This window comes from Sturnira hondurensis, unplaced genomic scaffold (genome assembly GCF_014824575.4).
Source record: "Sturnira hondurensis isolate 20B ecotype Veracruz unplaced genomic scaffold, ASM1482457v3 Scaffold0005329, whole genome shotgun sequence".
In the NCBI taxonomy this organism is placed as follows: Eukaryota; Metazoa; Chordata; class Mammalia; order Chiroptera; family Phyllostomidae; genus Sturnira; species Sturnira hondurensis.
In genome coordinates, this window is record NW_028077960.1 from 3,003,921 (window position 1) to 3,146,504 (window position 142,584).

Sequence of the window (142,584 nt, forward strand, 5' to 3'; positions counted from 1 at the left end):
AGACAGAGAACCCAGCTAAGTCACACCCAATTTCTGACCATAGAAATTGTGAGATAAGAAATGTTGTTTTAAACTGATGGGAGAACTCAAGAGTTGGAATATTTTAGTTTTAGGTAATAGTTAATAAGCCTAGTAGTTAATGCATGTGAAAAGCTATTGTTTCAGAACTGCAGGTACAGCCCACCCTGACTCCAGGAGACCACAGGCGATTGGCCTTTGTGCTCCAGGAGAGATGAGAAGCAGCCCAGGTGGTGTCTGAGCCACTGTGTTCCAGGGAGAGACAGTCTGCCCCCCAGGACATGGATGAAGAAAACTGCCCAGGACACAGATAAAGAAAAGACCAGGCTGCAGCTTTTATCTGATAAACCTCTTTCCTGAGTCCCCAATCCCTTACCTGTACTTTTTTCCCTTGAATTCCAGACCCCTTACCTACACGTTTTTCTCCTTATAAAAAAGTTTGGATTGAAAGGAAATGTAAGAAGGTCTGTTAGGGTACAACAGACGCCAATTTTCCTGGTTTCAAAGCCACTGAAGTTTTGGGTTAATTTGTCATACAGCAGTGCATAGCTAATACCTCACCTTTTTAAAAAGTCATGTTGTCTAACATGTTATTAGCAAATGGAAAAGATACTAATTTTGTTGTAATCATGTTATAACTGGCCACTTTATAAAAGACTTCTATTCTGATAATTTTATATTTCTTTTCCTAGTTTTTCTAAGAAGATAGTTATATTCCAAAATAATTATAGTTTGTTCTCTTTTATATTTTTTCTGTCTAATTTCCTTAGCTAAGATCTTTAAACCAATGTTGAATAGAAGACGTAGGAATCTGTGTCTTGTCCTGTGTTTAATGAGGGTGCCTCTTACATTTCGCTCTTTTGGTTTTTGATGTGAGTTTGAGGGTCCATTTTTTAAAATCATGTGCAATAAATATACTTACATTTCCAGTTCAGTAGAGCTTTTTTTAAAAAAAGATTTTCATTTATTTATCTTTAGAGGGGAAGGAAAGGAGAGAGGGAGAGAAATATCAATGTATGGTTGCCTCTCCTGCGTCCCCCGCTGGGAACTGGCCTGCAACCCAGGCATGTGTCCTGACTGGGAATCGAACCGCAATACTTTGGTTCACAGGCCCACACTCAATCCACTGAGCTACACCAGCCAGGGCTTCAGTAGAGCTTTTTAAAAGAAAATCAGTCATGGTTGTTGACATTTACCAGTCATCAACTCAGCATGTAAAATGCTCTTGAGAAAAAGAGCATTAGACCTGTTGCTGTGGTTAGTCAGTTTGCTACAGTTTTGCTATAGCGTCATCCATGCATTCCAGGAATGTCTGTCTGCTCATGGTGTGTTCTTTTAAGACATTGTTGGACTTACTTTGGACTTGATCTGATTAAATTTGTATTAGGACTTTACATCTATATAAATGAGACTAGTGTATGATTCATTCATTCACTCCGTCTTTCTGTGTTCCCTTTGTCAGGTTTTAGTGTCAGGGTTATTCTGGCTTTACAAAAAGAATTGAGAAGTGTGTGAGTCAGAGGCCTGGCAAGAAACACTCACCCGAGATGGTTTAAATAAAGAGGCTTTAATGAGGATCTACTTATAGAAGTGCAGATAAGGTGGAGGGTGATGGGGCAGCGCAGGGACCAGCAAAAACCAGGATCTGTTACCCTTCCCAGAGCTGCAGGGACAAGGGAGGCCCTGCGGTGACTGGAGCCCAGAGAGAGCTGGAACCTTGGAGAAGAGGTCCAGGTGAGAGCTGAGGCTGGGTACACTGCCACGGCCAGAGAGAGGGCACTGAAGTAGGGAGGGAGCAGGAAGGATACCCCAGCTTCTCCCTCCTCCCAGCCTTCATCTTCAGCCCAGAACTCCGCCCTGGAGCCAGGGGGATGAGTGTGGCCTGTGTGGGCAGCCTTCTGGGGCAGGGGCTAGGCAGGGAAGGGTGTGGATGCTGGTGTCATGTCTAACAGGTTTTAAACATACACTTCCAGGTCTCTTATTACAACAACTTCCCTATACTGATTTTTTTTTGTTTACTATGATTTTGCTCATTTCATTTCTTTCCTGCTTGCCGAGATGCATCTCTGAGCATTTTTCCTCCATGAAAGGGGGAGCCACTCTGGGCATGTATGTGTCATACGTTCTGTCGATAGGAAAGTCTTTCTGTTGTCTTTATGCCTGAACGCCCTTGCACGTTGTTGAAATTTTAGGTGAAACCATGGTCTCTCAAAATTCAGCAGAGGACTGTCTCCCAAAGTGCTTTCCACTGTGCCCTCTCTCAGGAAAGAGCCACGCAGATGGAAAAGGGTTTCACCGTCAGATAAATTTGGAAAACTGTGCTTGCTAATATCACTAATTTAACAATTTGCACAGACACCTTAAAAAGCCCTGAAAAAGCCTCAGCATGAGATTCTGTCCTTTGGGCTTTTCCCCCCGTCATTCGGCATTTCTCAGGTTGGGTTTATGACAGACGTTTTTTTCTCCAACATAAGCACTGCCCAACATTCCGTGGAATCTCTCTTCCAGTTATACATTTTCAGAAATGTAGATTTCCCATTCTGCGTGGGAGCTTAGAGAATTATTTCCTTACCCTTGAAATGGACAAAATCCTGCCTGGTATTTCTAACCGTTTCTTTCTTTTTTATTAACTAACTTAGATTGAAAGGGAGCTATAAACTTTATAGGCCCGGGGCGTTCACCAGCCCAGAAGCACCGCATCCTCCCTTCTGTGAGTCTGGTTTTGCTTCACTGGTTTGGTTCTTAGCTGGGCCTTGAGGTCTGCTGTGCTCCCTCCCTTAGCTTTTTCCTCCGGGCTTGCCCTTTACGTTCTGTCCTCCGCATCTACAGGTCGGCCTTCTGCAGTTGGGGTCCTGCTCTTCACCATCACAACGCGATGTTAAACTTGCAGCTGCATGTTTAGTTTTCTGACAGCCTTTCTTGTATGTGGTTTGCTGTTGATTTCTACCTGCTACTTAGCCAACCATGCCATTTCATTCTTTCCACCTTGTTTTTCAACTCTCCTTTCTTAGAGTTCACATTTTAATGAAATGAAGTGAGCACGAAGCAGATGTGGTCTGAAAGGTATTTGTGGTGCCACGATCAACTTTTTCAAAGGGGCTCTTTCCCTCTGCCCTCGCAGGGACACATTCTTCTCTTCTTATGACACAGTCTTTTCAAAGACCCCATGTGTTTGCACACATAGGTGTGTGTGTTTTATTACTCTTCTTAAAAAATGGATGTATGTAAATCTTATTATTATCCCCAAGTGGGTTCTCTTCAGCTCACCTCTACCTGGATGTTTTTCCAATTGTCTGGTTGTGTTTTAGGCCGAAGGACTGGTTAACACAAACTCACGCCACCAGTTGGCCGCAGATATAAATTACCGATGCCATGGAGCCCCACTCACCTGCAGAGTGGACTCGTGGGCCTGGCTCACTGCAGGGTGTGTGTGTGTGTGTGCATGCGTGTGTGTGCACGTGCAGTGTGTGCCTGTGTGCTGTTCCTACTCCCCCAAGTAGAGCCTTCCAGTGCCATGACCAACTCAAGGATCTAATTGGGAGATCTAGCTGGGGGCAGGCCCAGTGGGGACCCCTGTCTCTGCACCAGGGTCTGGCTATATGTCAGGTTGATTCTCTAGGGAGCAGATGTAGCCATGATGAGACTTGTGCCCACCCTACCCAGAACAGAGAAAGGCAGAATCAGGGATAAGCTGAGTCAGACACAGCTTTCCCCCAATTATGTGATTGGCTTAGTGACCATGTGCACCCCAAGCCCTCCCCATGAGCTCCCTCCGCACGCTGTTGGTCCACAGCATTGATGGGACTTCCAGATGGTACATTCTCTGCAAGTTCGTGTCCCACCCCTGCCCTCCGAACTTGGGGGCAGTAGGCAAATGCTGCTGGGATTTTGTCTACTTGCTTTTCCTGGCACAGTGTTGGTTTCTCAGAAACTGGAGTTGTGAGTCAGCCCTGGGCTCTTCCTCTGATCTGGATCCCGCACAGTTCCCACAGACCCCCAGCATGCCCTTCGCTTCGGTGAGCTTGGCTGGGTTCAGGGAGGAGGAGAGCCCAGGACACATAACAGGATGTTGGTGACACTTTTTCTCCTGTTCTGCAAAGCAGCTAACCCCCAACACTGAGAAAAAGACCTTGGGGCCCCTGTGTCTCTCAGTTCAGAGAGCCTATGTGTCCCTTCCATAGAGCTTGCAGGGGTCTGCACTGGCTCTCGCCTCACAGCTGGCCCTAGGGACGTGGAGTGGGGGACACGCAGTGGGAAGCATGTGGGGAGAAGGGGGTGCTTTTCCTCCCTGAAGCCACAGGGAATTTCTCAGAAGGCAAGACAAGCACGGTGGGTGTCTGCCTCGTCCATGGACGCGGTGGTAGACCTTGAGCTGCCTGAGTAGGGCAAAGGGAGTGGGAGGCAGTGACAGCGGAGAGAACGCTGTGTGAGGGAGCTGGGCCCAGGTGCCCGCCAGGATGGCTCTAGTCCAGGGCTTCAGAGAGCACACAGGCCCTCCGGAGGGCTCCGCTTTTGAAGAGAGGACAGTGGGAGCAGCCAGAAAAGCAGGGACAATCCACCCAGGAGAGGACAGTCTTATGAGACCCCAGCCACCTGCATCTCCAGTCCCAGAGACCCATAGGAGAGAGTTGGGTGGGAAGGCCACAGCGCTGAACAGATGTGGGGTTGACTGGAGGAGGGGAACAGGAAGAGTCTTTTTTAAAAAAAAAAAAAGATTTTTAGATTTTATTTATTTACTTATTTTTAGAGAGAGGGGAAGGGAGGGAGAAAGAGAGGGAGAGAAACATTGATAAGTTGCCTCTTGCATGCCCCCAGGCATGTGCCCTGACTGGAATAGAACCAGTGACCTTTTGGTTTGCAGGCGAGTGCTCAATCCACTGAGCCACACCAGCCAGGGACAGGCAGAGCCTAAACTGTTGGCACGAGGCTGTTCTAACAGATGGGAGTGGCGGGGACTTGTGCAGTGCAGACATGACGTCATGAAGAGCCCCGTCGCCCAGTTGGGTGAGAGGAAAGTTGCTAGAAACCAAGTTCACATTTATACCCTAACAAACAGACTCTACAACAAATGTGTTACACTTGAGAAAACACTTCTTAAAAATAAAAGGAAAAAATCCATTTTGGAACTTTTTGGGGGGGAGGATGGACAAAAATGTGGAATGGGAATATCTATGTCTTCATCTATGAGTGAAGACAAAGAGAGGAGATTGAGGGGCAGAGAATTGAGGAACCCGTTCTTGTCCCTTTGCTTGCAAGAGACAGAATTCTAGCTCATACAAATGTCAAAAGTAGGGGCTTAATGGGGGACCCTGGAATGCCTCACAGAATCTAAGGAGAAGTCTTCTAAGCAGTTCAGCCAGAGGAGACACAGGCAGGCATGGGCGACACCTGGAGCCGGGGGCCTGTGGACCATGAAAACCTCTTCAAACCCTCATTTTCCTCTCCTGCTGCCCGTCAGCCTCATTCTTTCCTCTCACCGCAGGCTGGTTTGGTCCACAAGACAGCTAACATGGCCACAGAGAGCTTCCAAGTGTTGTAACGTGGAGGTTTTGCCACGAGACAGAACTGGCTCCCAGTAGCTCTAAGTCTGAGTATCCCAGAGAAGGGCCTTGCTGTCCACACCCTGCACAGTCTGCCTGGTCCAAGAGGGCAGTTCCTCGGGGGTGGGGGCAGGGCAGGGAGGAACCATCCCAGGAGAAAGAGGGTCAGCGCCCAGCAGGCAGTCTTGGCCCTTGTTTCTGACAGGACTCTGACTGACCCTGTGGCCTTCTGCAAAGCTGGGAGTCTGATGAGCCCACATCCCTCCACCTACCAGGGTGCCATGCAAGCTGCAGAGGTTCTGACCACACGGTGCCCTTCCCCTCTCACGATGCCCACGGCAAGGGAGACAACAGCAGTAATAATAATAGCTGCATCTGTTGTGCGCGAGGCCCTGGGCTGCGCGCCGTGCAAATGTTTTATGTAATCCTCACAGCAACTGTATTCTTTCCACCGATTCTGAGGAAAAGAATGCAGAGGCTTGCGGAGGTTAGGAATCCAAGATCCCGTGACTCCTAGGGGCAGTACTGGCATTTCCCAGGTCTGTCTTGCTCCCGAGTTCATGTTTTTTAGCATCAAGTTCTCTGGCTTCTACCTCTGGCCTTGGCATTTCCACCAAAGGTAGGGAAATCTTCCCGGCCCAGGGTAAGTCCTGTTGTGTGAACTTACAGGCATCACAGCCAGTGTGTGGGGACCCCTGGGGCCTGGCTGTACCACTGCAAGTTCTTCAGAGAGTGGATAGGAACATCTGAGGCGATTCGTCTGTAAGCAGCGGCTGTGTTCGGAGGGGATGCATGGCTGGGTCCTCCATCCTGGTGGCTCTGAAAACTGAGGGGGATCTTGGACACTCCCCCTGCCCCCCCCTTCCTGTTTCCTCTCTCTTCCTCCCTTCTAGTTTTCTTTCTTCCCACACTAGAAGGAGGGGAGGCCCCCAGGCCCCCAGTGCTTGCTGCACAGGCTCCAGCAAGTTGAACGTGGGCTACAGGCAGTGCTGTCGGCAGCAGAGGGCGCCAAAGCCTCTTCACTTGCCCAGGGCCCTTGTCTGGCCGGGAAGGGCGGACCAGAGAGGCGAGCTGGCAGAGAGCGGGTGGGAGTGGGGGTGGGGGGGCACCGCATGCTCCCTGCCTGTTCATCCCGCCCCAGGTAGCCGGGGGCCTATGCGCCTGCGCCCTAAGCCGACAGATGTGCATATGCACTCCTCTTTGTGTGTGGGTGTGTGTATGTGTGTGTGTGTATGTCTGTATGTCTGCCTGGTTCCACAGGAAGCACATCTGGTAGCCCCCTGATGGCGAAAAAGGAGGTCAGGGTCAAGAGATAGGGACAGATACTCAGTCCATAACAAACTGCTGATTTTACAGATCTCAGTAAAAACATTCCCTAGGCAGGCATTATAATTTTCTCACGTCTCTTCTACTGTGGGACAAGCAAAGAATGTGCGATGGGAGGGGATGAACAGTTATCCACTCTCCCTCTGTGCCAGGTCTTGGCAAGAAGCTTCCATCTATTACCTTGTTTGACCACGTCAGCAGGTCTGTGAGCCACACAGTAGTGGCCCCACTGTGCTGATGAGGACAAGGAAGCTCAGGGGGCCAGGTGACTTGCTTGAGGTCACATAGCTAGGAAGTAATGAAGCTAAGATTTGAACCCTAGTCTCTCTGATTCCAAGGTCCATGCTGGTTTCACATCTTCTAAACTGGTCCCCTCAAACTGCTTTCCTCAACACAGACCCCCCCCTCCCAAAATGGGCTGGAGAGCCGCCCAGTGAGGTTCCAGAACAGCAGATGGCTCGTGGCTGGAACAGCACAGCTGAGAAAGGAAAGTGAATGGACAGTTTGCAGCTGGTTGATAGACATCAAGGTATAAGGGACTATATGAAAAGGGACTCAAGCCCCCCCCCGAATTTATTTATAAAAATGTGTATTTATTCTTACATGTTTCAACTTTATTCACCTTCAAAGTGCTCTCTCTGTGATGCAACACACCTATCGAGATGTCTTTTCCACTGCTCAAAACAGTTTTCGGGTTGATTTTTGTATCTTAGTGATTGTGCTGTCTTTTGTTTCACCTCTTCCACATTGGCAAAATGGTTCCCTTTGAGGACTTTTTCATCCAGGGAAACAAAAAAAGGCATTTGGGGTGAGATTGGGTGAATAGGGAGGATGGGGTGAGGGGTTCACTCCAATTTTAGTCAAAAACTGCTGAACACTCAGTGAGGTGTGGGCAGGTGCGCTCGCAAGTCAGCCATCACGAAATGCATAAATGTGTTGAGTCTTCCAAAAAAAATTCACTGAAGCTGAATGCTACCTCTCACAACCAGCCTGGGTTTGCAGCAATTGCCAATCAGCTGGTCCACTGATACAGATGGGTTCCTAGAACACTCACCTTGTGGGGGAAGCCTGTACGACAAGGAGCCCACCCTCCAGGAGATAGTTCTGTTTTTTTGCCATCCACCTTGTATTTAGCTGTTTGCTGTGGGCTAGTAAGTTGATAGGGAGTGAGGGCCCAGATTTAAGGAGGAGAGAGAGAGAGAGAGAGAGAAAGAGGGTTGGGGGGAGAGATTGAGAAGATGAGTTGCCCAGCTGCCTGGCCAGGGTCTTTGCCCTCAAAATCGGGTCTCTGGTACCTGCTTTGCATGGCACCATGGCTGGTTGGGGTCTCTTTATGAAGGGAAGGCCTGGCCATGTCACCAGACTGGTGGGACAGAGAACAAACCTTGCAGAGTAGACTTATCGAAGCCTGAGCATGTCCTCTTCACATACATAAGCTGGTTTGCTAGCCGCTCCAGCTTGGGGGTGCTGAGGCTTTGCAGACCAGCAGTTGGCACAGCTCAGATCCAAGGAACAGGCTCTCACAGATACACCCCAGATGGGGGCAGGGGGCTAGGTCTGTCTCTTTGATTTACTGGCTCTGTTGCCCCTCCTCATGGGCCAGGACGTAACTCTTCCTCCTCATGAAGGGAAATGGAAGCACTTGCTCTGGACGCGCCCTGGGCTCGGTTTGCCCCCACAGTCCCTGTCCGGAGGAACAGAGGTGAGCTCCCCCCTTCCCCTCACGTGGAGACCTCCCCCAGCAATACTTGAAATGCTTTTTTGACGTGTCTCTCCAGCCTGTCTCTACCTTCTCTCCACTTAGGTCTCTCACCTCCCTATCCTCCCAACCCCCGATCTGCCTACACAACCCCTTCAAGGTGGGCAACACAAAGGGTCACTAGGTACTAGGACTTAGCTTCTGGAGAAGGTAGTGGAGTTATAACAGCAAAACCTTTCTGTTTGTGGAAGTAGCACAACAGATTTCCTGGGACTCTAAGTCTGAGCAGCCTAGGCCAGCAGAGAAGCCACTGAGCTGGAGACCTACCTGGCCCGTCCCACCCGTGTTGCTGGTGATTGAGAACCAGTCACTTTTCTTGCTGGGCCTGGGTTTCCTTGTCTGACACTCAGGCCAGTACCTTTCCCTCCAGACCACACTGCCTAGAGGGAAGGGCACAAGGACTCCTCACACAGAGCCCGGGACAGGCTGCAGCTCCTCTGCGTAGGCACCACGCTGCCCACGTGACTGCCCCTGTTGGATTTGGCTCTGCCCCTTGGGGAAGGGCGGCTTCCAGCTGGACCTGGTGCCAATGCTATAAACCCACAAACGTGCTCTGGGGTCAGCCCCTTTGGAAGCCACAGGTTGGTGGGGATGGGGGAGGTGAGTGAAGGCACTCACCTAAAGGTAAAAAAAGCCTGGGTTTGCAGCAGTTGCCAATTTCCATGATGGAAGTACTACCCCCGTGGTGAGTTTCAAGCAACCAACACGGTGCCACTGATTGCAGAATTAGAAAAATGTACAAAAACATTTTTTCCCCCACTAGTACAAGCCGACATCAGTAAATCTCCAGGCAAGGGGAAGGGTGCAAATCCGGGAGCCTAACCCAAGCATGAGCAGAATCCAGCCAGGAGAGCCACCAGGCAGACTCCAGTCTGCACGTCCCTCCCACTGTTGACTAACAAGGGAGAATGAAAAACTCAAGGGAATGTTAGGAGGGAATTCCTTTCACAGACAATCAAATTGCTTAGCAATTGCCTACATATTTTTTACCTAATTTAAAATTGCTCATCATGTGAGTAATTGGGCAACACATTATTGCATTACTGGGGCATTTAGTGCCTACATTGTGGAAGCAGTCAGGCATTTGCATCTTTGAGTCTGGTAGATGATTGACACCTTCGGAGGTATTCCCACTGTGGCTGGTGGCCGGGACTGTGGGGGAGGCCTGGCTCTTGGGCCCCTTGCAAGCGGCCCCATGTGCCGTGAGCCTGCATGCTGCCGAAGCGGGTTTAGCTGTCCGCTCGGCATGGGCCTGGTCACTTCCCAGGCCCCCTCATGCTGCTAACTGTCTTTGTTCATCCCTCCCCAGTTTTCACTTTGGTCACGGAATTCTTCCTTTTGCCCTTGGCTTTTGCCTTTCCTGTATTTCTCTCCCATTCTCAAGTTGCCCTTCTCTTCATTTCTGCCTGTTTCTGTTTGCCTTGTTTCACTCTGTCTTCTTCTGTGTTTTTTGTTTTGTCTCTAGGCTTTATTTCTCCATGTTTTTCTTTCTCTTACCTCCTTGTATCTCCCTTGCTCTCTTTTCTGTGTGCACACGTCACTCACACACACACACACGCACACACTGTTCTTCAGTTCCTCCAGCTCTGGTTTCCACTTCACCCAGTTGCACTCCAGTCTTTGGCTTGGCCCACATCTATCTTGGCACCGTGCTGCCCAGTCGACACCCCTCCCACATGCCGATTCTGTCCTGATTCTTGAGGGAAGCTCAGAGCTGGGACCTGTGGTATCAACTCACACACACGGTGTGGATTTCATCACACCCAGAGCCATAGGTTGTGGGGGGCAGGGATAGGGACAAAGGCAGTAGTGGCTCTTTGAAGAAAACTAAATCCTTGACTTGTAACATTTGCCAGTTTCCATGGTGTAAATATCCTCACCATGGCTGATTTCAAGCTACCAATGTGATGTCAGCAAAGGCAGAGTTGGGGAGATACTCAGTTTTCATTCTTTCCAGCCAGTTGTAAACAGTAATATAAATGGAGCCACTTTAAAATGGAGCTGAATACCTCAAACCTTGGAATATTAAAACAGGGAAAAACCACCTTTCAACTGGGCCTAGGGAAACACCGTGTCCAAAAACACTTTGCAAAAAGAAGTCATGACTATCTGACTAACAACTGGACCAAAGTACAACAACGTTGTTCAGAATTATCATCACTATGTAATCTGCACCCCAAAAATGTCTTCCTCCTACTGATGCAATTGTCCCCCATCACCTCGTCTGAACACCTGTTTCCTAATCGGAGCACTGTTTGGGCTTCTGCTGGTTTAGTGCATCTCGGAATAGCTATTCGTATTGATGGCAGCTAAACACTTGTTCACCTTTCACTTTGAAAGTCTTTTTGTTTTTTAGGTTAACACAGTGCAAACTGTTCTCTGGGCAAGGGGAAGGGGCTTCCTTCCTGCCTGCAGGGCCTTGGAGGGATGGGGGCTGCCGACTGGGCTGGCCACCCCGGGGCCCACAGCAGCTTCCCCAGGGCAACCTCTCACTGGCCTGGTGGGGCTTGACTCTGGGACCACAGCCTGCTGCTCCCTGGCTACCTCTTGCTCGTAGCTGGCTTCACGGTATGCTCGCTTTAGGCTGGGCAGGAAGCCTAAGGATTGCCCTCCCTCGTCACAAAGGAAGGCTGCCAAGATGAAGTGCCTGGTTGAGCATAGAGCAGAAAGGTGCCAGGGGGTGGCAGGGCATTCCAGACGCAGGGCAGGACCAGAGTGTGTGCTGGACATAGCTGCTGCTGGGGGTGCTGGTGACCCCTAGGCTGCAGAGAGCAGAGAGGCAGACTTGGGTGAGAACCACCCAGGGTCCTGGAGACTGAGCGAAGGAGCCTGGTCAGCAATGACGAGAGGAATGTGAATGAGGAGTTTGGTTTCCACAAAAACAGGTGTTTTGACAAGGATTTGGGAGAAGTTACTTGTTCCAGGAGGCAGGTGAGGGAACAGGGAAGTAAGACAGGATGGAGAGGCAAGTCCAAAAAAGGTGTGTAAATGAGTAGACCACGGCTGTGGGCAACTACTGGCCCAGTCCCAGTGGGGACCCCCGATGTACAAAACACGCCTCAGAAATGTCCCACGAAGGAGCAAGGATGCAGTAATTATCCACCAGCTATCCTCCCTGGTTGGTTGTGGGTTCCTACGGTGTTCACACCCCTAGCACTCTAGTCAGACCCCCCTCTTGGGGGCCAAGTACAATCTAGGACCACAGAATGGCCTTATGAAGAGGCCAAAGAGCCAAGGGTACGAGGAGGGTAGGGAGCAGTGGAGAGCTTGGCTCTGGTTGGAGCCTTTGGATTGGGCAACACCAAGGTTGTTCGTGACCCTGGGGAGGGTAGTGTTGTGGGAGAAAGGGGCAGAAGCCAGAGAAGACTGGCTCCTGGGGGAATGAGAGGTAATACACAGAATATTAACTACTCTGGAAAGTATGGAAAGTGGGAAAGCTATTGAAAGGGACCTGGGGCTGGGGAAAGGGGAGCTGTGAGCAGACTGGGGAGTTGCTCGGAGCCAGGGAGAGCCATTGGGTGGGCCACTCCTTTAGCTGCCAGACCTAGACAGATGAAAGTGTAGATGGGCCCCCTAGAGCACCCCAGCCTGCACCCTTCAGACTGAACAGCCAGGGCACTGGGCTGACACCTTGCACTTCCCGTCTTTCTCTCCTTGGGAGTCATACAGTAGCTCAGCACGACCCAGTTCTGCAAGCATTTGATTGATTGGAAGCAGACAAGGCTCCTTCTCTGCAGGGGCACAGACCCCATGGTGAGCATCAAAGAGGGGAGAAAATGAGACAGACCTGGACTCACGTTCTAGGGGAGCTGCAGACAGGTGCATGCAGCAGGCTGGGGGTGGGCAGCAGCCGGGGCGCCAGGGAGCATGACGTAGGCCAGAGAGCAGCAGGAAGCTGTTCTGTGTGGGCCAGGGCAGCCAAGCCTTCAAAAATGAGGGACACTTAGGGGGAGAGAAAAGAAGGGACAGGCATTCCTGGATTTCAAAGACTTCTTGGCCTGCTTAAGCCTTCCAGGCAGCTGCATATCACACAACCTATAGCCAGACGCTTCCCACTGTTCTTGGGTGGAATCAGACTGCCCTTGGTGGAGCGTGTCCAAAAGAAGATACTCGGAAGGAGATGAGCACTGTCACCTGGGCCTCCAGCTTCAGGAAGAAGGCTACTCTCTTGGGCTTAGCTCCTTGGTGTGCTAAACTGAAACCCCCCCCTCTCCCCATCCCTTTAAATTGTTCACATTCTAATCCCCAGAACCTGGGATGTTAGCTTATGCGCCAAAAGGGACTTTGCCTGTGTGATTAGGGATCTTGAGATGGAGAGATCATTTTGGATTATTCAGATGAGCCCTAAATGTAGCCACAGGGCCCTTATACGAGGGAGGCAAGAATTTCAGAGGAGGAAGTAGGAGACACACCACTGGAAGCATGAGGTTGGAGCAATGCAAGAAAGAGGCCATGAGCCAAGGGATGCAGGAGGCCCCCAGAAGCTGGAGAAGGTGAGGAGACAGATGACCCCTTAGAGCCTCCCAAAGGATCCGGCCCTGCCGACACCTTGATTTCAGCCCACCCCTGACTGAGACTGCTCCCAGACTTCTGGCCTCCGGAACTGGAAGACAATAAATGAGTGCAGTTTTAAGCCACAAAGTGCATGTGTGCTGATTTGTTACAGCAGCCAGAGGAAACAAATACATCTGGGAAGCACTCAGGGATGGAGTGGGCACTGCCCCTCACTTTGGGCAGGAAAGGAGGCAGAAGGGGCCGAGGGGCCGCTGCACTGCCACCAAGGCACCGATGGCTCTGTATGGCCCTGCAGAGCTGCCCCAAGGGAGGCGAGAGATCCTGGCCCACAGCCCACACTGAGTCAGGCGGGGCTGCCCTGGGCAGGGTGTGTGGCCTTGTGTGGGGGCCCAGAGCACGCCCTGCTCACCCTGGTCCTGAAGGGGGTCAGGGCGCAGCTCCGTGCGCCCCCCCCCAACCCCCGTCTGGTCTATGGAGGGCACACCTGAGTTTTCTTTTAATCTGCAGGCCTGGTACTTTGACAACTCTAACATCCTGGACCTCCTCATCTATTGTGGACCTTTTACAGTATGTCCACGTCTCTCCCTGAGCAAGAAACTGGAGTCTTATTCCCAGTTTCTGTAACTGTCACTAAGCACTTTCTATGCAATGCTGTCTTTAGTCCTGGGAAGATTCCTAGTTATCTCCAGCTTACGGATGAGCAAACTGACACGAAGGTGAAGGGAATGCCAAGGTCAGGGCCAGGACACTCCGTAGATCTGCCTGGTGCCTCTTCTGTGCCCTGTGACTCCGTTTCTCATCACCCACCATGTTGTTATTAGCCGTTCCATCTTGAGGTTCCTTAGACTTTTAGCTTTTTTTTTGAATGGGACTCTACTCTCTGTCCCATCTCTGTCCTAGAGCTGTGTTCACTTGGCTCCGAGGGGACAAGAGGTGGCAGGCTTTGTACCTGGGCCTATCATCCCGCTGCCCTGATTGCCTGGACCAGCGAGTTCGCCCTGCTGTGCCTCCCCGCCATGCAGGGCCCTCGCAGCCGATCTGGAGGAGCTGGGAAAGGTCTCACTGTGCTTTTCACGTGTGACTTGTGACCTTTGCACAGTTTCCCTCCATAGCGGGAATCACGCAGGACTACTATGTGTAGTTCTATGTGCTGGGTCTCAGCCAGGAGAGGTGGGGGCATAATCAGCTCATGCTGGGCATATATCGGCACAAGGCACCATCTGCCAAGGAGTTGCATCTTTCCAGAGGTACGCCTTCTAAAATTCTCACAAAAGCCCCATCTAGGTCTGTAGTGGTTGGGAGTATGCTGGCTTTGCAGAAACCTGGGGCTTACAGCTTTGCCCTCAGACCTTGGAGTCCAGAGTACGGGAGAGTGAGAAGCAAAACCCCACCCAATTGATAGTCACAGCAGCTGCTGGAATCCCTCAATGGGAACTGTCAGACCCTCCCAGAGACACATAGTGGGAGCCTGGAAACTTAAAGCCATCAGCCTCTCTTTCTCTGCAGACCTCGGCACAGAGGCCCCAACCCAGGCCGAGTTCCCTAGAGCCAACCACACGAAGTCACAAGTGCTCTTCATTCTTGTCCACACGTATAATCACCCCGGAGCAGGTTACTTTCTGACTCAGCCCTTTCTTTCTAGTCCTTTCTGTGGGGCTCCAGTTAACATGACCCCAGTGCATGTTGGTCCCCTTATACCCCCTCCCACCAGCAATCACCACACTGTTGTCCACGCCCATGAATCCTGTTTCCTTTTTCTTCAAGCCAAGTTCTCTTGAGAAGACATTTGTTGATGTATTTCAAGCCCTGTTACCCTGCCCTCTCTGTTTTCTGACTCTCCCCGCTTCTCCCCCACCTCCCACAGGCAGCTTCCTCCCACTGCACGTGAGCAGCTGGTCATCCACAAGAACCTCTGTGGATAAGGGCCCTGCTGCCCCAGAGGAGAGAACAAACTCACCCATTCACTTGGCTTTCATACTTCCATTTCACAGAGGGAAACACTGAGGCCCAGTGGCTCTGATTTCTCCAACCTCAGATCACCCCACCAGTCACCTGCAGACCCCAGGCCTGCCACCTGCACTGAGTAGAACTGGAGTGTGTAGCTGAGGGGAAGCCAGAAGTTGTCTCTGAACTTCTGTTAGGCCTGTGGTTGGGGGCCTCATGCTCCACCGCCCCGTCACATCAGACCTTGTGTCTCCTCTTCAGATTCCTTCCCCTTTTCTCCTCGCTTTTGTTATGATGGTTCTCTAACATCTTCCTCTAATGAGCCTAAGAATTTGAGAATCCATCTTTACCAGACCCCCTCACCATCTCTACCTTCCTTGTCAATTCTCCATCACCCTCACCTCTTACCAGTCACCACAGTGACCTTCGTACCCCCACATTTCTGCCACTGCCCATCTCTTCCTCCTCCTAACTCCCACCTCCCCACCTCCTTCTTTCCACCCTTTCCACCACGACTGATGCTAGCAATACTCCCGTCACCTCGCTTCATTCACAGCAGCACATTTGATGTCACCTCCGCCATGACCACCACCACCACCACCACCATGACCATGACCTCCATTGTACTTACCACCGTGCTATCAACTCTTCTGAGTCCATTTTCACCCCTGTGGTCACCACCAGCACCAGGGACTTCCCTACTCTCACCCCTGCCTCTGCCTTCTTCTCAGCTATTTCTAACCCTATCACTTCCACACACCCCCACCTCAGAGCACAGAGCCCGGCATTGAACCTGGGACTTGGGCAAGGAGCCCAGTCAGAGAACATTCTCCTTCCTGACAGACACCCCTCCTAGGTTTCTCAGAGGAGACCATCAACAAGGCGGGTGTCAGAAGGACCCCTCCTCTTTACCCTTCCTCGAGATGCATTTGACAGAGAGCAGCTCAGCCCTCCATGTCAGCCATGCCTGTACCTAAAAAGACAGCTGCTGTCTGATTGAGGGTCGAGACCATTAATCTGGTGCTGCCCTTGTTTGCATAATGATTGCATATATTTGCATGGCATTTGCTCCCACCTTCTGAGTATTGCACTGTGGATGTTCAGCTACATTTTCATATCACTTCAGGTGAGGGTCTGGCCTTTGAGACTTGGGCACTTATTAATTCCCTCAAGACACTCTTTTCTGTGCTGGTTCAGAAAAGAACCGGGAATGCTTAATTCTAGGGTCATTCAGGTGAGAGCTCAAGGTGGGGAGGTGGGGAGGTCCAGTTAGGAGGTGGTGGGGAGAGGGCAATCCAAAGCTTCGGCGTGGTCCAGGGTGGGACCGATGAGGAGAGGTTGGTTGCAGTGATGAATTCTGGTCCTCAGTGTCAGTTCAGAATAGTGCTCTGCACAGCCACTCCTGCCCTTCTCCGGGCCATAGTCCTTTTGCTGTGTGACCTTGGGCAAGGCCTGCCCATCCTGTGCAGAAGAAGTGTGCTCAACCAAAAGCTTCCCTCCATCAGGGGCTGCTCTGAGGGCAGAGGCTCTCATCCCTGACTGCACCTTGGAATCAGCTGGGGAGATTTTTTAAAAAGATTTTATTTATTTATTTTTAGAGAGAGGGCAAAGGAAGGAGAAAGAGAGGGAGAGAAACATTAGAGTGTGGTTGCTTCTCATGTGCCCCCTACCGGGGACCTGGCCAGCAACCCAGGTATGTGCCCGGACTGGGAATTGAACCGGTGACCCTTTGGTTTGCAGGCCAGCACTCAATCTACTGAGCCACATCAACCAGGGTCACCGGGGAGCTTTTTAACAGTCCCAGTGTCCTGCTCAAACCACTGTGGCTCAGCTGGTGGGCCTCCTCCTCCAAAGTGAAAGGTCAACCGGTTCCATTCCCAGTNTTGCAGTGATGAACTCTGGTCCTCAGTGTCAGTTCAGAATAGTGCTCTGCACAGCCACTCCTGCCCTTCTCCAGGCCATAGTCCTTTTGCTGTGTGACCTTGGGCAAGGCCTGCCCATCCTGTGCAGAAGAAGTGTGCTAAACCACCAGCTTCCCTCCATCAGGGGCTGCTCTGAGGGCAGAGGCTCTCATCCCTGACTGCACCTTGGAATCAGCTGGGGAGATTTTTAAAAAATATTTTATTTATTTATTTTTAGAGAGAGGGCAAAGGAAGGAGAAAGAGAGGGAGAGAAACATTAGAGTGTGGTTGCTTCTCATGTGCCCCCTACCGGGGACCTGGCCAGCAACCCAGGTATGTGCCCGGACTGGGAATTGAACCGGTGACCCTTTGGTTTGCAGGCCAGCACTCAATCTACTGAGCCACATCAACCAGGGTCACCGGGGAGCTTTTTAACAGTCCCAGTGTCCTGCTCAAACCACTGTGGCTCAGCTGGTGGGCCTCCTCCTCCAAAGTGAAAGGTCAACCGGTTCCATTCCCAGTCAGGTCACATAATTGGTTTGCAGGTTTGGTCCCCTGCCGGGGCGCGTGTAAGAGACAACCCATGGGTGTTTCTCCCCCTCTCTTTCTCCTTCCCTTCCCCTCTCTCTAAAAAAATTAAATCCTAAAAAATAAATAAAAATAAAAGTACCAGTGCCCTGTCCCACCCCCTAGAGATTATTTCATCAGTGAGCCTTGGGCCTAGGTTATTTATTTTTTTTAATTCTGTGGTGATTGTAATGTGCAGCTGAGATTAAAGAGCTACAGCTGTGGCTCTGTCTTCCCACCCTGATGCCGCCTCCCTCATCTTTTCAGCATTGTAGGCTCACCTAGCCCCGGGGACTGGCAGGAGTTTGGATACCAGTGCTTTTGGTGCAGTCTCAGAGAGAAATCCTTTCTTCTCTCGGGCCGTGTGGGTGACGGCCGGCATTAGGCAGCACAGCACTTGGCACTGATGGGGGGGTTTTCCCGTCTCTGCCTTGGCCTAACCCCGTCCCATCTCCCCGCCTGGGGCTGGTGCAGAGAGGGTTCTGCAGGGGCAGGGGTGGGAGGGTCTGCTCCTGTGTGGCCACCCTCCACCCTTCCCCTCCCACTCCAGCCTCCCAGCTTCACTGCTCCCCTTTTCGAGCTTGGCAGGGACATGTGGTAGCCCCCCTGGACTCCTTACTCCCACCTCTGTGCACTGACTTCCTTTCCAGAGGCCCAGACCAGCCCCCATTCTGAAGAAGGAATGTCCAGAGCAGCCTGAACTTTGTTGCAAAACCAGACGTAGTAAACTTGGCTATAAATTGGCCTACCCCAAACTTTCTGAGGTCATAACAGGCATAGGGCAGGACAAGGGAAGTGGGATGAAACCCACAGCACACCTCCGGGTAGTCCAGCCCTGGAACATCTCAGCCCACCTGTGGGGCCTCAGTTGCCAAGGGCAGGGGCCTGGGAGGTGGTCTGCCCTGCAGAGGACCAGACAGGAGGCCCGGCTGTGCACCGTGGGCGAGACGGCAGACTGAGCCAGGCTGTGGGCAGCCATGAGGTGGCCACTGGAGCTGCCCCAGAGCTAACCCTGCTTAGTTCTCAACCCAGGTTAAGAGTGGGGGCCCTGACGTTCACCAGTCAGCATTCAAATTCTGACTTGGCCATCACTGGCTGTGTGTCCCAGTGACTCAGTTTCCTCACCAGTAAAAAGAGGGTAAAGACGGCACCCATCTTCTGAATTTGAGGATTATAGTATAGAAAGCCTATGAAGCGCAGGGCTTGGGACATAGCAATTACTCAGCAAATGCTGCTATAATTATTGTGAGAGCTGGGACCACAGTGCCTTGTTCCTGACCTCCTGGAGCTCTAGCCCTCTCCTCGTTGTCACAGTCCCCTCCCTCAGGTCCCTAAGGAGCCAGTGGGAGGGTGGGGTTGGGGAAGACTTGCTGCCTTGCCCTTCGGGGTGGGGGATGCAGCTTCAGATTCTGGGCCTGGGGGGTCTTACTGGGGTTGGTAGTGACAGGAGCAGGAGCCCGGGTAGCCCACTCCGAATGGTCTCACTAAGGAGGCAGCTCCAGCCCCAGTGCCAATGAGCTCTGGACTTGCAGAGCCCGGCCCATGTCTGCCTGGAGAAAAAGAGGTCGGAGGGCATGGTTAAGCCACCCTCCCACCCCCAGCAGCCAAAGAACTGAACAGATGGTCTATGTAGGGGTAGAACCGACAGGGCTTGGTGACGGATTCAAGTGTGTGCATGTGTGTGTGTGTGAGTGTGTGTGTGTGTGTGTGTGTGCGTGGAATGCAGTAAGGGAGGAGTGGGTAGTTTCTTTGGTCTAGATGGATCTGAACACCCTGACTGCTCTCAAAGGCAGACAAAAAGATCTCTTTAACATAGTTATATCTCAGTCAGATTAACAGGAATAAAAACCTGCCGGGGATGCCCCGAGCTGCCGNTTAAGCCACCCTCCCACCCCCAGCAGCCAAAGAACTGAACAGATGGTCTATGTAGGGGTAGAACCGACAGGGCCTGGTGACGGATTCAAGTGTGTGCATGTGTGTGTGTGTGCGTGGAATGCAGTAAGGGAGGAGTGGGTAGTTTCTTTGGTCTAGATGGATCTGAACACCCTGACTGCTCTCAAAGGCAGACAAAAAGATCTCTTTAACATAGTTATATCTCAGTCAGATTAACAGGAATAAAAACCTGCCGGGGATGCCCCGAGCTGCCGGGCGGGTGTTTGGAGTGTGTCTGTGCACACGTGTGTGTGCGCGGGGTTGGGGCGAAGGGTGGTCTGGGACATTCGTCAGTGGGAAGCGTCAGCCCTGAGGGTCAGTGCACAAGTGCCACTGTTCTCTGTGCTGTGTCCAGCCAGCACTGGTACCCTGCCGCTGGGCCCTCCTGTGAGGGATGGCCTTTAGTGAGTGGAGGAAGACAGCTCACAGTCCTTCCTCATTCACTGCCTCCCCCAATTTTCTAAAACTTACCATTTTACTTGCTTCACTTGTTTGTTTAGCAACCTCTTCCTTTCTCCCTTGTCCTTTGGAGAGGCCAGCGCTCCTACTTCAAGGTCACATCACTGGGGTGGGGCCTGGGCAGTGCAGGCCTCTCCTGCTGGCTGTGTCCTTCCCCCGACAGGTAGGAAGAGCCCTTCCCTCACTGGACAAAGGTCTGGCTGGACCGAGGATGAGTGCAGAGCCTACCTCCTTTGTCCCTCTCTGAGTCTAAAACGGGGACTCTGGGGCCCAGAGTCTTTGATCTTTATACAAGCCACCTGTGTGAAGCTGTCAGTGGGTAGAAAACCATTACCCTGGATCCAGGAACAAAGAGTGAGCCTGGAGTCATTCAAGGTGGCCAGAGAAGAGGGAATAAGTGACCTCCAGGAAAGAGGCTTGGGACAGGAGTGAAAGTGGGGTGAGGTCATGGAAGGGACACAGCCTAGTCAAGCTTTTCCCTCAGGCTCCGGACCAGGTTTTGGAAAGCTTAGGTAAGGCCCGAGTGCTTCTATTTTCTTTATCTCTATGCTCATGGCTGCTATGACTTATTTAAAAATATTATATTAGAAGTGTGGCCCTGGCTGGTGTCGCTCAGTGGATTGAGCGCGGACCTGCGAACCAAACAACCGCGGTTCGATTCCCAGTCAGGGCACATGCCTGGGTTGCAGGCCAGTTCCCAGCAGGGGACTCACGAGAGGCAACCATATACTGATATTTCTCTCCTTCTCTCCTTCCCTTTCCCCCTAAAGATAAATAAATAAAATCTTTAAAAAAAAAAGAAGTGTGTTAGGCACTCATTTTTCCAGAATGGACTTATGACTGTTCTCATCTCTACCGNTGAGCCTGGAGTCATTCAAGGTGGCCAGAGAAGAGGGAATAAGTGACCTCCAGGAAAGAGGCTTGGGACAGGAGTGAAAGTGGGGTGAGGTCATGGAAGGGACACAGCCTAGTCAAGCTTTTCCCTCAGGCTCCGGACCAGGTTTTGGAAAGCTTAGGTAAGGCCTGAGTGCTTCTATTTTCTTTATCTCTATGCTCATGGCCGCTATGACTTATTTAAAAATATTATATTAGAAGTGTGGCCCTGGCTGGTGTAGCTCAGTGGATTGAGCACGGGCCTGCGGGCCAAACAACAGCGGTTCGATTCCCAGTCAGGGCACATGCCTGGGTTGTGGGCCAATTCCCCAGAGGGGTTGCACCAGAGGCAACCACACATTGATGTTTCTCTCCCTCTCTCCTTCCCTTTCCCTCTAAAGATAAATAAATAAAATCTTTAAAAAAAAAGAAGTGTGTTTGGCACTCATTTTTCCAGAATGGACTTATGACTGTTCTCATCTCTACCGTGATTGCCATCACCACCAACACCATCATCAGTGTCAGTACAGACGGGGCCAGGGTAGATACTCAGTGTTTGTTGACTGAACAAGAGCACCACCACCGTCTTCGTCGCCAACCCTCTGCCGCTGGCACTACCACTGCCATCACCTTGACCACCACCCCCACTGTCAGCAATCACATCACACCTCCGCCACAACCCTGGGACACCATTGACACCACCACCAACGGCCACCATTCTCACTGGTATCCCAGCTGCTTCTAACACCATCACACATCCCACCTCTGCAACCAGCCCCACTGTGCCATTGACACTGACATTGCTGATAACCACCAGCCTCACTGGCACCCCCCACCACCAAAACGTACATTGCCGTCTCTGCCACCAACGCTCCACCACTGCCGAAGTCACTATTAGCATCACCACCACCACCACCACGGTTGATGTTTCTGCTGTTCTCACTGACGTCACTACCACAATCATCCATCAGTGTCATTATTGACGTCACAATACCTCCCACCCACCATCATCATCAGTGTCACTGCCACCTCCTCTCCTAGAACTATGTTTCTGTCCTTCGGAGTGCAAAAGGGGGGTTGTAATTACACACACTTCAAGGGGATTATCTGGTCCCCACTCAACTCTGAGTGTCACGTGAACAGGGAGTGTGTCTCCTTTCCCCACTGTTGAGTTCTCAGTGCTTGGAGAGCAGGCAGTTCTCAGTAAGGACTCAATGGGTGTGCAATTAGCATATTATTTAAACCAGCACAGCCCCTACATTAAAGGGAACTTGGCCTCTAGGATTTCAATGCTCCCGTAGTCCTATCTCTTGACTGGACCTACAAAAACAGCCCCGGGCGGGGGCGGGGGGGGGAGATAAGTGACAAACAAGCAAGGAGAAGCCTGTGCTGGCTCTGTGATGTGCTTAGCAGCACAGTGGGAAGGTCGGGACCCACAGTCCTTGGCTGGTAGCGCGGCAGATGAGCTCGGAGAAGTCTAGCTCTTCTAAGATCTTCACGTCCATCACTACATCACTACATCACCTGGAATTTATCTGAACCTGGATCACTTCTATGTCGAGACTAATCCAGTTCTTTTAAAGACCAACAGATGTTTTCAGACGTGTTTCTAGCAGGACTGAGGTTCCTTGGAGCTACATAGGGAACGATGTGAGGTTTGTGGAGGCATCTGATGGGACCCCAGAGAGGAGGGCTCTGCGATCCCCACCCCAACTTCAACCACTGGGCTTCTGGGACAGACTGTGTTACAATGGGGCACCAGTGATTTTAAAAACAGGTTTGAAAACCATTGGCCTAGAAGTGGAGTGCCTGAATTTTTTAGCTTTGGAAGAGATGTTTGGCACTATTTTATGTCCCAACCAAAATCCATAGGCCAACTAATGCTACCAAGTTGAAAGAAGCACTAGAAAATGCGTATCTGATGTTTCTGTGGACTCTTCTGATCCCAAGGCCACAGGCAGCTCACCAAGATGTCTTTTACTCTCACTCTTTGGTAGAATTAAAACAATTTTGTTCTTGGAGCGCTGTATTCCATCCAGGAATCCTTATTGAAGTCAACTGTCTTGGGAACATAAGCCTAAGGGGAAGTGCAGTGTATGAATCCACCCAGTGACTGCTGGCTCCTTAGTCAGGCAGGAAAGACTCACACTGGGGCAGGCCCTAGTCTTCAACAGAGGCACAGCATCCGAGAGACTCAGAGCCAGCCATGGATGCGAGAGTGTCACCTGAGGGGAAAGAGACCAGACATAATTGAGGGCATAGTGCCTTTCCAGTGATGGTCACGGAGAGCGACAGGGTGGGGACAGAAGGGTGGGGCAGTTGGCTGAAGAGTGGGAAGAATGATTATGCCTCGCCCCCTGAGGGCCCCAGCAAAACCAACAGGTCCCCCTGCTCCTCCACCAGCCCCCCTGTGAAACGGTAGATGGGCAGGGCTGTGTGTGCATGTAAGGCTGAAAAAGATCAATTTGAGGAGACATTGGCAGGCTGAGCAGTGAAGGGGCAGTTGTGCGGGAGGCTTTGGAACCAGGAGTGGAATCACCTGCTACCCAGAGACGTGGGCTGTGTCCGTCCGCAGGATGCTGGGGGAGCTCTGCAGAAACAACTTCAGGTGGGACGGCTGTGATGGAAGTACAGGGAGGAACAGGGATACTGGCCCCTGGGGTCAGACCCTCTCTCAGGACTGAGTCCAGTGGATTGAGCAAGCCTGTGAGACCATTCAATTCTGTCTTCCACAGGAGGTGGCAAGGCTCACAGAGCCCGTTACACCCTCAGTTATTTGCTTCCTGGGGCAGAACCACTGCAGCCTTGGAAAACCCTCAGAGCTCCCGGCCGGACCTGCGCACACTCTCCCCAGCATTTACTCTTCTCCCCCCTCAGACCTTTCTTCTTTTGGGACAATTCTATCTCTGCCCGAAGTGCCTCTGGGATGCACTGCCCACCGCAAACTGTGACTCCAGAAGGCTGTTTGTATTGCAGCTGTATTAACTATGCCCTCACCCTAACGTCCCAGTTAGGGTGATCCTGACCGCACGGCTGAAGCACCACCTGTGTCCTGTCCACTGAGGGCTTCTGTCCATTGTGAATGTCCTCAGAGAAAGAAATTCTTTAATGGCTGAGGAACCTAGGAAGACAAGGTGCAGCAAGTTGAAGGGGACAGACCTTGGTCTGCTGCTCTCATTCCTCAGTTCATCCAGCCGGGGACATTCTCCTCAGTCCCGGGGTGCTCAGCTCTGTGCCCAGATCCACTGGGATGGACACAGGGCATGGTGGATGGGGGCTGAGTGTCTGGGAAGTGCAGTCTGCTTGAGGAGGTATGAGTTACATGTACAAATAGCAGAAAGACCACGCAGACAACCCCTATGGGCTGGTGGCAGAGAATGTAGCACAGACATCTCTGAAGCTGAATAAATACATCTGCTACGGGCTGGGCTTGGGAGATCAGGGCGGGCTTCTTGGAAGGGGAAGAGGAGGAGGACAAATAATTGGGGCAACTTACATCCTTCTGAACGAGCTCTGCATAAACCAAGCAGGCAGCGGAGATCAGCTCGTCCGCATCAAGGTCGACCAGCTTGTTGCAGGCCTGTTGCAGGGAGAAGGCAGAGGAGGCGGGGCACAGGCTGAGCAAACGGAACTGCTGCTTGGGGCTGCCACGGGGGCCCCTGGTCTTTTCCCAACCCCCTGGCACAGTGCCTGAAATGTCAACACTGGACTTTTATATTTTGGGGAGATGATAAGTGTAGTCTTCTTTCCTTTTTGTTTTTAGAGATTTAATTTATTCCCATTTGAGGACATATTGTTCATTGATTTTTAGAGATGGGGCAGGGGGGAGAGAGAGAGAGAAACATCAATGTGAGAGAGAAACATTGATCAGCTGCCTTCCAAACACGCCCTGTCTGGGGACCAGGAGTGGGTCCGGCGACTCCCAGTGCACAGGACACTCCTGCAACCAACCAAGCTACACCAGGGCAGTGATTGTGGTTTTACAGCCCCTTCCTGGGCTGTACAGGAGTCCTGAGCTTCCACTGAGGTCTCATGGACTTCTAAGGAGGACTTGTTTTGTAATTAGGGTGCCACCTGATATGCTTTTGAATAAGGACTTCAGCTGCTGTGTAGAAATTTTGGAGAACTTTAGGCCTTTTGCCATGGGGAGAACACAAGGGCCAAGGGATTAACTTCGAGGCAGTCGAGCCTAGTGGTTAGGAGCCATTCAAGGTCTCAGTGTCCTCCTGTGCTGATAGGGATGAAGGTGGTGATGGTCATCATCCTCTGGGTCAGGCTTGCTGGGAAGCTTAAATGAGCTCATCTACACAGCACTCAGTGGGGTGCTCAGGACACGTCAACTCCCATTATTCTTCCTGCCCAGGGGCAGAGAGAGCTCTGAAGCCCAACACCCCACAAGCCTGGGGCCTTCAAAAGGGATGCTGTGGGGGGTCATGGGACTGGGCTTGGCTGGAGGGTACTCTCACCAGGAGGATGTCATCACCCGCCATGCCCTCTTGCAGGACCTGCTCACGCACCATCTGCAGTAAGCTGTAGGCCACCAGCACCTGGAAGTTTCTGCAGGGCTTCCCAGTCAGCAGAACCTGCACAGGCGGGTAAATCTTGGTCTGTGCCCTGTGGCCTGAGACTGCTCTCCCCTTAAGATGGTGAGGTACCCGCCAACCACATGCCCAGGGTCAGACATTCCTGGGCCTCGCTGCTGACTTACTCATTCACTCACTCAGACAAGTGTTCACAGCTACCTCTGGGGTTCTAGGCATAGTGCTGGCTACTGGGGGAACCAGAGAAAAAGTCTTCAGGAATTTATTAGGTGGAGGAAGAGAGAGAAAGGTGAAAGGTGAAAGAAGAAAGGTGAAAGAATGAGGAAGGGAGGGAGGAAGGCAAGTAGAGAGAGAAAGGACGAGGTAAGAGGGTGTGAGGGAGAGTGTAGAGAACAACCTGGTAACCGCGTGTAACATTTGAATGGAGTTTCAGCAAAGCAGCTGTTGATGTCAACAATACAGGGGAGTCACCAAAGTCCTGGGGGCCGTCATGGACTTGAGCATGGAGACCCACAGGTCAGCAGGGAGGGGAGAGGCAGAAGTGATTTGTAGGGCTGATCATTTCAGGTCCTACATGTAGTGGAGGCCACTGGACAGGGCAGTGATAAGTGGTGGGTGTGTTCACAGGGAGGTTCATTTGCTGATGGCCCTGGGGACTGGGATGCAAGGACTGCAGGTGCCTCACCCTCTGCAGGAGGGCGGGCTCAGGAAGGAGCCAGCACCCGGGCGGAGGGGAAGACCAAGGATGGGGCACTGGGGAAACGAGAGCAGAGGGAGACTGCTGGGCAGGGGGCAGGGAAGCTGAACTACGGGCCGGTGTCCGTGGCCCAGGCAACAAGGCCCCTTGTTCGGCCCTGACGGCTCTGAGAAAGTGAGGACAGTGGGGCTGCATGAACAGACGGGCGCAATGGTGCTCTAGCTCCTCTATCAAGGCAAGAGCGTCTGGACTCTATCTGAAGGGCTCCCCTGCTGCCTGCCCAAGGGCTAGGACCCATCCTTTCCATCCCCAGCAGGGCACCTACCTCCCAGAGCCTCCAGACATCGTCGAAGGACTTGAAAGCACGCTGGAAGCAGAGGCAGAACCAGGGGAAGAGGGACTGTACAGCCCCTGCACCCTTTCCTTCTGTGGGGAAAGAAGCAGGGTGCCAGTCCCAAGGCCATGGTCAGAGAAAACAAGGGCTGACACACACAACAGAACAAATGCAGATGGACCAACAGCAGAGCACACAGATGCACTTGGGGGATACAGAGGGCCTGGCTGCCATGTCTCCAGCTGCCCTTGGAGGTGGTTTGTGGTGGGTTTTCAACTGTCCAGACTCCAACCCCAGAGCCCGGGGAGAAGACCAAATGATCCTGCTCCCTCCTTTGTGGTTGGGCACAGTTCGCAGCCTGGAGTGGGGGCTAGGTCCTGGCCCCTCCCATGCCTGTCCTGGGCAGAAAGGTGTGTGGTGGTAGGAAAGTGTCCACTCACTGAGGTGTTCAGCAAACAGAGGGTCCAGGAAGTTGATCAGGTTGCTGAGCATGTCCAGGTTCTTGCCCACCCCAATGTTGATGACACAGCTGTGCTCCTGCAAAAGATGGGCGGGAGGGAGGGAAACTGAGTCCTCTGGGCTTCAGGGCACCAGAAAAGCCAGCTGCTTGACCAGCTCCCTAGTCCTGGAGACCCTCTGTGCACCTGGCTCCAGGCTGGACCCATGCCTCTGTGTGAGTCTGGGTGTCTTGGTGTATCCATTTGTATATATGTGTGTACACGCGTGTGTGTGTGTGTGTGTGTGTGTGTGTGTGTGATGGGGATGCAGAGATGTTTCAGGTGTGGCGCACAGGGCAGTGAGCCCAGTTATTCCTCCATACACATCCTGTGGTCAGAACCAGGGCGAGGAAAGCGCGGTGAGCACACCATTGCCCAGATGGAGAAAGGGATGAGGGTGGGTGTGGCGAAGCCTCTCACAGATCTCCAGGGAAGTCTTTCCAGGGAGGGTGTGCCAGAGGGCAGCAGTTTCAAAAGCTCTCAGCTGTGGTGTGCACCTGGGTGGTGTCGAGTCCCCTGCTGTGCCTGGAGTGCAGGTCGTGTGAAGGGAGCAGTGAGAGAGCAGATTGATGATGGAAGGCTCGAGTGCCTGGCTGAGGTCAATGGATTTTATTCTGAAGGTGTGGGCAGCCATAGAATATGTGTAGGAGCAGAGCATGTTTTTGGAGAGGAGTCGCAGAAGTGGGTGCCATCACTGGGCCTGGTCAGGCACACTTTCAAAGTTTGATGAGAGCTGTACCCAGAGCATCTCCCCAGCCCCTTCTCAACTCCAGTGCTTGCCACCCCCATCCTAGAACGCACTGCACTTGCTCTCCAAGGCTCCTCTGGGACCCGAAGAGCTGTTTCCGGGCCAGAGAAAATGCCTGAGGCTGCCAATGCTGCCTAACCTCAAGGGGTCGGGAGGAGGTGGTTCCCTAAGTTCAGGCCGGATCCTCACCATCTTCTGCAGAAAGAACTGGAAAAGCCAGAAGGTCTCATGGTCATGTTCCACCATCAACTGGAAAAGCATCACCATCTCATGGAAGCCATGCTGGTACTCTAGGGTGGAGAGGGGCCAGTGGAGAGAGGCTGAGTAGGAGGGGCAGAGCCTGGGCTTGGGCAAGGAAAGGATTCCAGAATGAAACTGAGGAGTGGAGCTGAGGGGAATCTTAGCACTGTGGCGAACCTGCCTGGGTGTTGCAGACGTAACTCAGGAGCAGGACCTTCTCCAGCCTCTTCTTGTCAATAAGGACATTACCCAGGGGGTCTTTGTCATAAAGTCTCTGGATGTCACATGCTGGGTTGGGAGCAAGGGACAAGTGAGTAACACCACCTCTAGCAGAAAGTCTGTGGGTGAGATTATTTCCCTCAACCAACCCGGGGCAGCCTGGGGAGGAAGTTGTAAAGGGAACATCAGCCCCCCAGGCTCTATCCCACACCACACCCTGAGCTGGCTGGGTTTCTTCCCATTTCCAAATCTTTGACAAGGCTGCACCCTCTGCTAGAGATACAACCTCTTTGTCCAATTCAAATGCAGCCTAGTTCAAGACCATGGGTATGGGGTGGTGGTGGCAGGGAGGTGCCGAAGACAAACCAATAGGAACAGCATGTACCCATGGAAACAAGATGCTGGGCATCGAGGGGCACCCAGGTCCATGTCAAGGCAGCTCCCAGGAACTGGGAGCCACCTCCACAAGACTGAGGAGAGGTCAGGGATGGCTTCCAGCTGTCCCCTCTGCACAGCCTTGCCCACCCTACTCTGCTCACTGATGTTATTTCGAGTCTCTATGAAGTTCCGGTGCAGGTTTTCCAGAAGGGGCTGAATCTTCTCGTACATCTGGCATAAGGTCTCGTAGTTCTTCCTGTGAGAACAGGACTGAGGCTAAACAAAGGCAGCCTTTCCTCCCAGCAAGTCCGGGGTCCCTGGGCTCTGCCCACTGTCTGGGATGCTCCCCTTCCCCCCTGCCTGTGCCAGCTCCTGACCACCCACTACTCTGCACCCATAGTGCACATGGGGACAAGATGAAGCATGGGTTCTGCAGTCCCAGCCACACCCAGATCTGGTTTCACAGCCTAATAGCTGGGTGTCTGCAACTAGGGTCGAGCCTTGGCAACCTCACTTTCCCTCTCTAAGCCCCCGTTCCCTCGTCTGTAGAGTGGGGTAATGCTAGCACTTTGGCCTCAGAATGATAAGCATTGGATGAGGGGGTGTCTTGTGCCCATCAGCACCAGGAGCTGGTGGTGTAGTAGGCTGATACACCCCCAAAGATATGTCCGTGCCCTGTGACCTGTAAATGTAACCTCACTTGGAAAAAGGGTCTTTGCAGATATTCAGTTCTACCTTACATAATTAAGTTATAGCTTATCTTAATAATGAGATCATTCCTGATTATCCAGTTGGGCTCTAAATCTGATGCCGAGTGTCCTTACAGGAGACACACAGAGGAGAGAAACGGGGAGAAGAGGATACGGCCACGCGATGATGGAGACAGACTGCAGTGATGCAGCCACACACCAAGGACACCTGGAGCCCCCAGAGCCTCCAAGAGGCAAGGAAGCGTTCTCCCCTGGAGCTTCTGGAGGGCAGCGGTACTTCCAACTCCTTGGTTTTGGGCTTATGAACTCCAGAACTGAGGGAATACATTTCTACTGTGTTAAGACCCCTAATGTATGGTGTCTCATTAAAACAGACTCAGGAAACTAACACAGGTAGGCTCCCGTTGGACTATCAGGACTCTCTGGCTGGCCCTCAGTTCCCCCGCTGCCCTGGGCGTTTCTCTGGCTCACCCTGTGTGTCAGTGCTGGGCACCTCCAGGATGCAGCTCAGGCCCTGGGGAGGGAGGGGTTGGGCCTCTCAGGGTAGGAGCTGTTACTAGGGTCAAGCCAGTGTTGTAGTCTGTGCGCTGGTAAATGGAACTGGGTTGGGGGTGGGAAGGCTCCTCCTGTGTGGGGGCCACGGGACAGGAGCGTGGTGGGGATTCAGCTGCTCAGAATGAGAGGTGTGTTTGAAGTCTACTGAAACTGTCAGGCTGGGGCAAGCACCACTCCACTCAGCAGAGCTACCCACCCTCCCCTGACTGAATCTGGAATTTTCTACCTCCTTGTGCTGTCCACTGTGAGCCGTTCATCCTGGGAGCTCTGCCAGGAGTAGTAGCCTGTGAGGAACTTCCAAGCTTCTGTCCTCACGAAGGGGTGCAGCCCCTGGGGTCGGGTGGGAAGTGGGATGTCGCCGGTTCCCCCTAGATGCCTGCCAAAAGGGCCCTTCCCAATGCCACCACCCCCTGCCCACTGATTCCAGGGGGAGGCCAATAGCAGCTTGGGGACCGTACCCTTTCCAAGATGTTAACACAAATGAAGTCTCGTGACTTGGCCAACTGACCATTCTCATCGAAGAAGCCATCCCACTCTGTCTTGTCAATGGGTGGTTTCCTCTTCACCTGGGGAGGGAGGACAAGCACTTCAGCCCTCGATGACTGGCCTTGGCTTTTCTTTTCAGTATTATTTTTAAACCACATACTCTGGACTTTGCCATGTGAGTCTAAACTCACAGTCTCAGACTCGCTGTGGAAATGTATCCTGAGAAAATTACTGAAAATATATAGAAAAATTCTCTATGCACATTCACATTTTCATTGCACACTGCTCACCAGCATGAAAAATGCAAGTGCTCTAAATGTTGTGCAATGAGGGCGTAGTTACCATAGTTTTCGGACTATAAGATGCACTCCCCGCCCCCCCGTTGGGGGGAGAGGCTGTGTCTTATAGTCAGAATGTAGCTCACCTGGCTCACTGTGGCGGGTGGTGGGGGCAGGCGGGGCAGTGGCCTATGTTATTTATGTTATTAAATATTTTACTACATTTTTTGCTTCAAAATTTTTTTTCTATTTTCCTCCTCTTAAAACCTACATGCGTCTTATGGTCCAGTGCATCTTACAGTCCAAAAAGTTTGGGTGAGTAAAGTATGGTTTATATACTCAATGAACTGTTATAAGGAATATAAAACAATGCTTACAAGGAATGAATAATAATCTGGAAAAATACAAATGGTAACAGGAAAAAGCAGAATACAAAATTGCACATTCAGTATTCATCCTCTCTGCACTCTATCCTCCATAATGTTCTGTTATATGTTATAAAACTATATATACTTGAACACATAGTGAATTAACCACTATAAAAAATATGTTAGAAAGAAGGCTAGAAAATACTATAAAAACTTGCCTAAAAGCTACTGATTATTTTTGAATGATAGGATTATAAGTATTTTTTTTCCTTTTTATTGTTTTTTGAAGTTTTCCATAATGATGTATGCTACTTTGATCATAAAAAATATAAAATAGCCCTGGCTGGTGCAGCTCAGTGGATTGAGCATGGGCCTGCGAACCAGAGGATCGCGGTTCGGTTCCCAGTCAGGGCACGTGCCTGGGTTGCAGGCCAGTTCCCAGCAGGGGACACACGAGAGGCAACCATAACCTGATATTTCTCTCCCTCTCTCCTTTCCTTTCCCTCTAAAGATAAATAAATAAAACCTTTTTTTAAGGTCTCTCTTTTTTTAATATATATTTTATTGATTATACCATTAGAGTCGTTCTATTCCCCCCCTTCATTCCCCTCCACCCGCACACTCCCTCCCCCACCATTCTCCCCCCCTTAGTTTATAACCACTTGTCTCAAGTTCTTTAGATTCTATATTTCCCCCACTATTCTTGCCCTCCCCCTATCTATTTTCTACCTACCATCTATGCTATTTTCTGTGCCTTCTCCCCCCTTCTCCCCCTCCCACCCCCCTATTTCTAACCCTCCATGTGTTCTTCATTTCTATGGTTCCACTCCTGATCTAGCTGTCCTCTTGGTTTGCTTTTGTTTTAGGTGTGGTTGTTAATAACTGTGAGATTGCTGTCCTTTCACTGTTCATATTTTTCATCTTCTTTTCCTTATATAAGTCCCTTTAGCATTTCATATAATAAGGGCTTGGTGATGATGAACTCCTTGAACTTGACCTTATCTGAGAAGCACTTTATCTGTCCTTCCATTCTAAATGAAAGTTTTGCTGGATAAAGCAATCTTGGCTGTAGGTCTTTGGATTTCATGACTTGGAATACTTCTTTCCAGCTCCTTCTTGCCTGGAAGGTCTCTTTTGAGAAATCAGCTGACAGTGTGATGGGTACTCCTTTGTAGGTGACTGTCCCCTTATCCCTTGATGCTTCTAGGATTCTCTCCTTCATTTTGGTCTTGGCTAATGTAATTATGCTGTGCCTTGGTGTGTTCCTTCTTGAGTCCAACTTCTTTGGCACTCTCTGAGCTTCCTGGATTTCCTGGAAGTCTATTTCCTTTGCCAGACTGGGGAAGTTCTCCTTTATTATTCGTTCAAATAAGTTTTCCACTGGTGGCTGTTTCTTTCCCCCTTCTGGTACCCCCTTCTGGTACCCCTATAATCCGGATGTTGGAACATTTAAAGATGTCCTGGAGGTTCCTAAGCCTCTCCTCAGTTTTTGAATTCCCGTTTCTTCATTCCTTTCTGGTTGGATGTTTCATTCTTCCTTCTGGTCCATTCCATTGATTTGAGTCCCAGTTTCCTTTCCATCGCTATTGGTTTCCTGGACATCTCCCTTCATTTCAATTACTTTAGCCTTCATATGTTCCTCTAATTTGTGACTATGTTCCTCTAATTTGTGACTATAATCTACCAGTTCTGTGAGCATCCCGATAAATGATGTTTTGAATTGTGCTTCTGAGAGGCTGACAATTTCTCGGTCACTGAGAGTTATCGGCTCTGGGACTTTGAGATCTTCTTGCGCCATCTTTCGGGCTGTTTGTGCCTGTTATGTAGCAGGATCGGAGCCCTAAGGTGTTCACTAGCACAGGGCGACTAAGTCGCTGGGTTGTGACGCTGTATGTGGGGGCGGGGTCAAAGAGGGACTATGGCGTCCTGCCTGTGCCTGCTGCCACGGCTCCCACTGGTGCCACAGCTGCTGGCGTCACCGGGCCCACAAGTTTTGTCCCACTGCAAGCGAGTGTGCCACCGCCGTCAGCCCTCGCCCCCTGGGGCCTGCGTGGTCAGTCTCACTGTGAGCGAATGTGCGACCAAGGTCAGTCTGCCCCACACTCCGACTGATTCCGGGCTGCCTGCGAGCCTAGGTCGGGGGACCTGTCCTGCCCGACCCTGCTCGCTGCTGGCTCCGCCCCTCTTACAGTCCCTGTTGAACGGTTAGATGTAGTCGGACTTCCATATAATTCAATTTTCTGTCCTTTGGCTGTGTCTTTGTTTCTCCAAACCTTTGTTGTATTCAAACTTGGTTGTGGGAGAAGGCACAGTGTTTCCACCTATGCCTCCATCTTGGCGGAAGTCCTAAATAAAACCTTTTAAAAAATGTAAAATAAGCACTAATTAAGCACATTCATGAGCTTTATTTTACCTTTCCTGGAAGAGCACCACTGGCCATCAAGGGGAATGATCTCTGGTTTACATAAGGGAGCCTGGCGGGGGGGAGGTGAGTACACTGCACAGAAAGTAATTAAAAATGCTCATAAAACAATAACAAGGAGTGAAGAGTTCTTATTGAACAGACCTCCCATTAATATGCAACTAAATATGCACATTTGTGACTCAATTTAAATTTGCAAATGAGTCACCAGAGAATATGCTTAAAATGCAGATCATGACTCAGAAGGTCTGGGGTGGGCCCCAGACGATGCGTTTCTAACAGGCTCCCAGGGGATTACTGATGCTGCTGGTCCACTGACCAGTGAGTGGGTAGCAAGGTATGAGATGGTAAAAGAGCACCGGAAATTAAAAACAAGAGCCTGCAGGCCCAAATTTGGGATAATTCCCATTAAGTCCATGTCTGAAAAGGATGAATTGAGCAATATACTTTAAAATGTGTTTTCTAAAACCTTTCATGTTTTAAGAAAACCATGTTTCACCTTTCATTTTGCAACACAGACTTGACTTCCCCGGCCAATTCTTAATGAATGGTTGATGCAGTCATCTCGAAGAAACACGGATGGCATGGTGGTCCACTTCAGACTCAGTGTAGTTCAGAAGAGTAAAAATAAAGTCACCAAGCAGGACAGCCTCTAAAGTTCCTGGAGCGGCTCTCACTGAATGTTCCAATCAAAGCCTCCCCTTCTGTGGTCACCTGGCCCCGCACCTTGAGCTCGCCCTTCCTTCTGCCCTTTGTCTCATGTTCCACAGCGCTTGGAAGATGGTGCCCAGAGGGGTCTAGAACTTGTTGCGGCTGCTGAGCAACTAGACCAAGAAGCAGTTCTCAGCCCATGTGCTAGCAGCATCCAGCTCTGGTCCCTGTGCCCTTTAGAGCTGTGGCAGTGACCACCACACTGATGGTTTATTTGCTGTATTTCTCACTCTTCCTTTGGAAACTTTCCCTCTGGTGATCAGTTCCTCTGGGGCTGACCCACTTCATCTTCTCTACAAATTTTCTATCTTCTGAACAAAAATAGGACATATGAGTCCAGAAGGCAGAAAAAAATCTCAGCGTTGGCTTAACTTTGGAAAGCAGAATCTGCTGTGACACCATGCCCCTCCTGGACAGATACTGTCACTTATCTGAGCCAGGCAGAGCCAGGCTTCTGCCCCTCTGACAGCTGTCACGTTCTCACAGCCTGTACTTAGAGACTGCAACTCCGTGTGCACTGTGTGCACAACTTCAAATGTTCCAACATCTAAATCATAGAGGTGCCAGAAGGAGAAAAGGAAGAGAAAGAAATTGAAAACTTATTTGAAAAAATAATGAAGGAGAAATTCCCCAACCTGGCAAAGGAAATAGACTTCCAGGAAGTCCAGGAATTTCAGAGAGTCCCAAAGAAGTTGGACCCCAAAAAGCATACACCAAGGCACATCATAATTACATTACCCAAGATTAAAGATAAGGAGAAGAGATAGAAAATCTTTAGGCTATATATAGTGTTAACCGTAATCTTAGGTGCCCATCAGTAAATGAGTAGATCAAAAAACTATGGTACATATACACAATGGAATTCTATGCAGCAGAAAGAAAGAAGGAGCTCCTACCTTTTGCAACAGCATGGATGGAACTGGAAACTGTTATGCTGAGTGAAATAAGTCTGGTGTTGAAGGACAAACACCATATGATCTCACCTTTAACAGGAAGCTAAACAACAAAACAAATAAGCAAGCAAAATATAGAGAACAGGGAGACAACAACCAGAGGGGAGAGGGGAGGGAATTTCAGGGGAAATAGGGGAGAGATTTAGAGGAACAAATATAAAGGATACATAGACAACAACTAAGAAGAGTGGAAATGGGAGGGAGGGGGGAGCAAGGGGGGGCAGGTTGGGATGGGAATAATAGAAAACTGTACTTGAAAAATAATTAAATAAAAAAAGATAAGGAGAGAATCTTAAAAGCAGCAAGAGGAAAGGAGACAGTTACCTACAAAGGAGTTCCCATAAGACTATCAGCTGATTTCTCAAAAGAAAATTTATAGGCAAGAAGGGACTGGAAAGAAGTATTTAAAGTCATGAAAGGCAAGGACATACATCGAAGATTACTCTATCCCGCAAAGCTATCATTTGGAATCACAGAGCAGATAAAGACTTCCCAGACAAGAAAAAACTAAAGGAGTTCATCATCACCAAGCCCTCTTATATAAAATGTTAAAGGGATTTATCTAAGAAAAAGAAGATAAAAAATATGAACAGTAAAATGACAACAAATTTACAACTATCAGCAACTGAACCTAAAAACAAAAACAAAAACAGATATGAAATAAGCAAACAACTAGAAGAGGAACAGAATCACAGAAATGGAGATTGCATGGAAGGAGGGGAGGGGAAGATTAGGGGAAAAGGTACAGGGAATAAGAAGCAAAAATGGTAGGTACATAATAGACAGGGGAGGTTAAGAATAGTATAGGAAATGGAGAAGGCAAAGAACTTACATGTACACCCCAAGGACATGAACTGAGGCAGGGGAGATGCTGGTGGAAGGGGTGGTGCAGGGCTAAGGGGAATAAAGGGGAGAAAAAATGTGACAACTGTAATAACATAATCAATAAAATAAAATGTCTTGGAAAGATGGGAAAAACTCAAATGTCTTGGAAAAATGGGGGGAAAAGATGAATAAAATATGAAAAAAAAGCCCACCAATAAAAGTGGCAAAGTAATCAAAGTAATATTCCAGCACGCCACAGTAAAAGCTACGATGTCAACACAATAAAGAGAGATCATTAGGAACATTACAAGAAGTCATCTGCTTCATGTTGGGAACCACTCTGCCTGGTTTCAGAAGCTGGAATCCCTTGTGGCTGAAGCTGAGTAAAGGACCTTGGGACCATGAGCCACAAAGGAGACAAAGCTTATCTTCCTGGTAGGAGCACTGCCTTTGCGCCCCCCACCCCCCTTTGCTTTACCCTGCTTGGCCCTGGGTGAATGACTGGTTAGCCAATGACTGGTAAGATTCCTCAAGGAGGATGACCTAAGACAGGCACAGTCGAGAAGGGGCCCTCAGGGAAGGACTTGGGGGACTATAGAAAAATGGGTTGATGGACCCTTGCCCCTTGGCTTTAACATACCCTGAGTCCTCATTCTGTTTGCAAGAAGTTCTCCTAATCTCTTGACTAAAGCCTGAAACAATGCCTTAAGTCTGAAAAATTGTCTGGAGGTAGGTGCGGCCCTATGCTGGAAAGGGCAGGTTCCCTTGGGGTGCTCAGGCCTAAGAAGGAATGCATAGAATCCTATGAAACCTACTTTGCTAATACCCTCAATTTAAATGATAAGGATCCAAGCATGAAATGAGTTTGTTTCCCCAAGGTTTTATGGCCCTTTAGGTATATGACCCTGACTCAAAATAAGCCCTTTTAGTTCTTCGAATGTTATCTATTGTTTGGTCATTACTTCCTGACAATGATTGATGAGCTTTACATATGCTCCCTGTATTCCTATGCAAATTTAACCCAATAAAAGCCTATTGCGAAACAGGCTCCTGGCCCTTCTTTGAGAGATTGGTCACCTTTCCTCTCCAAGCAGATCTTGTCTTGGTAGACTTATTTTCATCCATGGTGGTGGGTGTGGGGGCGGGGTGTCCTGTGGGCAGAGCTCCTCCCACAGCTGCATGCTCCAAGAATTTCCATTGCTGAACCTCTACCTGCTTTGCCAGGGTTGAATTTGCTTATGAAAAGTCACTGTCTTCTCCTTCCAGGAAATTCCTTTTCTCTGTGCCCTCTACTTCCTTGTACCTCCTCAAACCAAGCTAATAATAGGCCACCCACAAGAGATTTGAGACATTTGCTAGCAAGCCAAGGACAAACAACAGAAGCTTGTGGACATGAGGAGGGCTAAAGGTGAGAATTGCCTCGTGAGGCCCCCTCCCTTCTCCTAGTACATCCACAGCACCTGTCTGTGCCAGAAGTCATAGAATCTAGGATCTTTCAAAATGATAGGGATTGTCAGCTCCATGGCCTCTCAAATCCACCTCCATTCTCCCACATGCCCCTATTCCTTGTCCCACCAGCCTGTGAACACCTGCACACACATGGGCACAATGGCCTGGTAACCTGGACGGAGGAGCGCTCTAGCACACAAGGTGCTGGATACCCTTTCAGCAATGGAGTAGCTGCTTTCCTGTCTCCTGGGAAGAGCGCTGCTAAGTAAAACAGTTGTGAAAATCTCCCACCATGATGGTGTGCATCAGCAGGTTGATACCTCGCCACGGGGAAACCTGGGGAAAATTTGGCCATGCTTCCCCTAGAGAAAGAGGCTTACACTGGGAACCCCAAGTGGTTGTCCCTCTAACAGCTTCCTGCTGCCAGAGGCCTTGGCTGCAGGTGTACAACTCCCCACTCTCCTTCCCTTCTGCACTGGGTTAAGAATTTCTCTGCTATTTTTAGTAAAATAGGAAATCCACTGGAGGATAAGAAAAACCTCCTATTAAAGCTTTCAATGCCATGTTGCTCTGGATACTCATACTTGCAGAGCTCCCAAGAAAGCCTGGGAAGGGTCATTGACTCTGCTTAAGGTTCTCCAGCACTTTTTCACTCCGGTTTACCTGAGGGGCAAGACATACTCCCAACAGTAACTGTGACTCATCACGTCAGTGATTCTCACCCAGGGGCGAGGGGAGGCCTGAGGACAGTGGGCCCATTGAAACTGGGAGGGCGGCCGTAAGTGCGTTTGAAAGTTACCTGGCTGACTAGCAACAACCCAGATGTGGAGGGGTGTTGCTTTCAAGGTGCCATCAGTATAGCGTACTGATTAAAAGAATGGTTTAAAACAGGGGTTCTCAAAGTTAGCTGCACATCAGAACCCNAACCCCCCCCCCCCCCCCCCCCCCGCTGGAGGGTTCGTTAAAGCACAGATCGCTGGGCTCTAACTTCAGAGTTTCTGGTTCAGAAGACCTGGGGCCCAAGAATCTGCATTTCTCACAAGTTCCCAACTGGCGCTGATGCTGCGGGCTTGGGCCCCACACTGTGAGAAGCGCACTGTGCAACTGCGGGCCCCTTCCCTGATCTCTGCGCCTCAACATTCTCATTTATAAAGTGAAGATAACAGTATCATCCATGTAATAGGGTTATGAAAAGAATAAGTGTCTATACATTAAAACTTTAGATAGTCATTGTAGATAACAAATGCTATATGACAGTTTGTTGTTTTATTATTGTTTTTCTCTACATTCAGAGGAATGAAGGGATCCAAGTCAAGTCTTGGTGATAATCTGCAATAAAGCAATTACATTTAAAATTCAGGGAGAGAGGTGCCCATTTTGGATTTCTGCTTTTTATGTATCACGGTCTTAATCACTATGATTAATGAGACTTGAAATCATAATTACTTAATACAACTTTGAAAAATATACTGTGTGGAAAATTTTTATGACTGAGGCGAGCTTCTAATGAATAAATCTGCTTTACCAACTACACTCGCAACCACCACTAACAACAGCATTACTGCCACCTGGCGGCAGCACACCAAAATTGTTGGCAAAAGCACCAGGGAAATCAGCCGGGGCTGGTGTGACTCAGTGGTTGAGTGCCGGCCTGAAAACCAAGGGGTCGCCGGGTCAGGTAGGCATTCAGTTCCTGGTTGGGGCACATGCCTGGGTTGCTGGCTAAGTCTCCAGTAAGGGGTGTGTGAGAAGCAACCAGGCCTTGATGTTTCTCCCTTCTCTTTCTCCCTTCCTTCCCCTCTCTCTAAAAATAGTCTTTTAAAAAAGAAAGCACCTCAGCATTTCAAGATTAGGCTCATTAGTTAGAATGTCACATATGGGGAAAAGATAACATTGGATTAGAGAGGGGGGTGAAAGGGGGCCTGTTTCTCAGCCCTACTGTGGGCGCTGATGGCCAGACCTGCCTTGCTCCCCCTTCCAGGCCAGCTCATGGGTCCAGTCTTTCTGATCCAGCAGGGGAAAATGGCCTAATGCAAACCAGAGGTTGAGGAGGGGGCTACTTGGAGCTGATGAGGAATACGCACCAGGATGAAGGAGGCCGACAGCCTGGCAGAAAGACTGTTTTCTGGAGAGAGGGTGGTCATAGTCCCTGCTGGTTTTCTTCGAAGCAGCCTCTAACCAGAGCTTACTTGGAGCATCTAAATGATGCTTAATCAGCAGGGGAAATGTTCCTCCTTTTGGGGGATGAGATGCATTCCCGGGGGAACTGGGCCTCTCCTGACCCCCCACATTTGAGCAGGGCCGGCCAGCTGTGTGTCACAAGGCCCCTGGAACCCTCATCACAATGACCTTGGAACATGGGAGCACTCAGCTTCAAAGACAAGACACACCCAGGAGCCAAGGGGGCTAAACCTACCCGTCACCTAGGAAAACTGCAGCAAATACCAGCGATTGGGGTCTAAGCATGCAGACAAGCGTGCTGGGGTGGCATGGAGGACTTCCTGGCAGAGGCGGGCAAGGAAACCTTTCTCAGGATCCCTGGCTCTCCCTCCCTTCTGCTCCCTTCACATATTATCCGACGAGATTAGGACCCAAACCTGATGATCACCTAGAATTGGAGCTTCAGATTTCTTCGTGCTGCTTCCAGACATTCAGAATTAGTATGTCTAGGCTGGGACCTGAGGAACTGTATTTTGAAAAGCTCCCTGGGTGACTCTGACTCAGTATTTAAGTGGTAACTTCAGGGGACAGAGACCAGTTTCATTTATCTTTATTTCAGAGAAGGTAAGAGAGTGCCTGGATAACAGAATAAATGACTTAATGGAAAAATAGATGAAGTTCTCAGATTTCACCCCATTTTCTTCTCTGTGTGTATTACAGAGATTTCTATACCTGTTCCCCTCCCCTCCTACCCTGCGTTCCTTCAGACCAGGGGTGGTGTCTGATTCTTTTGTACTTTCCCATGCTAGTGCCAACCCTGCCACCTGGCACTTGGTAGGTGCTCAGCATTTGTTGAATTAACCTGAGGCGTCAGCTTCTCTTGACTCCAGCATTACCAGTTCTCCATCTTAAGCATCATTTGCGTGTCCCAGCCCTGAAAGCCATCTGGCTCTAAGCAGCCTTTGTCCCCAGGAGATGATTGTAATTAGACCAACCAAATTGTAATCAGGAGCCTGGAGTTGGGATTTGGACTCTGACCTCAAATGTAGATGTTTCCCCCTCCTGAGCCATGATTCTCCCAGCTGTGAAATTGGAATAGGGCCAACGTCTGGCTTTCCCGTTTTTATTAAAGTAATGAATCTGTGTTCTTGTGGAAGTCCTCAGTGGACACAATTCATTATTTCCTTTACTGTTACTATCGTGCTCATGGCTCTGTAGGAGGCCTTCAAACCAAAATGCTGCGTTCACTGCCTCCATCCGTACTCCATCCCCACCCAGGAAAGCATTACAGCCGCTGCCCCCAGGTCTCCACGGAGCAGGAGGGGGTGGCTTTGAGTAGGGAGGGAGTGAAGTGAGAATGGGACCCCCTCCCACACAGGGTGCCTTCATTCTAAGGTCCAGTGCAGGAGGTGTAGAGTGGGCATTACTCACCATTTGGGATTTTCTTTGCCTCTACTCCTCCACATGAACCACGCTGACAACCGAGAATTAACTGCAATTTTTCCCTGAGAAGCTGAGCATTAGGCAGGGAACTGAAAAACTGGAATGTCAAATTCAACATGGCTTCTAAAATGAACATGATGGACACAGATCATCTACTGAATTTCCTTTTACCACTGGCTCCTTTTCTGCAATTTTTGGATAGTAACCCTGCCTCAGGTTACTTAGTGCAGTTTGGTCGTGTAACTACAAAAGCCTCATACAACCTCATAGTCTCATAGGGAGGCTTAATGTTCAAACAGGACTGCAGACACTGAGCTGAAGCAAGGGGGTTTCTGATCCTTCTTCTTCCTTCTCTGATTCTTACAAGGCATTTACACACATCAATCTCTTTCTTCCTTTTATTTACAAAATTGCCCCAATTCGTTAGATTCCCCTATATTACTTTCCTTCTATGCATTTCCTAGTCCCTGGCGGGGGCCCCGTATTCTGCTTTACATCTCTGTACATGGGACTTTTGGGGAACACAAGAATCCAAGTCCAGGTTTGAAAACATTACCCTTGGTATCAGAGCATGGACCAAGGTTGGAGAGATCTAGTATTTGCAGTAAGGAAGTCCTGGGAGGGAGCAAGCCCCCCCAGCCTGTCTTTGCTCTCAGGACTCTGCCTGTGCCTTGGCAGGCGAGGTGTGGTGGTGAGGCTGGAGGCTGGACCTGGACGATGCCTGGGGAGACCCTCTCTTCCTCAGAAATGCAGTGGTCATGCAGTGAGTAAGCCTATGGGCTTTGGTGCCGGAAATGCCCAGGTTAAAGTCCTGATCCTGTCACCTGCCCACCATGTGACCTTGGCCTCACCTGTTGGGGAGAACATGCAGTCATCATCTCGTGTGGGAATGCCTTTTTCTGGTCCAGATTCAATGTATTCTCCTTTATTCTGCTTAAGCATGTGCGTCGTATGCTGCCTGGCCAATGCTTGTGTCTATTCTTGGTGGGCAGGGAATGCCGTCCTTTACCTGTAGCATGAGTGAGGTGTGTGCAGAGTCCCACCTGGTGTCAGCTGTGGGATGAGACTGTTGGCCATGGAGGACCGATGGTCAAGGTTGAAGTTGATACTGCTGTGTCTTTTCGCTGTGTAGTAAAACATGGTGCTTGGGTAAGTCGTGTCTTTCTTGGCAACTACGGCACCTGCAAACCATGCAGTGGGTTGATGTTCTGGGACGCTGCCTCTGGGGGCAGCCATTGCTGTGCTACTTGTTCCCCACCATGCAGTGGGGCTTCTGCCTAGAGGGGTGGTCACCAGTGTCATTTGCTTGATACCATCTCTTAATCTTTCTGAATCTCAGCATCCTCATATGTGCCCTGGGGAGGAGGGTTGATAATACCTCTTGGAATTGAAAGGTGAGTGAGGCAGTGTGTGGAAAGAGCCCAGCAGGGGCCTGGAGGACAGCGGGCACTCAATATGTGGGAGAAACTCATGTATCACCTCAGTGTCACCTCAGAATCACCTCAGTATCACTGTCAGTTCACCAATGCCCAGGACATATCCATAAAAGCCTCCCTGACTTAGCCCTGGCTGGTGTAGCTCAGTGGATTGAGCGCGGGCCTGTGAACCAGAGGATCACAGTTTGATTCCCAGTCAGGGCACATGCCTGGGTTGCAGGTGAGTTCTCTGCAGGCCAACTCCCAGCAGGGGATGCACAAAAGGCAACCATACATTGATGTTTCTCTCCCTCTCTCCTTCCCCTCTAAAGATAAATAAATAAATAAAATCTTAAAACAAAACAAAACAAAAAAACCTCCCTGAATTAGGCATGAGTCAGTCAAGATTCTGCCAGCCTCCATAAGGCTTGTAGTTCAGCTTCTGTTTCCTTGAATTTGTCCGGGAACCCAGGACAGGATGGCTACCAAAGCTGGATGAGGTCAGTATTAGAAACCAAGTCCAGCCCTGGCTGGTGTGGCTCAGTGGGTTGAGCACCGGCCTGGGAACCAAAGGGTCGCCAGTTTGATTTCTGGTCAGGGCACATGTCTGGGTTGCAGACCAGGTAAGGACCCCAGTAAGGGGCACACAAGAGGCAACCACACATTGATGTTTCTCTCCCTCTCTTTCTCCTTCCCTTCCCCTCTCTCTTAAAAGAAATATTAAAAAAAGAAACCAAGTTCACTGCAGTCCCCTTCATGTTGATGCCACATGACACAACGCTGTCTCCCTGTAATACTTATCAGTCACCCTGCTTCAAAGGACACCTACCCATGACTGTCTAAGTCTGGGGCACTCTAGTTCTAGGTGCATAAATCCCATGCATTCTGATTTTATCTCATTACAAAGTGCCAACAATCTCCAGTGCTAAAGCTGTACTTTCCTCTTTGGCTCTCCATGTGGGGAGCCAGGACAAGGTTAGATTCAGCAGCAGGTTTTCTGCCCTCGCCCCCCATGGAGCATGGTATTTCTGATGATGCTGGAGACAGCTTCACATCATGCATGCATCACCAGCATGAGAGGGGCAGAGACATGGGGCTGGAGATGGCTTTCTTCTGAGCACAAGGTCATTGGAGTTCCCCAGAGCAATAGCCAGCCTAGCCATGCTGAAGTCCTGGAGCTCCCTGGGGTGCCATGGGGTTAGATGCTGCATTTTGGACCAACTCCATTGTCTTAGAGTGCTCTTACTTGCTCCACACTTCCCCTTAGTCAACTAAAAATGACACCTCTGTCACCTCCCATCCAGTTGTCATGGGTACTGGAAATAACCCAGAGGAGAAAGGCTGGTCAGAAACCACCATAGTCAGCAAAGGGGAGGCACTCAGCCCTCAACAACTGAGGCTGAGCCTCCATGAGCTCTCTCCTTCTCCAAAGGGACCTTATTCCTTAGGGGTCCTAGTCACGGTTCTCCTGAGCCTTACCCCTCAGCCAGGCTCCTGGGACCACTGAGTGCATAGCTCTGCCTCTCACGAGCCCAGGCAGTGCTTTTGCTGCTGCCATGCCTACTATTTATTCAGCCCCCAGAATCCCCTCTTGTCTCTGGGCACCCCAACCACAGCTACCTTCTAGAGGGCATTTGGTATACACCTCAGGTGAAGTGCTTTATGTATGTCCATGCCAACCCTGACCCCCCTAGAACAACAGAGGTTATATTACTTGCTTGGGGTCACCCAGCCAAGTGGGGAAGCCAGGAGCCTTCTAGCTGTACCGAGCTTTGCTACCAGCCAGGCTGCCTCTGTGTCATGGAGCTGCCTCTGGAGTCCTGTTGGCAGAAATGGGCACCTCCAGACCCCTCGCTGGCTCAGGGGGCTGTGACCCTGCACTCCAGCAGGAAGGAGGGAGTTGGCCATAACTCTTTCTCCAGATTTTAACATAGTTGTTCAGTCCCCAAACAGAACATGTGGTGATGGTCAGGAGAAGGAGAGAGGAAGTGTTACCATCTAGCCGACAAGGATGTGGCAAGAGTGAAGTGGAGGGGAAAAAGGACAAGAAATTCCAGCAAACTCCAGGGACTGCTAATGGAGAGAAATAATGTGGCTAATTACATCTCTGAAGGCTCTCTGATCCAACATGAATTTTTAATGAAAAAATAATGCATTTTCCTTGCTACTTACATCAGGGAAGGAAGGACTGTGCAGATCTCCCAGCACGGCAAGAGCAGCTATGTGTGTCTGGGGCCCCCTCTGACCACATCACCTGAATGGCTCTCCTGCACTCTCATCTCCAGGGTGCCCACAGAGCAGGCCTCCCATGGAAGCCACAGAGCAAGCCATGGGAGCCTTGCACACTCAGGTTCCAAGAACATCAGTGCTGTTCCCTGGGGAGGACACTGCATTTCTCTCTGCCCAGCTTCTCCTTGCTCCTCACAGGGAGTCTCGGATCTTACATCCAGGGGTAAAGCTCCTTCTGTGAAGTGAAGGCTTGTTTCTGACAAGCCAAACAGACCTGTTTATAAGGGTAGGTTTGGGGGGAAATGAGGTCCATGCTCCCCTCTTTCCAGGATGATCTGTGTAAGACATGAGTTCAGACCCCAGTCTTACAAGTTCCTTGTTGTGTGACCCAGACTCCATTTCCTTCCCTGTAAAATGGGGTAATGACATCTACCTCGCAGTGTTGTTGTAAGGTTTAAATAGTGTCTAAAGTCCTTAACACGGTGATTGGCACAGCTTAAGCAGTTGTCTGTGTTGTTATTTGCTCTAGACCACATCCAGGCTAACCTTGAACCTCCAAGAAACTCTCTGTGGATCCCCCAGCCTCAGGCAGTCCCTCTCACCCACTGTGGTCCCTCTCACCTAGCTGTGGGTGTGGATGTGTTGTGCATGCACATTTGTGTGCCACTCAAGCACACAAATGTGCACGCACAACACATCCACACCCACAGCTAGGGCTGTCTCTGTTTCCAGAGATAGCCCTAGCTGGGGAGGCCAAGCAGAGGGGGAGGCTGACCCTGGGGACTTCTAAGGGCAGAGTTCATGAGAACAGGGCAGAGTAGGGGGGCCCCAGGTGCCTGGACTGACAGGAGGGGATATACTGAGCCAGAGCTTGCCAGGTGTGGGGTAAAGGAGGAGGCTGAAGATCAGCACCGATATCCTGAAGTTTTGGGACAGAGAGAAGGTTCCATATCTGTCCAGACACATGCAAACACCTGGCAGAAGCAGGGCAACCAGAAATGTTTCTTTCCCACTACACTCCTTGTTCTTTCCCTTTTTGGAACTAGTCTATCTTCCAAAGCCTGGGAGAGACTGGGAGTGCTGGCTGCGGTCCATGATTGTTCTCGAGAAAAAGACAGAAAGCTTATCTCTGGGATTCTCAAATCTCAGGGCAGCTGGCCGATGCCCAGAAGCAGTGCTATTTCACAGGTCTGTCTGAAGGAGCAGGACTCCTGTGACCTTTGCCCTATCTCCAGAACCTGCTTGGGGGAACCGGGCACGTATTTCTCCTATGTCTGCAACTCTCTCATTTGGCCAGCTGTGGGGGTCAGGCGTGCTGCTCCTACCTTGAATGCCCCACCCTGAGGTGGTCATCAGCACGCAGCACCCCTGAAGAAGGGCCAGGAACCCCTCCCCTCCCCCTACTCCAGCTTCTCTACTCCTCTGCAGCCTGCCCCATGCCACGTCCCTGCTTTCTGCCATCCTTGAACAAGCTGTCACAGATTATTCTTGCCCCTCCTGGGCATGGCTCCCGGGCTCACAATAATGCTCCTTTGGCAGAGCAACCCTTGCCACTGATGGGATTCTGCAGAAAAATGTCAGGTCAAGAGCTCAGAGCCATTCAGAATTATGGGGGCAATTCTTCTGTGACAGGACCTGAACTTACATTGAATCCCGACACTGGCCAAAGGCTGGTCTTGATCGCCGAGTTTTAGATTAAGCTCTGGAGAATCTTTACAGCAAATCTACTTCATACATAGAGAAATCAAGCTCCTGAGAGGGGCAGTAACTTGTTCAAGGTCACACAGCAAATCAAAGACAGACCTGTCTCCTGCCTCCTGGCCCAGTGTCTTTAAATCTCAACCAAAAGTGATGTGTCAAGGCCAGGCTTTGAAGAAAAGAGGAGAAATGCTCAGGTGAGGGGGAATCCTTATAAAAGTGCGCCACACTCTCTGGGGCATAAGCGTTCTTTTTCCTTCTCCTCCCTTCTGGAGTCGGGCCAAGTGAAGGTCAGAAAGTGGGATCTCTACTCATCGCCCCGACTTTGAGAGACAGGAAGCAAGGGAGCCGGCAGGTCCCCTGAGAGCAGCAGCAGCAGCAGCAGCAGCAGCAGCTGCAGCGGCAGCAACGTGTGCCACTGGCACAGAGGCGGAGATAAGAAGGCGGATTGATCTCTGCTGCTTCAAACAGAGCGGAGGCCACCCTGTCATGGCTGTGGATCAAAGGCTCTTTCATGTGTCCTTCCTGGCCCCTCCTCCTCTAGCCCCACAGTGGCAGGAGTCCCACTCCTTGTCTTGCTGAGGCCTTCCTCCAGGTCTCACTGCATACTAGAGACGCTCCCTTTCGCCCAGCGGCCAAGGTCCCACGGCAACTACCAGAAGCCAGTGCTCCCAGTTCCCCACGAGCCTTTTCTCTAGGCGGCTCAGTCCAAGGTCTGTGGGAACTAATATATCCCCATTATTCAGATGAGAAACTGGGGCATGGAGAAGTTAAGTAACTTATCTAGAGCCGCAAGCTAGTTACCCATAGGAAACCCCCGTTCTTACGGGCTCACGTGGCTTTGTCCTTAGAAAGTCTTGTGTGATAGTGGAGGCATATGGAGTGGGTCGCCTAGTGTGTGTAGACCCCCAGAAGAATATGCAATAAATAACCCCTGTGAAAAAGCCGAGCTGGGCCCTGCTTCTAAACAGTCTCAACTCAGACATCTGGAAAAGTCCAAATTTTTAACTTCAAACCAGAGGTGGGACAGAATGCAGATTTCTCCTCCACACTCACACCACACCCAACTCCAGCTATCTGCAAACCTGTGCCTTGCCTCTGAGAACCCTGAAATCCTTATCCATTAAATATAGTGCAAACTCCACACTCCCCAGCCTGGCATTCAAGGCCCTGGAAAACTGAGAGGCTGCCTGGCCTGTGGCTGAGCACGTGGGCTCCTGGACCAAACTTCTGCACCAGCATGTCAGCTCCTCTTCGACCCATGGACTGTTTAGAGATGGGCTGCTTAGCTTCCAGTACCTGGTGAATTTGGATGCTTCTGTTACTCATTTCTAGTTTAATTCCACTATGGCTAGAGAATATATTTTATGTGTGATTTCAATTGTTTTATGTCTGTTAAAGTTTGTTTTATAACCCTAAGTATGAGATATATTGAAGGATCCATGAGCAACTTGAAAAGAATGAGGACTCTGCTTCCGGTGGTGGAATGTTCTATTAATGTCAGTTAGATTAAGTTGATCGAAACTGTTGTTTGGCTCTCCTGTATCCTTGCTGATTTCCTCTCTAATTTCTCTATCAGTTAATGAGACATGAGTGTTTTAAAGTGTACAAGTATAACTGGATTTGTCTATTCGCCTTTTAGTTCTATGAGTATTTTTGCTTCATATATTTTGAAGTTTCATTGTTTGGTGCATACACATATAGGATTGTTATGTCTTCTAGGTGAATTGATCTCTTTATCATTACGGAATATTCCTCTCTAACCCTGATAAGTTTTCATCTCCAGGAGTTACTTTGCTTGACATTAATATAGCCTTCCTAGCTTTTTAAAAAAGTCTTATGCTGTACTTCTTACATCCTTTTAATCTATTTATGTCATTACATTTAAAGTGAGTTTCTTATAGACAACACAAATTTGTGTTTCAGTCTGATCTGTCTTGTAATTGGGATGTTTAAATCATTTATATTTAATATATGTATTGATAGGGTTGGATTTAGGTCTACCATTTTATTGTTTGGTATTTGTTTCTCTCTCTGTTTTTTCATTCCTCTGTTTCCCCTTTTCTGCCTTCTTTTGGATTATTTGAATATTGTTTTAGTATTCCATTTTTATTTTTCTGTTGGCTTTTTGACTATGTCTTTTTGCACAGTTTTAAAGTGATTCTTTTAGAGATTATGACACACATACCAAACTCTTCATGGTCTATTTAGAGTTAATATTTTACCACTTCAAGTGAAATATGTTGACCTTGCCACCATACAAATCCTGTTTCCCTCCTCCTTTTATGCTGTGTTTATGATAGGTAGTACATTACTATGCATTGAAAACTGAATTAGACAGTGCTATCATTTTTACTTTTAGTAATCATATACATTTTAAAGTACATACAAGGTTGAAAATGGTCTATTACTTATCATTTTTGTTTCTCTTATTTTATTCCTAAAGTTTCAGGTTTCTTTCTAGTATCATTTCTCTTCTCAAGAACTTCCTCTAGCATTTATTGTACAGCTGGCAATGAATTGTCTTAGTTTTTCTACATTTAAATATGTCTTTCTTTTGCTCCAAAATATGTATTTTCACAAGCTAGAGAATTCTGAGTTGGCAGTTTTTTTTTATTTCAGAACTTTAGTGGTGTTATTCTACCATTTTCTGGCCTCCCTGATCTCTAATGAGAAATCTACAGTCATTTAAATTGTTGCCCCCCGCCCCCCCCCGAATACTACACCTGCTTTAGCCAGATGGACACACAGTGTTGTCTATCAGAGGATCAGCTTGAGATGAGATGTTAAGACTGTTTTGGGGGCCATAACTGGACATCTTCTCAGATTACCAACATCTGAATAAAGCTCCCATAAAGATTCAATCTGAGATCCAAGATGGTGGAGAAGTAAGTGGAAGCTGCACTGACCAACCTGGAATTACAACTAAATTGTAGAGAAATAATCCGGAATAAACAACTGAACAACAGCGGGAGAGAAGCCTTATAACCACAGACAGACAAAAGAAACAGCCTCACAATAACGTGACAGGTACAGAGTGCAGCAGAGATGTAAGAGGGCTGGCTGGGCTCCCGTGGGCGGCAGCTGAAGTGTTGGAGGAATATTTCTGTGGCCAGGGGATTCACCCTAAGGAGTGTGGGGTCTACACCCCAAGCTGGGCTCTCCAACCTATAGCACCAGAGCTCAAAAAGAACCCAGATAACATCCAGCTGTGAAAAGCAGCAGGGTTTCTTTCTGCCAGGGACAGATGGCTGGTGTCATAGCTTTTAAAGGGCAAATGCACAAAATTTCATTTGCAGCCACTTACCCTGGGCTCTAGCAAAGGGGGGACAGAGTGGACTAGAGATGCTTGAGAAGAGACTTGAGGATGCTGGCTTTGGGCATAGAATGGAGGGAGCAGCCACCAGGATACCAGTGCTGAGTCATCCCCCATACTGCAGGTGCCATCTTGCTCAGGTACATCACTCCCCTCCAAGTGGCATCAGCCTGAGAGGAAGCAATAGCCCTACCCACAGGAATTACTATGACCCCCACTGTGGTGGTGAAGCCAGACTGCTGATTACAAAGCAACTAGATTAACAACTGAAGGAGTCAACCATGGACTGTGGATCTCTGGTAGTCTCAAACAGGCTGCCTAAGGCCAGCCTGGGACACCATCTGACATCACCAGAGGAAGATCCAAAAAAACCCCACAAAACACTAATTTTCTACCATAGAAGGTCACACCATGAAGACAGGGAGTCAAAGCAGATCAATCTAAGAAGCAGAAACAAAAAGAGTACCTAAAGTGAGGGAACAAAGAAAAAACCCACAACTGAAAGGAAAAGAAGAATCCCCAGAAAGAGTGATAAATGAAATACAGGCAAGTGAACTATGAGACACTGAGTTTAAAATAATGGTTACAAGGAAGCTCATGAGCTCAGTGAAAACCACAAAGAACTACAAGGAAGCTATAAGGAACTTACTGCAAACTACATAAGCATGAAAAAGGACATAGAAACTGTCAATAAGAGCCAGGAGGAAATGAAGAATACAATTTCTGAATCGAAGAACACAGTAGAAAAAATCAAAAACAGGCTGGATTAAGCAGAGGATTGAATCAGTGAGCTGGAGAGCAAGGTAGAAAATATTCCCAGACAGAGCAAGAAAATAATAATAAAAAAAGACTAAAAAAGAATGAAGAGGGTTTAAGGGAACTGCAGGACAACATGAAATGTAATAATATCTGTATCAAAAAAAATATCAGAAGGAAACGCTCTGGCTGGTGTAGCTCAGTGGATTGAGCGTGGGCCTGCGAACCAGAGTATCGTGGTTCGATTCCCAGTCAGGGCACATGCTTGGGTTGCAGGCCAGTTTCTGGCAGGGGCCAGTTCTCTGCAGGGGATGCACGAGAGGCAACCATACATTGATGTTTCCTTCCTCCTTCCCTTCCCCTCTAAAGATAAATAAATAAAAATATTTTAAAAAATACCAGAAGGAGAAGAAGAAGAGCAAGGCATAGAAACCTGTTTGAAAAAGAAATGACAGAAAACTTCCCTAACTTGATGAGAGAAAAAGTCATGCAAGTCCAAGAAGCAGAGAGGGTCCCAATCAAGATGAATCCAAAGAGGCCCACTCCAAGAAACATCATAATAAAAATGTCAAAATTTAAAACAAAGAGAGAATACTTAAGGTGGCAAGGGAGAAACAGCTAGAAACATACAAGGGAGCCAAGATAAGGCTAGCAGCTGATTACTCAATAGAAACACTACAAACCAGAAGGGAATAGCAAGAAATATTCCAAGTAGTGAAATGCAAAGGTCTGCAAACAAGAGCACTCTACCCAGCAAGTCTCTCATTTAAAATGGAAGGTGAAATAAGGAGCTTCCCAGACAAAAGAAGGCTAAAAGAATACACCTCCACCAAACCAGTGCTGCAAGATATGCTAAAGGGACTGCTTTAAGAAGATGAAGAAAAAGAGTGAGAGAAAGAGAGAGGAATACAGATACAAAGGGGGTAAAATGGCAATGAATAAGTGCCCATCAATAATAACCCATCAAATGGATTAAATACTCTAATCAAAAGACATAGGGGAACTGAATGGATAAGAAAATATGACCTGTATATATGCTGCCTACAAGAGACCCACCTCAGAACAAAAGACCTACACAGACCGAAACTGAAGGGGGACAGATATTCCAAACAAATGGACATGAAAAAAAGCCAGGGTAGCAATATTTATATCAGACAAAATAGATTTCAAAACAAAGGTTATAAAAAGAGACAAAGAAGGACACTGTATAATACTTAAGAGAATAATCCATTGAGAAGATAAAACCCTTGTAAACATACATGCACTCAACATAGGAGCACCATAAATATTGGAAGACTTCAAGAAAGACATCAACAGCAGCACACATAGTAGGGGATTTTAACACCCTATTGTCAACAATGGATAGATCTTCTAAGCAAAGAATCAACAAGGATACTGTGGCATTGAACAACACTCTAGATCAAATGGACTTAATTAATATTTACAAAACATTTCACCCCAAATAAGCAAAATATATATTCTTTTCAAATGCACATAGAACATTTTGAAAGATAGACCACATGGTAGGTCACAAAACAAGCTTCAACAAACTCAAGAAAATTGAAATCATATCAAGTGTCTTTACAGATCACAATGGCTTGAAACTCAAAACCAATCTCAAGGAAAAGACTAAAAAACATTCAATTTCATGGAGACTGAATAACATGTTATTACATAATGAATGGGTTAACAATGAGGTAAAAAAAGAAACCAAAAAGTTTCTGGAAACAGATGAAAATAAACACACAACAACCCAAAACCAATGGGACACAGCGAAGGCAGTCCTGCGAAGGAAGTTCATAACAGTACAGGCCTATCTAAAAAAGAGAGGAACATTTCAAATAACAACAAACTAACCCTACATCTATAAGAACTCCAGGAACAACAATAACAATGCCCTGAGAGAGTAGAAGGAAGGAAATAATCAAGATCAGAGCAAATTTAAATGACATAGAGACTTAAAGGACAATTCAAAGGATCATTGAATCCAGGAACTGGTTCTTTGAAAAGGTAAATAAAATTGACAAGCTTCTAACTAGACTCATCAAGAAAAAAAGAGAGAGGACCCAATTAAATAAAATTAGAAACAAAAGAGGAGAAATTACAACCAATTACACAAAAATACAAAGGACTGTAAGAAATTACTATGAACAACTATATGCTAAGAAATTTGACAACCTGGGTGAAATGGACAAGTTTCTAGAAACATCGTCTTCCAAATATGAAGAAAGAAGAAGCTGAAAGAGACTGATAATAGCTAGTGAAATTGAAGCAGTAATCAAAAAACTCCCGGCACACAAAAGCCCTGGACCAGATGGCTTCACAGATTAATTTTACCAAACATTTAGGAGAGAGCTAAATCCTATTTTTCTCAAACTATTCCAAAAAATCCAAGAAGAGGGAAAACTCCCAATCCCTTTTTATGAGGCCGGTATTGTCCTAATTTCAAAACCAGGCAAAGACACAACAAAGAAAGAAAAGTACAGGCTAATATCACTGATGAGCATACATGCTAAAATCCTTAACAAAATATTGGCCAATCAGATCCAGTAATACATCAAAAAGATCATACACCATGATCAAATGGGATTCACCCTAGGGATGCAAGGATGGTACAATATTCACAAATTAATAAATATAATACACCACATAAACAAAAGGAAACAATAAAATCACATGATATGGCTAAAAAAGCACTTGATAAAGTACAGCACCCAGAAACAATCTGACTTCCGGCCAAGATGGAGGTGTAGGTAGACACATGTTGCCTCCTTGCACAACCAAAAGAAAAACAACAACAAATTAAAAAGAAAAAACAACCAGAACTGCCAGAAAATAGAACTATATGGAAGTCCAACAATTAAGGAGTTAAAGAAACATTAATTCAGACTGGCAGGAGGGGCGAGACGGGCAGCTGGGGCACAGAAGACATGTGGCAAGGCAGCATCTGGCAGCCCCACACCTGTGTGTGGGTAAACTGAAGGAACAACTGGGGAGCAAAACAGATCACACCACCCAGGGTTCCAGTGTGGGGAAATAAAGCCTCAAACTTTTGATTGAAAATACCGGTGGGAGTTGAGACAGCAGTGGGAGAAACTCCCAGCCTCACAGGAGAGTTTGTTGGAGAGACCCACAGGGTCCTAGAACGAACACAAACCCACCCACCCAGGAATCAGCACCAGAAGGGCCCAATTTGCTTGTGGGAAGTGGGGGAAGTGACTGAAAAGCATCAAGAGAGTGGAGCAAGTAGCATTGTTCCCTTTCGGACCACTTCTCCACATACAACGTCACAAAGCAGCGACGGGGGTTACCCCACCCTGGTGAACACTTAAGGCTCTACTGTTTACAATGTAACAGGTGCACCAAGACAAAGGAATATGGCTCAAATGAAAGAACAGATCCAAACTCCAGAAAGATAACTAAGTGATAAGGAGATAGATAACTTATCAGATATAGAATTCAAACACTGGTAATCAGGATGCTCACAGAAATGGTTGAGAATGGTTACAAAATGGAGGGGGGAAAAGTGAAGGCTATGCAAAGTGAAGTAAGGAAAAATATACAGGGAACCAACAGTGAAGGTGAGGAAATTGGGACTCAAACCAATGGTGTGGACCAGAAGGAAGAAATAAATATTTGACCACAACAGAATGAAGAAACAAGAATTCAAAAAAATGAGAAGAGGCTTAGGAACCTCTGGGACAAATTTAAATGTTCCAGCATCTGAATCATAGGGGTGCCGAAAGGAGAAGAGGAATAGCAAGAAATTGAAAACTTATTTGAAAAAATAGTGAAGGAGAAATCCCCCAACCTGGCAAAGGAAATAGACTTCCAGGAAGGCCAGGAAGCTCAGAGAGTCCCAAAGAAGTTGGACCCAAGCAAGCACACACCAAAGCACATCATAATTACATTACCCAAGGTTAAACATAAGGAGAGAATCTTCAAAGCATCAAAAGAAAAGGAGACAGTTACTACAAAGGAGTTCCCATAAGACTATCAGTTGATTTCTTAAAAGAAACCTTGCAGACAAGAAGGGGCTGGAAAGAAGTATTCAAAGTCACGAAAGACAATGACTTACATCCAAGATTACTCTATTTGCCAAAACTGTCATTTAGAATGAGAGGGCAGATAAAGTGCTTCTCAGATAAGGTCAAGTTAAAGGAGTTCATCATCACCTAACCCTTATTATATGAAATGTTAAAGGGACTTACCTAAGAAAAAGAAGATTAAAAGTATGAACATTAAAATGTTAGCAAACTCAGTTATTAACAACCACACCTAAAACAAAAACAAAAACAAAGCAAACAACTAGAACAGGAACAGAATCACAGAAATGGAGATCACGTGGAGGGTTATCAGCAGGGGAGTGGGAGGGGGAAAGGTACAGGGAATAAGAAGCATAAATAGCAGGCAGAAAATAGACGGGGGGGGGGCGGTTAAGAATAGTGTAGGAAATGTAGAAGCCAAAAAACTTATGTGTATGACCCATGGACATGAACTAAAGGCAGGGAATGCCTGCAGGAGGCATTGTGCATTGCAGAGAGGAATAAAGGAGGAAAAATGGGACAACTGTAATGGTATAATCAATAAAATATATTTTAAACAAAAATTCCAGTTTTTAAGATCAGTCTTAAATATTACAGAACATACTAGAATATGACTTAATAATTCTTTGAATCACTGGACTGAAGATTCTAGTAACTATACAGGTCTAACTTTGGACTAAGGCACAGTTTTAAAAATACATAATGTAGGAAGTTTGAAGTGATGTTTGGTTTCTTTATATAAGTATAAATACATTTTAAATTCCATCACGTCAGAATGTTGAATTACGCCATGTGTCCAGGGCAAGGAGGCAATATTTTGTTCATTTTGAAGGATAAAAAGAGAATACATTTCTTTTCTAGAAAGGAAAACGGAACATTAAGAAATTCTAACAGGGAAAGAGGAGCCTGGCCCCCAAGATAAAAGGACCATTAATTGAAAAGAGTAATATTACTCTTTACTGACATTTAGAAGCAGTACCCCTATTATTAGGAGTAATGTAGTAATGTAACCGAGGGGTCAGGCCAAACTGCGCAGTGAAGGCAGGGCAGGGGGCGAAAACCCCAAGGTGCAAGAGAAGGTTTGGAGCAGCTTGCCCTCTCTGCGGAGGGAGGGGCCATGGGGGAAGGGCGCAGGCACAGAGCACCTTTGGCTGCAGCTTGTGCCTGTGGGTTACACACAGCGGCAGAAGCAGGGCGGAGGCACACGGCGGCAAGGGACAGCGTTGGTTGCAAAGCTGGACCCTCCCACCAGCTTGCAGCACGCCTGGGATTCTGGGAGAGGACTTTTAAATGGAGGACAGGACGCAAAGAACAGGTCGATTCTTTCCTCTCCCCCAGTAGAGGGTGTGATGACACGGCCAGTGCGGGCCTGGGAATCCGGGCTTGGGGTCAGGCTCAGGAAGATGCCTGAAGCCGGCCAGTTACTGAAGACCCGCTAAGCCACCTACGATTATGATGCTTTCGGGCGGGGAAAAGAGGTTCCTGGTGCAACCTTGAACTGCGCTGGCAGAGGGTGACCGGGCCAGTCTTCTTTGAACATCTTAGAGGGAATGGGCTTTCAGGGAGAAACTTGCCATTATTTCCAAAGACCTTGGTGATGATAATCAGCACTGTGAACAGATTTCTGTTCCTCTGTCCTTTTCAGTTCTTGAACCTATATAATTGTAATGACAAATATTTAAGTAGCTATTTTTGATGTCACACTTTGACTTTTTCTTTCCCTTTACTTTTGTTATCCAGATATTTTAGACAGAAACTTGCTATTATCTCAAATTATATGATGGTTAAATAAAAGATTACTTTCTTTCCCACCAAACTGAGTATTTTGCTTGTAGGTGGTGAGCAGTAAGATCCCCCCCTACTGGTTGGGTTTGGTAGCAATAATACCTCCGGCTTTTAATGTATTATAATCATTGAGTGTATCTAAGTACATATATAAAAAATTCAGACACAGCATTCATAAGTACTTTATATCTTAACTGCTCATTTATACCTGAACAAGTTTTCATGAACATACTAATAACTTTCAAGTGATGTAATAGAAAATCTGGTTGCAGTATTTTATTATTTTGCTGAATTACATTTGGGAAAAGGAAGCTAGATGCTTCCCCTATTTTAATGCTAGGTACATTCTGGATCATATTATACAAACACATGCATTGCAACTTAAAAGATTATAAATTTCCCAGAAGGAAAATTATTTAGTCTGTGTCATTGGTGTGTACTTCCACACAAGGCCCCTTAGTGGAATCGATCAACTGGAGATAGGAGTTTATGGGTGAATTGCTTGATATCATCACATCATCATTTCCTGTTGACATGAACTATGCATCATGCCTTCATGGGTTTTGAATGTTACATTGGCTGGATTTACCAATGTTATTAGCTTTTTCACAGTAAGAGAACCAAACATTAGGGGAACTAAAGGGTCATAATCTCCCTGGGACTGGAGAATAGAAATATCTCTATGGACACCACTGATAGGACCCTGTGGAAGTGCAGCCCGCAATGGAAGCCAGCAACTAAGTGCAGTGACACCTGCCAGTTTCTGCTGTGTGGTAAGAAAGGTGTATAAAGATAAAGCTCCTCCCTGAGAAAATCCTCCCAAAATAATTCTCTTTGAAGGAATGCCGTTCTTCATCTCTTGCTCTATCAAAGCTTTTACATTTGCTGCCGCCTGTTTAATTCCAAGTTCATCCTCCCATGAATCTGGTGAAAGCCCAATAATATCAAGCCGAGAAGGCATAGCCATGTTCATATTTTATGTTACAGGCATAAGTGGTGCAGGCGGGCAGCAGGCAGTTATATTTGATATGTGAACTTCTGATACCTGCAAAGGCTTCCACACATCCATGCCTTGAATCTCCCAATCTATGAAGGAAAGCCACCGCAGCAGTGGCCTTCGGAGGTTGGCCCGATTTCAGGAAGCCTGGCAGATGCATTATTGCCTCACACATCCGGGCTGCACTGACTGCAAGCACCTTGGAGGCGGAAAGGGCACCCAGCCATCGCCCGTGCGAGTGGTGAGTCCGCGATGTATTACTTTTTTATATTTTATTTCTTTTTAAAAATTATTTTTAGAGAGGGGAAGGGAGGGAGACAGAGAGGGAGAGAAACATTGAAGTGTGGTTGCCTCTCATGTGCCCCCACTGGGGACAGGCTGGCAACATTCCCAGGCATGTGCCCTGACTGGGAATCAAATGAGTAACCCTTTGGTTCACAGCCCGAGCTCAATCCACTGAGCTACACCAGCCAGGGCTGTATTATTATTTTTAATGTACAGGTATTGTTGTATTTTCCACTGATTGTTTTTGAAAAGTTTTTTTTTTATCCTTGGTTTTTAGCCAGGCTTTAATTAGGATATATTTTGGTCTATGAGGTCATTCTTTGGAGAGGTGGGGAACCGCGCTTCTTGAATCTATAAATTTATGTTGTATCACTGAATTTGGTAGGTTTTCAGCCATGATTTCTTCAAATATTTTTTCTACACCAAACTTTTTCTCCTCTCAATCTGACATGAATATTAGATATTTTGATATTGTCATTTAATTCCCTGAAACTCTATTTTTTAAAATAAATTTTCTGCTGTTAAGATTAGATCATTTCAGCCCTGGCTGGTGTAGCTCAGTGGATTGAGCACGGGCCTGCGAACCAGAGTATCGCGGTTCAATTCCCAGTCAGGGCACATGCCTGGGTTGCAGGCCAGTTCCCAGCAGGGGACACATGAGAGGCAACCATACATTGATATTTCTCCCCCTCTCTCCTTCCCTTCCCCTCTAAAGATAAATAAATAAAATATTTTTAAAAAAAGATTAGATAATTTCTATTGATTTACTTTCAAGTTCACTCACTTTCCTCTGTCATTTCCATCTTGCTATTGAGCCTATGAAGTGAATTTTAAAGTTTTGATTATTGAATTTTTAGTTTTAACATTTCCATTTAATTTTTTAAACAGTTTTCTTTCTTCCCCAAGAGTTTCTGTCCTTCCATTTACATTAGATCAGCCTGACTTTACCGACTGTGGTTGTAAGAGCTGCTTTAATGTCTGTGTGTGATCATTCCATTGTCTGGGTCATCGTGAGGCCAGCATCTGCTAATTGTGTTTTCCTTTGTGAGCAGTTGAGATTTTTCTGGTCCTTTGTATGTGGAGTAATCTGGGGCATTTTGAATATTATGCAATCAGTCTTCCTTGTTTCAGACCACAAGTTCTGATTTGCCCTGTGCTTTGGGTCAGTCCTACACATTCACAGCTGAAGGGCAAGTCCAGGACTTCAGTGCAGACTTTGGGAAGGTCTTTTTCAGTTCTCCGTGCCCGCTCGCCCCCACTTTCCGGATAAAGCAGTGATATAAAAGAGAGAGAGAATTAACAGAATTTCCACCACATTCCCACAAGAGCCCACTTTTCTCAGTTTCTCTGGCCAGAGAGGATTTTCTCTCAGGCTTCTAGGTCCTGTGCCACCAGCACTGCAGGAGTGCAGCTTCCTGGTTGGGGCTTTACATGCAGCAACCGTGGGGAGTAACAGAAAACCCCCCGAGATTCTACCCCCACCCCCATGTGCTTGCTTCGGCTGCACATATACTACAATTGGAACGATACCCCCACCCCCACATAGTCCCAGTCCCTGTGCCCAGTCCTCTGGCCAGAAAGAGAGGTTTCTCTTGGGGCTTGTTCAATATGTGCCCATTGCACAGTTCTGGGACTCAGGTCCTGTACAGTACCAGCTGAAAGATATGGGAAGAAAACCCAGGAAATTCACTGCCATGGTGGTCATTCTTTAAGTGTTTATTTTCCTCCTTAATCCACCTGCATTTATCTATTTTTTTAAGGGTCCCTAGTGCTGTCTGTGTCTGTTCCGGGGTTTTTATTTGTGATCAGTGGGAGAGGGAGAGCGAAGTGTGTTTACTTCATTTTAGCAGTAACCAGAAGCCTGTAATCTGAGGTTGAAAGATATGGAAGAACTTGACTAATTTTGCAAAAGTATTGCAACATTTAAGAGAACATGAAAGTTGCTATATTTATACATTTAATTTATTCAATTTACATCAGTTTTCAGGTACACAATAGAAAGTTTTTGCTTGTTCAGGTAGACATTTAAGTTACTTAGGAAAATCAAACATATTAAATGTTCAAGTGTAGTTGAAATTGTTTGAGCAAATTTAATTAAGTTGTAAGTGCCACTGACTGGTTAAGGGAGTTTAGTTTTTTTCAACTTGAGTTAATCAAATTTTAATTGCAGAAAAAGTGAAGGTTATGTTTTTATTATACTTATAAATTGAACAATAAGATTGGTAAGTGGAACTTAATCCTTAGAAAAAGCTATATTTTTAAATGTTTTTTATTTATTCTAATAAATTGAATATTAATTAAAAAATGACTCTAAGTAGTATTTTTATGCTCCCAACCTTGCCCCAGCACACAATACAAAAGCTTCACCAATGGGGGGCTCACTTCCTGCAGACACAGACACGTCAGGTTGGAGAGACGTCTTTCTTTCCACCTGACACCCATAGGTAGTGTAGACTGTACAGGTTTTTGGAAACAGAGTGGCAAGTTACTTTACTTTGCTGAGAGTCTGTTCCCTTATGAAAGCTTTGTTCTGGAGATGAATAGGAGGGTGTGTGTGAAGTGTGTGTATGTGTACGAGGAATGCTCAGTGCAGAGAGCTGTTGCAGATGAGTAGAGGCAGACAGCAGTTACGGGAGAGATTAATGCTCATTCTCTTGCGCTCTGGACCAGTTTCCAGAGGTCCCTGGCACAGGGAGAAGCAATGAGAAAGCCAAACTGGAGTGGGGACAGGCAGGGGACCTCACTCTGGTGCTGCCTGCAGGCCACTTCCTGCTCAGCCCGGCCCTTCCTGACAGTGCACACGGGTGTCCGGTGTGGCCGGGTGATGCTGAAAAGATACAAAGCTTAGGCTCCAGAGAAACTTGTTTTCAGACCCTGGCTCTGCCCTTCCTCCAAGGTGATTTGGACTCTTCTTTACCCACCTGTGGCATGGGGCTGAGGATGATTCACTCATACGGTGGACTTGAGTCCTGCACAAGGCCCCATGGAAGTGTCCAGAGTGGCACCTAGCATGGCAGCCTTATACTCACACACTGTGGTCATCGCACAGCTCCACAGGGCCAGTTGTATTTAAAAATGCCTTCTTTAGCCCCAGGTAATCTGGTGGTCTGCACTGACCCAGATTATCTGGTTGGCTTTTCTACGCTGACTTAACTGAGGAGTAGGAGGCTCAGGATCCAGTTCTGGTCAAACCCCTCCTCCTCCCTCAGACTGGGTTTTCTCATCTCTAGATGGGGTGTGACAATCTCCACTCTGCCCATGGCTCAGGTGGCTTGTGTGTGTGTGAGGGGTGGTGCCCTGGCAGCCTGGGAAGATCTGTGGATCTTGGAGAAATCCCTGGCCTCTTCTCACCCTGACAGAAAGTTGGACGCCTTGAGATTCTGAGGGCTGATGATTCTGGCCAGGCTCATGGGCAAACCAGACGGCCACTCGCAGGAGTGTGTTCTGGGTTATCCATACATTAGCCTAGTGCTCCCTCCTTTGGAGCAAAAGCTGCTGTGGCAGGAACAGAAGGGAACCTCTGGGGCACCAGTGCCATCCCTCCTCTGCTTGAGCTCCCCTCCAGCCACCATAGGCCCTGCTGCTGAACACCTATGCATGGTGGGTGTCTGTTCTTTAGTCCTGGATGGTCACAAGCACCTTCCCTGGAGTTTGGTTGTCCTGTCCAGGCTGTGTAACCTCGACCAACCATGCCCATGCTCACTGTAGCTGCCACTGCACCCTTTAAGGTCAGCTTAAGCCTCTTTCTTCCTCCAGGAAGCCCTCTGGGCTCCTTTAGGTTGCACACCACCTTCCTCCGTCCTGGAGATTCTAAGCTCACACTCTGCCCTACTCTGACCTCTTGATGTTCACCTTGTCAACACCCCAGCTTCTGAAGGGAAGGCTTGGAATACTTCCTTCTCTGCCTAGCTAACAGCCCCATCCTGACTGCTGGCTGGTTGGGGGAACATGAAGTGGGATATGGGGGTGAGGAGGAGAATCATGTCCAGGTCACGCTCCCCAAAGCCTAGGCTGCAAAGAATCTGCAAAGGAGGAACATGAAGCCCCTACTATGAGGCCCAAGGCACATTGGAGACCACTCTGTGGACTCGATAAATGGAAACGTCTATGTATAGAGGGCCTCTTAGGTTCAGAAGGTCTTCCCCATCCCTGAGACCATTCGACAGAATGAGCTTAATTACCTCTTGCCTGCAGAAGAGAAAACCAGGTATTCCAATGTCCAAAAGAGCTGGATTTTCCAAGGGCAAATGCCTGACTAGAACCTAAAGTTCTGACTTCCAGCCTCTTGGTTTCTGTCTCTGACTTTCACAGAAGGAAGGAGAATGGTGGGATGGAAACAGAGCAGCAAGGGAGCACCTACCTACAGCTTTTCTATGCTTCCTGCAAGCCTTCTCTGCAGACCAAGGCAGCCAAGAAAGAGGTGGAGCATAGGAGCAAAGTTGAAGACTCTGTGTCAGGTCAACCCCTCGTGGTCTGGGCTGCACAGTATGTGGAGGCCTTGGGTAGCAGGGTGGATATGGGTACAGGCCTGGCTTTCCCCCACCCTGCCATCCCAGGCATAGCAACAAACACCCCATGAACTCCTGTCCCGTGTTCCTTCCTGAAACTCCGAGGGCACACGTGATCTGAGCATCTCTGGAGCTTCCTCGGCTCCAAAACAGCATAGAGGTGGGTTGGAGCAAGAGCAACACTGGCTAGAGGCTGCAGTCTAGCTCAGAGGCCCCTGCCTCCCTTCCTGCACTGCATCCAGGGAGCTGCACTCTCCAAGGTGCCCGGCCTGGTTCTCTGCCTCCTGAAAGCTCTCATCCTTGTTTTCGGAAAGCTGAAGTGGACAGGTCTTCTGCTCTCTGTGTAATTTTACGCTGGCCCATTTTCCTTCTGTTTCTTCTTCTCACCTAACTCTAGCAATGGAAATCCAGGCAGTCAGCATTCCTTCCTACTGGTCCAGTAGGAGCTGCCAGGAGAGAAGCTGTGTGTGCACATGGGCATGCATGCATGTGTGTGCACACGTGTGTGTAAATTTCCTGAATATGGGGTAGGCCTTTCCAGTCAAACAGGCAGGGGCCCAGCCTTGCCCAGCAGAGCTTCCAGGAGAGGTGACTCAAAACACCAGGGCCTCAATAATCCCAGAGGCAACTTTAGGAAAGAGAAGGAGGCTGGCAGTCAGAAGCCAGACCAACTCAGCAGCCACCGCTCTCTGAAAGCTTGGTTGGTTTGTGATCAGACAGGAAGCTCTGACACAGTCAGAGCCAAGGAGGAGTGGTGGGAGGAACAGGCCAGGGCTGGCAGCCAGAGACAGGACACGTGGGCAAACTTCACAGATGCTCAGCATTGGCAGGCAGTGGGGAGAGGGGTCAAACCCTAATTATATATAGGGGGAAACTGAGGCGGAGGGAGGGACAGGACTATGCCAAGTATTACAGAGCAAGGTAAGGACCGAATATAGGTCTTTGGATTTTTTTATATGGCATATGATTTCACCTTATTTCAAAATCAATAGCTGGAGAGTGTATTCATCTCTACTCATTGCCCACTGCCCAGATGCTTCTGGGTACAGCCTTGCGCTAAGGCTCTGCAGGATCTCGGGTTACGTGAGCCCTGCTCCCTCTGTGGCCAGGTAGGACCCACTTACTGCACAGGAGATTCTACAGCTCCATAGACTGTTGGCTGTGAAAGAGATAACTACAGGACCACCACAGTGGGGTACGTGGGTGGGACAGAGGGGGTGGATTTGACTTCCTTCCTTTACCTTACCTCCTTCCCAAAAGGTTTATAGTGGCTGTGAGGCTGTGTGTCCACAAAGGTTTCTAGGCTATGACCTATGACCTAATCTTGACATGTGAACAGGATTCACAGAGGAAAAGATGGGCAGGCATTCCAGAGGAGAGAACAGGTTGTGCAAAGATCCAGGACATGTATAAGGCCTCAAAAATCCCAAAGTGGCTGGAATGGAGTAGCAGTGAGCAGCGCTTGATGCAAAGGTGGGCTCTGTTCAGACCACCTATTTGCTAGCCTACTGTGTGCACCATTGTGGATAAGCCTGTTCCTCCACGGGCTGCTCTCCTTGGCCTTAGTCACTGTGTCATCACAGTGATGCTATGCAACAAACTCCCGCAAATTTAGTGACTTGAAATAATTAGCATTACACTTACTGTTCTGTGGGTCAGAAATGTAGGTTGGGCTCCACTGGGTGGCTCTTTACGTCTCAGCTGGGCTTTTGTCTCTGCAGGTGGGCTAGCTATTGGCTGACCCAGGCTGTCCTTGGCTGGGGGCTAGGACAGCTTGGCTCTGCTCCACAAATCTCTCATCCTCCAGGAGGCTAGCTCAGGTGTGTTCTCATGGTGGTAGCAGAGTACAAGGAGCAGGCTCCAAGGTAAAAGCTCATTGCAAACCTCTGCTCATTGCATGTCTTGTCTGCTGCATCCATTGGCCGAGGCAAGTTGTATACCTGGCCAGGAGTCAAGGGGCAGAGCAGGGCAGGTTGCAGAGAGAAGCACAAAATTACACACAAACAGGATGGACCCAGGGAGGGTGAAGTGTTGGGGTTGTGAAAGTAATCCACCACAGTCCTTTTCTACCCAGCCTTGGCACAAGGGTCCACACCCACATCTGTTGATAGGCACAGAGCCAGCTGCCAAGACCTAGCTCCAGTCCTGCTTTCTCAGGGAGCCTGCCTCATTGACTTAGCCCTCAACTCAGTGCAACTGCTTGATCTTGTGAAGGCTCAGATGGTTCCGTATGTTTGTAATTGTGTGAGTGTGCATGAGAAGTATATGTGAATGGTGTATCATATGAGAGTGTGTTAGTGTATATGTGGATATAGATGGGGCTGTGTGTGTGCATGAGCATAACTTGTTCTGTGTAGGTGTGTATGTTGTCACCTCAGCCAGATGGTAGGAAATGGTGAAGGGCTGCCTGGTTCCTCGTCATCCCCATGTGTTGGGCTGTGGAGCTCAGAGGTCAATCAGACATGCTCCTTTGCTCCAGGAGACAGTCCCACTGTCAGCGACAGTCCAGTGTGGCAAGGACCAGAACACAAAGAACACAGGTCACAGAAAGAGCACTGGCCCAGCCTGGCAGCCGGGAAAGCCTTTCCAAAGGAGATGAAGCTTGAATGGAGTCTAGAAAATGAGTGAAAGAAGAGAGAACCGTTGCGTCCAGGCAGGTGGAGGCCTAGGGCCAGTGGGAAGGGCAAGGGTGTGTTTCCGGTCATGGCTGTGTGTAGCTGAGGCTGAGGCCATACGTAGGGGAGAGTGTGGATGAACCTGGAGAGGTCAAGGGGAGCCATATGCTTGTACCTGGGGTCTTGGATGAAGGATGAGAGAGGCATTGACACTAAGTTAAAAAACTGGGCTCTGCCATAGTTTGGACAGACCAGACATGTGTGACAGTAATCCAAGGGGACCTGGGGAAGGTCTGAGCAAGGCACAGGTGGCAGAACCAAAGAAGACGGAGTAGATTAGAAAAGGCATTTAAAATCTGCAGAACTGGGTGACCTGTAAGACATGGCCTCTGAGGCAGAGACATCTTGGACCCAGGGTTCAGGGGCTGGAGATGTGGGGTGGGGGGTGGTTCTTTGAGGTCTTAGGGGTAAACAGGGCCGGTGCTGGGAGACTGCTGGTTAGAAGCCAGTGAGACATGGGCCAGGGCCACTCAGAAGCCAGGGTGTCCCAGAGGCAAAGGCTGTGGACTCCTGGGCTGGGTCTGGGCTGCAGATAGGCTTCAGGGCCCTGACCCCACAGCCCCAAGATCCCAGCACCAGGGCAGGGACCAAATCCAGCATGGTATTGGCTGTGGGTCCTTCAGGAGGCCCTCTCCTATGGAAGGAGAAGAGACTCTTGTGAATCCTGCATTACTGATTGACAAAGGGCATGTCCTACTGGCCCGACCCAGGGAGACCAAATCAGCCTACACTGCAGGCCTCAGGCCAGGTCTCCTGGACTCAGGATGGTGAGGCAGCATGGTCTTGAGCCTCTTGGGCATCCTGAAGTCTTTGCTGCCACAGACCCTTTTGGAAAATGCCTGTTGTTGGTTTTTTGTGTGTGTGCATGCATGCCTGCGTGTGTGTGCCCCCCGGCTCCTCCCTCCACAGCTGGAAATGGAAACTTAGGGGAAGAGAGTTAAAGTCCTCAACCTCTAATGGCAGGACTGGGAGCCTGGGGACATAGGAACTGCATGTTAACCAGGGGGTGTCTGGAAAGTGATTCTCTCCCTGGCCTGCAGGAGCAAGCCCTGGAGTTCCTGGGCAGGAAGAACTGGGATGGTCAAGAGGAGAGGGGTGGGGAGGAAGGCAAACACACTCAGAGCTCCTGAAGGTAGGGGCCTACATTGGCTTCTCAGAGCACAGCCAGGGCCTGGTCCAGGTGTGGTGAGAGAGGTTGTCTAATTGGTTTGAAAAGAGAGATCCAGAGGAAGATATAGGGTGACAGGAGGACAGAGAAACTGCGAGATGAGAAGACATGCACACTCAGGGAGAAACACCTAGAGATAATGGAAATGGAGAAGCAAGAGAAGAGAAAATAAAACAGCAGAAATGGAGGAGAGAGAGAAGACAGTGTCTTCACCAAGGCCCAAAATAGAAGTTGCTGCTGGTGCTGGCAGCCTGCCCCGAGATGGCCCCTTAATTGGGGCTGAATTCAGCATTCTCTAAGCCCAGTGTGCGTGTCACTGAGAATGGCACGTGCTGGGCCAAGGTTGTCAGAAGAGGCCCAGCTGGAGCTGGAATGCGCACCGGGTGCATGGCTTCCTGCCCCAGGCTCCCACACCCTTTCCAGCTCCAGCCCTGCATGCCCAGCTCAGCCCAGCCCAGCCCAGCCCAGGGCTGCTGCTCTGAGGACGCAGTGCCCACCCTGGAGAACTCAGGGCCTCTCCTGCTCCTGGGGGATTGGGCTTGAAGGAACAGGAGGATGGTGTCATGATCATTGCATTTGGAGAAGAGACAGTGCTGGTGCAGGCTAACTGATCTGTTCATGTCCTCTCTTCCAGTTGTGTGTCCCAAGCAGCCATAATTTTTTAAGGTATCACCTCCTCTTCAATCCAGTCTTCTATTGCTTAGGAAGAAGGACTGCTCCTGTGTCTTAAGGGGGCAGAGCCTCTGGGCCAGCTGTGTGTAAGAGGATGTCTTGTTGGGTCCCATTTCCCCTTAAGATAAAATGAGAACACCTGCTGTTCCTCATGCCATGGGAAATTTTTGTTAGATGTCAATAATTTTTCAACAGTGTGAAAATCAAGACTAGCATACAAGAAGAACTGAGTTTAATTGAAGCCAGAAAAGCCAGTGTTCATGCTGCCTGTCACCTCCCAGACCCAATAAGCAGAGACAGGGATTGACTCTTCATGGGTGCTTTATTCATTTGGCCCGAGATCTGAGAAGACAGTGGGTTTGTACCCTAACGAACTGTCTTAAATTCCGTTTTCAAGCAACCCTTTTTATAAGGAAAAGCAAAGTGTGGGTAAGGGGATTAGAATTCAGGGAAAAGTTGATCACATAAAAAGCTGCAGCGTTCTTTCATCTGTGCCCTGGGAGGTGGGCATCTCTCCCTGGAGGACAATGGCTCAGGTACCACCTTGATTGCTTGCGACCTGCTGAGGTGAGGCTGCTTATGGTCTTCTGGAGTCAGGGTGGGTCATACCTTCAGTTCCTGAAACAATAGTTTTTTTTAATATATTGATTACTAAGCTTATTGGCAATTACCTGAAACTAAAATTTTTCCAACATTTGAGTCCCTCATTATTGCCCCACTGTTAATTTAAACTATCTTACTTATATGAGATCTATTTCATGTGGAGGTTGAGCATGTATCTTAGCATTAGGCCATCTGGTAGAGGGGTTAGGAAAACATTTAATTGCAGATCCACATAAGCGGGCATAGTGTATGCAACAACAAGCTATAATGAAGCACAAATTTAGCACAATTCACAGAAGGTGCATGCTCTCCAGCCGGGGCTACATTAGTGACTTTAAGGAAAACATTTCCCTGTTTTTTAGAGTTACCTCAGGTTCCCAATTATATTTATTGGAGTAGGTTATTTCTTATCAATATGCTGAAACAAAGTGTAATTTCAAAGGCTTTCTAGGGGAGTACAAACACCTATAAGACTGTAGTAAAAGCTTGTTCAACATAAGTTTCTCCTGCAAGAGAAAATTCAGAGATGTTTAGAACGATTTTGCTAAATATATCCAAATATTTTTATCTCATTTGAAAGAAACAAGTTCTTCATAACATGAGTTTAAACAAAAAAATAATGAAAAGAATATCAGTCATTGTTTTCCAAAGATGACTTTCAGGTCCTCTTGAGGTTCAGTGGTCAATTGTTGTTCTGGTAATTTTTTTAAAAAGATTTTATTTATTTTTGGAGAAAGGGAAAGGGAGGGTGACAGAGAGGGAGAGAAACATCAATGTGTGGTTGCCTCTCACATGGCCCCCACTGGGGACCTGGCCTGCAACCCAGGCATGTGCCCTGACTGGAAATTGAACTAGCGACCCTTTAGTTCGCAGCCCAAGCTCAATCCACTGAGCTACAGCAGCCAGAGTGTGGTGATTTCTTTAGTGTAATGAATCCAATGTTTCATTTCTGCCAACTTCACTGCATTTGAACTGGTGAGGAGTACATCCCAAGATCCAGTCCACTTTTCTTCTAGTTGGCTTTCAGGAGATGCTATTGTCCAAGTCTTGAGGAGCACCTTATCTGTAAACTCGAAGGAATACAGTGAACCTGTAGGAGAGAGGTCTTCGATACAGGCAAGGTCATTAGTTACAACTAAGGTCTGACTTAAATGTTATACATTTTCCTTACCTTCACTTCTTGATCTAGATACAAATCTCTCCCTGCCCCCACCCCCATCATAGTCTGAAATGGTCACTCATTCACAGTTTCATAAGGACTCAACTGAATCCCACTTCAAGGAGCCACCCTTATCCTGAGCAGGATAAAACTTGATCTCAATGGAGATGAGTTTCCTGACACAGCTTTGCTATATTTTTCTTCAAGGTGTGATTCATCTTCTCGACCTTCCTGGAGGCCTGAGGTCTCCATGCCATGTGGAGTCTCCACTTGATTCCTAAAAGTCTACTAATCTGTGTAATTTCTGAAACAAAAGCAGGTTCATTATCACTCTGGGTGCCGCTGGGTAGGCCAAAGTGAGGAATTACTTCCTCTGGTAAGCTTTTCACTACCTCGAGGATTTCTCCATTCTACTGGGATAGGCTCCTACCCATCCTGAAAAGTGTCAACAAGGAGTAACAAATATTTCTACTCTCGGACCCTTGGCATCTGGGTAAAGTCTTGTTCCGTCCCGCGGAACAGTCAACTGGGGTCCCGAGTCTACCTGAAACGGATGAATAGGGATGGGAACAAGAGGCGCGAAGAATGGCAGCAAGACAAAGGATTCTGATCAAGCTGCAAATTTTATTTTGAGCGGGGCTGCTATATAGGGGCAGGGAAAANTCTACTAATCTGTGTAATTTCTGAAACAAAAGCAGGTTCATTATCACTCTGGATGCCGCTGGATAGGCCAAAGTGAGGAATTACTTCCTCTGGTAAGCTTTTCACTACCTCGAGGATTTCTCCATTCTACAGGGATAGGCTCCTACCCATCCTGAAAAGTGTCAACAAGGACTAACAAATATTTCTACTCTCGGACCCTTGGCATCTGGGTAAAGTCTTGTTCTGTCCCGCGGAACAGTCAACTGGGGTCCCGAGTCTACCTGAAACGGATGAATAGGGATGGGAACAAGAGGCGCGAAGAATGGCAGCAAGACAAAGGATTCTGATCAAGCTGCAAATTTTATTTTGAGCGGGGCTGCTATATAGGGGCAGGGAAAAAGGGGAAGTGGTTCTAATAGGTTGTCCTGTACATGCTCACTGCATGCTCCTAGCGACGATTGGTAGGTGGGCACGTGATCAGCATCTTAATTGGTAGTTAGTACTCGTGATCCAGGGATGCCCCCAAGGGTGGGGCCACCTGGCTCGGCTGCAATATCCTGTTTGGGTTGCCCCAGCCAAGCTCTCCTGGTGCGATCTTCTTGATAGATTGCATCCGCCGTCTTTAGGCCCCGACAAAGTCTATTGGCCAGTCCTCAAGGAGGCTCTGTCCTTGGTATTGTTTCCCTTCTTTCTTGGATGGGATCTGTCTTGGGATTGTTCTGGCACAAAACACATCTAACAATTATTTTTCATATGGCTTCAGCAATTCCAGGACCTGTGAGCCATGGTTTGACGTAGGTGGTTAGTGAGTCCCTTCCATAGTGAGTGGCCTCATGCACATGCTTCGTGACTGGCTCTACCAAATGCTCAGGGGGCAGTATAGCTCCTTTCTTATTCTTTCCCCATCCACTGTTAGCTCCTTCTTCATCAAAACTTTAGCTCTCAGCTTTCTCTAAGTCTGCAGTCAGATATTTAGTGTCAAACTAGACAAATCTAGAACAGGCACCAAAGGCATTGTAAACGTCCCTTTAGCGGCCTCTTTCACTGCTCGATCGGCCAGATTGTTTCCTCTCGTCACTTCAGCGTCCTCTCTCTGGTGCCCCGGGCAGTGCATTACTGCCACCTGTAAAGGGACCTGAACAGCTTCGAACAATTAAAAAAGTTCTGCTGCATGCTTATTCTCTTTTTTTTAATTGGAGATTAACAGTTCTTTTTTCCTTCCAGATGGAACCATGTGGTTGAAAATTAGGAAAGCTTACCTTGAGTCAATATACACATTCACACTCTTTTCGTGCGACAATTCCAGTGCCCTCGCCAATGCAGTCAGTTCGGCTTTCTGAGCAGAGGTTCCTGGCGGCAAGGCCTTACCTCTACTGTTCCTTCCAGACTCACAACTGCACACCCAGCCTTCTGCTTCCTGTGTCCATATAGCTGTTTCCATCTGCATAGCGTGCAGCCTGCCTCTTCAGAAAGATAGCCCTGTAAGTCAGTTCTGCTAGAGTGTACTTCATCAGTTATCTCAGCACAGTCATGTATTAGCGCAGCCAAGTCAGACTCTGGGAGAAGAGAGGCAGGATTTACCTTACTTACAGTTTTGAGGGAGACGTTGGGACTGTTGAGAAGAATGTCTTTGCACCTGCCCCTTCCTCCAGCAGTGAGCCACAAATTTCCCTCTTGCTCCAGCAGGTTCAACACTTTGTGGGGTGCATAAAGGGTGATAGGCTGTCCCAGGGAAAATTTTCAGCTTCCTGTAAGAGCTCACAGGTGGCTGCCACAGCTCTCAGGCAGGCTGGCCACCGCTGGACAGTGTGATCTAGTTTTCTTTGACAAGTAAGCGATGGGTTGCAGAATGTCGCTAAGCATTTGGATGAGGACTCCTAGGGCAATGCCCTGCCTTTCATGAATGTATAATTGAAAGGCCTTTAGTAGGTTTGGAAGCCCCTGGGCTGGTGCAGAAGCCAGGTGCAGCTTCAGGGACTCAAGAGCCTAGTGCACTCCTTCGTCCATTCTAAAGGGATATATACCCTGGTCCTTTCAGTTTTTCCAGTTTAACAGATTTGATGTAGAAAATGGAGTATGTTCCCAATAACATCGAGTGAGCTGGGCCTCTGGCTCTACTCCCCCTGGAAGTTTTCACAAAGGGTATTGCCCCACCCTGGTAGGGGCTTTTCTGCCACTGAATTTAGTTCCCTGACAGGTTCAAGACAACTGATACCAGTTCAGGTTCACTTCCCTCAGCCAAGGAAGGAGGAAGATCCCCTGGGGCTGGAGGGGCTGTGGGAACCCTGACCACGCTCACAGCAGCCACGATATCCAGATCTTCCTGGGCCCTCTTCTCTGAGCTTCTGTTATGTGAAAGAGCAAATTCCCTTTTCTCTGGACCATTAATCTCTTTCTTTTTAATCCTGCATCCTGATTATATAAACTTATGAAAGTTTCTAATTAAGGCATTTTGCCCCACTTCCCAGATCTTTGACAAAGTAACTCTAGTTAAAATATAATACAGCACTTAAGACCCGTTCAGCAGCCAGCACCATTCTGAGTCCAGATTATACAATACATAAGCCAAACAGTATTACAATAAAAACCACTTTCTTTTTAGTTATAAGTTTATCAGCACAGGTCAACCAATCGGCCAAAACGTACCCCCAAAAGCTGTTTCCCAAACCAAAAAAACCCATTTTACCAGACACAGCTCTGTAAACCAGAAGGTTTACACCTTAATTCCTGAGGAACTAAATTGTGACCTGGGATTGGAACCTGAACCAGAAAGCACAGTGACTCAGTCAAGTGTGAAGACTATGGGAGGTGCTAAGAGCTGGAGGAGGAGAGTCCCTGAGTGAAATCACTTGCCAGCTGCTAGGGGGTCTCCAAATCCACACTCCAGGGCCCTCCAGGCAGCCAATGGGAATCCTGGTCAAATACACAGATTTACTGGAGAGTCCCAAAAGTCTGTTTTGGTGTGGAGTCGCGAGAATATGAAACAGAAAAAACGAGTGTTCATGCTGCCTGTCACCTCCCAGACCCAATAAGCAGAGACAGTGATTGAATCTTTATGGGAGCTTCATTCAGATGGCTGGCAATCTGAGAAGACGGCAGGTTTGTACCCTAACAAACTGTCTTATATTCCATTTTCAACCAACCCTTTTTATAAGGAGAAGAAACGTGTGGGTAGGGGGATTAGAATTTAGGGAAAATGTTGGTCACATAAAAAGCTGCAGCGTTCTTTCATCTGTGCCCTGGGGAGGTGGGCATCTCTCCCTGGAGAACAATGGCTCAGATACCACCTTGATTGCTTGAGACCTGCTGAGTGGGACTGCCTGTGGTCTCCTGGAGTCAAGGTGGGTCAAGGCCTTTAGTAGGTTTGGAAGCCCCCAGGCTGGTGCAGAAGCCAGGTGCAGCTTCAGGGACTCAAAAGCCTAGTCCACGTCTTCATCCATTCTAAAGGGATATATTCTGGATCTTTCAGTTTTTCTAGCTTAACAGATTTGATATAGAAAATGAAGTATGTGGGACTTCTGCCAAGATGGAGGCATAGGTGGGAACACTGTGCCTTCTCCCACAACCAAGTTTGAACAAAGGTTTGGAGAACTAGGACACACCCAAAGACCAGAAAACGGAATTATACGGAAGTCCGACAACTATGAACCGTTCAACGGGGACGGTAAGAGAGGCGGAGCCAGCAGCGGAGCTGGGTCGGGCAGGACAGATCCCCCAACCTAGGCAAGCAGGCAGCCCGGAACCAGTCGGGGTGTGGGGCAGACTGACCTTGGTCGCACATTCGTGCACAGTGAGACGGACCACGCAGGCCCCAGGGGGCGAACCCAGTGGTGGAAGGCTGACGGTGGTGGCACACTCGAGTGCAGTGGAACGAAACGCGTGGGCCTGGTGATGGTGGTGGCTGTGGTGCTGGTGGGGGACGCGGCGGCCAGCAGCAGACGGGAAGCCATTGTTCCTCTTTGACCCCAACCCCACATACAACGTCACAGCCCAGCGACTTAGTTGCCCTGCTCTAGGGAACACTTTAGGGTTCCGATCCTGCTACAGAACAGGCACGAACAGCCCAAAAGATGGTGCAAGAAGAACTCAAAGTCCCAGAGCCGATAACTCTAAGCGACCGAGAAATTGCTAGCCTCTCAGAAGCACAATTCAAGACACTATTTATCAGGATGCTCACAGAACTGGTTGATTATAGTCACAAATTAGAGGAACATATGAAGGCTAAACTAATTGAAATGAAGGGAGATGTCCAGGAAACCAATAGCGATGGAAAGGAAACTGGGACTCAAATCAATGGAATGGGCCAGAAGGAAGAATGAAACATCTGACCAGAAAGGAATGAAGAAATGAGAATTCAAAAAAGTGAGGAGAGGCTTAGGAACCTCCAGGACATCTTTAAACGTTCCAACATCCGGATTATAGGGGTACCAGAAGGGGGAAAGAAACAGCCACGAGTGGAAAACTTATTTGAACAAATAATAAAGGAGAACTTCCCCAGTCTGGCAAAGGAAATAGACTTCCAGGAAATCCAGGAAGCTCAGAGAGTCCCAAAGAAGTTGGACCCAAGAAGGAACACACCAAGGCACATCATAATTACATTAGCCAAGACTAAAATGAAGGAGAGAATCCTAGAAGCAGCAAGAGATAAGGGGACAGTCACCTACAAAGGAGTACCCATCAGACTGTCAGCGGATTTCTCAAAAGAGACCTTACAGGCAAGAAGGGGCTGGAAAGAAGTATTCCAAGTCATGAAATCCAAAGACCTACAGCCAAGATTGCTTTATCCAGCAAAACTTTCATTTAGAATGGAAGGACAGATAAAGTGCTTCTCAGATAAGGTCAAGTTCAAGGAGTTCATCATCACCAAGCCCTTATTATATGAAATGCTAAAGGGACTTATATAAGAAAAAGAAGATGAAAAATATGAACAGTGAAAGGACAGCAAACACACAGTTATTAACAACCACACCTAAAACAAAAGCAAACCAAGAGGACAGCTAGATCAGGAGTGGAACCATAGAAATGAAGAACACATGGAGGGTTAGCAACAGGGGAGTGGGAGGAGGAGAAGGGGGGAGAAGGTACAGAAAATAGCATAGACAGTAGGTAGAAAATAGATAGGGGGAGGGCAAGAATAGTGGGGGAAATATAGAATCTAAAGAACTTGAGACACGTGATTATAAACTAAGGGGGGGAGAATGGTGGGGGAGGGGGTATGCGGGTGGAGGGGAATGAAGGGGGGGAATAGAACAACTGTAATGGTATAATCAATAAAATACAAAAAAAGAGAAAGAAAATGGAGTATGTTCCCAATAATATCCAGTGCGCTGGCCCTCTGGCCCTACTGCCCCTGGAAGTCTTTGCAGAGGGTATTGCCCTCCCCTTGTAGGGGCTTTTCCTTCACCAAGTTTGGTTCACTTCAGTTCCTGAAACAATAGCTTTATATATATCTATATATCGATTACTAAGCTTATTCGCTATTACCTGAAACTAAAATTTTTCCAACGTTTGACCCCCCAGAATGACCACCACCTCACCTTCCATGTCCATCACATGAAGCTGTTTTATAGACTTATACCACATCTGTGCCTATAGTGCTCAATACTGGGTCAACTTAAAAATAGTAATAGGTAATTACTTGGAACGTGTCCCCAGACCCAAAAGAAGAAGGGAAGGGAATTAATATTTGTTGAGCCAAATTTACATGCTTGGCATTGTGCTAGATATCTTTCATTATGTGATATCATTTACGCCTACAACACTCCTGTGGTGTTTTCATGACCATTTCTGCTTCCAAATGCGGTAAAATGGTTAAAGGGATTAGGTGTCTTGCCCAAGGCCACAGAGCTGGTTAGGGATGGAGCTGGGGCCCAAACCCTCATCTGCTTGCCTTCAAAACCCATCGTACTATGCCAGCATACCCGAGGAACATCAAGGAAGGCCTGCTTCTGTAGAAGCAGGGCTGAGGACTATCACAGAAAGTAAACAGTCTTTCAGGAGGTTTGGAAGAAAGCAATTTGTGGGGTAGCGCCGCTCTGCCTTGGTGGGCCTGGGCTCGTGTAGTCAGATGGTGGGCAGGGGAGTCGGCAGGAAGTGTAATACAACTGGGCCAAGACTTTGGAGCTATCACAGGTCAGGTTCACCTGGAAGTAGACTGAGATGATTGGTATGCAGAGAACTTCTTGGGGAGTGGTCCTCGGAACAAGGATTGTGGGGGAGGGAAGGGAGCAGGATTGGGCAGAGGGAGGAATTTGAATGTGATACGTTCTCAGTGAAGCTTTAGCTGACTCTGCAAGAGCTCTGGAGCCAGGGTGACCCTTCAGTGTTGTCTTGAGTTGGGGTGAGGGAGCTGGGCCTTTGTACCTGTCAGTGACCTGTCCCTGAGTGTTGACTGCTCGTGGAAGAGGACATATCCTTGGATAAGGATGCTTTCCTCAGCTGAGGAAATCCCAGAGAGAATGGATGGGTGAGGGCTGTCAGACAACTGCTTCCAAGGAGCTGGGAGAATAAGCCTTGTGGGGGGTCATTTGGGCACACAGCACCCATGACAAGGTTTCTCTGATACCAGTGGGGGAGGCTGCTGGGAAAGGCCACCTCCAGGGTAGACAGAAAGGTCCAGGTATAATACGACCATGGGTGAGATTTCTCAGGGGCAATGACCTTACAGATTATGGGAGAAAGGGAAGGAAACTGGGCCAAGGAGCTCTGAAAGGAAACTTGAAATCTGAATAGGCCCCGCTGCTCTCTGTGCCAGACAGAAAACGAGCCCAGGTTGGGGTCCTGGGAGGAAAATCAAAGCTTAAGTCATCCTCTGGCTAACATGCCCTCCAGAAAACCTTGAGATCCTAGCCCTGTGTGGAGCTACGTTGGGCAGGAGCAGAAGAGGGAGAGAATGGAAGAGGCAAGTAAAGGACAAGTTGGTCTTGTCTCAAGGAATTCACGTTCTGGCTGGAGCGCAGCTTCCTATGTGCGAGCAGGTGAAAAGCAGTACACGGTGTGCTCCCAGGCTGTCTCGGATGGTTCTGCCAGCTCTCGGGGTAAATTAATTCAGAGAAGAGATCCAGTAAGGTGAGAAGGTCAAGGAGAGATCCTTAGAACCAGAGAGACAGACTTAGGATGAGCTTTGAGTGCTGGAGAGCAGTCAGGCATGCAGGGTCTGCACTCCTGAAATGTCCTCCACTTCCCAGTCCAGTGACCTTGGGAGAAAGGGGGAGTCTGCTCCCACTCAGGGTTTGTCCATCTCCAGATTAAGAGGTGACTCACAGAAGCTCCTGGTCCTTTCTCTTGCCTTTTTTCCCAATTTTTTCCCCTTTGTCTCCTGCTGCCCAGCTCAACCCCTACTCCCACGGTCAATCCCTACAACACTGTCCATATCCATGGGTCATTCATACATGTTCTTTGATCCCTCCCCTTCTTCCCCTCCTATCCCCCCCACCCTCCCTTCTGGCAGCTGTCAGTCTGTTCCATGTTTTCACGTCTCTGGTTCTATTTTGCTCATTCGTTTATTTTGCTCATTAGATTCCTCGTCTAAGTGAGATCATATGGCGTTTGTCCTTCACTGACTGGTTTATTTCACTTAGCATAATAGTCTCCCTTTCCAACCATGCTGTCCCCAAAGGTAGGAATTCCTTCTTTCTTTCTACTGCATAGTGTTCCATTGTGTAAGTGTACCACAGTTGTTGTTTTTTTTTAATCCACTCATCTACTAATGGGAATTTAGGCTGTCTCCAGTACTTGGCTACTATAAATGGTGCTGCTATGAACATAAGGAGTGCATAAGTTCTTTTGAATTGGTGTCTTAGGATTCTTAGAATATATTCCCAGCAGTGGAATCACTGGGTCAAAAGGCAGCTCCATTTTTAATTTTTGAGGGAATTCCATACTGTTTTCCACGGTGGTGATACTAAGGGATCTGATCAGATCACTGGGGAGGAGTAGGGAGGGGCCAAAGGAGGAGATTGCCAGCGGCAATGGTAAACAGTCTAGGACAGGATTGGTTGAGAAGCTGACTGCCTCCAGAGTGCATGGAATTATGGGCCAGAGATCTGAAATAAAAGAAGGGCTCTTGCACTCTTAGTCGGGCTGGCTCTCTGGTTCCATCTTCTCCCCCTGGGATACCTGGGTGATTGTGCTGCAGCTGCCTGCCTTTCCCGACAGACAGAGTATGGCCTAGGACCAGGCTGCGCGGGCACTGTGATCTTCTTTGGGTGTTCTAGCGGAGATGCGCTGTGAGGCAGAAGCCTGCCATTCTCCCAGAATTCTGTAGCTTTTGTATCTTATGTTGTGTTAGTTTGTAAACTAATCCTATACAAATGTGATAGTTAAAAACTAACGGGGGAGCCCTGGCTGGTGTGCTTCAGTGGACTGAGTGCTGACCTGTGAACCAAAGGGTCGCAGGTTGGGTTCCCAGTCAGGGAACCTGCCTGGGTTGTGGGCCAGGTCCCCAGTAGGGGGCATGCAAGAGGTAACCACACATTGATGTTTCTTTCCCTCTCTTTCTCCCTCCCTTTCCCTCTCTCTAAAAATAAATAAATAAATAAATAAAGTCTTTCAAAAAAACTAACAAGGAGAATGATAGGGGAACTCAGGTATAAAAGAGTGTAGCCATATTAATAGGTTTAAGTAATAAAATCTGTAACTAAAGAGTTAAAGTGTTTAGCCTTAATTGATAGGCTTAAGTGACTAATTGATAGGCCTAAGTAATGGCAGGTGGAAAGCTGTTACTCCAAAGGTGTGAAGCTTTTGAATAAACACTTCTTTCCTTTATCACCAAAAGTTTGCCTCTGGAATTTTGCCTAAAGGTTGGTGGTGGTCAGCAGGATCCACTTGCTGTTCAGTAACAATGTTGAGCATTTTTTCATCTATAGGCCATCTGAATAGCTTCCTGGGAGAAGTATCTATTCAGGTCCTTTGCCCATTTATTAGTTGGATTGTCTTTCTTCATTATGTTGAGTAGTATGAGTTCTTTATATATTCTGGAGATTAAAACCTTGTCTGGCCCTGGCTGGTGTGACTCAGTGGATTGAGCACTGGCCTGCAAACCAAAGGGTTGCTGGTTCAATTCCCAGTCAGGGCACATGCCTGGGTTTTGAGCCAGGTCCCCACTAGGGGGCACATGAGAGGCAACCACACATTGATGTTTCTCTTCCTCTCTTCCTCACCCGCATCCACTCTCTGTAAAATAAGGAAGTAAAGTCTTTTTTAAAAGGTAGGGAATAGAAACCTAGTGAAGAAAGCGAGGGCATAAAATTTACAATGTAAATTAAAAAAGAGGGAGCAAGGGAAAATGAGTGATAAAAGGGAAGAATATAGTATTGGGTTTGAAATTTTTAAATGAAAAAATAGGAACTAAATTGAAAAAAAAAACCATTGCAGCAATATCCATGACAAATGAGCAAAGATTAATAAAGATGGAAAAAGAATAAGAATATTATAAGAAAGAAAAAAAGATCAGCCCTGGCTGGTGTAGCTCAGTGGATTGAGTGTGGGCCTGCGAATCACACGATCACAGTTCAATACCTAGTCAGGGCACATGCCTGGGTTGCAGGCCAGTTCCCAGCAGGGGACGCATGAGAGGCAACCATACATTGATATTTCTCTCCCTCTCTCCTTCTCTTCCTCTCTAAATATAAATAAATAAAATATTTTAAAAAAAGAAAGAAAAAAGATTATGAGATGCCTAGAGGAAAGAAAAATGATTTTGTGAGGGTAGAGGGAGTAGAAATAATAAATGTAAGGATTAGGGACTTCCGCCAAGATAGAGGCATAGGTGGAAACACTGTGCCTTCTCCCACAACCAAGTTTGAATACAACAAAGGGTTGGAGAACAAAGACACAGCCACAAAACAGAAAATTGAATTATATGGAAGTCCGAGTACAACTAACGGTTCAACGGGGACAGTAAGAGGGGCGGAGCCAGCAGCAAGCAGGGTCGGGTAGGAAAGATCCCCAGACCTAAGCGTGCAAGTGGCCTGGACCCAGTCAGGGTGTGGGGCAGACTGACTGCGGTCGCACATTCGCGCACAGTGAGACGGACCACGCAGGCCCCAGGGGGCGAACCCAGGGGTGAAGGGCTGACGGCGGTGGCAGACGGGACGCCATTGCTCCTCTTTGACCCCGCCCCCACATACAGCATCACAACCCAGTGACTGAGTTGCCCTGCTCTAGTGAACACTTAGGGTTCCAATCCTGCTACATAACAGGCACGAACAGCCCAAAAGATGGCTCAAGAAGAACTCAAAAGTCCCAGAGCCGATAACTCTAAGTGACCGAGAAATTGCCAGCCTCTCAGAAGCACAATTCAAGACACTGTTTATCAGGATGCTCACAGAACTGGTTGATTATAGTCACAAATTAGAGGAACATATGAAGGCTAATCTAATTGAAATGAATGGAGATGCACAGGAAACCAATAGTGATGGAAAGGAAACTGGAACTCAAATCAATGGAATGGACCAGAAGGAGGAACGAAACATCCAACCAGAAAGGAATGAAGAAATGAGAATTCAAAAAAATGAGGAGAGGCTTAGGAACCTCCAGGACATCTTTAAACGTTCCAACATCTGGATTATAGGGGTACCAGAAGGGGGAAAGAAACAGCCACAAGTGGAAAACTTATTTGAACAAATAATAAAGGAGAACTTCCCCAGTCTGGCAAAGGAAATAGACTTCCAGGAAATCCAGGAAGCTCAGAGAGTGCCAAAGAAGTTGGACCCAAGAAGGAACACACCAAGGCACATCATAATTACATTAGCCAAGACTAAAATGAAGGAGAGAATCCTAGAAGCAGCAAGGGATAAGGGGACAGTCACCTACAAAGGAGTACCCATCAGACTGTCAGCGGATTTCTCAAAAGAGACCTTACAGGCAAGAAGGGGCTGGAAAGAAGTATTCCAAGTCATGAAATCCAAAGACCTACAGCCAAGATTGCTTTATCCAGCAAAACTTTCATTTAGAATGGAAGGACAGATAAAGTGCTTCTCAGATAAGGTCAAGTTCAAGGAGTTCATCATCACCAAGCCCTTATTATATGAAATGCTAAAGGGACTTATATAAGAAAAAGAAGATGAAAAATATGAACAGTGAAAGGACAGCAAACACACAGTTATTAACAACCACACCTAAAACAAAAGCAAACCAAGAGGACAGCTAGATCAGGAGTGGAACCATAGAAATGAAGAACACATGGAGGGTTAGCAACAGGGGAGTGGGAGGAGGAGAAGGGGGGAGAAGGTACAGAAAATAGCATAGATGGTAGGTAGAAAATAGGGGGGAGGGCGAGAATAGTGGGGGAAATATAGAATCTAAAGAACTTGAGACACGTGATTATAAACTAAGGGGGGGAGAATGGTGGGGGAGGGAGTGTGCGGGTGGAGGGGAATGAAGGGGGGGAATAGAACAACTGTAATAGTATAATCAATAAAATATATTAAAAAAATAAGTGTAAGGATTAGAAACCAGGTTAAGAAAGTGACAAAACAAAATTAAAAAAGAAAGGGAAGGAGAAAAACAAAATGGAGTAGGACAGGGGAACAGTAAAACATGAGGTTTGAAATGAAAAAATAGTGAACATCTAGGAATAAAATTGAAGAAATGCAACAATGACCACAATATCAATGACAAATGATCAAAGATTAATAAAGGTGGAAAGAGAATTAGGATATTATAATAAAGGGGAAAAGAATGTGAGATGACTAATAGAAAATGGTTTTGAGAGGATGGAGGGAGGAGAAATTGTAGAAGTGAGGAATGTGATCAAGGTATGGAAAGGGAAAAATATAAAATTTAAAACAACAATAGGGAAAGAAGAAAGTAAAATGGAGTAAGAAAAGGGAGGAGCAAAATATGAGATTTAAAATGAAAATAGTGAAAAAATAGGAACAAAATTGAAGAAAAATGTTAAAAAGCTATTCAGGAGAAAAAATAATGCAAATAATGAAAAAGAACAAGGTGGAATTAGTCTCAGCAGAGTCTACTATTTGCCTACTCTCTTTTCCTTCTGGATATTTCTCTGGTAATGTCAGATGGTGTCCTGGTATCCCAGTCTAGTTTGAGGCAGACCGTTCGAGGCTTCAAGTGGTCCACAGTCTGTAGCTGTCTTCTTCAGGCTTGGCTGGTCCTTGCTGTTCTGCCCTGCTGGCTTTTTATCAGCATAAGGCCCAAGGATGGTTCAACTAACGTCCAACAGCACCACATGTACCACCTCCACCTGCCTCTATAGGGGGCTTCTGCTGTGATTGGGAGGGTGGAATCCCTCATTCTCTCCTGGGAGGTACTCTTCTGTCTTCATGGAAGGTGGTGGATGTGTTTCCCCACCCCTGTGCCACGTCTTGGTTTATCCCAGATTATTTCCAATAATGTAGAGTGTCCGATGAATTAGCTGTCCATTTCATGTGAGGGACCAATCTAGGTAAAAGGGTCAAGTCTTTCCTGCTTGGCACTGGTGGCAGTCTGTATAAGAGCCGAGCCTGGTCAGGGCCTTAAATAACCCTTGCTGCACCAATTTCTAATCTCTCTGCTCTGCTGTTTTCAGTGGAACAGGGCCCGAGGAGGAGCCAGCAGAGTCTAATACATAGTGTCTGATTAAAGTTCATAAATGGCCTTTTGGAAATTATCTTTCTTTTCCCTATGGATATGCACCTGGGAGGGGCTTCTTGAATCTGGCTTTGCTATTCTTCAGAGTTTGCAGTCCTGCAGGTGGGGGTTAGGCATGCCTTCCTCTTCCTGGAGCTTTGTACTCCATGATGTGAAGGGACTTGCCTGGCTGCAAAGAATCTCAGGCACTCAGCTCTTGCTCATCTAGCTCCCAATCCACTGCTCTCACAGGAAACTCAGACCTGAACTTTCCATTTTGCTTGTTGCCCCCACTTGCCAGCCCGGCTGGGTGGGGCCCCACAATCCCTTTGCCATGCAGCTTTCTAATATTCCTTACCAGCTGAATTCTGTGAGTATGAACTGCACTTTCAATCTAGTTTCTTTGCTGGCAGGGCTGCTGCATATGTGTGCGGGGTCCCTACCCAGCCATGTTTCTGCTCCCCTTTTGAGAAGTCTCTATGTGGTCCCCACACTGCAGTGCTGAGTCACTGCCCAGGTCTCCGCCTTCCCTGAAAGCAAAAAGTCTCTCTCAGTCAGGGTTGGCCATGGCCTGCTGGTGCCTCTGACAGTTTTAGGGGAGCAGATTTCCCTCCAGGACTCTCCCAGTTGGTGCTGCAGTGATGAGTGTGCTGCTTGCTGCGTGTGTGCAGCCTGAGATTCCCAGACTCTGTATATCCTCCCAAGTCTCTCGAATATGGTTGGGGGTTGCCTCTGTGGGACTGGTGTCTGCCCACCTCCTCTGGGAGGGGAAGGAGCTACTAAGCTGCATTTTCTGTCTGGTCACTCCTCTGCTGGAGGAACCTCACACAGGGTATTTCCCCTTCAGCTTATGAAATCTCTTACTGGATGGTGCAAAAGCATCCTCTGTACTCCTTGGCTTCAAAAACTTATATCAGTTGAGATTATATTAATTGTTCAAGTCCCTTGTCGGAAGATCAGCTGAAAGTCAGTGCTGGGGGCACCAGCAACTGGGCTCAGCTTCCACCTACTCAGCCACAAAGGAGAGGAATGAAGATCAGGAGGGGCTGATCAATGCCACCCCCCAAAATGTGGCTCTCAACTCCTTATCCTTCTCTTGCCCTTAGAAATCCCCTTTGCTATCCCAGGTACCCTGGAGCTGTTTGTGGCATGAGTCTCAGGGGCTTGTCCACACCTCACCTCGAGAGGACCAGGTCTGCAGAGTTTCAGTTTCTCTTCTGCGAGAAGGTCACAAATGAGCCTCTTCACAGAGAGCTGGCCCTTATGGGTGGCAGCCAGCTCCGGGAGATATGCCTCTGGACACCCAGGCTCTGCTTCCCCTGCCTGTTCCTGATTTCAAGGTTGAAAATAATTCCTGACATCTTTAACACCCTTCCCATAAATCATTCCACTTGGTTGAACAAGTATGGATTGATGGTTCCGCTTTAAAGATGAAGAAACTAATATTCAGCAGGCGATGCCAAAGGGACTTGCCTAATTCACCCAGGGAGACTGTGGCAAGGCTGTCTAATCCCAGGGCTCCTAATTTTTGCTCCTGCACTCAGCTTAGGGTTCCTGTCCCCATCAGCCCTCCATAGTCTGCCGGCAAACACTGCCATGGCCTCCTCTGCCATACTGCCCTGTCCACTTTGCTTTGCTTTATGTCTTTGTCTTTGTCCTTTCTCCCCCAAGACCCAGCTCTGAGCTATGGGGGAGGAGGTGGAGGCAAAGTCCAACTCCCAGTGAGCTTCAGGCTCAAGGGGCCAGAACAGCTTCACAAACACCTTAGTTTCCAATCGCTGTAGTAAATTACCACACATTTGGTGGCTTAAAATAACACATTTATTTTCTCACAGTTCTGGAGGTAAGTCTGCCACTGGTCTTACTGGGCTAAAATCAAAGTGTTGGCAGACTATGTTCCTTCTAGAGGCTGTAAGGGAGAATTAGTTTCCTTTCCCTTCTCAGCTTCTAGAGGCCACCTGCATTCCTTGGCTTGTGACCCCTTTTCCCATCTTCAAATCCAGTGTCAACCTCTGGTCTTCAGTGCTAATTCAATGCCAACAGGATCCCCAGTTTGGGGTGTGATGAAGAAGGAAACATTATTCAGTGCAGAACAGTTCAGCTGTGATACAGCACCAATGTGAAAACAGCATTACTGTGAGTGAACCCTGGGGCCAGGTTCTTCTCTAGCTAGACAGGTCTTTTCTGCATGTGTGGACTTTGCACTGTGCTGATCTGCTTCTCTCTGCCCTGGGCATCTGCTCTGGCCTGCACTGGTCTGCTCTACTCTGTTCCAGTGAGTAGAGGAAATATTTCTGTTTTATTTCTGAAATATTTCTGTTTCAGCTCAGCTGAGGAAACACAGTCTTCAGTGTTTGGTGGAAAAGAGAAGTGTGTTCCTAGAGCCACAGGTGAGCTGGCTTATATAGACAGAGGTTCCTATTCCTGATCCCTGACTGGTCTGTACTTATGCAAATGAGGACTTCAAATCCTTACAGTTTGATTGGTCCATAATGCACTATCCTGATTGGTTAGAATAGAGCTGCTCTCGGTCAGAGTGGTCAGCTGTGATTGGATGAGGAAAGACCAGCTCTTCTTAGTCAAAATAGGACCCTAGGAACTCCTTTACAAGGTCTGACTCAGATGGGGGAATTACAGTGCAAGCAGGCATTTCAGCGCAGAGGCAAGTAGTTCAGTGCAGGCTTCTCCTTGAAGTGCAGTTTATGTGAAAGGCCCTGTGTAGAAATAGATGCTAGGCTTTGTTTGTTCATTTGATTCCAGTTAGCCACCAGGAGCCCAGTTAGCCTAATTCCAGTAGGTATCTTCTTTCTCAGGGTTCACACCGGCAACACTGGTTGAGTTTTTCTTTTTCTTTCTTTTATTTATTTATCTTTAGAGAGGAAGGGAAGGAGGGAAGGAGAGAAATATCAATGTATGGTTGCCTCTCATGAGTCCCCTGCTGGGAACTGACCTGCAACCCAGGCATGTGCCCTGACTGGGAATCGAACCGAGATCATGTGGTTCGCAGGCCCGTGCTCAATCCACTGAGCTACACCAGCCAGGGCTCTGGTTGAGTTTTTCTAATCTATCAATCTAACATGACTCATCCACTTTTAAGGACCATTGTGCTTACACTGAGCCAACTTGGATAATCCACATTATCTCACTGTTTCATGGTCAGCTGATTAGCAACCTTAAATCCATCTGCATCTTTAATTCTCCTTTGCCGTATAAGCTAACATATTCACAAGTTTTTCGGATTAGGTTGTGGACGTCTTTGGGGGCCTGGGGGCATTATTTTGCTTACTACACCAAGTAAAAGAGAGTGTAGCTTCTACCAGTGGGGCTCAGGTTGCCATTAGGAGCTGTAGACCTGGGTTGTCACTATGGTTTGCCCCATGACTGTTGTATGGCCTTAAATAGGTCCTTCCTCTCTTGGGCCTCAGGATTTCCTTCTGTTTAAGGAGGGGGAACTAGATAACAGCTCTATTAGCGTAGAGCTGGGCTTTGAAACACAGATACCCAGCAAAAATTCATTGACTTTAAAAAAGCAGCCTGATATACCAAGCCAAGATGAACCACCCAGGTACACAGAGGCTCTGCTCCATGTAGTCATTCAGGGATTGAGATTTTTTTTCTCTGTCATACCTTGGGGCCTTGCCATTTAAAGTATGGTTCCTGGACCGACAGCATCAGCAGCACCTTGGAGCTCTTTAGAAATGCAAAGTCGGACAGCATGACAGGGAACACACTGGTTAGTGCCCTCCCCACTCCATCAATGTCATCCGTGCCAGTTATTTATTGAGTCTTCATCATGTTCCAATCCCTGAGTTCTATGCTTAATGAGGAAGTGACACTGGTTGCTGAAGATTCCAGAAATGCCAATGATGTAGGTACGAAAAGAGGGAAACAATTTCTCATCCTCCCCTCCCTCCTGCCACATTGCTCCAGGAACTTCTTAGGGTGAGATGAGAGGCCTGTTTCTTTATCCTGGATGTAGCTTAGGGACAGAGACTCTGCCTGCCCTTGGGTTCAGAAGCCCTAGGAGTAGGGTGCGTCACCTACTCTCTCTCCTCAGTCATATCGAGCCCTCTCTGTCATTCAGATATTCTGGACATTCTCTCTCAGATGGCCCACACCTCCGGCCTATGTTGACTGCAGGAACCCTGCCCCAGGCTGGCCTTGGTGCTGAGCTGTGACTTCTACAGAGGAACTGTGAAGAGCATGGCTGCATTCTCTTTGGCTGTTTGGGAGATGCTGCTGGTTGTGCAACTCAATGTACCTTAAGTAATGGCTCCCATGATAAATTCCACTTAGAATTTAACACCAGGGACATGTTTATGTCTCCTGAAATCTGGCCCCTTGCTTTGTCAGGGAGAACATTATATTCTTTTGGTTCCACTTTGGTTTTGAGCTGCCAGGAACCTTGGAGCTAAATTTAATGATTTAATTTCAACAACCTCCATGTTTTCAGTGTAGAATGTGGTTCTTGTTTCCTTTCCCATTCACCAGAGCGTCTCAAAGAGAGGCCTATGGATGTTTGGACCAGAGACAACTTGCTAAAGTGTAGCTTACTGGTCTAATCTCAGACCTATGGGGTCAGAATCCTAACAAGGGAGGGGGTCTTATGCATCCCAAGTCAATTTTTAGGCACACTGAAGACTGAGACTCACTGCTACGAGTCAGCTTGATCTTTTCTCTCAAGCATCTTCTGCTGAAGGTATGCTTTCCTATAAACCACCTCAAAAAGTGTTTGGGTGTAGGAGGATTTTGAATAATAAAAAAAAGACTGCAATGGAGTACTATGCAGCTGTGAAAATAAATGAGTGAGCTTATTAAGAAATAAAATGATCTCCAAGATATTTCATGAGGTGAAAAAGAAAAAAGCAAGATGGCAGGTATAAGATACTAACTTTTGTGAAAAATAGGGGGAAATGGGAATACACATTTGGCTTGCCTTATAATAGACATGAAGATACTCTGGAAGACTTCATAAGAAATTAGTAGCAGTTTGGGGGGGGTGGTAGAAATTGTCTGGGTCTTAGATGGGAATGAAAGAAAACTTATCACTATATACCTTTAATAGTTTTTCATTTGGAACCATGTCAAGATATTTCAGATTCAAAAAACTTAAAAACTTACATATCTCTGATCAAAAGAAAGACACTGCCGTGTCAGAACCATGTTGCCTGTTTTACCGACAGGTGTTTGGAGCCACAGAGATCCCTCTGTGTGAATGTTCGTCCTTTGAAAGGGCCCTGTGGCACCCTGCTTTGGGCAGAACTAGCTGTACCCTCAGAGAGTGGAAAGTGAACTGGGAAAATTAGAATGAAATGCTTCCCAGCGTCTCAGAACATCTGATGTTCAAGGCCCAGGTTCAGGAATGTTTCTCCATCATTTATTCAAAGGGTGTCTCTTAATGAGACAGCCTCTGATAACATTAGACATCGATAAAACCAATTAGAATTTGAGAACTGAGGCTTCAGATTCTGACACTGGGTTTGGGACATCACTGGGATCCTTTCTGGTTTGACAGACTGTGGTTTGAAATAGTTCGTGGGAAGCAGGAGAGCAAATTTCAAGGCAGACATAAATCCGATAAGAAGGACAGGGAGAGAGAAAGAAAGCAGAGGAGAAGGGGGGTGGGGGCCAGCAGTGAAGCACCACCCCCAAAAGAACAGCTCCAGACAGAGCCACCCAACGGGAGGGTGACTGTCATCCTCACAGCCCCAGCCTAGGCCTTCGGCTCTGGCTTCACTCTGGAATTCCCACCCGAGACAGGGCTTTGCTGGAGCCAAGGGACCAAGGATCTGTGCTTCCCCAGGTTCAGAGTGGGATGAAGTGCTAGGACTCATCCAGCTGGGCCCTGTCATTTGATGGAGAAAGTGACGGTCCCAAGAGTGAAGAGTGACTTCTCCAAGGCCACACCGCTGGGGTCTAGAATTGCCATCGTCCCCGTAGAGCCATCAGGGGTGAGAGATGGGGGCTCCCCTGTAATGCTCACATCCCCAGAGGGTCCAGCAGGCAAATCAGGAAAGGGGCCTAATATAGGTCATACTCTGGTCATCTGTCCTCCTAGAGGTCAGAGGCAGGCAGGGGCTGCCCCGAGGTGAGAGCTGACCCACGGGATTGGAGGAGAGAACAGAGAAAACGTCCCCCAGAAATGGCCTGCAGGTGGGCAGACACATGTCTTAGGTCATTAGGAATGGCGTGTCAGGGAGATAGAGGTGTTTCAGGAAGATTGTCCCTGAAATGAAAGAGCGGCATCCATCGCGACTTAACACCCCTGGTAAGTCCTAGTCTGACACTTCCGTGTTCTGGCTGCAGGCATACATGGGGGGCCTGGGGCGGGTGGATGGAGAGATGATATGCTTGAAATGATGGAGTGTTCTACCTGCACTTACAGTTTCTTGGATGGTGCCCGCTTGTGTTATGCTCAGTATCGGTAACAAGGATGTGTCCTATAGTGAAAGATGGTCCAGAGATGGCAGGACCAACCTGTTTCCACTACATCTTCCATGGCAGCAGAGGACTGCAGGGTCGGCCCTGGGGCCAGAGGAGCTCATGGTCCGTCTGCTGGTGGAAGGAGCGTGCACACGCACCGGCCTCCTCTCCTGCCACTTGCATCTCTCCACCTCTTGGCTGTGAGGAGGCATGGAGTGACCAGGTTTTCACCATCAGCACGGCAGAGGGGTATCACTTATTCCAATTTGGTTTCATTTTCTATGGCTTAGGTGATCAGGGCTTAAGTTACCTGCTCTGCAAACCCAAGACTGAGGGCTGCAGATGCCTGAGTCCTTGGCCATCAGGATCTGGACTGACCTCCTGGAGACGAATCTGTGCACGTGGGGAAATGAATTTACTCTCGGGCCCAGGCTCCGCTCACAGAGAAACAACATCCTGGAGGGGCCTTGGACCTGCCGGGATCACCCAGGGATCTGTTTTCTGTACCCATAACCTTAGCTCTGAGCTGAAGTTCAGGAAAATCTCTTTCTGAACACTCGTTTCCACCTCTACTCCTTTATATACGCTGAGCCCACCTGGGAGGCGTCCCCCTCCTCTAATCTTCTAAGCCATTCTTTCTCATTGCTCAAAGGCCAGGTTCAAACTCTGCCTCATCCAAGGAGCCTGCCCTGACTACTCTGGTCTATACCGAATTCTAACTTCCCCTAGCTCCTGTGCACTTAATATGTGAACCACCTGTCACCTTGAGTTACCTGGGTATTTCACTTCTATCTAATTGCCTCTATGTTTCAGTTCCAGACCAACTATAAACTTTGCTTTTTATTAAAAAATTTTTAAAGATTTTATGTATTTATTTTTTAGAGAGAGGGGTGGAGTGGGGAGAAAGAGAGGGAGAGAAACATCGATGTGCCAGAGAAACTGATCAGTGGCCTCTCACACGCCCCCAGCCAGGGACCTGGTCCGCACACCAGGCGTGTGCCCCAACCGGGGACCAAACCAGCAAACTGTCAGTTGGCAGGACAATGCCCAACCCCCTGAGCCACATTGGTCAGGGCCACACCATAAACTTTTTAACTTCCACAGTTGGCTCCTATCCTGCCCGTGTCTAGCGGAGGGTCGATGCTCAATAAACGGAAACTGAATGATTAGCCTGAGTTGGAGTATGCATCTCTTCTTTCTCACCAACCTGGAAGCTCATCAAGCATCCAGAGGCCACCTTCTCTGCATGCCCCATTGTCCGGCACACAGCCCTGGCACAGATGTTGCTAGAATGGGGGCCAGTGGAGCTGCCAGTTCAGTCTCTCACAGCAAAGCTAGGCTGTCTCTCTCAGGAGTAGCTAGGCAAAGCAAGATGTTGGTGCTGAGCTCCCCAATTCTTGCAGGAATCTCTCCACAGAACCCAGGGAATCTCGCCTGCCATAAGGGCCTAGACAGGCTTCTGTCCCTCAAAGTCTCAAAGAGCCCATGGCCAGGCAGCCTGCTGCTTCCTCTGTGGGTTTGGGGAGTGGCCTCAATGCTGGCTCTGCTCCTGGTCTGACCCGGGGGAAGGAAGCTCAGAAGGAGAAAAAGGGATCACTCAAGATCTCCTCACATTGTCAGGTTCAAGCACTGTGTGTCTACCTCCATGGGGCCTGGCTGTTTTCCAGCTCTGTTTGCAGGAAGGCCTCTGGGACTTGCCGTACACTGAGCCCTCTTCCTTTTGCCCTCTTCCCAAGTGTCATCTACTTCCACCTGCACCTTCTCATTTGACAACAGAGCCATTCCTATCCCACAGACCTTGGAAAGGTCCCACTGTCCCTGTGTCCAAACCTATCCAGGTGGGATACATGTGTCCTTGGATAAAAGAGATGATGTCACACCTATGCCAATGTATAAGCCCCTCACCTTCAGGAAGTTCATCCTTGTACCTGACCCCAATTTCCATGAGTGCAGGTGAAGCCCAGTTTGCTCACTGTCCTCCACAGAGGTTGGCTCCTGTCCTCAAGCTCATTCCCTTGCCTTCTCTTTGCCTGCTGTGCAGCCAAGATGGGGTCATTCTGTGGCCTCACTTTAAATCTCAGAGCCTGGAGATCAGCTTTTATCATTCCCACCAGTTGGTTCCATCTGACTTAATTACATTTTTTATTTTGTCACTTACAGTCACTTTGTATTTCCTTCAGTGGCTGAGCATGCCTTTGAGGACCTGGGTGGGGGGTCCCTGCCCTTCCTGGCTACTTGGTGGTTCCTGGCTTCATCACTCAGGGCTGGAAAATTGCTGGCACCTGCCCCAGGGATTGCTGCAGAGCAGGCTGAATAAACCTCAGCCTCACCCTCTGCCCCAACTGAACTGCCTTGGCTGCAGCCCAAGGCTCTGATCCAGGATGTCCCCGCTGCCAACTCCTCCAGCTGGCCGCCTGCCTGCCCAAGGGCTTCAGGGTAAGCTGGGGCTTCTCTCCAAAGCACTGCAGGAAGCTGAGAGTCCACTAGAATGCCCTGGGCTGGTCACCTGCTCAACTGGCCTCTTGCCTGGCTCTGTCTCTTTCTGAACTTGCTGTAAGAATAGAGGTAGCTTGTTTGAACCCTCTTTGCCTGCACACCCTCTTCTACCAGAGGGGATGAGGGTCTAAACCTAAGTTTGGAGGAAGAATAGAGAAGACACCTGGAGTAAAATGGATTCGAAGGGTAAGTGAGAAATAAATGTAGAAATCACACATGCTGACAGCCTGTCATTGTGGTTTCTTATCCAAGGAACTAATGGCATTGGGCTCACACACAGGAATCATACACAGGGGTTAACAATCTTTTCCCGTGAAAACCTGGACCAAACACCAGTCCCAGACTGAGCCCTGCCACTGGTCCTAGATTGAGCTGTGGCCCTTGTCACCGTCTAAGCTATGAGCCTGGCCCAGGCTGAGTCTAACCCCAGCACAGGCTGGTTCCTGGCTAAGTCTAGTTTCTAATCCTGGCCCTGGACTCATCCTTCACCCTGGACAGTCCTGACCTGGTCCCTAAATAACCCCTGACCCTGTCCAGTTGAGGCCCAGTCCCCACATCATGAACACCCACTCTTTATGAAGATGGGTGAAGAGAGAATGGCTGGGTGGGGGTGGCCCAACGCCAGTGCTGGACGTGCAGTCTCACTGACTGGCCCTGTGCCCCAGGCCCGTGGCCCACCAGGGACACCCCTGTTTGAAGGCCTTCCTGTGGGGCTACAGGGCAGAGGCGGGGCGAACCAGACCAGGCTCTGCTTCATGACTTGAGGCCATTTCCTGAGTGTGTCCACCCCCATCCTTGTTTTCAGGGACTTGAAATTAATGTCTCGGAGACACAGGTCCCCAGAGCAATGCCCAGCCCCTTTCCCTGCAAACCTCCTAGGCCACGCTCTGGTCTCCATCTTGCTCCAGGGAGAAGGTCAGCTCTCCCGGTTGACTGTGGGCACCACACGCTCTCCTGCCTAGGAGCAGGCAGGGTGGCTCTCTGGTCCGTGAGGCTCTGGGGAAGGGAAGGAAAATGGCCTCCACCAGAAAGCCATCCTCTTCCTCTCCATCCCCAGCTTCACCTCCTAGAAGAAGTCTTCCCCATCACCCCTGGTCCCTCTGAGCACACTCCAATTTCCCTTTACATAGAATCGATGGCTCACACTTGGTGCCAGCCACAGCCCTGAGTGCTGCTTTGTGTCTCAGTGGAGTATTTGTTGCTGCAGTCCCGATGGCTAGGCTGAGCTGATACTCCAGCACCGTTTACAGTGCTGTGTCAGAACAGGCTCAGCTGCTGAAACCATGACTTAAACAAGACAGAAGTTTACTTCTCACCCATGCAAAGGTCCCAGTTCCTGTGGCATTTTTGAGACCTCTAATGTGATTCGCTGCCACCCCACAAAGTTACCTTCACCATCATGTCCTCGCCCCACCCTGGCAGGAAGGGTGATAGCGAGTGCTGTGCAGTGGCATTTGGCCTGTCCCTACCCTCCTCTGCTTTCACTTTACCACAGAGCCTGTGATATCACAGAGCCTTTATCTCATTCGCCCCTAGGATTCTGGGTGTGACTAGTTCCAGCCAATGAGCTCCAAGCATTCGCGACTGGAAGGGCAGAAAGAAGGCTGAGGCCATTCTTCCTGCGGCAGAGACACAACTGGCCTGTAGCCTCTGGCCCATGGGGGTTCCTACTAGTGGCTAGATCTCCAGTTTGCTATCTGGTTACCTTGTGTCTGTGGGCGGCTGTGACATTGGAGTGGTTTTCTGGAGCTTCCTGACTTCTGGTCTGTAGTTGCCATGACTGCAAATCCTAGCAGCATCCCACCACCTCCCTGCTCCCAACCCTGCCAGCTGGACTCCGTTCCTTCCTCGTTATTGAGTCTCATCTTGCTCAGAAACAATACAGTAGATCTTGTTTCCTGTACTGCATCCAGAGCGATTCTCAGGTTGTGTCCACTACACCCTGTTACAAGATCGTATCTAGGGTGTCTGGGAAGTGCACACTTGTTTCTGAGATGCATGTTCCCAGCTAAAACACACGTACTCTATTAGCAAAGGAAGAGGAGAGAGTGGACACAGAGGGGCACTCACATTCGGTTTGGGTGCTGTGATGAACGTGATGAACCTGAACAGGCCTCATGAGGGGTACCACCCTAGCACTGGTAACTTCAAAGTGCCCCTAAGGCCACATAACTACGACAGATTCCAGAACCCGATCAGGTGAATCCAAGGCAACTGATATAACTGGGTTTCTCTGTCACTAATATTCTGGCCAAGATGTGGAGACGATGTGAATGAGGGAGAGCCAGGTTCTAGGCCGCTGTGTCAGCTGGACCTCCCTGGGCCTGGCCTGTGGCCCTACTTGAAGGTCACATTAAATTCATTCATCCAACAAGTCCTGGGCTCCCACTACTCCAGTGCCTACCTCCAACTCAGCACCACAACACGGGGTTGTACTGGTCTGACTCTAGCTCTGTCTCTCCCATGAGGTGGGCGGTCTGAGATGGCAATGACCTCATCTGATTAACCTCTGGATTCTCAGAGCCCAGCCCCACTTGCCCAAATACTGTCCTCTGTCCATGCTCCCCACGGCCCTTCCCTAACCTGCAATTTTTCTCCTGCTGCCGGGACTCCACAAATGGTGCCCCTCCACCCAGCACGCCTTCTCTACTTTTCTCCCCCAAGTCTTATCAGCAAAGACCCTCCGGATACCACCTCCTACAAGAAGACCCACAAAGGGGACCAGGTACCTTCTCTGAGCTCGCATAGCCTCTGAGCTTCCCTCTGCATCTTCTCTACTCCGAGTACGTCAGGGACCATTGGCAGCAGCATCCACCTTGAAATAGTTGGAAATGCAGGATCTTGGGCCCCACCCAGAGCTCCTACAGGTAAACAACATCCCCAGCTGATTCGTGAGCATATTCAAGTTTGGGAAGTGCTGTACATGGACCGGGGCCATCTCCTGCCAGGCCGTGAGCTTGTTCTGAGAGCAAGAAATATTTCTTATTCTTTTTATGCCCTCCTTCTCCCCCTAGTCAGGTTGCCAGATTTAGCAAATAAAATACAGAACACCTGATTAAATTTGATTCACAACGAATAATATTGTATTTTAGTGTAAGTATGTTCCATGCAATATTTGGGGCACAGTTAACACTACAAAATGACTTTCTGTTTATCTGAAGTTCAAGTTTAATTGGGTGTCCTGTCTTTCATCTGCAACCCGATCCCAGCCCCTGTTTAGTACCTGACCTGCTCCCAACAGGTCCCCCGCCCACATTTGCTGGATGGGAGACTCATTTACAAACCAGAGAAGCTTGCTGCTGTCTACTTCCCAGGGTCGATGCTAAAATAAAACTGGTGGAAGTCCTTTGAATCGCCAAAGCGGTGTGCAAATGCAGTTTGTTATTGCCGCCATTATTACCATTGCCAAATTTCTCAATGGTCCCAAATAAATCTAAGCCAGGCTTTGAGAGCGTTTGTGTATGTCAGTAATTCTTTTATATTGCTCAGATCATGTTAGCATGTTAGGACAGATGACATTATATTATAGTCATATTATTACTATTATTATTATTGCCACTACTGATATTGGGACATTATGCCACTTTATGGATCACTGTGGTTATTTTCCCTGCAGAGAATTTTATGTTCTTGTCGGTGACGTCACTGTGATTCCAACAGCCAAGACCCTCCTCAGGGCTCTGAATGGTGGTGGCTGGAAGCTCTGCCTCCTGCTTAGTCAGGGCCGCCATCAATGGATGCCAGACCGAGAGAGTGGGTGTGTTGGCATTGGGTTCTTCGGGGGAAACCGAGACACGAGGTTACCTTCTGAGTCAAAATATAGGTCAGCAGTTCCCAAAAGTGTGGTCCTTAGACCAGCAGTATCAGCATCCTCCGGTAGCTTGTTAGAAATGAAAATACTTGGACTGCACTCCAGACCTCCTGAGTCAGAAACTCTGAGGGTGGGACCCAGGGTGGGACTGAGGGTGGGACTGTGTTTTAACAAACCCTCCAGGGGATTTGATGTGCCCTGAATATGAGAATCACGGATCTAGGGCGGTGTGGGAGGACTTGGAGCTCTCAGGTCCCTTCCCACTCTATTCAATAATTCTGCTGTATTTACCAGGATCTAGGGAGACAGAGGCCAGGGGAGCAGGGTTTAATCCTGAACTGACAAAGTAGTAAACGGACAGTATATGCTTTCTATTGGAAGACACTGAGTTACCCCGAAAGGCAAGGTTTCATTATCAGGCCTGCTGGTTAGGTTCTCCTTGCATCACAGGCTCCCAGGGGAAAAGTGGCATGGAGGACCGTGGGGCACCCCACGCAGAGGGCGCGTCATGTGCGAAAGCTGTGAGGCTTGCTGGCAAGGAGCACGATTAAGTTTGACTGGAATCTGCCCTATGAGTAAAGGTGGTTTAGAGCCACAGTGTAGCAGCTCATCCACCTGGTATTTTGATTTGATTTTTTTTTAGATCCTCACCAGAGAACCCGCTTATTGATTTTAGAGAGAGGGGGGAAAAGGGGAGGGGGAGAGAGAGAAACATCAATTGGTTGCCTCCCTGCACATGTGCTGACCAGGGATCAAACCCAAAACCTAGGTATGTGTCCTGACCAAGAATTGAACCTGCAACTTTTGGTGCACAGGACAATGCGTCAACCAATGGGGCCACTCAGCTAGGCCAAATCTTTGATGGTCTTCGCACAGAAGAGGGGCATGATCAGAGCCGTGCTGGTGTGGGATGAAGAGGGTGAGAAGAGAAGCTGGAAGCACGGCAAGGAGGCATCTTGCGGGGCTGCCTCTGACAGCCACACAGCTAGGCCCTGGGGTTGCACAACATGCCACCTTGTCACCCTGGCTCCAGAGTAAAGTTGGTGTCCTTCTCCGCAAAGATATCGTTTTACTCACAGCATTAAAGAGGTAAAAAAAAAAAAAGCAGCCTTGGCCGGTTAGACTTTGCAGCTCCTGTCAGCTAGGGATTTGGGATCTGTTACCATGACCATGACCGTGACCACTGTGACAGCTCTGACACCCTCGTAGGCCTTGCCCTGAGCTTCCCAGCAGAGATTTTGGTCCAGCAGCAGCTGTTGCCGCAGACATTAGTGAGGGCAGGTTTTGGGGGGAAAGTGAGGGGCATTGGGCCCTTCACTGTCAGTGTTTATTGACAGGTGAATGTTCCATAAATGAGCATTGAGTAGGCACAGAGATCTAAATGCTTCTGCGGCCCCATGGCCCCCTTCCTCAGTCCCTTGGGGACAAAGTCACTGATGGAATGTACCTTCTCTGCTTTCCATGGACGGACATCTGGTCTCTCCCTCTCACGGGTGATCCCCAGAGAAGCAGCCAGAAAGTTAGAGCCAGGTCTCTTCATGACTTTTTTAATGAACTCCCACCACATAGTGGAAATGGAGAGACAGAGCCCTGCTGGGGGAGTAGTGTGGTCCCAAGTCCTGAAGGTGGCCCTAGAGTCTGGGTTGTCCGACTTTCACACTAACGCTGGCTCCTCTGAGTCATGTTATCAGTCTCAGGGCCATCTCAGGAGGGATGGGGGAGAGTTTGCCTGAGAGAGTGCTCTGGCAGCATGGAGCCAGAGCTGTGGGGTTTGCATCTTCCTGTGCCCCAACCCCCGACAGAGACCTCAGGGGAGGCTACCCCTCATCCTTCTGCACACCCATGCTTCTAGAGCAGTTGCTGAGGTTAGTGATTACATCTTGGGCAGTGTGATGTTTAAAGACACAGAGTCTGCAACCAGACTGACTGAGTTCGTGTCCCTGTTCTGCACTTACTTCCTGCGTTGATCTTGGGCAAATCTCTCAACCCCTCTCTGTCTCAGTTTTCTTATCTCAAAGGAGGGATGCTAATGATGCCTACCTCACAGGGTAGCTGTGAGGATGACATAAACTTTTTTTCATAAAGAACTTAGAACGGTATTTACACACGATTACAGCTAGACAAGAATTTAATGAAATAAAGTATCGTTGGAATTTAGATTCCCTAGAAACTGAGCCAAGACAGAGTTTCAGGTGCTTGGGATTTATTGACAGATCCTCAAAGGAGAAAGGGAGAGAGGGAGGAGGAGAGAATAGAGGAAGGACTTAAATAAGGATGTGGTCTCAGCTGGCGTCTGGCTGCACACTCTGGAACATTAACCCAGCACAGAGGCAGCCTCGCCCTGCAGCAAGGGGCAGGGGCAGGGACAGGTGCAGTGGAGCAGCCTTTGCTTACACCACTCAGACCTTGTCTAGAGGATGCCCAAGCCGCAGGGAGAATGGAAACTCCCAGCAGATCTGAATTCCTTTTGCCAAAAGCAATTATAGAGAACAGGGAACTGTGAGCCATTAGCAGCTGACACTTGCAGCCACTGGGCACTGGGGGGTTGGCCCAGCAAAGGGGCTCTGGGCAGGCATCAACGGTGCTGGCTCAGAGCACTGAGACCTCAAAAATCCCCGTCTGCTTGACAGAAGGAAGGGAGTTGTCTTTGTACTTCCAGCAGGGCTGGGCTTCCTCTGCTGTCCCATCCTCAGCAATAAATCTGAACTTCCATCAGGAGCCAGAGAAATCGAAGGACATCATCACCGCCTGCACCAGGTTATCAGCTCTCCTCAACCACCTCAGCCCCCTAAGGATTCCCTTGACACCGGGGGCTCTGACTCCTGGCGCTCAGGCAGGGTCCAGCCTGCGGGTGATAGTTTGGCCTCAGCTGCCCCCACCTAGGTCCCTATGGTGGGGACTTTACCATGCAGGAATTTCTATCACACCATGATCACCTCAAAGGAAAATCAGCAAAATTAATTGAAAATTAAAGTCACCAAATGAGCACTGAATTAAGAAACCATTAACTCCAAATGACTGCTGGAAGGGAATGGAAGTTATTGTAATTACAAAGGCTGCCTGGTTATTTTGTGTGTTTTCTGTATCGCAGCACCATCTTAGATCCCGAGTCTGCGTCTGGTCGGCATTCTGTGGATACCAGTGTTGGTTTTGATGAGGTGTGTGACCCTGCCTTGTACCCATGGACCCACCTGGGCATTGAGGCAGACTCCCTGGCCTGAGACACGGCCCACCCACAAACCCCCTGCCTGGTGCATGGCAGCATACCCCCCCACATGCCCCCTACTTCAGCACTCTGTAAGGGAAGCTATTGCCAGGGGCCCCCCAGGAGTACTTGCCCACACATTATCATTGCATAATGGGCACCACCATCCACCTCATTAGGCTCTGCAGGGGATCAGGACTAAGTGAGATAAAATGGAAGAAGTGCATGGCTTATTGGCCGGGAGGGCTGTGGGAGAGAGTTGGAGTGGAGAAAAGCTGACTGATCGCCAAGAGAACCTCCCAGATGTACTGCCCTGAAAGACAACTCTGGGCCCACTTTCCTCTCTCTGCTGGGAGCAGTCTGCAGCAATAGAGAAGGCTATCATGGTGGGAGCCCCACAGAAGCAGGGGATTTCACTGTTTGGATCACGGATCTATCCCCAGTGCCTAGACTTGTTTTAGAACATGCGCTAAATGAATGGGTGAATTGCAACCCCCAAGAAACCTTCATTTGACCACGTGCCAAGGAAAAGGAACTGTTTGCAATGGTCATTCAACTGCTGGGAGCCAGGTGTCTCAACGGGGGGATGTGGTTGAGTCCCTCATGATCGCCCCCTGATGCTTTGGCAAAGCTGGTTCCCCTTGATTCTCATCTCCCACCCTCATCTCTATGTTACAGATGAGATCGCTTTTTCTAAAATCCATATCTAATCACGTGCCTCCCCCACTCAATACTCTTCAATGACTCTTTGCTGCCTACAGAGTAAACTATAACCATAGAAAAGGTCCCCAGTCTGGCATTGGAGACCCTCAGAGGTCTATAGTCCCACAGTTTCCCTTCCTGAATGTCCCTTCTCCAGGAAGCCTTTCCCCAACACGTAGACCATCATAAGCCCGAGTTCTCTCTTCTGTGACGTTCTTTGTCTTGACTTTAGCATGTAGCCAGCAATTGTCCAATATTTTTATTCTTAGTGTCTTATGAGTGTTTCCCCCTTCATATTAATTTCTTTAAGCAAATGGATTAGTATTTTCTTGGGACTCCCACAGAGAACTCCAGAAAGGGCCGAGGAGGCTGAGATCTGCTGAAGGACACTCATGGCTCAATCGAGTTCACCGGTCTCCCTCCTTCCACTCCCCCACCACACTGTCTTATCACAGTTCTAGGCCCCACGCTTCCTGGAAGACCTCACACTCCCTTCCAAGCATTGATTTTCTTATCTGGCCTCATCCCCTGGGCTATGGGATCTTAGAGAATAGGGTACAAATACCCCTTCTCCCTGAATCCCCAGCAACTGGTACAGTGCCTGCCGCTGTCAGTAAACAGGAGACAATGGAACAATACCTCTTCAGGGGTCTCCTCACCCCACACTCTAACAGCGCCTTATCTATACCTTCCGTAGCATTGTGTCCTTCACTTACTCATTTACTGACTTATTTGTTCAGCAACTTTACTAAATGTCGACTACATGTGAGATATCAAGTTAGGTATTGGGGGGAGAGTGATGAAAAGACAAGCCATCTTGCTTTGCCTATCGTACCGTGCGTTTCTTGAGGTTGGGAACATCGCCAAATCACCCCATGGTTCCATTGCTTAGCATAGTGCTTGGCACGTTAAGTGTCTACTGAATTGGTTAGTAATGCATCTAATTGGTTTTATCTTCCTTTTATGCCTATGGTCTCCTATTAATCCTATGGGACATTAGAGGGACTGGCATTGCTTATAAGGCTGGAGTTGGAGGAACCACAGAAAGGCCAGGTCACTGGGAAGATGCTTCCATTCAGGGAATATTTCCTGAAAATGTCCCTGCCATTGAGGAACCCATAGTCTGGAAGAGAAGACAGAGATAAATAGAGAGAGGTAAACCCCGCAGGGCAAGTGCCAGGAGAGAGGGACAGCCACACTTGGGCACGAGGGCAGTGATCACAGAGAGAAAGTAGAGAGGGATGCTTCCTCTGTCCTGAAGTGGGGGTGGGGCCTCGCAGAGGAGGGATCTCTTGACCCAGACAGCCAATCAGACAAAGTGCAGTGTGTCATGCAGTTAAGTGGCAAAGGCAGAGGAAACAGGTTGTGAGAGACACGGTGAAGACCTGGGAATCTGGGGAACTGCTGGTGGAAGCTGAACATCACCAGTTTGTGAGATGATGAGAGAGTGGAGCCCAGGCAATAGGGAAGGTATGTTATAGCCTCGGAAGCACAGGCTTTATTGATCATGTGAGCTGGAAGAGACTCGAACATTGCTGTAGCCTCTTGAGAAGAGAGCAGCAAAGGATGAGGTGAAATTCCATGAGGGAGAAGCAAAACACACCCAGCAGGTGGGGTGAGATGTTTGTCTCTAGTTCCTGCCTGGCCAGCACCCTCCACCTGGTAGGAGCCAGGAACCATTTTCCTCTGTGGAACAGCCCCTGCCAGTCTAAGGCGGCCTAACCAGAGAGGTCACCTGCCCAACCTCCATCTCCCCGTGGAACCCAGGCCCCGCCAATCCCAAGCATCCCTTCCCCTGCCCAGTGATTGCCTCAGAGATGGTCAAGTGACCACACCCAAGACACTGAGACTCCGTTTCGAGGTGGTGGTGGTGGTGGTGGTGGTGGTGGTGGTGGTTACAACGCAGGAGACCTCTCTTCTTATGAAGATGTTGAGAGGGTTTGAGAAGCCGAAGCAGTGTGCAGCGCTCTGCCCACCAGGTGGGAAAGGCCTGCTCAAATGAAGCCATCAAAGCCAAGAGGTGATATGCAGCTGAGTTCAGATGACATCACCTGAGTTCTGGGAGCCATAAGATCAGCTTCTGGACTTTTCAGTGGAAATCTTTTTTCATTTTGTTTTCAAGTTAAGCTAATTTGGATAAGGTTTCTGTTATTTGCAACTGAAAAAGTCCTAACATGCAGTGTACAAAGAAGTTTGAGTCTCCTAGGGGAGATTCCTGGGGTAGCTGCTGGTGTTGTCCAGGCCCTAAGTGTGGCATGGGGGAGATGAGCAGGAGGCTGTGTGCCTAAGAGGAGTGGGCTTAGGAAACATTTGTGAAAGAGCTCAGAGAATACCACTAAGTTACTGTTTGAGGAGAGTTGTTTAAATGTAAAGAGATGGTGGACCTAGGACCACCCATACAAGTGCAGAAGCCTCCTGGGGGAGGCTGTCATTGAAAGCTTAAGTTGTTGACATCACCACAGCCGTACATGATAGATAGCTGTCTAAGTGAACATTCTACTGTTTCTTGGGCAAAGGATTCAGCATGCTTAGAACACCCCTGCAAAGCCAGTCCACACCAATGAACTGTGAAAAAAAGCTCGCATTGCAAAAAGCCATTAAAGTTTCGGAAGCCTGCATAAAATATCAGGAAGACCCAACTCAGTACTCTGACTCCCCTCATTGGCGCATCACACTGTGCTGCCGCAGAGGCCACACAGGTCCTTGGGTCAGCGATGCAGAGTCTCCAGCTGCCTCTCCCAGGCCAGGGCACCCTGCTCAAGCAGGGTCAGAGGCAAGGCACCAGTAACTTACACATCCTCTCTACCAGAGAGTAGTGTGAAATGAGATTGTGTCCTTTTATTAATGATATTACATGAGACCCTCTTTCTACTCTCATTGACTGTATTTTTTTCCTTTCCCAGGGCCTCCTGCCTATGGTAAAATCAATTACCCCAGGGGTGCATTCACAGTCCAATGTATGGGTTGATCCTGGTTCCATGGCCTCAAGGAGAAGAAATGGAGAGCTGTGGGCCAGTGAAGGCATCCCGTCTGTGACCTGCAGCCGAGCGTCCAAGCTCTGGAAGGGCTGTGTGCAGTGTGGCAGGCTGGCGGAGTGAGTCCCTGTCAGAGGCCAAAGCTGTGCCGGTACTGACGTCCAGAAGCACTTTCTCCAGGGCTGTGGGAGGTGGAGAGCTCATACTGACCTGTGGCCACATCCAGTCTCTGTAGGCCTAAGTCCCAAAGCAGTTTTCTTAACTCACGTGCACACTTGCTCCTTACCCATACACACGCACACACATACAACACAGCACACACCCCTTCACCCTTCTCTAGGGCTAAGCCACGCATTTCTGCCTGGGACTGGCAGACTATGCACTGCTCTGTTTTCATGTCCCCCAGTCACAAAAGGGGTCCAGTGTAGAAGGTCTTCCTTCTTCTCCTCCGGGTTCTGCACCCTCAGTGCCTCTCTCTGCCCCCATCAGGATGATCCAGGGGAGAAACCCAGCTCTCCCAAGGAATGCACTCATCCCTGAGCATTAGTGAGAGATGTAGACTTTACTAAAGACCCCACAGGACAGACAAGGAGAAATCCATATTGCAAACCCCAGAAACATCCCACGGACCTACTCCAAAGCCTCTCTGCCTGGCTGGCCCTCAGCAGGATGTCTCTTTGGTCCTCTCCACTGCAGCCGCAGACCCTGTGCCTCCCTTTGATAAATATAAATGTCAGCCTGTAGTGATGGGTGGCATTTCTAAATGAATTTAACACTATAGTTCTAGTAGGCTGAATAAGGGCCCCCCAAAATATCAAGTCCTGGAAATGTTACCTTATTTGGAAGAAGGGTCTTTGCGGACATGATTAAGGACCTTGCGAAGGGAGATTTCCTGAGATTATCTGGGCGGGGCCTAAATGCCATCACCTGTGTCCTTGGAAGAGGGAGGCAGAGGGAGGTGTTGCACACACAGAAGGAAGGCAGTGTGGCCACAGAGGCAGAGAGAGGAGTGATGTGGCCACAAGCCAAGGAATGCCAGCAGCCAGCAGCACTTGGGAGAGACAAGGAATGAGTTCTCCTCTAGAGCCCCTGGAGACCAGTGCAGCTCTGCCGAAATCCTTGACCTTAGCCTTCGAGGCCCCAGAACCATGAGAGACTAGATTTCTGTTGTTTTAAGCCACCCAGTTTGTGGTCCTTTGTTATGGCAACCTCCGCAAACAAATACAACAATATAAAATAAATCCTATCCATGGGGAACTAAATAAGCTGTTTGTGAACCTTAAAAGTCACCCTTTGGAGGAACTGACAGTCCCTCAGGCTGACTTGATGTTACCTACTGCATCCGAATCACAGAGAAGAAAATGGGTCCAGATAAAGGTAGGCATTTGCCCAAAGCACAAAAGCAGTTATGGGCACAGAGAGAATAAGAACCCAAGAAACTCAACTCTCAGTCTTCTCATGGCCCCAGGTCACCTACTCCCACCCTTTATTATTATTATTATTATTATTATTTTGTCTGGGGACAGAGAAACATCTAGAAAGGTCTGATGAAGCAGCAATGTGATATTGGAGCCAGGGTGGGAAGAGCCCGGAACAGAGCACCGTAGAGCTGGGATCCTATCCAACAAGGTGCAGACACTCTAATACTTTTCCTACCAAAAAGCAACTTCCAGAGACTGTGATGAGTATCAAATTTGGTTAATAAGGCCTTAAGGGAAAAGTTGTTTTAGATGGTATTCTTCACAACCTGCAATGGAAATCAAAATGGGCACTTGCAGCCCTGACCAGGGTGGCTCAGTTGGCTGGGCACTGTCCTGCAAAGCGAAAGGTCGCCAGTTTGATTCCCGGTCAGGGCACACGCCAGGGTTGTGGGCTCAATGCCCAGTGAGGGCGTGTACAAGAGGCAACCAGTCAACGTTTCTCTCTTACATTGATGTTTCTCTCCCTCTCTTCCTTTTCTCTCTAAAAACAAACAAACAAACAAACAAATAAATAAATAAAGTATGAAAAAATGAGCACTTGTCAGTCAAGAGAGGCATCTGGTGGGGAAATAGCGCAGAAGGGAAAGCCAAAGGGGCAGACTAAGTTGTGGGAGGAGCCAGGGCCAGGGTCTGTGAGGGTGATGGAGCACCAGCCTTGGAATCCTCAAACTTCTCAGCTTTGCTGAAGAGTAGCCCTTGCTGTGGGCAGAAGACATGGGCAGATGTAGCCAGGCCTTAGCCTGTATACACACTACATGCACATGCGTATAGTTAGGAAACACTTGTTTCTAACTATTTTTAAGGAGAGAGAAATTTTCAGCTTAGAGGGAGAGAGAGGGTCCAGTGTAGCGGCCGCCCGGGGGAGTGGAGCTGCCCAGAACTAGTTTGCCCTCCTCCCTTGGAAGCCTGTGTAGAGACAGCTTGGGATCAGGGTACGGACCCCAGGCGCCGGCGCCTCTGGTTGAGGGCGGTACCTGCACGCAGCCGTTCCACTATGTGGGGTGCTAACTGTCCCCATTCTGGGGGGGACAGACTGGATGTCTCCCTGCCAGGGAGAGCCTTGGGCAACAGACTGTTCAGTTCACCCCTGACCCTGGCATTGCCAGGCTGGATCTGCACCGGAGCATGCCTAGTGAGTCCCTATCTTGGAAGAGGTGAGGATATACTCATCAAAGGGACCAGAGTTCCACCTGGAGGCTTCACTAGAAGCTCCCAGAGGTCCCTTCTCCTCCAGAGTCTGGGAGGCGTTACCTTGTCAGGCCCTCTTGGTGACAAATGATGGATATCCAATTTGAGACAGTTAGGCACAAAGGGAATGTTACTGGATCCCAACACCAAAAGTTGGGGACGTCTGGGGAGCAGCAAGCCTTAGAAGGACTGGATGTGATGCCTGCACTGCAAGGGCCCCTCTTGGCCTCTCCTTTCTGCTGGCAGAGCTGGCAGCCTCCTTACTCCTGGTAGTCTTCTCTGCCAGCCAGAGCCTGGCCAGTGGGCACCAGGGTTCCCTCTGCCAAGAGCTCTCTGCTCTTCCTTGGGCTCTAGATGTTCAAATCTAAGGGAAAGATGCTAATTGGCCAGGCTTGGGTCTTGCACCTCTCCCTTTGAGCAGGGACTGGGGTGGAAGGCAGGGTGGGGTGGGGTGGTTCAATGATTGGCAGGTCCCTGAGAAGCAGGAAGAGGGGCTGAGCAGACAAAGCAATGGAGGTCTTGTATTACTTATAATATTCCCTCCTCTTCTGAGCTGGCAGAAGCCAGAAGTGGGGGTGCTATAGGTGGGAAAGTGGTTCAGGCAATAGACTGAGGCTGTCTCTTCTACTTCCCTGCCATCCATTGGATCGGGTCTCAAATCCTCTCGGGCATTTAAGTGCTTTTACAACTCCTCCCTCATGCCATTACCTCTCCACCTCCTCCTGTCCCAAACCCTCCTTCCACTCAGGGAGCTTCTCACACAACAGAGTAGAGTGGTTATGAGCCTGGTCTCTGGGGCTAGACTATCTGGGTTCCAATCGCAGCCTTGCACCCTGGCTGGTGTGGCTCAGTGGATTGAGTGCTGGCCTGCAAAGCAAAGGGTCACAGGTTTGATTCCCAGTCAGGGCACATGCCTCACTTGTGGGCCAGGTCCCCAGTATGGTGCACACGAGAAGCAACCACACACTGATGTTTCTCTCCCTTTCTCCTTCCCTTCTACTCTTTCTAAAAATAAATTTTTTTAAATTCTTTTTTAATCCCAGCCATGCCACTTACTAGCTATTTGGGCAAGTGACTTCACTTCTCTGTACCTTAGTTGTGACGATGAGATAAGTTCATCCCTGCAAATCCACTAAAACAATGCCTGGCACATTGTCAGCCCTCAGGAAGCACTAGTGCCTTGGTTCGCACTGCCCACATCCGGGATGCCCTCTTCTCGTCCGAGCCCTCCCCGTCCTAAGACTCCCCTGACGTGCACCCCATGGGACCCTCCTCCTGGCAGAGTCCTACTGGCACTCAGGCTGGGCATCTCTGGGGGAGACTCATGGTCCAGGCTCCCTCCTTTTGGTGGCACTATCCCCAGGGCACTCCAGCAGGTCTAGGCACACTGGGTCAGGAAAAACTTGACTCCTCTCCCCCAAAGAGCAGGAAGCACTGGAAAGAAGAAGCTGTTAGGGACACGGGAGAGCAGCACTGATGGGAGCCAGTAGAGCTAAGCAGGTATAGCCCCTCCTCCCTAGCTGTCACTCCCTAGGAGCCAGGCAGGCCCTGTACCTGTGACATCACACCTTCACCATAAAAATAACCAGCACATCTAAGCAGTCTGCTCTATGAGGTGACAGGTTATGAGTGCAAGCCAGCCCGTGCTGAATGAGCGACACCCCTCCTTTCTGACCCCAAGGCAGGGTGATGTGCACCCATCGGTAGAGGGCTCTGAAGACTGGGAGAGACAGGAGAAGCAGGAAGACAGACAGAGGCAGAGCCTAGATTTTCTCAATTTAAATTGTAAACTGGGGCCTGGCTGCTGTGGGCTCTTGTTCGGGCTCTGGGACTGGGCCCTAGCCCCTGCTTCTGACTTCATTTTTCCCTCCCCAAGCCTGTCTTGGCTGAGGGCATGCTGAGGACTGTGGACGGCAAAGGGCAGCATGACCGGGGTTTGAGGAAGACCAACACAGATTAGTGAAGAACTGTCAGGCTCAATTACATCTCCAGGTAGCCCAGCAGCCACATTATTTAGTCTTTGGGCCTCCACTGCCTCCCACGGGGCCTCCCTGGGCTCTGGCCACAGAGGGCAGCTGGGTGCTCCACCTGACTGTGTAAGTGAGCCAGGATTAGAGGGGATGCCTACCAGTCCCTTCTGCACTCAGCAAATGGTCTGGGATGGGCGGAGGCATCCCTGTGCCTTCCCAACCTGGGGGAAGCTGACAGTGACAACTAGCGGTCTGGGTCACTCTTGGCCCCAGGGCCCCCCAACCTTTCAGCTCCCTAGCATCTGGGAGGTTATTAGAAGCAGCAGAGGCCTGGAGAAACGCTCAGAATAGCCCTGAGTGTGCGCGTGTGTGCGCGTGTGCAGTTTGCGAGTCTGCATGTGCTCAGAGGGGAGTGTGTGACTGTGAGCTTGGATGAGTACTCGGCAGTGACTGCAGCGTAGCTGGAGGTGGCGTGCTGTGGGGGGGTGTCTATGTGTGTGTCCATGAGGGTGAAAGCCGGGGAGGCTTTCTGGAGGGGGAGACGGTGAAGGAGGGTCCCTGTACATGTACCTTTAAAGGCTAACCTCCTCTATTATTTTATCCCACTTCTACCCCTTCTGGCAAAGAGTGGAGACAGATCACTCCAAACACTATTTAACTTGAGACCTCATTACACAATTATGTTTTTCATCAGAAATTCTTTTGCAGCAAAATGCTGTCTGGATTCAGCAAAAATTAAGCCTGTTTGCTCTCCCAGAGCTCAGCTGGAGGGAGGGTAGTGAGGAGCCCAGGGCCACGGGAGGCCAACTGGGGACCCTTAGTTGGCAGGGAGAACCCTCCATGGCTGCCCAGTGAGCAGCCTCAAGGCCGGGGGGTGGGGGGCTCACCCTTGTCTGCCTTTGCCTGCACCACCTCTGCCCGAATGTTCTCCTCTCCCCTTGCCTTCCGATGGACAACAGCCCTGCCTTCAGGGGTTCGTGACCTGCCACCTCTGTGAAGTCATCGGATGCCCATCCCCTCACGATGCCCACAGCACCCACATCCTGCTCTGCAGTTGGCCTGCGTTCTCTGGTGGTTACTCTGAACTTCTCCCCCCCAAACTGGTGTCTCCTTGCAGAGAAGGTTCTATTCTGTTTCTAACCCTAGGCTAGGGTCTACGCACAGCAGTGACTGTAAAAGTGAACACATATTGGACACCTACTCTGCACCAGGCACTTTACAAGGATGCGTCTTTCGTTCTTCCAATAACCCATGAGCTCGGCTCCCTTCAGCATCCCTGTTTTACAGAAGAGACTGAGAGTCCCATTGGCCAGGAGAGGAGGTGGGCAGTGAAGCTACATCTTTCTGCCATCAGAGCCCATGGTCTTCGCTGTTAGGTTGTGCTGCTGCCCTACAGGGACAGAGGCTCTGGGCTTAGGTCAGGAGTCTCAAGGTCCATCATGGCCATGCCACTTAGCTCTTTGTCACCTGAGGCCTTGGTTTCTCCACCCATAAATGGAAAAGTAGGTGCTTCCCCCTTTAGATCTATGCCAGTAGCAAGGAAGGCAATGATTGTGCCTGTGAATCAACATCTCATTTCCAAGGTTCTTCTCTCAGCTTTGTTTAGTTACAGCCTCTGGAGCCTGGCCGAGTGAGGCAGGCTTGTTTTCCCCTACAGTTTGGAGCAGGGGACAGCACCTGAAGCTGGGGTCNCTCAAGGTCCATCATGGCCATGCCACTTAGCTCTTTGTCACCTGAGCCCTTGGTTTCTCCACCCATAAATGGAAAAGTAGGTGCTTCCCCCTTTAGATTTATGCCAGTAGCAAGGAAGGCAATGATTGTGCCTGTGAATCAACATCTCATTTCCAAGGTTCTTCTCTCAGCTTTGTTTAGTTACAGCCTCTGGAGCCTGGCCGAGTGAGGCAGGCTTGTTTTCCCCTACAGTTTGGAGCAGGGGACAGCACCTGAAGCTGGGGTCTCCTGCAGACACTGGGGTTCAGTTCCCACTCTGCCCAGGCACCTCTGTGTGGTCTGCACCACCCAGCCCCAGGTCTGGTATCTAAGGCCAAGGGGAGCCAGCCAAGCTGGATCAGAGCTGTGGAACAGGCACCACCAGTTGTAGAGACCCCCGTTTCTCCTGTGTCTAAGGGACCTGTCACTCTGGATGCCTCTAAAGCTCAGGCTGAATCCAGCACAGTCTCCCCAGCCCCTCCAGGGGAGCCAGAAACCCAAGTGCCTAGCCGGGCAGGCAGGGCTATGGAAGGCAGTGACCAGGTGCTGGGTGCCTAAGCGTGCAGCCACGCCCACACTGCCCCCAGACACTCCCAGACAAGCCTGCTCACAGCATCCAGGACCCAGGACCGAGGAGCCCTGGGAGAATGAACCAATGGGCCCTGAGCGACTGCCTTCTGAACAATCTGAGCAGGGCATGACTTTCGTCCTCTCCCTCTTCTCCTCAGCTCCTTGCTCCCTCTCTCCGCCCCCTCCTCAGCCTTATTTCTCTTACTGTCCTCTCTGACACACAGCTACCTCCTAGGAACTCCTGATGACATAGTCAAGCCTTGAAGCAGAAGATGGCAACAGGGCTTCAGCTGTGCTGTTTGTTCTCAATCGGAGAAGTTCTCACAGAGACTGACAGCCCTGCTCAGGTCACCTGAACCCCCATCTGCAGGGACCATGACCTTGCATAATTTAACTTCTGATTAAAGTCTCAAACACAGCTGGGAGCTTGTAGCGTTGTACAGCCATCCAATACACACACACAGAGCAATACCCATGCATGTGCACACACAGGCACACCCCACACCCCATCTGATTAGACCACAGGCTAACAAGATGGATAGGTGGATGTTTGAGAGGTGGAAGGGTGGGTGCTACCATGAGTGGACAAATGAGCCTGGCTGGGCAGGTGAAGGGGCGATGGACAGGAGGCTGGCAGTGAATGGGGGAACGTTTGGGGATTGGAGAGATGAAAACCAGTGTTGCTGGTGCGAGGAGGTGCCGATGAACAGGCGTGGAGCTAGCCGGATGGCATCCTCGCACAGTGTGGCTCATGGGGTGCCAGTGGGTGCGCAGGGGGGCTGCCTAAAAATCATCCCTGATCAACATGCAGCTTTCCCGATCCAGCCGATCTGGGAACAGTCTCAGGCTGGATGGTGGCAGTCACTCAGTAAAGACATAAAGGCCACACAGCAGGTGAGGGACTGGCCCACAGCAAGGCCAGCAAACTTCCATAGAAGGGTCGGATAGTGCATCACTCCCACTCTGCAAGCCACACGGTCCCTGTTGTGACCGCTCCACTCTGCGGTCGTGGCAGTAGAGCCACAGAGAATAAGTAACAAATGATGGGCTGTGTCCCACCAAAGCTTTCACTGGGGTGCTGAGGTTTGAATTTTATGTAATTTTCTCGTGTCAAGAAATATTATTTTTCTTTTGGCTGATTTTCAATCACTTGGAAATGCAGAAACCATTTTCAGCTCGCAGGCTGCACCAACACAAGCAGTGGGCTGTAGTTTGCTGACCCGGGGGTGGAGGGTGCCCGAGACAGATCGGGTCGCAGAGGTGGGGGGGGGCACGTGTGTGCATGAGGCATTAGATGGCGAACCATGCTGCCATCCCTCTGCCCGGCCCAGCTCCAATTTAGGTTCGCTCGGGGGTCTTCTGATGATCTTCTCTTGTAACGTGCTTTTAGGGAGAATAAACAGACTCCCTCAGAGCCCCGTTTCTCACTGTGAATCACTAAGCCAGCATTCCTGATGATAATTTCACTTCCCATCCTACTTGCCTGCTGGGAGAGACTCCGTTCCGTCAAGGCAAACATCCGTTCCACTTGAGTAGCATTTCTGATTACAAATTAATAAGTCGGCATGAGGGTATGTGTGTAAGCACCAATCCCTGTGAGCCTGGTAAATATTAGTCTGTCACAGAGCGATCACTATCCTTGGTACCCAGCTCCCCAAAGCTGGAGGCTGGCAGCTGGGTCCTTGGTACCTTCCCAAGGTAGTGCCACCCTGAGGAGCCTCCAGGTTGCCAGCCAGGCTGCTGGTGAGGAGCTCCTGTCTGTGCTGCACTGTCCGCCTTTCCCTTGTGTGGGGAGCTGGCCGGATGGGTGGCTGGATGTGACAGGGTGGCTGGCTGGCTGAGTGGATGAGGAAAAGGGTAGATGATAGATGGGAACTAGTGTGTGTGTAGGGGGGATGGATGGATGGATGAATGGACCCAATCTACAGATTTGTGCCCACCAGCACAAGTGGCCCTGGTGGCCACTGAGGGTGACTAGGCAGCCACATATGCCTAAAAAGGTAAAGATAGATCCAAGGACTAACATATTAAGCACCTACCATATGTGAGCACAGAGCATAAGGCTGGTTCCCTCTCCCCTTGCCCCCTTTGTCCCCTCTCCCTGCTCTCATGAACTCATATGCATGAGCTTGACCTTCACAGACCTTATTCAGGCCCTTACTGGCTCAGTTACTAATTAAGAGACAACTCCCTTAGCATTCTGGGGGCTTGCAGGAGCTGGAGGGGGGCTGTCTCCCCGCACAACCTCTCATCAGCTCCAGCCCTTGGTTTATTTGCAGTAGGTACAGAGTATTTTTGCCCCAAACCTCACTTGCAGGGGCAGAGCCCATCTCTAGAGAGATTTTGCAACAGTTAAGACTTCCGGAAAAGGTCCCCAGCCCCTCTCTGGACTTGGCTCCCCTTCACTCCATTAGCAACACTGTATCTGTCCCTGCCTTTAGTCCATTATGGGTCAGATTCAGACATTCCCTTCCCATTCTCAGATCTGCAGGGCTTTTCCTCCAGGAAGCCTTCCCTGATTGCTCCCAGTTGAGCCCCCTCTCCTACAGAGTGTCTCCTGAGCTTCATAATCCTACACAGAGAGATGCAGCAGGCTGTGGTGTGTGTGTGTGTGTGTGTGTGTGTGGTGGTGGTGGTGGTGGGCCATTCTGAGGCTTCTGCATCTCCTCTCCCCTCCAAGCTGAGCTGGCATGAGCTCTCATAGGTGCTAAGCAGCAACCAGCACAGGCTGATTGCTCCATCTTAAATGAGGAGCTGTTTAATTTTCCCAGCAAAGCTTCCCTTCACGGATGCACTAAGGGAACACGGCAGGCTCATCAGAGGAGGGGACCGGCAGAAAATAAACACCAAACTGGCTATTACTACTTTTTGTTGTTAATTTATCCCCTGCGTGGCTCCTAATAGGCTCCAAGATGACTAAATAAACCCAGGAATCAACTCCCTGCTCCACAGACTCGATCTTCAGCAAGGAAGAGCTCTGTCTGCAACATAAATTAGCAGAAGCCTGAGTATAAAAATATGATTCTGTGAACAAACAAAAGCCTTCGGTCATGAGACCAGCAGTGGCTGAGTGTTCCCACTGCCGTCAGCTCTGTTTCCAAGCAATTAAAAGGCAAAGGGAGAAGAGAGCATAGCACCCCTCAACCCTCTGTGGGGCCAGCAGGGAGGGCCCCTGGAGCCCTGATGCTGCCTTTGAGACCCTGCGAGCTGGTGCTGGGCAGGCCTGGCGGGCAGGAGACCTAGTCTGTCTGGCCCCAGGCTGCTGGGGCATCAGCGAGCATAGTTCTTGCCTCTTGGCTTCAGTTTCTTCATCTTTAAAATGAGCATAATAACTCCTGGTGGGTTTCTCACAGATCTAGGAGAATGAGACAAAATAAAAAGTGAGAAGAGTTTGAGGAAAGGCAGAGGTATGTGAGGGGTGATTGCTGGACCTCCTGTGGTCAGCCAGAGGACTGCCCAGGAAGGTGCGTGCCCCAGAGGCCTCCCTTCCTGTTCAAAATCTCCACCCAGGTCAAAAGTGGAGGCTCAAGGAGGTTGGGTCTGGCCTAAGGTTACTTTCCAGAGACCAAGCCATGTCTACCAGACACGGAAGGCGTGTCCTCCCTGCTCCACTTTGCAGTCAGAGCACTGTCTGGTGTGCCAGGGCCAGTTCACTGATGCAGGTGAGAGCTGTGGATGAGCCGGTGCAGGGAGTGTGTTGGCAACTCAGGCCTGGTGTACTCGGCTGAATTCAGGAGAGGCCGGGCAGTTCGTGGCACAGCACCTGCCAGGAAGGTTGGACTAAAACACCCCTCACCAGAGCCCAAAGGCACTGGTTCTCTGGCCCCTCCGATTCCCAAGAGGGCTCATTATGGGAAAGGACACTGGGGACCCTGAAATGGCAAGACATTGTCCCGTCCCCGAAGGACTTCCAGTCTGCTGTTGGCGACAGACTCACGGTCAATTTCATGACTGGCCTTGCAGGGAGCATCCTCCACCCAAAATGCCCCACTGGGGACCCCGGAAATGCTAGAGGTGGGGGTCCACTTCACTGTGCTGACTCACAGCCACGTGTTCCCCCTGCTCTCTCCTCCCGCAGGGCTCCGTGCAACCACCTCTGTGAGCCAGATGCCCACCGCCCTCTGGAGCTTACAATCTACAGTTGTGGAGCAAAATGAAACACAGGAAGTTAAATGGTGTCAAGTGCTATGCAAAAAAAACAAAGTAATGAAGGGTGTTAATGGCTTTAAGTCAGGCTAATTTAATCCTTAAAATACCCCTCCTTTGACACTTGAGGAAACTGAGACTCTCAAAGTTTAAGTCACTTGCCCCAGGTCAGATGGTGAGGAAGGGAGGCATTAGGCTTTGATCCAGAATGTTCTGATGGGGGAACTCAGCTCTGAACTCCCAGGCAATCATGACACCGAAAAGACCCCACAGCAGACAGAAAGCGATCTGGATGGAAGTTCCAGCAAGGAAGCTAGCTGACCGCGAAGTTCCATTTATTCTGGGTAATCAGGAAGGCTTCACGTAGGAGGTGGCAGTGCCTGCATCTTATAGCAGAGAGGCCCCTGCTGCCCCTGACAGAGGCCGTGTTGGGCCTGGTGGAATGTGCTGGTGCAGGCTAGGGTCTGCCTCTGTTTCTCTGCCTTTCCTCTGCTGGGCTGACCCACTACATCCTCTCGGCCAACCTCTGCCTTCTGACTTGGCTCGGGAGGCAAGCACAGAGCTCCCCTCCCGGCGCTGGGCTATGCGAGGCCTGCAGCCAGCTCAGCCTGTGGCTCCTCCGGGTTGCCTGCAGGGCAGAGGGGCCTCCAGCCCTGGGCTCTGGGCGTCAGCCTGTTGGCCCAGCAGAAAGGCTGCTAGAGGAAGTTAGGCTGACAAAATTTAAAGTAAGAGAATTGATTTTTTTTTCAGCTACACGGTTGTAAACACGAACTGAAAGATGCATCTCTTCCTTTATAGGAGATAATATAAAACACAATGCAAGTTTATGGAGGGAATGTGTCTTTCTTCCACAGAGTATTTCCCCCCAAACACTCAGCGGCCTGAAACCACTTCATTCCAGATGTAGGTAATCAGGGGGAGAGAGAGTGTAGGAAGAGACCACCACAGTTTTACGAGCAGAGGCCCTAGTCAGTTAGGAGGGGAAGGAGGCTCTTTCCTTATTTCTTGCTCCACTGGAGACCCAGGGCCTTCTGAGATGATGAGCCCGGGGATCCGCAGTCAACCTTTGGCAGCCAAGAACGCACGCAGCCTGGGCTGTTGCCACACACTGATTTTTCCGGTGCAGCTTCCCTGGGCAGCTCCTCTTTACCAGGCGCTGTGCTGGGAGCTTGGACAGACCCATCAGATTGGATCCTTGCCCTTGAGGAGCCAGCCAGCCAGCCGGCAGGGAAGGAAGATGCTTAGGCAACTGGTGCTGCCAACGGAAGAAATTAAGATTTCTTTTTAAGATTTCTGGGCTGACCTCTGGGCCAGTGGGGTTTGAAGCCCGTGGGTGCCTTGTTCCAGCCTTCCATCTTTCAGGTAAACCGTTAGGGAGGACCCTGGGGAGCAGAGCCCCGCCCCCACCTTGGCTTTTCTGCTAATGTTCTGTCTCTTTTTTTTTTAAAAAATCAGCCTTTCTGCTTTTCCTCTCTCACTCTCCTGACTCCCTCTCTCCTGCTCCCAAGTACACCGCTCACGCCCACATCCTGGTCTCATGATGTTTCGCTTTCAAGGGAACTCAAACTAAGAAGCCTCCCCTCCCCCCAACTCCCATACCTCTGACAGGCACTATCTCTGGCCTGCCAGGCACCCCAAGATTTGCCCCAGACAGATAAGTTCTCATCGAAGAGGAACTGGGGGAGAAAGGACAGTGGCCCCTCCTCCGGGAGGCTGTCCCTGTCTTTTTTCCAACTTGACCAGATAATGATGTCTCAGGCTCCGTAGATGCAGGACAGGGCCACACCCCTGTGACCATGGACAAACCACTTAACCTCTCAGAGGCCCATTTTCCTGAAGTGAGGATAATAACACCCGCTTGGAGGGGTTGCGAGAACAAAGTGAAGTCGAGTGTGGAAGCAGAAGCACAATCCAGCTAAAAAAAGCGATGAACCACTGTTCATATAAATGCTGTCTCCATAAAAAGACTGCCAATTCCTTGAAGGCTAGGGTCTTCCTTACCATTTCCTGTCTACCCTGTAGCACCAGCCCGGAGCTGGGGGCGCTAGAGGCTCTCACGGAACACTCCTCAAGCAGGAGGAGATTGCCCTGGGCACCCCACCCCCCCTCCTGTCGGACCTGTGAAGCTGAGCGACTGGAGGCTGAGCAGGCCCTGCAATGCATGGAGCTGGCCCGGCCCCTGCCTGGTGGCACAGGAAAACATTCCAAGCTGGGAATGGGGAGTGAGCCGGCCAGAACCTCAGGGAGGTGGCACTGGCTAGCACAGCCCCTCCACTCTCCTGAGATGACAGTGTAGGGCACTTTCCTCAGCCCTCGAGGAAAGGGAAAAAACTGGCTTCCACTCTGAGCCCAACTGCATCCGACATCTGGCAGCTCGAAGTGAAGTGACTCATGCAATCCTTAGACACAAGGAAGTGGGGGGAAGGAGGGGAAGAGGAAAGAAGATTGCAGAGGGAGGGCAGGCAGGCAAGGCCATGCAGCACCCCCTCCCCCCCCAAAAATATCAGCAGTCAGAGTGGAGAGCAAAGGCTGGTCTGTGCCCAGGTGGCCCACAAGCTGTTGCCCAGCTTTTGTTCTGTTCACCCAGCTTTGGGTCAGGACCTCTGGCACCAGGCACAGTAGACCTAAAGATATACAGCTTCTGACCAGCCCAGGCAGGATATGAAGTGATGCTATAGGTAGTGAGTAGCCTGTCACTTGAGGCCTGTAAGACAAGCTGGATGAGCCCTAGTGTTAAAGGCTTTGGTTTAATAACCACATATGCTTGTCTGACCCTGCGATGATTCACTCAGGGCTTAGGAAGGGGCTGACCTAGGTAGTGGATGAAGTCATAGAGATTAGGGGGTACCTAAACTCATGCGTAAAGCCATTTCTCTCTCCACGAAGGTGACAAAGGCAGGCTGGATAGGGTGGAAAGGCCTGTCTCTGACTTCCCCTATAGATCAAGGCTTGGTGGCCTTCTCTTCTCCAGCAGGATTGCCCTGGAGTCAGGACAGGGCTGGGAGCGGAGAGCAGCCTGCCACAGGCTCATCTGCTTGGGGAGCTCAGAGCACGGCAGGGAGAAACAGCAGACCTATCTATGGAAGGACAGAGCAAGAAACCCTGACTTCACACAATCCCGTCAACCTCATCAGAACAGACTCAGGCTGAGAGTATGTGAGGGAAGTGGGGTGGTAGGGGGGTGGGCCCTGGGGACAGTCTTGGGAGACTTCTTGGCGGGAGTGAACCTGGAGCGGGGTCCAGCCACAGATAAAGACCCAGCCAATATACGGAGATTTGGAGAGATGGAAAGGAGGGCGGAGGTCATTTGAGGGGCTGGGAGCTACTGAGCAAAGGTGAGGAGCAGCAAAGAGACTGGACTTCGTGGGTCCTCAGCACCCCTTCCCCACCGACTCAGGAACTCTCTCCTCAGACTCCTCTCACGGGAGGCCCTGTCAGTCATCCTCACCGACAGACCCCATCTCACACTATTCCTTGTCCTGTTGATGACCTTGCTCTTCCTCTCTGACCAAACTACAGGTCCTTAAAGGGCCAGCGGGAGACCCACATCACGTTCCTTCATGCAGCCTTCCTGGAGAGCAGAGGCTGTGCCGAGCCCGGTGCTGGGAGCAGTCACCGCAGGGCTCTGCTCAGCATCTGCCTATGAGGAGCACCCTCCTGTGGGTGCCTTTGCAGAATGCACCGACCACAGAAACTTTGCCTCTCCGAGCACTGAGCTTTGAGGAACCAACACCTTTTTTTCCCTTGATTGTTATAACCTTGCCCTGCCATTCCCCGTTTGCCTCTCAGGAGGGCACAGTGTGGGCTTTAGGACCCCGGGGCTGTGTGCCATCTCCCCACCCCTAGCTGGATGATCATGGGCCAGTGGACCTCCTGCACTTGTAAAATGGGGATATGATGGAGCCTATTCCCTAGAGTTCTCACGAGCAATAAATGGGTGACATACACTCAGTGCCAAGCATCCCACTCGGCATGTTGCAGGGGTTCACTGATAAGTGTGACGTTCACGTGGTAGTATTGTGAGGACCCAGGCCCCTCTCCCCACTCGCATCCAGGCTCCTCAAGGGCAGGGCTTTGGGGGCCCGTGTAGTTGAGGGCTGCATCATGAATGTGTTTGCCTCTTGTTTCATTAGTTCCTCGAGTCCCAGGGTCTCCTAGGAACAGCCTAAAGAAAACTGGGGAGGTTGAGGCAGCCCACAGAGTTCCTGTCGAGGTGTCTGGTAAACCCTGGGGTGAGGACTACTGACATGGGCGAAGCAGCTTTGGCCATATCAGGCCTCGTTCAGTGCAGGGAGCTTGAGGGAATAACATCAAGTGACAGACAGGCCTTGGGTCCCTCCTCAGGTGCCACAGTCTCTCAGTCCCCAGCTGGGTAGGAGCCCTAGGCTGCCATGCCTCCCTTAGCACAGATCTGGACTGGAGATGGAGAACTCGGGGTGCTGCCGGGAAGGGGCCTGGCCAGGGCATCTGGGAACCACACACCAGGGGAGGCTCTCACCTGGAACAAAGGGTGCTCCAAGGACAGGTATAATGGTCTGCTTCTTCCTGGAATTCCTCACCCCCCACTCCAAGAATAGGGCCTGCATGTGGTAGCTGCTCAGTCAGCTTCTGTTAAATGAAGGAGTGACTAAGAGTCTAGTAACCCAGAGTTGGGTTACTAGGCAAAGCTTGCCCATGGGATCTCCCCTAACTCCCCAGAAAAGCCCACCTTCTGGAGTTCCCTGGTCCTCCCACCACTTGAGTCCCTGCTCCTGGTCCAGCTACTCCCCCTGGTCCAGCCCCTCTCCCTGGCCCAACCCCAGCAGCGCTGGCAGCCTCTTGCAGGCTCTCAGGCAGCCCCAGGGAGAAGAGCCAATGTGCAGACTTTCTACTGTCAGTGGCTGGCAGGTACCAGGTAATAATAGCTCCTGTGGAGAACTAGCTGCCTTCTCTGGAGAGCTGGCCAATGCAGCCCTGAGGGAAAGGGAGGGAGAGGCCAGCCTTGGGGCAGACCTCCAAGTTGGCTCCTCCTCTGGACACCCTGCCCCGCCACAGGCAGGGATCAGTACAAGTGCAAAGGCGCGTGTGGTCCATGCTGGCCCCTCCTGGCCTGGAGCTCCTCATCCCAGCCACAGTTCTACCAGGTCCAGGTCACTCCTGAGCAAGCAGGAAGGCAGATGAGGAAGCTGAGGCTCAGACCAGGCACATGCCTTACCCCAGATCAAATAGTGAGCTGCCTGTGGAGCAGGGGGAACCAGAGCTATGTCTGTCTCAGCCAACGAGTGGGCAAGGCGTGGTTGGTTGTGCAGAATTCACAAACAAATCTAGCCAAGGACACAAGTGGCACCAAAAGATCCTGTGGGTCACAATGTTGGCCCTTAAGGTCGAGGGGTCAGAAGTGGGAGGAAGGAAATTGGCAGCCCCTCCCTCCTACAGTTAGGAGATTCACCACCCAGGAAGAGCCTCAGGACAGCTATCACTCCCCTAAACTAGTGGTGTCAAAGGGGTTAATTGCATCCAACTGGGGTGACGGGCTCATCTCAGTTTGCCTGAGACTTCTCTGTTTTTAGCACCATAAGTCCCACGTTCCAGGAAAGCCCTCAGCCTCAGACAAATCAGCACAATTGGTCATCCACTTCCACCTTGCCTTGCATCCCCCCTCCCAGCCCAGCACAGCCTGGGCTCCAATCCCCAGGGCATCTCACTCGCCTGCACCGCCTCTGCAGAGCCTGGTCTCCTGTGAGGGCTGCCAAGGCCTCCACCTCAGAAAGCTCTAGCCGCGGGCCCTAACTGGCCTCAGGTGGAGCCTGCTGTACTGTCCTGCCAGGACCCTCTATGGCCATAATGACATATTGACAAATGGGACTTCTCAGGTAGCACTCCCTCCACAGAGGGCAAGCCTCTGGCTGCCGATTGGGCAGGCCCCTAGGCCCCAGGTGGAACTGCTTTGATGTCGTTCTTGGGGTAATTGGCTGCAGTGCCCAGCCAGGCTCAGGCTGCCCTCTGACCCCTCCTCTGCTGGCTCAATACCTGGTTCAGCTGGGCTGAGCATCTCTAACTGGGTCACCCCCACACCACCCCCACCAACACGCCTCCACCAGCGATAGCATTTCAGCGGCAATTAAGAATTTCAAGTTGCAATTAAAAATTAATTGGAAACCGTGGGTTGTTTATATCTCTCTGACCTCAGTCACCAGTGGGCTGGGAGGGTGGGGTGTGGAGGGGGGAAGAGAGGCAGGTGAGAGGAGAAGGCCTTTTCAGAGCAGTTAGACGTGGGGGGGAGGGCTCTCTGAGCTGGTCTGAGGTGCATTGGAGCAGATTTCTCCTGGAGGCTGGAAGGAATGACATCAACCAGCTGGCCTTGAATGCCGCAGTCCCTGAATCCTCTGACAGCCCCAGAGCATGCTGGTCTGTGGGTGGGACACAAGAGAAAGTAGATGAAATTCACATAAGACAACTGATGGCAAGAACCAAAGTTGGAGGTAAAGGTCATGGTTGCTTTTCGGATCCTTGGCTCCCCCTCCCCAGAGGCAATGGCAGCCAATGGGGTGGACAAGGAACTTGGACCAGGTAGCTTGGCTTCCTCAGAACCCACAGAGAGGTGGTGAATAGGCCGCTCTGTGGGCTCTGAAATGGGCCTCATGTCCTCTGCCCTCAGGCCCCTCTGGCCAGGCCCACAGACAAGATTCTCCCTGATGTTCTCATGCAAAGAGATTCTGAGTTCACAGTCCTCAGTCTCCCTCCAGAGTTCAGTGATATGCTCTCTACTTTCAGGTGAAGACCTTCCTCCTGCTGAGGATCCCCTGTGGACTTAGAAGCCAAAGGCACCTTAGCAGTAAGCATCACCTTAGCCTGTGCCTTCAGCTGGCCTCTGTCCACCCTGAATATCTTCTCAAAACTTGCTGCCCTCAGCTGGTTTTCAGGGACCAGGTCCAGGGTTCTCTCCCCCTCCAGGAACACCCCCGCAATTCCTACAGGCTACTGTCTTCTCTCAGATCCCTAGCACCTCGTTGTTACAGCCCCCTATGGACCCAGATTTTATCCTGTCTGAATTGATGATAAACCAGGCTTCGTGAGCCTGGTTCCCCAGGACTCGGCGAGGGCAGGTCCTGCATCCTCTTCTACCCCTGATGCAGAAATCTGATCTCACAGCACTAGAAGCAAAAAGGCCATCAACAAAAAGGTTCTAGATGCCAGATCTGAGATGGGTTTGTGCCCCAAAGTCCCAGTGACTAAAGCCTGGGGTGGGGCACTCAGGAGTTGGTTGGGCTCCCTACGTAGAGGAGGTGACCCTCCTAGACTGAAGTCATGTGTGAAATAGTGCATTTGTGTGTGTTTGTGCATGTGCGTGTGTGTACATGCATGCCTGTGCCTGCACAGGTGTATGTGCCTGCAGAGTGGGGTCCCATTTTGTTTTATCACATTGTCAAAGGGGTCATTGCATTAGTTAGGATTTGCACGTAGCTGCTAGTAACAGAAACCCAACTACAATGAGCTTAAGCAAATTAGAGGATTATTTTCTCTCAGAAGAGAAGTCTGGATTTAAGCAGTCCAAGGTGGTGTAATGATTCCACAATTACTAGGGATCTGGGTTCCTTCTATCTTTTGACCCACCATCCTTGGCATACAGCTTTCATCCTCAAGGGCCCAAAATGGTTGCTGGAGCCCCAACCATCATATCCACACTCTAAGCAAGAAATAGAACCCAGGAGGACAGTGGAAAAGGGCACATGTCATCTGTCTATTTTTCTCTCAAGGAATAGTCTTAAAAGTCCACCCTACATCTTCTGCTTATAATATCATTGGTGACCTCTAGCTGCAAGAGAGGCTGGGAAATGCAGTCTTTTTGTTGGGTATCTTACTATCTGGAATAAAACTGAGGTTCAATTGCTAAGAAGAAAAGTGGAGAATGGGTATCAGGCATGTGACAAGAGGGCTATGTCCCAGCCAGCAACCCCCACAAGCTGAATAAGCCCTAAGATATTGAGCTTGGCTGGCCTAGACCAAGATATTATCTCTTCCAGGAGGGAGAGGGCCTCCACACAGCCGCAGGACCACTCCTGAGCCACATCAACCTGCCCACAGAGAGTAGGAGGGCAAAAGTTCCCCTGAGCAGATGCTCAAGAGAGTTTCCTTTTAGCTGGAGATGTTGAAGGAAAGAGGTGGTGGGAGGAGGAGCAGCCAGGTAAAGCCTGGGCTGGGAGATGGAGGTATCAGAGACCTAATTATTTCATTCTTATATTTGCTGTTTTGTTGTGCATCTAAATTGTGGGCCTCCCAATAACTCTCCTAGGAGGTGGTGGGTATCATGACTGTCCCCGTTTCCCAACTCTTTTCTAATGAAACGCCTTTGCCTGCCTCTGGCTCCTGCCAAGAGAGGCTCAGGATGCTACCCAGAGCCTGCAATTCGCCCGCTGTTTTAATTAGGAAAGAGGCATCTTCTGGGGATGTCCACAGCGAGGCTGGTAATTAGGGAGCAAACTAACTGCCTGCTCATTCACAACTGACTCGGATGTGCTGGAGGGGGCTGCTTTGACCTGTGCTGCTTGGAAGCTCATTAACAAACCAGTGCTGGGCACTTAGCATAGCTCAGGTCGGGGCTAGGCGATGTGGGAGATATCCCTCCCACCTCCAGTAAGTAGTTACAAATGGAACGGGGTTGGAATAAGAATGCTGGATGGAAGGGGCTGGTGGCATTATTGTGGTTCGGTGACTGGTGGGAAAGATGGAGGAAGGGTTAGGTAGGATAGATAGCAAAGCAAGGCAGGGAGGAGGAGGGAGACATTCTCACCCGCTAACCCAGCAGTCCTGAGCCTGGTCGGATAGGATTGCCAGATGTTCCAACATCGCAAGAAACACCACGTTAGCCCTGGAGGAGGGGAACCCTTGAAATTCTATGTATCTTTTCCACCATCTGGGAAAGGAAGCCTTTGAAACTATATTCATCCCAAGGTTTAGAAGGGGAAGAGGAGGGGGTCCACAGCACCCAAGGAAGAAGGTCCATACAACAACTTTGGTTAATTGTCTGTTTCCAGTCACTATCTGTTTTACAAGGGGGTCCCTCGTGCTTACAGAAAGAGCCCAGTAATAACTTTGGGTCATGCCTCAACTTTAATTAACTGCCTCCTGTCACGTGTCTGTTTTACAACAAGATAGACAAGTGTGGTCTGGAGCAAGATAAGAGTTCTGGGCTAACAACCCCCCACACATACCTACGTTTGGGTAGTCATGCCCCCCCCATCCCAGGGGGAGCTGGCACCACTTTTACCCACCAATCAATATGCAACGCCCTCATCCCCATCCCACCAACCATACAAGTCTTCAAGACCAAGGACCTGATGCTCTTGCCTCCCCTGCTTTTGCAGCCCTTGCTTTTTGCCATCCAAGCCTGTGCCTTTCACCCCCACCTTGGCAGGGCCCAGTCTCTTCCATGAGACTTACCCCCTAACAAACCCTGCTTGCATGCTAATAGGCTTGCTGATCTGTAATTCTTTTCTGCATCAGCAAGAAAAACCACCTGTTTTCAGTAACAGGCAAAAGAGGAGGAGCCCTAGTCCCTCTCCTGGGAGCCTAGACTAGGGAGAGACAGGGCTCCGCTGCATGGGGCGATAATAGAAGCACATTCATTTAACCAGCACCTACTGAGCACCTGCTTTGTGTCAGCCTCAGTTCTAAGCCTGCAGATGCCTCAGTGAACACAGCAAAGGTCTGTCTGCCTTTACAGAGCTTACAATCTAGAGACAGACAGTAAATGAATGAGAAATTAAATGCAAGTGCTATGGAAAAATAAAGCAGGTGAAGGAACCAGGGAGTGAAGGTGGGGGCTGGGAGATTGCTGTTTTCTCCTGGTCAGGAAAGATACCATTCGGGATGAGATGGAAAGTGAGTCATGGAGGAAGCCTTGAGGGTCGTCTAAGCCCTGTTATGGCAAAAGGAACAGCAAGTACAAAGGTCCAGAGGTGGGGATGTGCCCTGCATTTGTTCAGAAGCAGTAAGGAGGCCAATTTGGCTAGAACAGAATGAAGGAAGAGGAGAGGGACAGGAAGGGTGGTCAGGTTGGGGAGGGAAGGCAGGTCACTGAGGGTCTTGTGGGCTGCAGGGAGGACATAGGACGTTGAGTCTGCTGTAGTGCGGAGAGCAGGCCAGAGAGGGCGAGGGCCCTCTGCAAGGAGCATATTACAGTCATCTCAGGAGGTTGTGAATATTTTGGTCAAACCTGTCAGGTACATTAGATTATAAAAACAAAAACAAAAGAAAACCTGCAAATGGCCTAAGCATGAACAAAGGCATTTACTGGCTCACAGAAAGTTGAATCAGAGGCCAAATGAGGATTTCAGGAATCCATATGATTTTCTCTGTGCCAGCTTCCCTTGTGGTAGCAAACAGTCCCCAGCAGTTCCCAGGTTACATTCTACCAGCTTAGCCACTACAGTGGAGGGCACCTCTTTCCCAATGATTCCAGTGAAAGTCCCAGAGCAGGGCTTCACTGGCCTAGGATGGATCATGTGACCACTATTGTGACTCTGATTGGTTAGGCCTGGGCAATGTGTCCATTGTTAGAACTATGGGGGTGAGGTCAGCACCACCCAGGCCTAATAGACTGAAATGAAAGAAGGGAAATTTCACGAAAGGGAAAGATGGTTATGGTTTCCAGCAGAAGGGGGAACTGATACTAGGAGAGCAAAAACAACAGGTACACTTTATTTTTTTAAAGATTTTATTTATTTATTTTTAGAGAATGGAAGGGAGGGAGAAAGAGATGGAGAGAAACATCAACATGTGTTTGCTTCTCCCATGCCCCCAAATGGGGGACCTGGCATGTGCCCTGACTAGGAATCGAACCAGTGACCTTTTGGTTCACAGGCTGGCTGTCAATCCACTGAGCCACACCAGCCAGGACAGGCACACTTTACATGGCATATACAGAACAGAGAGCCAGTATACAGCCATTATTAGATGAAAGAAAAGGAGGGAGAGAGGAAGAAGACTGAGAGGAAGGAAGATTCAAACCTAAGAGAGCTTGTTCCAAGAGGAGACGATCATCAGTGAGGACTTCCTGGAAGAGGAGGGGCTGACTCAGAGAAAGAAGAGGATAGTGAGTTTGGACAGGGAAGGGGCAGACTGACCCATTGCACTGGGCAGCCACTTCTTGCAGCAAGAACACAGGGTAACCAGGTGGTTCTGCGTGTGCCTACTCTCTGCCCTTGGAATGTGTCCCACCAACTGCCTCCCTGGCCACCTTTCTATTTGTGGAACAGTTATCACACCCCATGTTAGACATGGCTGCCATTCCAAATGGATTATTACCGATGATTTAATCACTCATATTAGCACTCCCTGGCTCCCACGTGGGGGCCCTGGAGCTTCTCCTCTCACATCAGCCCTGGCAGAAGCTTTTCTGAAGGGGCTGCTGCCCAAATCACTACAGTGTACGCAAGCTGCTAGTACATGAAGCAGTCGCCAAAGCTCCGTGTCTGCCCCTAGTGAGGGTGCCAAAGGACCCACTGGGGTGTGGGGAAAAAGGTATGAAAACTTCTGTTTGTATTTGATTCTTCATCTTAGCCTTTTAAAAGTACTATTTTATATATGTTTTATGACACACAGAATATATTAGCACAGAAATATATGCATACAAATGAATTGGTATCTACATATATTAGAGAAATGAACTGTCAGAAATGTTTGACATCTACTAGCATAAATAAATACAGTTAACAATTATATTGAACTTGCCATGTTCTAAGTCATTTAGAACAACAGTCTAAACAACACTCTTCACAACAGCCCATTTTATGTGGAGCACAGAGAGGTTGAATAACTTGCCCAAGGCTATTTAGCTTGGAAAATGCAGGGTTGGGATTACCCCAGTGGTCTAGTTTAGAGTCCTCTATGCCTATCTGATAAGATTGGGGTCCTCTGGGCAGGAAGAGGGGAGCTGAGATTATTGGGTTTCTCTTCGTTTCTAGCCTGAGAGAATCGTAATCACCCTCCAGCACAGTCTCAGACGCTCAGGAGGCCCTGGATCCTCCCAGTGGCCCGTAACAGGAGGGAGAGGGCAGGGATGCTGCTTCCCGTTTGCAGCCGAGGCAACCTGGGTCGGGAAAGGGGAAGCAGCCCATCCCAGCACCCCCCGCCCCCGCCCCGCCCCCCGCCAACTTCTCTAGGAAGCCCTTCTGATACTGCTGATCCTCTCAGAAATCTCCATCCTCCGCCCACTGGCACGAAAGGCCCAGAGCTTGGCCTTTTACAAGGCCATAGCCTGTCTTTATAACCATGCAGATGCAGATGTTAGAGTCAGCGATGGAATGAATGAATGAATCGGTGCATTCATTACTGGGTAGCTGGCTTACTGCATGATTGAGGTCTTTGTCAACATCACAGATTCTCCAAAATGGCTTGGCCATCCCTCACCAGGGGCCTGACCTCAGTTCTCTCTCCCCTTCGCTGAGGAGACCAGGCTCATCCCAGCTGTGGTGCATGTGGATGCTAAACCCTGAGTGACTCCAGGAAAGTCATTGGCCTCGTTGTGCAGTTCCCTTGTGGGAAATTAAGATAGCAGAGGTGTGCACCTCACAGGTTTGCTGTTAGGGTTGTACCTGGAGCTGCACGTAAAGCAGCTATGAGTGAGTGGGACCTAGTAGAGCACCTGGCACAATGCCTGGCACTTAGTGGATGGTCAATTCATCAGAATCCCAGTTCCCAGGCTCTACCTACCACCTTCTATATGTTGCCATTGGCAAGGGATGAGATGAGGTGTCATTGTCTGGCCAATCCTTAATCCCCACCGAATCCTCAGTCTCCCCCGCCCCCCAGCGCCAATTCATTCCAGCAATTCTCCACTCTGCCTTCCCACCCCCCACCCCTTTGCTCCTGGAGTTGTTGGTTTAATGTGCACAATATAATTAAGGCAAAATGACTTCCCCATCAAACCCCCATCAACTTCCCTCTCCCCACCCTACCCCAGCATCACTCGCCCTATTCCCTCCCTCACTCGGGGACTCTGGAGTTTAATTTCAGGAAATAATTCCCTGAATGGTCTCCTCTGGGGAGCCCCGCCTACTACATCCCAGAGAACCCTCAGAAACCAAGATGGGGTTTTTTTTTATGGCAAGCTGCAGGAATTGGGGTGGGCGCCCAGTGGTAATTGGAGTTCTCAGTAGAGAAATTTCTACTGTGTTGCTCACTGTCTTAATAAGGGTTTTCTCCAAAACAAAACCTAAGATTAGGATGTGGGGGCAGAAAGTTTGATAGTAAGGGAACAGCACCTCGAGCAGGGAGAGAGAAGCAGCCAGCACCAGCCGCATGTGCAGGATCCTGCTGTGGAGACTGGGGCTCCATGCAGCCTTGACCTCTTGGAACAGGGTGGGTGGGGCCAGATGGCTGTGGAGCAGGGACCCTAGAAGTGGCGCCAGAGCCAGCACCTCCCCCGCCACAAAGGGAGAGGGGTTACAGAAAGTGCCAGAGGCCACCTGGATCCACATCAAAACCTCAGGACAGCCTTCCCATACCCTGGTGCTACCATAAACAAAGGCAATGTGGCCGAGCTGAGCGAACCAGTATGTGTTGCCTCAGCAGCTGAGAAGCAGAGGCTGTGAGAGCTATGGGGCCCAGACTCCCGCCCTTGGTCCAAGGTTCTCGTGGGCCTGTGCATGGCTAGGAAACTTCTGACCCCTTCTGCAAATGGCAGCCAGAAAAGGGGTTAAGATACTAGGGGGCTGACAAACATGGCAGACATTAGCCCATCTTGGCTGAAAAGCCAGACACTCCATGGCGCATGGGTTTCTGGGCTGAGGTTTTAAAACAGACTGTGCAGGGAAATACAAGGTCTTCCCCCTCCCCTTGCTAGTTGGAGTTCCTGGGCTCACGGTCCCTGGAGGCCACATGGCCTGGGAGCGTCCTCAGTGCCCCTCCCTGAATAAAATGGGGTAGCAGCACTGGCACTGTGCAGGCAGGCCTGGCCAGGCAGACAGAGGTACCAGTGAGCCAGCGGTGGAGGAAAGGAGCTGTGCCCAGCAAGTGGGACTCCAGCCAGTGTGCACAGCCTCCAACGGACGCCTGGGGCCGAACTGCAGCTGGGAATCTGCCAAGCAGCCTGGATGAGCAAGCTACAGCCACCTTCCCTTCCTGGAGGATGGTACTTTTCAATGGGAGAGAAGGGATTCCAGGCACATTTTTTAACTGGTCTGGCCTGGTAGAGGATGGCAGGGTTATTTCTCTTTGGGTGTTTTAAAAAGAACAGGCTCTAAGGCAGAAACTTGCCATTATTCCAAAATGGTATAGCCTTTAAATCAACAACTCTTTTCCTTTCACACCAGTTCTCTGACTCCAGAGTTTTGCCCATAGGCGGTGAGCAGAACCCCACGAAGCTGTTCTGTAACACTGAGAAGCACACAGGCCACCTCCAGAACTGTCCCCCTGAAAGGCAGGAGCTGGAACAGTTACCCATTAGCTCCTGTTTCCCCCATTGACCGAGTGCCGCATCCTCTTCCAACCATGTTGTCTGATAAGGTCCAGACATGGAAAGAAGGAATTCAAAGAATCCATCTTCATGGAAGAGAACGTGGCATAAAAGGGGGGGGGTGATTTGGGGGGATTGCTCTTAGTAATTTCCTTGCTGATATTATTCATGGTCTTACTTTGCACCCTGATTCTCATAAGAACAGGCCATGAGGAGAAAGGGGCTCATAGTGAGTCAATGATTAACTTTGAGAGAAATTCTGAAGAGACAGCTAGTTCTCCCCAGACTACTGAATCATGCCCAAAATTGTGTAAACAAGGTGTTTATAAACCTGAGTAAGAAATTATCCCTGGCTGTTCCCATAAAAGAACTCATGAATCAGTTACAATGTACAAAATAATTTCTTGACCAGAGAACAAAATCCCCTCGAATGAAATAGCCCCTGAATGTCTGAAAGTTATTGAAGTAACAGCCCCTCCTTTACCTTGAATAGGAATATATATCAATTAGAATTAGACAGGCAAAGAAACGGAAGAAGCTGGTTAGCTACTACAAACTAAGCACATAGAAACGATTACTAAGGAGTTAGAGTTCATAGTACATAAAGAAACATTTTAGAAAGATAGCTAGCTAAGTTGGGCATCACAGAGGCTTATAATGAATTTCCTAACCTCTGCTCTGTCTAATGTACTTTTTGCCCCATGACAAACTCTGAGAACTTTAATAAACAGTAAGACATTCAAACTCTGTACATAGAGCTATTTCAAATTGTCTGATTAATGGTTCTCCTGGTCAAAACAACTTTTGTTTAACATAACTGAAACTATGGAAATTCTTGTACTTTTCCTGGTTACCTCTGTATTTGTTTTTTCTACTTGACCGATCATGCCATGCACCTGTTCCTTAATGTTATACAACAATCTCTATAAAAATAAAGCCTAAATCAAACTCTAGGAGTTCGGTCAGTCCCACAGAGGCTGGCTGTTCTCCGGCATCCAATCGGGTGTCTGTTGTCCATCGCCGACGCCTTACCCACCTTTCAGGAACCCGTGGACCCAGCTGCGGCCCGGACCACAGCAGCTGAGGGTTGGCCCAGGGTTGTTAATTCCCCTGCACTTTCAGCCCTGTGTTTGCTCAGATGGAGCAGACTTCCCTAGCACTGAACAAGACCCTGAAGCATAAAGTGAACTATCTCAGGCATGTGCTTGAGGAAGAGCCCGCTGCTAGCACACAGTGAGCCCGAGCTTGCCTGAGCTGTGCACCACAGCGGCGGTGAGTTGTTAGCAGAAATGTGGTGCTGGCCTTGAAGAGATCCACTGTGCTAGGTGTCACCTTCCTGCTTCAGTTTAAGTGACTTCCGTTTGTCGAAGACCCTCCAAGGATGGGGATCACAGTTTCCCTCAGTCGAAACCATCTTGCTCAATCACTCATTTATTCTGCAAACATTTCAGGATACGTGACGAGTGGCAGGCCCTGGCTTGGCATTTGAGTTATGGAGATGAATCGGGCAAGTGTCCTTCCCTCCAGGACTTCCCAGGCTGGGGGTGGGAGGCAGAGTCACATCTAAGTGGTGCCATGGAGGTTTGGGAAATTGGGAGCACAGAGGACATAGTCATCTTGGAGGAGTCAGGAAGGGCTTCAGTGGGGAGGTGGTGTTTGAATTGGGCCTTGAAGGAGTTCACCGAGCTGAGAAGTAGGCAAAGATTGTCTAAATCTACGGCCTGCCCATAGAACATCTTACAGGCAATCAGGAGACCATGTGTTTAAAATCCACGTCAATCTCTTAAAGAGTTCTCCTGCCCAGCTCTCTCTGCTCCTCCAGGAACCCCAGCAGGGGCTGACCTGAGAATTCGAGATTCAGCACTGGAAGAGGCTGCCTGCTGGACCTGAGACACCAGCTCTGGGTTCCTCTGACACCTGGGTCCTGCCTATGCCTGTGCCAACTGCCCCCCCCCCCCACAGACCTCCCTAAGTCTCCAATGCCACAAGGTAAAAGGCCTCAAGCTGGAGTCCTGAGGTACACACGCCTGGATTTGGATTCTAGTGTCACAATTGGGAGGTCTGGGGCACAGTGCCACTCTCTGTGAGTCTTAGTTCCATAGGTTACAGGGTGAGGATTGCAAGAGATAACTCGGATGAATGGAGCACCTCACAGGGGAGGAATGAGGACGAGGCAGCTGTTATTGTCAAATGTTTGCAAAGGGAGATTGGGAAGGGGCAATTGTCCATCTTGTGGACCCCGCACTGTGGAACTACCCAGCCCCCCAGGGCACTTGCCAGGACTGTTGGGTGTGGGGCTGGAACCCAGTGATAAGCAAATGGTGGTGGGAACTAGGAGACTAGTCTGGAAAGGACCCTATTGGGGGGGTCGTTTCCCCAGAGCCCACGCATGGGGTAGATTTCCTGTAGTCATCAATTTCCCCTCCAAGCTACTCCCAGCCTCTTTCTGTATTAGCATGAGAATGGGCTGCCAGCTGGGTTTGGAGGGTCCAAAGGCATTTGTATTCCAAAGAGCTCCCTCAGCTCCCTCAGCTCCCTTCCAGTGGTTGCCGTCAGCGTTGGTAGGCTGGGCTGGGATCCAGAGGCCTCTTCCGGGTGGGCTGACAGGCAGGCGAGGGGTGGGAGGCCCCCACCAGAGGTGGGCTGCTCCCAGAAGCGCCCCTCTGAGCTCTCGGCCCTTCTCTGCCCGCCCCTCCAAGGTCCCTGCCAGGCCTCTGTCGGGCTGACTCCAGGGCCCCACAAGTCCAGTCCAAGCTATCTTACCTCCCCCCTCCTTACCCCCAGAGTGAGCCTCAGCTGTGTGGGGGAGCGCTTTTTAGTTTGAAAAAGCATGTTCCACATGATAAGCGCTTCGATTTGTTTGGGGCGTCCACTTTTCATTTCTTTGACATTTTTCAATCCCATACCATTAAAAGGAGGAGTTTGAGGTTTATATGCTTATCACAAGGGAGCCTGGACTTTTTTAAAGTTGAGAAGCACTGCCTAATGGGATTAANTTCTCTGACCGCCTCTCCAAGGTCCCTGCCAGGCCTCTGTCGGGCTGACTCCAGGGCCCCACAAGTCCAGTCCAAGCTATCTTACCTCCCCCCTCCATACCCCCAGAGTGAGCCTCAGCTGTGTGGGGGAGTGCTTTTTAGTTTGAAAAAGCATGTTCCACATAATAAGCGCTTCGATTTGTTTGGGGCGTCCACTTTTCATTTCTTTGACATTTTTCAATCCCATACCATTAAAAGGAGGAGTTTGAGGTTTATATGCTTATCACAAGGGAGCCTGGACTTTTTTAAAGTTGAGAAGCACTGCCTAATGGGATTAATAATAATAACCATAATAATAGCTAACAGTTGTGAGCATTTGCCCAATGCCACGAATTATGCTAAGCAGTTTACAGACATTATCTTTATTAACCATCATAACAAACTTATGAGAAGCTGTTACAATCATCGTTTTACAGATGTAGCAACTAAGGCTTAGAAAAGTAAAATGGCCTGTGTAGGGTGACACAGCTAGTCAACGGCAGGATGGACCACGGCACCTGAGCTGCCCCCCCCCCCCTCCCCCGTCTCCAGCTGCGTCTCTCGGGAGTAGCTCTGGCAGGCGGGAGAGGCAGGGGGTGTTCAGGTACCCAGGTGCCATCCCAGGCAGAAGTTCGCTCTCAGGCCCCTCCCCACCCATCCTGCTCTGGAGGTCCCCCTGCAGGGGGGTGACTGACTAGCCTTGTGTGTAACCACGGGGCTCAGAACCTGCCATCAGGGTCTCCGCTGGGCTGAGCTCGAGGACATTTCTAAGGAAAGGGCAGAGAAATGTCCCCAGCTTGGGGCACAGCATCCAGCGCCAACCACGAGGAAGCATCTGAGATGATGCGTCTGCCCTGCAGTGATGTTCTTTACTCATCTGCCAACTTCCTCTCCCTCTCCGGTCTCCCACTCAGACGCTCTTGACACCTCCTCTGTCTCCTCCCCTCTCCTTTTCCCTGCCCACTGAGAGTCAAGAGCATATCAGACACTACAGTGGACAGAAGAGCGCTACAGAGCCTGGCTGTGTGGTCCCAAATCAGGTCCCCTCCAGGCCCAAGACCCCCACTGACTCCCTTTGCACAGTCTGTGCCTGATTTCCATCAGGATTCCACCACACAGGCCAGAAGCCTTCATGTCTGCTTCGTCACTTCCTCCCACATCCAGAGTTCCAGGACCCCAGTGTGATCTAGGAGATCCTGACCACTGCTTCCCCATTGGGTGGGAGTACTTGGTGTGACCCCAACAGGAAGTGCTGCTGAGGGATTTCAGGCACCAGGTAGTCCTGTGATACGTGTGTGTCACACAAAGGCCATGACTGCTTAAGTCCCACTGCAGACCAGGTACAAGGTCTGAGCCCAATGACGGTGGAGGTGGGGGCAGGCTGGGTGCTGGGGGGGAGGGGCACTGGGAGGAAAGGCCTTGCCACGCTTTTCATCTGCTCCTTGTTATCTAATGCCTGAGAAGGTAGTTAAGTCCACCTCCCACCAAAGGCTGAGTGAGGCTGGCTGCACCCGAGGCCTAGCCTGTAAGGAAGGGAAATAGTAAGCACTCTAACCCTGCCCCCAACCCCATCACACATTCAGGAGGCCGGTCTGAAAATCCCCCATTATCATTCCTGAGGAGGAGGAAAGGTCTCCAGGGCCTCCTGGAGGCCAAGAGTATGGGCTCTGTTGACCTAGGCCCTGGGGACCCCAGGGGCAGGGTGCAGTGCCCTAAGGCGCTCTTCTAATGCAACAGAGCACAGGATGGGGCCGAGGGTGCCCTGGGAGCTCAGGACCAGGAACCTATAGAAGGATGAGGGTGATGAAGAAGTTGCTGCAGCTCCCTCTGCCTGAGCTCTCAGTGTGTGCGGGTGGGGAGGCGTGGGGAGGGCAGGGAGGCACTACGCTGAGCCCTGGGTGTACATTATCTCACGCAGTGAAAGCCTCACCACAGTACTCTTGAGGCAGATTCTTATTCCCTTATTCTTCTCCATAAGTACAATGCAAAGGCTGGGGAGGTTAAATCATTTGCCCCAATTACAGAGCGCAGACTGGAAGGCTCCTGGAGGAGTTCCTTTCAGAGGATGGGTGGATGGCAGGAAGGCCACAGTCAGGGTGGAAGGGAGGGCTGTGGCCCTGGAGGGTGCTGAGAAGGGTGAGCGGTCCAATAGGGTTGAGGCTGGTGATGTGGGGAGGCTAGGTAGAAGGGAGGGTGTCAGTGGGTCCTGGAGGAGCGAAGGAGCCCCTTATTCTTCTGTTTAAGAGCAGGAGAATAACAGGAATACACCCTCGGAACAGTATTGTGGTGTGCAGGGAAGGGGCCCATGCGTAGTAGCTTCAGGAAGCTGGTCTGGCTCCAGACCTCAAAAGCCCACATTTCCAGCTCTGATTCAGAAGGAAAAGAGCCCAGGGTGAGGGACTCCAGCCAGGAATAAGAGGCCTGGCCACACATTTGGCTATGCCACCTGACCTCATGAGCAGCAAACTGCCCTGACCCTGGACATGGTGCGATAGGAATCCGACATACCTCTCTGAACCTCAGTTTCCTCAGCCGTGAAATAGTATAACGATGATGTCCATCACATGGAGCTAGAGAGGATTATATGATTGTGTCAGAACAGACCTGCTCTGGGTTGCCACAGGTTTCTTCCAGCCAGAGAAGGGCCTGGATGGGCCTCCTGCCTTTTGGGGAGGCTCTCAAATCTCAGGGATGAGTGAAGTCCATGAGAGGGTTTCAGGGTAGCCTGCAGCTTTCCGGGATTTAGTAAGCCTCCTGTCCAGAGCAGCTACTCAAGTTTCCCTAATTTGCTTGATGATATGGACCTGGCCCAGTCATTGCAGGACCCCAGACCAAGTCCTTGAGCCATCTACGGGTCACAACCACCCCTAACCCCTCCCTGTACTCCCCGGATGACTGGGTGGGGATGTGGATGGCTCAAGACAGCTTTTCTCTCCTCTCCAAAACTGTATCCTTGTGCCAGTGGGTCAGACTGGCAGGCTGAAAGAGAAAAATGTCTTATGCCATAAAATCTGTTTGAAATTCCACTATTTGCTCTTGGCTCTGGGCCTGGAAAGCCCTCCTCAACCTGTCAACCCTCTCTGGGCACTCTTCTTAGTTCTGAACAGCTGCCTCTGGGAGTGATTTCATCAGATCCCCCTAACCAGCAGATCTGAGAGCAGGAGCAGGTTTGGATGGTGGGAGAGCAGAGCAGAGGGTGTTGGTCTCATGGAGCAAGGGAGGAAGCCAAGAACACTGAGCACCGGCAGCCATCTAGGTCGGGGCACTTACCTCAAGAGCCAGCAGTAGGTCCCCTGCCTCACAGCTTGAGTTGGGGTTGACTCTATCCCACTGCAGGATTCCCAGAAGGAAGGTCCCTGGGTGCGTGACAAAACAAACACATACCTGCACACACATGCATGCATGCATACACATTCAGGGAACTCTTCCTGGCTGCTTCTGGGCTGAGTGAGACCCAATACCCACTGGAGGTGAAGGGACAACGAATGGGAGGCTGAGGCTGGCAACCCAGGCGAAGCCTCACTCTGCTATGGACTCACGTTCTCCTTCTGTAAATGGGGAGATTTTCTGACTTCACGTGATCAGCCCACATGCTCCATCCACATCCTCTTCCAGCGCTGATGAAAAGACAAGGAAAGACAGAGGCCCGAGACCTGCCGTGCAAGACTGGAGGACTGAGCTGCAGCTGCTTCCCTGGAGAGGTGTAGCTGACTCCCACGACTGGCAGGAGGGTGGTTAGGGAAGAGCTGGATCGGATATGCTGGAAGGCTGCCCTTCTGCCTTGAGGTTAGAAAGGCCTGGCCCCGGTCCAGAGGAACTGGTGAGAGGGCAAGATGGTTCTTTTTCACCCAAGCGCTTTGGTTTCAAAGCAGATGCTGCCACAAGGTGTCACTAAAGGCAAAGAGAGGTCAACTGACTTGCTCAAGGCCACACAGTCCTTCTGAGGCCCAGCCCTGGGCATTTTCTCACCAGACCTAGAGTGAATCGAGGTTGGAAAGGAGAGCAGTAGGGGGCTCAGAAAGACTTGGGGACCTTGCTCTGCTGTAATGTCAGAAGTCGTTTTCCGGGCTCTGAGCATGAGGATGTACCAGATAATATCAGCAGAAAATCAGGCCTGGGCTCTCTGCCACTGGGAGCTGACCTTGCTGGGAGAGCAGTGACCCCTCATACCATACCCAATTCACAGTGTAACTCTACTGCCCCCACTTGTCTGCATGCATCTGCCAACTTCCAAGGGACCCACTTCATAACTAGTCAGAAGAAGAGGCCAGATACTGTCCTCTGGGGTTTTAAGCCTTCATTGAAACAACTTTTCAATGGGTTGGCTGAGGGCTTAAGTTCTGGCATGAACCCCCCCCACCTGTAGCAGACACCACTAGCTAGTCAACCCAAGCCCTCCCATACCTCTTTCTCCCCAGCCACCTTCCAGTCTAGAGTGGCCATGTAACCCACTCCTGTCCAATGAGATGTAAAGGAAGCACTGGGGAGTTTCAGGGTGCTTATTTTATTTTATTTTTAAAAGATTTTGTTATTTTTAGAGAGAAGGGAAGGAAAGGAAAAATAGAGGGACAGAAACATTGAGGTGTGAGAGATCCATTGATTGGTTGCCTCTCACATCCCCCCACCCCACACACAACTGGGGACCTGGCCCACAACCCAGGCATGTGCCCAAATGGGAAATCAAACTGGCGACCCTTGGATTCGCAGGCCAGCATTCAATCCACTGAGCCACACTGGCCAGGGCTCAGGGTGCTCTTTTTAAAAGCTACAGAATTGGCATTCCCTGTTGCCTTCCCATATTCTTTCTGCCTGGAATATGGACAGAGGTCTGGAGTTGCTGCAGCCATCTTGCTATTATGAGGCAACAAGCATGGAAACAAAGGCTTTTGCACTAAGAATCATGGGGGAAAGGAAGGAAGGAGCCTGGGGCCAAGACAGTCTAGTGAAGTTTTCACACCAGCCCTGGACTGCCCATCCTCACTGTATGGAACCAATACCGCCCTCTTAAGTGTTAGAAAACCATTTATTAGATTATGTTTTACTTACAGCCTTGTGCATCCTTGATTGTTATACCACCCTCCTCCAGTTCAGAATGCTGAGCTTAGGTAGAAAAGGATCTCTTTCCCCGACCTTGGTATATGCAGGAGAGGGTGGTACCCTGAGCTTCCAATGCACTGTGAGCCCAGGACTCTCTAGGCACAGTAAATGCCCCTGGGAATGCGCTGAGTATTAACTAACTTTACTAACTGACTGAGATCAGGACTCTCACTGACCTGCGTAACTGCATGTGTGTTTCTTACCCTCTGTACTCTCCCGGTTCCATTGACCTCCTGGGTAGCTCCTGCTTATTCTTTAAAACTCATCCCATTTAAACAAAACAAAAACCAAAAAACTCAGCCCTCTTCTAAGAAATCACGGCTGCTTCCCTGGCCATACCACTAGGATGGACTTTGCATTTTTCCTTTGTACCCCACAATACGCTGGGCCGCTTTCAGCACTGCATTCGTCACCCACAGATGTAATGCTACAGTGCAGGCCGCCTCCCTCTCCAGACAAGGTGTCTTTCACCTTCCACGTTGGTACATGTAGTAGGTATTCCAGTCATTCAGTGAGCCGTCATTCATTGGCTCATTCATTTCTTTCAGAGTTTATTGAGCTCTCCTACAGAACCTAGTGCTGTGTGGTGCAGCTCTGCTGTGCCAAGCTGTCTTGGGGACTAGAACATCTTTGCATAGATAGAAGATTGCTAGTGATAGTCACCAGAAGCCTGGACTCAGGGATGGGCTCTTCCAGCCACAGACCTACGTCCTTACAGCTTCACACAGCAGGAAGGGGATGCAAGCCCAGAGCCAAGATACCAAAGCAGCTTCTCATTCTGGGCATTCTGCCCGACCCCCACTCAACCCTGCTGTTCAGTGAGGAGGCAGAGTCACAGCCAAAAGGTCATGGAAGTTACGGTCCAAGCCCTCCAGCCTGGGCCCTGGAGCTGGAGGGCTGGTCATGGGGGTATCTTGCAGGGTCTGCAATTGTACTCACCTCCTCCAGGACTCAGATCTGGGAGCTGAAGATCCAGCAGGAGGCAGGGGCAGGGAACATCCCCTCTGGTGGTAACCACCTGGCCCCGAAGGCTTACTGGTGAGGGAAGCCCCTAAAACACCTGTGCTGTCCTCCTCCAGACCAAGAAACCTTTCCTCTGCACCTCCCCTGCCCTCCACTTGTTCCTTACTCGCCCTTCATAAGCATTGCCCAAGGGCCAGCAGGGTGCTCAGCATTTCAAACCCAGGACCGCTCGGCCCATTGACACGGAAGAGGGCCTGAGTATTGTGTTTCCATTGGCTCTCCGGGTTGCCCCAGGCCGTGTACAGCCCCTTGGGCCGCATGTGCCAAACTTTCAGGCCTTCCTGCCCTAACCCAGTTCTCTCTCAAATTTTATTTATTTATTATTTCTTTTGTATGTGTGTGTGATTTTTAAATATATTTTATTGATTATGCTTTACAGTTGTCCCATTTTTTCTCCCCTTTATTCTTCTACACCCTGTACCCCACCTTCCACCAGCATTCCCTCAACTTAGTTCATGTCCGTGGGTCGTACATATAAGTTCTTTGTCTTCTCCATTTCCCATGGTATTCTTAACCTCTCCCTGTCTATTTTGTATCCACCATTTATGCTTCTTATAACCCGTACCTTCCCCCCATTCTCCCCCCTCCCCTTCCCCTCTGATAACCCTCCACGTGATCTCCATTTCTGTGATTCTGTTCCTGTTCTGGTTGTTTTTGTTAGGCTCATTGTGGATCGTTGTGAGCTTGTTGTCATTTTACTGTACATTCTCTTGCATTCTAGAAGAGCTCAGCCCCCACACCTGATGAGGAGGTGCTGGCTCCCACCCTGGCTCTCTTGGGCTCTGACGGAGGGAGGGGCAGATGTCGGGATGACCAAGTGCAATGTCAGGAGACCTAGCGTATTTCGGGCCTAGACGGTTACAGCATGGAGCAAGTAAGTAAGCTCCATTAGTCCACCCAATACACCTGCCTGGCAGTAATTGTTACTGTCTTCTCAAAGGGAAGAAAATTCACCAAAACGGACACACAAAGAAACAAAAAATAGAATTCTTCCAAAACCCTTAAAGAACTAGAATTTTAATCAAAACTTTCCTCACAGAGAAAACTCCAGGCCCAGATTTTCTTGGTGATTTTTTCTAATATTTAAGAAAAATAAATAAACCTCATTATACAAAGTTTTCCCAATAATATAAAAAGATGGAACCCTTTCATAGTCATTTTATGAGGCCAGCATAACCTTGATATCTCAATCCCCACATCTGTGAAGTGGGGATAGCAATAGGTAGCACCTATGCTAGAGGTAGGGATTGAGGTTAAGGGAGTTGTAGGCATAGCCCTTTGCATGGTCCCTGGCACCCTGCATGTGTTCAGTGTTTCCTTGGTAATTGTTTCCTTGCAGACAAGCCAGGGTTCAGGCCAAGGCCTGTGTCATATCTGCCCAAGGCTGAGTCCAAGAGCATCCCTTAGACATAAAAAGAAAGGAGAAGAGATCTGGGGATGCACCGTGAACAGAGCCCCTATCCTGTGACATCCATGCAGCAAACTCTGTTTCACTCAACCTGCACAGAAACTCTTCAAAGTAGGTATTTTGATCACACTTTACAGATAGAAAAGCTGAGGCCCGAGACCTGCTGTGACCGACGGTATAAGGTCAAAGCCAGGCCTGTCTGAAGATAAAGCTCATGATTCTCTGAGCCTTGCCAATTAGACAGGTATATTAACTAACTGAACCACAGTAAGGGTGGTGCTCTGACCTGAGCTGATCTGTCTCTGGACTTAGAGGTGCCCCACTATGAAATGGGGCTGCTCTCAGTGTGGAAAGACGGATGAAGCACATAGAGTCTCCTGGCAAAAACCTGTCATCTCTGTCTGAAAAGTTCCCATGAACCAGCCCACCTGGCTGTCAGACCACCGCCCCCCCAAACCAGGGCCACTCCAGGTCACCATCTGCCCCAGCCCCATACGACACCACTTAGGGCATGGGGAGATGGCTCACCAGGGCAGAATCATGCCTCCTGGGTACCACATCTTTATTGCCTAAGTAATACATGAAAAAATTATCACTGTAATAAAACCAATTCAGAAATATATTGACTAATAAGGGAATTTTCCCCGTTTACCCTACATCTACTCCACCCCCCCACTCCAGAGATGACGCAGCTCAAACAGCAGCACAGCCCCCCTTCCAGACCTGCTTCTGTCCGCATTCTCCCAGACACACACATACGTACACAAACATTTTGGTTCGAGGTGGTGTTTTCCACGACCGCCAGCCATCCTGTGTGTATTGTTCTGTGTGCTTTTTTGGCTTCACAATCTCACATGCTATTTATATCTTCTCTACTCCCCAAAGAGTTTGAGGAGGTTTCCAGAGTTCCAGATGGTGGGGTGCAGAGCAGGGAGAGAACAAGGGCCCTGGAGGGGTGCTGGCCTGGACTGATAACCCAGTTCTGCCTTCTGCAGCTGGGTGACCTTGGGCCAGCCCCTAAACTCTCTGAGGTGTAGCTTCCTCCTTCGCGAGATGGGGATAACGGCAACAGTAGTTAACTCACAGGGTCACTGTGAGCAGACAAAGAGGCTGTTCAGTCATTTCAGCTCCCTGGCCTCCCGAGGACTTGGAGAACAAGGACCTAAGTGGCCAAGAGGCCAGAAGCAGCCAGTCGGTCCTTAGAGCTCAGGGCGTGGAGTCCTCTTGCTACCAAAACAGGAGAGGCAGAGCAGCCAGGGGTGCAGCGGGGGCTGGCATGGCAGACCCGGCCTTGAGGCTGCACAGCTGTCTGTCCCATCAGCTCATTCCAGCAGTGCCGGGGGTTCTGACGGAGAGGGTGGGTCTCCTGTTCCTCTATATCCCATGGAGGCGGCTGCTGTGACGACAGCTTGGCCCTCATTCCCTAAGCATGGGAGAAGCAAGCTACCCTTAACAAATATCTGTTGATGTTCTTCAGATGATTCCACGATCCATCCCTTCACTTCTGAAACCTGCTGGGAGGTGGGAAAACTGAGGACAAGGCGCGGCAGAGCTGCTGGGCCTCTGGACCTCATCTGGTCCAGTCTCGTCATTTAACACAAGGAAACTGAGCCTGAAGGTTAGAAAACAACTGGCGTGCTGACAGTTCTGGTACATAGTTAGTACAATAAATGCCCACTATAGATAGTTGGGGCTGGATGCTTTAGTTAATTCTCACCCAGCCTCGTAAGGTTAGGCATTCTAGTTTCCCATTTCAGAGGCCAGAAAGCTTAGGTCGATTGCTCAAGGGAATGCCAGAATTGGAGCTCTGTGTGTGTGACCGTCCCCAACCTGCTCCCCAGGCTGCGTGTCTGTTGACATGCCCTCGCTGCCTCTGACCGGCACCTCCTGTGCTCTACCTCATCCTTCTTCTCCAGGAGCTTCAGGTCTCTGAGGAAGCCTCTCCTGGCCCCGAAGGGTAGCCTGCTGGCCCTCTTGTGTCCCGCTACTCCATCCTGACCTTTAGCACCCCTGAACGTGCTGACTTGATGTTGAGTTTGTCCTCTCCCCACGTGCAAGTCCTTAAGGAGAAGGGTCCAGTCTGATCCCTGTGTCCCCACCCCCAGTGCAAGGCCTGGTGCGCAGTGAGCCAAAGCAAGTATTTCTGGAAGGAATGGAGGAAGGAAGGGATTCCAAAGCCCATTGTCTTTCCTCTGTCCCACAGCTTCTCGTGACAGAGTCAAGGTCAGGAGACAGGCCCCTGAATTTATACCAGATTTTACCTCCTTCCTCACCTCCTCACCCTTACCCCTCCTTCCCACTCTGTCTCTCCCATATGTGAGTGCTCCCTACTGCCAAGGGCAACAGCCCCTTCCCGCCTCCTCTGCCATAGGCACCAGGAACTGCTCTGCGAACCTCACTCCCATGAGAGTCCAGGCCTCAGTAAGGAGTCCCTCCCTCATCAGGACATTCGCCTTGCACAGGTGACAAGGCCTTGACCACAGGCCAGAGCAGGAAGGGCTTAGAAACCCAGCTCTGCCTGGACTTTTGAAGCCACTGAGAAAGTGGCACCCCCTCCACTGGTGCCACACTCCTGCTCTCTAGGGGTTCTCATGGTCCTCAATCCCTCTCTGAGGTGAGTAGGGGGCTGGGGACACTCCCAGTGTTTGTCACCAGGAGTACTGTAGTTGGGGAGGACTGTGTTTCCATGGATACAAGCCATGGGAGCTGCTGGGAGATGGGGCCGCGGTGTACACAGACAGATCCACACAGAACGGCAAGAAAAATAGCAACAGATTTGCTGAGTCATTGGCCCCACATATTTATAGTCTCTGGCAAAGGCAGACCTGCCTATCAGAGGCTAATAATACTGCAGCAGCGTGTTAATTGCAGAGTCTCCAGGCATCCATTCAGATACCCGCCATCACTCCTTGAATAAAGAGGGGGGCCCTCACAGGGAGAGCCGGCACGCATGTGAGTGTGTGTGTTTAGGAGTGCGTGTGTGCAGGTATGTGGAACCTGGCTCAGGCAGATAGAGAAAGCTAAACGCCACATCAGCCTGTCTGAATCCAGCCCAAGCAGTGTCACAAAGCACTCTGCAATCACCTAAGGATGTCTAGGACTCAACCTGCGTGGAAGAGGAAGCTGGTGGCTGTCTCTGAGGATAGGGGAGGGACCAGGGTGCATCCCACAGCCCATGCAGATGGCTCTGGGCATCAGGTAGTTAAAAGAAAGGGAGAAAAAGACCCCTGCCTTCTGGGAGGCAATCCCCGTGGGTCCTCCCACACACTCGAGATCACACACAGGCCACAATGAGGAAGCAGCGTCAAGGAAGATGGGTGCTTGGGAGCCTGGGTTCCATCTTGAATAAACACCCAAAGGCCAAACTTGGCTCTGAAGGAGAGTCTTTGCAATCTTGCCTCTGGGAGCCAGAGGCAAACCCATCTGGCTCTAACTCTGGCAAATCAAGTCCTTGCCTACTAGGGCTTCCATCAGGACCTGTGGACCTGTGGTCCTACCCATGTTGTGCTGATTCTCAGTAGTGCTAGTTACATTCCCATCCATCACCTCTGCTGCCCTGGGGGCTCCATAGTCACTGGGACCACACGTTCTCAGCACCCAGCAGAGAAGGCCCCCAATGAAGATTTGTGAATGAGAAACCAAACCCTTCAAGTTCTTGGAAGGCAGTGCTCAGGTCCTCCCCAGTCTTCTGCACTTCAAGCCAAATCCTCCCCTGGCAGGGGCTCAGGGCTCCTTGTTGGCTCTGTTCCTCTCTGGATGTGCTGCTTCTTACACGGTGCCCCCACTGGATGAAGAGGGCAGAGATGGGGCCTCACTGGTCTCCCGTCCCTGCCTACCATCCCATTCAGGTCTGCAAGGATTGCTGAGCCCAGCCTTCCTTTTGTTTCAGCTGGAACATGGCCCCTGGCCTCTGCCCTGTGGCTCAGCCTAGGAGGACAGAAGTCCTACTCTCCTCCCAGAGGTCTGACAGCAGGTGGGTTGGTGGCCTCCAGGGACCCACAGAGGAAAAGCAGAGCAAAGCTGTGCAGCGAGGAGGAGCAACTGGGCTCACTGTGTGAGCCGGGCCTCAATTTTTCCCATTCCAGCCCCCAAAACAGCTCAGTCAGCTGTGACTGAGCTCACGGCATGCCAGGGGAGGCAGGGGAGGAGGGAGGAAAGGAGGATGGGAGAAAATTGAGGAACGTCCTTTTAGTTCTCACTTCTCTTCAAGAGCAGGTTGACTCAAGAGCTATTATTAATAGTAAATTAAATAGTGCAGTTATTCTGAATAATAAAGAACTCTCCTGTTCCAAGTTCCCACTGTCCTCTCTTCAGACAAACACCCAGCTCGGCCTGAGGCACAGCATCCAATGATGGGCACCTGTGGGACGACGGTGACGCTCCCACCGTGCCCAGGCTCAGGCTGCCAAGAGCCCCTGAGAATGAATGTGAGGAGACAAGCTTTGGGTGCCCAGGTGTCCTCTGTGATCCCACCACTGAGTCCGTTCTGTGTTCAAAAAGCGGCCCTTCCACTTGCTGGCTAAGCAACCCGGGCATGATGCAAACGGATCTGTTCCCTCATCTGTAAAATGGGCGTAAAAATATAAAGTATCTACTTCATTCCATTGTGAGAGGGTTAAAGTCAATAATAATATTGTTATTGTACATATAAATTTAATATACATAAAGGGCACTCAGTAAACACAATAAATGAGAGACTGCTGGGATGTTCACAGGACAGAGCCTGAGACCCAAGACTATAGGCATCATGGTCTCTGTGCCTGAACTGTTGTTACTCATTGCACAGCGCTCCTTGCTGGACACGTGTCCAGGCTGAAGAAGGACTTCACAGCTTGGTGTCTTGCTCTTCTTTGGGCCTCAGTTTCTCCTAGTGGCACCCACCACTAGGAGACAAAGCTGTGAGGTGCCAGCCATGGCCCAGACTGCTGACCTGCAATTTATAACATCAGTTAGGTAAACACCTACTACATATCAGACCTGTGCTAAGCACTTTTCAGTGGGTTGGTCATTTCATTTAACCCTCACAACAGCTGAATGGGAGGCACTCTGTGCCACAGGTGAAGAAATTGAGGCTCAGAGAGGGTAAGTAACATGTCCAAGATCACGAAGCTAGCAAGGGGGAGAGCTAGAATTTGAACCCAGGTCTGCCTGACTCCACGACCTGACTCCAGTGTCCTTTAGGCCATGTCACCTGACCTCTCAACAGATTCTTGTCTAGGAATGTGTTGTGTAACTCAAGATTACTGGGGAGGGTGGGGGGATGCACAGAAGAGAAGGGGCAGGTCGGGCTGCCCCTACCCCAGCCATGCTTAAAGGCCAGGCAGCCCTCGATTTGGTATCAGTTTGTCCCCAAAGGTGAGAACTCTAGCTAGTTGCCTCATGCCAGGAAAAGGCACGGGTCTTAGAGAACGGGGAGAGGGGCCCCTGGGAGGAGGCTCAGTGGAAAGGCAGAGGCAGAGCTCTTGCCCAGGCCCAGATCAGGTGCCAGCAGGAAACCCGGGTGCAGGCTCGGGGCGAGGGCAATGCGGCCCATTGGGCCCCTCTCACCGGTTC

General features: G+C 49.6%; 2 protein-coding genes across 3 annotated transcripts; both read right to left on the reverse strand.

The window, feature by feature from the left end:
- Nucleotides 1–23,922: 23,922 nt before the first annotated feature.
- On the reverse strand, nt 23,923–39,389 carry TBC1D21 (TBC1 domain family member 21). 2 transcript variants are annotated; one of them, XM_037047219.1, is made up of 11 exons: nt 39,330–39,389; nt 30,212–30,319; nt 29,980–30,083; nt 28,650–28,744; nt 28,069–28,179; nt 27,841–27,941; nt 26,847–26,943; nt 26,398–26,498; nt 25,301–25,417; nt 24,331–24,414; nt 23,923–23,955 (listed from the first exon to the last, which is right to left on the reverse strand). In XM_037047219.1, exons 1-11 carry the CDS (start codon nt 39,387–39,389, stop codon nt 23,923–23,925), a joined length of 1,011 nt encoding a protein of 336 aa, XP_036903114.1. The 2 variants fall into 2 exon arrangements, with proteins under 2 accessions (XP_036903114.1, XP_036903115.1); XM_037047220.1 differs by lacking the exon at nt 30,212–30,319.
- Nucleotides 39,390–56,604: 17,215 nt separating this feature from the next.
- Nucleotides 56,605–57,119, reverse strand: LOC118987830 (acyl-protein thioesterase 1-like). The gene has a single exon (XM_037047222.1). It carries the CDS (start codon nt 57,064–57,066, stop codon nt 56,605–56,607), a length of 462 nt encoding a protein of 153 aa, XP_036903117.1. The 5' UTR covers nt 57,067–57,119.
- Between the last annotated feature and the right edge of the window lie 85,465 nt (nt 57,120–142,584).

What these genes read in the sequence shown, in the direction of transcription:
- TBC1D21 (XM_037047219.1), bottom strand. Translation starts at nt 39,389, where the DNA reads ATGACCACCCTCTCTCCAGAAAACAGTCTTTCTGCCAGGCTGTCGGCC. An exon ending in GTGTTAACATCTTGGAAAGG is followed by an intron (nt 30,084 to 30,211) that starts GTACGGTCCCCA and finishes ACCCGACCCCAG; the next exon opens with GGGCTGCACCCCTTCGTGAG. An exon ending in CGTCTGCAACACCCAGGCAG is followed by an intron (nt 27,942 to 28,068) that starts GTTCGCCACAGT and finishes TCTCCACCCTAG; the next exon opens with AGTACCAGCATGGCTTCCAT.
- LOC118987830 (XM_037047222.1), bottom strand. Translation starts at nt 57,066, where the DNA reads ATGAACATGGCTATGCCTTCTCGGCTTGATATTATTGGGCTTTCACCA.